General features: G+C 38.6%; 4 protein-coding genes and 1 gene segment (V, D, J or C); 2 read left to right on the plus strand and 3 right to left on the minus strand.

The window, feature by feature from the left end:
- Positions 1–265: 265 nt before the first annotated feature.
- tgfb2 (transforming growth factor, beta 2) lies at positions 266–39,018 on the minus strand. The gene is made up of 7 exons (XM_007251800.4): positions 37,320–39,018; positions 11,335–11,498; positions 7,342–7,474; positions 5,976–6,086; positions 5,027–5,165; positions 4,746–4,899; positions 266–4,026 (listed from the first exon to the last, which is right to left on the minus strand). Exons 1-7 carry the CDS (start codon positions 37,663–37,665, stop codon positions 3,868–3,870), a joined length of 1,206 nt encoding a protein of 401 aa, XP_007251862.2. The 5' UTR covers positions 37,666–39,018; the 3' UTR covers positions 266–3,867.
- Positions 39,019–46,198: 7,180 nt separating this feature from the next.
- rrp15 (ribosomal RNA processing 15 homolog) lies at positions 46,199–51,717 on the minus strand. Its single transcript, XM_007251797.4, has 5 exons — positions 51,629–51,717; positions 49,723–50,033; positions 49,251–49,348; positions 48,306–48,495; positions 46,199–46,725 (listed from the first exon to the last, which is right to left on the minus strand). The coding sequence occupies exons 1-5, from the start codon at positions 51,675–51,677 to the stop codon at positions 46,570–46,572; spliced, it is 804 nt and encodes a 267-aa protein (XP_007251859.1). The 5' UTR covers positions 51,678–51,717; the 3' UTR covers positions 46,199–46,569.
- A 2,473-nt stretch (positions 51,718–54,190) lies between these two features.
- LOC103025608 (uncharacterized) lies at positions 54,191–58,531 on the plus strand. Its single transcript, XM_007251798.4, has 2 exons — positions 54,191–54,319; positions 56,393–58,531. The coding sequence occupies exons 1-2, from the start codon at positions 54,301–54,303 to the stop codon at positions 57,898–57,900; spliced, it is 1,527 nt and encodes a 508-aa protein (XP_007251860.3). The 5' UTR covers positions 54,191–54,300; the 3' UTR covers positions 57,901–58,531.
- Positions 58,532–59,364: 833 nt separating this feature from the next.
- Positions 59,365–60,805, minus strand: LOC111193340 (Ig lambda-1 chain C region-like). The segment is given in 2 exon segments: positions 59,365–59,988; positions 60,666–60,805. Coding segments are annotated over 2 exon segments (363 nt in total).
- A 20,222-nt stretch (positions 60,806–81,027) lies between these two features.
- On the plus strand, positions 81,028–90,670 carry rragca (Ras-related GTP binding Ca). Its single transcript, XM_007251796.3, has 7 exons — positions 81,028–81,432; positions 84,085–84,288; positions 85,236–85,435; positions 86,830–86,944; positions 87,159–87,301; positions 87,605–87,753; positions 88,666–90,670. The coding sequence occupies exons 1-7, from the start codon at positions 81,250–81,252 to the stop codon at positions 88,818–88,820; spliced, it is 1,149 nt and encodes a 382-aa protein (XP_007251858.1). The 5' UTR covers positions 81,028–81,249; the 3' UTR covers positions 88,821–90,670.
- Positions 90,671–144,179: the final 53,509 nt, after the last annotated feature.

A 144,179-nucleotide genomic window follows, 5' to 3' on the forward strand; every position in this document is an offset into this window, starting at 1 on the left:
TTCTGGGACGAAGGCAAAATGAAAAACTTTTTAGAAAAAAGGTGACAAAATATAGGAGTATTCAAACTGTAGAATATTTGTAGACATTAGTTAGTTAGAAAACATATTAACTGATCATGAGAACCAAATGAAGCTGTTGCACATTAGAAAATATGCTTTTTAATTTAATAATACATTTCCCACTATATTGCAAGATTGCATTTTGAAAGTATTCTATTTAACCCAGAATGTTATGCACGTAATGAAAAAGACAAGTAGAAGCACCTTCCCTTGTAACTTAAATAATTTATTTACCACTAGAGCACCACAACAATAATGTGTTACAATACATCATAGTGGGTCAACAACATCATCAACATCATAAACAACGAACATAAAAATAAACAGCTCTAACACAGAGGTCACTGATCTGGTCCTTGAGGACTCCCAGCCTGTCCATGCTCGACTCCACACCTCTCCACGTCTGAGCCAGGCGTCCTACAGCCCTTCCTTATCTGGCTCAAGAGTTCTGGGATTAGAAACTCAACAAAGAGTGGATTGTCTGGGAGTTTGTCTGGGAGGACGGGATTAACAAGATCCTATCCCCTACTCTAATGTGACAACGCTGGTGCCTCCTTCCACTTCCCGTGTTCTAAGGAAGTCCACTGGCACTATTGCTATAACAGGGGATGTGGTGCTTGGTGGGGGGCTGTGGCGTAGTGTCACCTACATATTATAGGGGGTTGGTGAGAAATATTGGTTCTACACTGATCTTTTTTTTTTATCAGTTTTCTGTCTCAAAGCAGGGCGATTTCTACCGACAAGCCACACCCTGCCCTGTCCTAACACTTTTAATTAACACTTGGGGAAAGCAATGACTATAAAACAAAGAAGTAAACAAACAAATGAACAAAAGTTACAAATAAAAAGGTAGATGTAAAATACAGTCAGTGCAATTCATCGTATGAAAGAATCTTTGTTCCTCAGAAAAGGGGGAACAAACTCACAAATACACAAATAAAATAAGGGCTCTGTTCTTTGATTTGAGTGTGGCGCAATTTTTTTCTAATGGCCTGTATTTTGTGTTCATGGTTGTTCCAGCGCTTCAGTAAATCAAATAGTGTAGCCTTCTAAACCCACTCACTGCTGATGCTGATGCCACATTGTAAAACAGGCTCACTTGGATGTGCTCGTCTCTTATTGACCCCCATTATTAAAGCGAGACGTTGCAGACATCATGCAAGACGTCTACATGCTCTCCATCACTTTTCCAAAATCCTTCTTCTGTCCTCCTGCCCTTCATCTGACACGACACCCGTCCATCTCTCTGTTACCCCTCATCACCTGCTGTGACCCTGCTCTCGGTACCTCTCTAAAGATGTGATCATTAATCATTAAATTAGTACAACAGTCTTTTTTTATTCATGGTACTAGAGGCATCCTTTTCCCCTTTTACACAACCTCTGACACTAGTACTGGTAGGACTTATTAAATGATCAGTTTCAAGAATCAATCTGTTGGAGGAAGGATAAGCAATACAATATGTGGTAACAGGGTGTCTCCAAAACCAGGATTGAGTAACAGGATTGCCCAACAATGCGTTTACATGCACTTCATAATCCGATTATAAGTGAATGACTGCAGTTATCTGTATATTCAAGTAGTCATGTAAACAGCATACTCTCTCTGATCAAAGAATCTGGATTTTAGCTCAGCAATTGTATTTCTCAGTCCATGTGCACATGTACACTATGAACATGGTCTTTTTTACATATGCAAGAAACAGACCAAGAAATCTGTGAATAGTCTGGTCAAAAGTATTAATGGACTGGGGAATATGATTACTGAGCTAAAATCTGAATAAGAAATCCAATAAAGAGAGCTTAGCTCTTGGCTAATCATATTCCTCTGTCCATATACAGTACCTGTCAAAAGTCTGCATATACCTCTTCTCATTCACTGTGCTTTCTTTCTTTGATTATTTTTTTTTTGCATAGTAAACTTAATATTGAAGACTTTAAGGTTATTATTGGAAACAAAATGTGCTTAAGAAACCAAAATATGTTTTATAGGTCTTTGTGATTCTTAGTATTTTAATCTCAGTGTCTTCATGAGGTAGAGTCACCTGGAATAGTTTTCTCAGAGTCTTGAAGGAGTTTCTGGAGGTGCTGAGCAGTAGTTGCTGCTTTTCCTTCATGCTGTGAAGCTCCAGCTCATCCTAAATCACCTCAAATCACCATCTCAGTTGATCAGGTTTAGATCAGGGAATTGTGGAGCACAAACACATATTTGGTTTACTACATAATTTCATATGTGTACTTTAGAAATAATAAAAAACACAGAATGAGAAGGGGTGTGTCCAAACCTTTGATTGGTACTGTATTCTCAGATTTCTCAGTCATGATCTTCATTTTCTGGCTGGTGTATGTTCATGTTGAGCCCACTTGAGTTATTAACTCATTGATTTTTTACCAACTCAGAGTTTTCCCATTATCTGATTACTCAAGTTCAAGCAAACAAAATAGTTGTATAACTGACAAACACAGATGCTCTGCAGAAATCAGATTATGAAGTGTACCTAATCACATTTACTGATTTAATAGTAAGTTGACACAGTAAATTAGCCAGTGTTAAACAGTGTCAACACTGATAGAGTTAAATGAACCCTGTGAGTTGATTTAACACTAGCAGATTTAGGGGGTGATCAAAAAAAAAAAATCCCAAAAGAGGCCTAAATAAAAGTGTTGAAATGTGCTGTTGGTGCTTCAACTCCTTCCCAAAAAGAAATCCGCCCTTTAGAATGTGTATGTGTTTGTGTGTGTGTGTGTGTGTATGTCAGTGTTTTCCAATTGTGGCAGGTGTGTATACAATTATGTTCTATGGTCTGATTTGTATTAAAGATGCATAAACAAAGTCAACTCTTGCATTTCACTGTATTTACCAATCACTCCCACTCTCTCCATGGCTATGCCTTCTCCACTTCCAGGGCTCTTCATTCACACACTTCCAGAGCTCCTCGACAGGCAACTTTGTTGATCTTTTTTTCCTTTTTTATGCGACAAACCCAAACACTGAACACGTTACGAGGCATTCTTCACACCTGCTGCAGTCGTAGTTCACAGCCAGTGACTCAGCACAAAGCTGGATGTGTAGCTTGCTCGGTGGAAGTGTCTTGATCTCCTCTTGGTAAGCCCTGATATTCCATTCAGCTAAGCTATTTTCAGTCCTCCTTTTTTCTCTCTGTGTCCCTTTTGACAGAAGAACAGGACGAACATGGTCGCTCATAGTCCTAGGGTCATCGACGACCCCAAAGAACCAAATCCAGCTTTCAAATAAGAAGAAAACAATAAAAAACAACACATCTCTACAGTTCTGAGGGACGCACAGGTAAAGAAAGGAAAGAAATAATAATATTAATAATAAAAAGAAGGGATTTTCCATAATTGCTTGCTGAAATGAGGGATTCTCTCTTCTACTTCACATGTAGACACATCATGTACTTCCAGTGTTTTCCATGCTCACGTCCTGGTGTGATACGAGTGTGTGAGATGAGACGTGCTTATGAGGCCATTTTTTTTTTCCCAGCACACACACACACACACACACATACCCACACCCGCATATACTGTACACAAGTGCAAGGCAATGGCTCTGCATGCATGCCTGGGTATCCTTTGTTTGAATGCATTTGCTGGTTATAGGAATACATTGATTTATATTCCATGGTACCCTGCCTGCACAGTGCTTTCTATACCTGCGTGAGCCGTTTGTGACTGAATTTAAATTATTGTGTGTATGTATGAATGTGTGCGTGTTTGTGTGTGCATGTGTATGCGTATATGTGTGTGTTTGTGTGTGTGGATGTCTTTGTGCAGCTGTAGCCAGTTCCTAGCTGCATTTGCAGGACTTGACGATCATGTTGGAAAGCTGCTCAATTTTGGGAGTCTTGCCAATGAAGTAAAGGATAGTAAGAGGCTCCAAGTCTTGGGATACACAGCATGGAGAGGCCGACGCTTCTGGATTTATGGTGTTATATAGACCAAGGACCTGAGAGAGAACAGAGAAGACAAAGTTGACTCAACTGAATGGAGTTACACCCCAGTTATACATAGGTTGAACATGGGCTAGGTGGGTTTCTGGTAGGTATTAGGTGGGCATAGGCTCTTGTTGGATTTGGACATGTGATGTTACTGGGAGCTGGTTGGCTCGATATATTGCAATTAATATTGTGTATCATGTAAATGTCATTAAATATTATCCATATCACCCTGCCTTAGTTATGGCTCACCTTAACTCCTCTTGGTTTGATCAGGGACATTGATGAACTTCAATTTGTTGGGCCAATATGGACAAACCCTTCTGGTTCCCAGTTGGAAACATGGGTATGTTGTCTGGGAAATACTTTCTCCTACACTCATGGTTTTACACAAATTTTATTTTGGTCCCAAACCTGCTTTTCTAATCTGTGCCCACATAAATATGTTAATATATTGGCTAAGGTGCGTGCATAGAAACAGATTAGCTATAGTCTCAAACATTGTGGTTTCCAATCATAAAATGTCCTACATGTTCTCAAGTTTTCTCTGCTCACAAAGCACTTGATCCAATGAATGAACTAGTGAACTAGGTGTGTTAAAGCCAATTCAAATAACCACTGCTCTAACTACACTGCCAATAAACTAGTCAGCAAAATGTACAATGTAAAATGCCAACTGTCATCTTTTTACATTTACTTTAGTCTCGAGTCTTCTCGCAGTTCTTCTCACCTTGCTATGTTGAGTGTCTGCACTCCAGAGATAAGGACATGCTCCGGCACAGAAGTTGGCATTGTAGCCTTTTGGCTCATGGATCCACCTCCATCCCAGGTCCCTCTTGAAATCGATGTAGAGCGAGCGCAGGCAGCAGTTGTCCTGGACATTCCTGTGGAATGCAACAGCTGATTTATGAGGGTTCAGATGTACGAAAGAAGCCTGGGGTGATGGCAAAAAGGAAGCCTTTCTGAAATATACTTTTCTTGGAGTAAAACAGAGACTACAAGGAAGCTGACCTGGAGCAGAAAGCAGCATCCAAAGCTCGTTTCTGTCTGTGGCTCTTGTGCTGGGACTCCAGGCGGTAGGAAGGAAGCAGCATGAGCAACAAGTGCGGGCGACGCTTTTTACCTACACCAGAGATGCTATCATCAATCCCTGTAAAACACATATCATACATATAGTATTCTCAGAATTCTCCTGTAATGATTTTACTGTGAAAAAACAAAACATAATTTGTGGTTCTAGTGCTTTGAATGCCAATGGCACCTAAAATACAGTCCTGTGCTGTCTTTATGTTTTAACAATAGTTTGGTTAGTAATGAAATGAAAATAAAAACAACAAAAATGCTTGATATGCTTGATATTTTACATCAATAAACAACACAGAACAAATTATACTGAACCTTTTTATATACTATTAAAATAAGAAATAAAATTAATAATAGGATTTTATTGGCAAAAACGGACAAAGGTGTGTTTATTTGATTTTGCAAATAAACTCTTCATACTTATGCTAATAAACAAAGGGAAATATGTCCAAATTATCACATTATATAAACTGAAAAAAAAAAAAAAAGATATTACCTACCTGAAATCCTACCAAAACTACATAACTGTATTATTTACAGAACTAGTACAGTCATTCAATTGGATCAGTATCTGTCGATACTCTGCATTAAGGTACTCAGACTAGATCAGGAAGGAAAACAAAAATGGATTGGGACATCCCTAGCAATTTTTATCATTATCACAATTGTCTAGATCAGTGCATCAGTGGATTTATGAGATTAGACTTGCCGTTGTGAAATATGAACGTGCAGAAAACACAGAGCATCTGCAAAAGTCTCTGTAGCTTATAAATAACAAAGCATATGAAAACCAATTGAACTCTGAAGGAAACAAATGGTGAATTTTCCTCATTTCCCCCTCCGCTTAACACGCATCCATTCCCACACCCCAACCCACCTGCAAAGCGGGCCTCCAACTCCTCGCTCTTGTTTGGGATGATGTAATTATTTGACGGCACAAACGTACAGCAGGGACAGTGCAGGCTGATCTTGAATCCACTGTTTCTGTCTGGGGGGAGAGAAGGAGAGGGGAAAAGAGAAGTCAGGTCAGCTAATCTACTGCAGATCGATGAGCTCACCCCAGAGCTGGCGCGGGACGCAGGGTGAGTAAGACAGTGATAGCTCACTCCCACTCTTGTGCTCTCCTCAGCCCTGGGGAGGCACAGCCACCAGTCTTCACACTGCCGCATTCATCATAGCAAACAATGCTGACTAACTCTCGGTGCACTCGCTGCTCTCTCTCTCTCTCTGGCACTACATACACTCCTAATGCTCCCCATTTGTTATTAAGGCAATGAGGTGTGCATGCATGGGATATTGAGCTTATTTTTCAGACAGATTGTCTAGGCTTCTTTTTATTTAGGCAGGATATATAAGGAGCTTTCTTCTGTTCTGACTATTAACTCTAGGGACTAAAGTAGTGGGGCACCTGCTCATACAGTGTTTCTTATAAAGTCAAGAGTTTCTTAAAAGTTTCTCAATGAGTTTATCATGCTTTTGTTGGAGTAATTGTCTCTACTGTCCAGGAAATATTGTTTCTTACATTTTTTGGAGCATTTGATTTGATTTGAGAATTTAATTGCATTTGCATTCAGTAGCGACAAGAGAGTTCAGGAGGTCAGGATATTGGATGATCACCACCTCACGTCATTCTCAACTTCCTAAATCATTCCATAGGTAACAGATGGAGCAAACCTGGCCCAACTAATCAACTTGATGAATATTTTTTTAAATGATAATCTCTGTACAGTATGCAGTAAAGGCTCTTTCAACAAAACTTGTTAACAAGTTAATGAGACTATCTGGGCTTTGTCAGCAATAAATTAGCACTGCTATTGGCCTACTGGGCTACATATTCTTTGTAACATTATGTAGCATTAGCCCTTTACACAAAAGCTATAAATCACAGCTTTAAAATCATTGCGACTTGTAACATAGAAGATATAGTTGATACTACAGATTCTGCATGCTGCTACCTCCACTGTGTAACATTGAAGTGAGCAGGACGTCTTGGGGAAACAGCATAATGCTCATATTCAAAGCCATATTTATGTAAGATCTTTTAATATTACTCTACAACATCATTCCACATGTTTCCTACACTTCACGTGATGCGTGTTTATATTTCAGCTTGTCCAGAAATGCATGTGTATACAAGTGCGTACTTTTATCAGTGGCTCAAAGCCTGAATTACATTTATTGTCTGTACATTATAAATAAATTAGTGAATATTGCTGAACACCAAAAAATATATATTTTTGTACCTCTGTGTAGAAGCCATTCGCTGACCGCCTCCGTCACATCAAACGACAGCCACTCGCCCTCCGTGTTGGTCCGCACCACCTTGCTGTCGATGTAGCGCTGTGTGGGCGAAGTCAGGTCCTTGTGGGCCAGGATCTAATGGGAGGAACAGGAAGTGGTTCAGCACCCATAGCTCACAGCCTCCAGACCCTCTCCAACCCCTCTTTCCTTTCCCCCTCCCGCAGTGTCCCAGTGCATAGACGATTTAGGCTGGCCCTCTGCCCAGCAGTTAAAAACCCGGTTATACAGCCACACAGGTCTGTTGAAGGCCCCCCCTGGCCCCATATGCATCCTCCACCCCCTCCATCCCCATCCTCGTCCACTCCTTCCCCTCCCCTCGCAGACACCCTGATCGATTAGCCAGGTCTGGGAAAAAAGCTCGGAGGAGCTGCGCTGGCGGAAACAGATGCTGGCCGGAGCACGCTGTTATTGCTCTGTCCTTCATGGCTGCATGTTTACGTTGGACCACGCACTCCTTAATGTGTAAAACACTGCACAGTCTGCAACACTGAGAGAAGCTGAGCCGGCCTCACCTCGCCTCCATGGCAAACGTGAGACATGAGGTTTACACTGGGTCTCAGAGGCAGACAGAGGACACCGGAGGCCTGAGGAGCCCACAGCTACAGGCTACTGCAGGAGAAATAAGGGCCTCCTACTTTACACTTATGTAACAGCTGAACTTTGGCATATGAAGTTTGGTTCCACCCAGGGATTAGAAACATTTAATAAAAAGCCAAATAAAAACCAAAAATAACCTGCTTTCTAAGGTTGTTCTAAAGCGTGTGATATTTAATAAAAAAATAAATCATACCTTTATAAGAAATAAAGAAATAAAATTAGGGATGCATTGAAATGAAATGTTTTAGCCTGAACTGAAACTGGCTGAATACAGAATATTTTTTATTTCAGCTTTTCTTTGATTTTTTAAAAATGATTTATCTTTAATTACACTGCATAGATAATAACATATTTTTGTCATCCTTTGTACAGTTTATTTTTTATTTAACATCCCAACAAACATACCAGCACAATACTGTTTGGTATGAATAATATTGTATGTTTTTTTCAAGTTTGGCACAGAAAATGCAAAAATACTTTTTTTTTTTTGCCATTTCGATCACATAATTTTGGTTGCCAAATATTAAGGGCATTTGTATTAAATATTTTTGTGTTCAGTTATTAATTGCCCTGCCTGTTTACATCACTAAGATACACCCAAGCCCCAAGAGGCATTCTATGCTAAGAACAACATGACAGTGCCTTTCATATGTGTATCTTTCAGTGTCGATGCCAATAAAGACAAATAAAAACAAATAGAAAGATCAGATAGATAATAAAGAACCATAACAGTTTGCTATCATTCATTATTATTAAATATCCATCATTTAAATTACTGATCAAATCTATACAGCTGACTGACATGGGACAAGGCAAAAGTCATGGGACATGAGGCTAGTTCCTGTCCCATGACTTTTGCCATGTCGCATGAACGCTAAAGAACGCTGCATTGACCTGTGGGATTTGGTGGTGGGGTCTCCTGCACTGAATGTGATTTCTGCTAGAGCTGCTTGTTCGTTTGCATGGACAGTTCTAGCCAGACTTTGCCTGCCACGATCATTACATGCTTCTGTGCTGACCACTATATGTGGCAAAGTCTCCCATGACATATTCCTGATACACACAAATTAGACTGTGCATCAAGTAATGTTAAATGCCTGATCAGCTTTAAATATGAATTGTCCCATTTATCTGACTCCCGCTATCAAACCACCATCAAATCTCACTCAAATTATCCGATAATTTGTGTTGCCTTGCCAATAACAATAACCTCATTTAGGTTGACCTCTATGTGCAGGCCCAAACTGTTCTTTGAGATAACACTTACATACTATCCTATAACTTGCGTTGTATGGCATGCTAGTGTAAATCTGGAAATAGTAATTTGATTTCTGTTATCATCCCCAAGGCCTCAACTGAACATCTCAAATATAAACTAGTTAAATTTAAGATCGACCCTCTATTCTTTTCTATTTTATTGCATCCAGAACAAGACAATCTAAAATATGTTCTTCACTGAGAGAACAACTTTTGGGATGAATAAGCATCACACAGGCCTGCATCAGTGAGGGAATTGGAGCCTGGAATAAATGCTCTCTCTTTGCACTTCTGTACTACATACATCATCATCATCTGTGTGTTAGCGAGAGTAAATCCCAGCTTAGCCAGTGTTTAATGCACCTGTCATGGCCGCCTCTGGACATAAACAGCACTGTGGGGAGAGGGCCAGAGAGGGGCAAGAGGCAGGTGGGAACCCGACAGCAGTGGGCTTTTCACTCAGCCCCCAAGACCCTCCACACTCTAAATCACAACACAGCATTCCGCACACATTTCCCTCCACACACACATAAAGAGAGAGCTGATCGATGGGCCGGCCCACCTGCTGCAGCCTACAGGCCCCTCTATGCAAATAAATGAACACGGACGGAATGAGAGCGAGAGTAATAAGGGGACACTGAACGTGAAAAAGGGAGAGCAAAAGGGAGGGATCACAAATCATACAAAAGCTCCCAGCCAACCTGATAAACCTTGGCAATGCTAACGAGTCTAGATGCAAACACGTTGGGATCGGATCCCTCAGAAGGCACAGCACACCCTCCTCCCATCCACAGACCGTGACGCCATTGAGCAAGCAGATGCTACACGAGGGACGAGTGAATGACAAGAACTATATATTCACAGATAAACAAGACACAGGTGCAGACAGTAAGTAATTCCAGAGAGGCGGAGCTACATGTAATTGGGATAAGACCATAGCAGAGGCTGGAAAGGGCAGAGTTGGGCCCAATCCCATTTTACGCCTTTGCCCTTACCACTTAGGGACACACCAAACTGAGGGTGTTGAGAAAACACAATTGGCGTCAAGATAGCTGTGCATGCGTCCAAAGAAACCGACAAATGTAAATTTTTTTCTTTGTTACAAATTACGATAACTATTTCCTTAACTTACTTTAATATAGTGTTAATGTATTACGACCCTTTTTTTATTTACAACAAACAGTACAAAATCTTAAGTAGTGGTTTAACCGTTTCACCTTAAATGCTACAGCAGTTACCTTCTGAAATCTAAGGCTGTCACATGATTAAAGGTGGAATGGAAAAATTAGCAAAAGGAGCTAGCGATTAGCTAACTTTATCTCTCTATCATAAAGGAATTGAAATGGATGATAATGAATACTAGTCGGTTTGTTGTTTGGATTAGGGTTAAGAAAAGTGTTAGGGCTACATGAGAAATTTGACTTGAGAGTTTGTAAAGAAGAGTTCACCAACACGATAATTGTGCAATTTGCCAAAGAACCCCACAAATGTATCCCATAAGTTCCCATTCCTCATTAAATAGTATAGCAGCAGTTACATTGTGGCACTTAAGGCTGCTGTGTGATTTAAGGTGGAATAGGAACTTTAGCTAGCTAGCTACCTACCAAGAAACACTATTAGTGACATATTTTTATGCTTGTTACGAAGAAAAGGACCATTGTACATTTACACTACATTAAACTATACAAATAATTCAATAGTTATTTTAATTTTTAATGAAGAAAATATAGATGTGGACGATAATAAATGAACAATAAATTGTCGCATTCTCCCCTCTCTGCAATAATCTAAATTGAAATAAAGTCCAATATGAAGGTCGTCTCTGTTGTCACTAAAGGGACTGGCATTTACAGAACTCTAAACTACAGAGTTCTTTTTTATTCATTTATTTATTTGATAATGAATCAGGTTCTTTGATAATGAAGGGCTGTTCCATTTCTTAAAGTGAGGATTTCGCTCACCCGGCACTCAAAAACAAGACGTAAGGGTATGTATGAGAAATGGAATGAAAAATGTATCCCCATTATAGTTATACATGACTACATGGTAAACTAACTGATGAACCAATGCTGATGAGTCACCTGATAAAGCTCAATGCGCTGCTCAGGCACACGGGCCTTGGGGTTCTGCAGCCTGAAGATCCTCAGCTCAGCTTTCACCAGGTTGGAGGCGTTCTTCTCCATGGGGCTCACATCAAACCTGAGCCGTCTGAAGTAAGGGTTGTAGTGGTTCGGAGGGATGGAATCTGCGAGACACAGAGAAGCCCTGTTATTAGTAATCAAAGCTTTTGTCATTGGATGTGTGGGTTTGAAGATGTCAAACAATATCAAGACAATAACTGTTTTTCAGCTTTTGGCAGAGCTCTTCCACCAGTGATCAGAAACCGCTGCCAAACGATCGGGGTTATAGAGGGAGCCATATGGTGGACAGCTCGGAGCGTTCCAGAAGACCTCTGGATTACACCTGCAGTGCATATCTCATCAGTTATTCAAACGGGGGTTACTTAGAGGATGTTGGAATCCATGTTGGATTTCCTGATTCATAACATCTGAGTTTATATCAGAAGGAACTGGAAAGTAAACAGTAAGATGTGATGTTACACAGATATTATGACATGACACATTAGGCCTAGAATAAGGACTTTTTTCGACAGAGGCTAATGAACAGGTCGTGATATCCTGTGTACCATAAATAAACCCCTCCAAATCAGATGTTTTTGTAAACAAATCAGAGGCAGCTGGAGGAGAGAAGGCCCCACTCCATATGGCGCCTGTATGAGCCCAGTAGTACAGCAGCACTCACGTAATGCTCTAAACCATGTGCGACTGCTGTGTGCTGCTCTGACAGGGCCATGTACACGATGGAGCAATATACTGCTCCTCTCTGAAAATATAGATATTTAATACCATGCAATCTAGGTGTGAACAATCAAGAGAAAAAAAAAACTAACTTTTTACAAGATAGACTATTCTCGAATAGAACTAAGGACATGTAATACTATACTATTTTATCTAACAGAGAATCTGTCTAAAAACCATGTGACATGTAATTATGGTTTGCATCACAATGTTATTCAAATGTTTCTTACACTGCCTTCCCAGCTGGGCAACCACTATCATTGTGGAAAAAAACAACTAACAACTAAACAACTAACACATAGGGCCCTATCTTACACCCTAAAATGTGGTGCGCTGATGCACATTGCTATCTTACACCCAGCCAACAGTCGTTGCGTTGTTTAAACAGCAACAGTGCTTGTAAATATATCTACAAAAATGGAAGTAGTGGTCTCAAAACGAGGTGTGTTCAGATAAGGTGCACCACTGACTGAATACAACCTAGGCAGAAGTCAACAGTCAGGTGTTCATTGCTATCTTGGCAGAAAACTGTCAACATAGGCACGTGCCCAGCACATGCACAACCCCGCAATTACAAGACACACTGAACATTCTTCAAACCAAAAGTGTCAAAATAAAAGTTTAAAATATGTTTCACCAACCAAATAGTATTTGCTGAGATGACCCTGGTGACAGGATAAAAGATTTCCCTGCATTAATCAGACAAAAATCCAGAATGTTCTTTGGGTTTTGATCAGAGCACCTTCAGAAAACCATTTGAAAACATTTTAAGTTTCTTGAAAATGCCATCTAACATCTTACAGTATTAAAAAGTATAATATAATTAAAATGATTGAAAATATGTATTGTGCAGCCCCAATGTCATTTTAATAGAGATAGCACCATACCACTTTTTCTTTTGATGTTGATATATAACTCTTGCTAACTGTAATTCACTTATCTTTAAAACTGCTGTCACAAGTGTTGGATGGTCAGTTGATGACAATTTAAATTAGGCAATAATGTTAAAACTTGTAAAAAAAAAACCTCTTGAAAATCAAAACAATCCAACAAAAGCTCTTTGGGCTCCCCTTAAGGAGTTTTTACAAGAACCCTAGATATTCTCTTGGGTTGTTAAATTTCTCTATTTTTCTGACAGGTTTAGTAACAGTAACTGTAAATGGTTAGATGTGTCAGACCATGCTGTATAATACTGTTCCATAAGTAACCATATAAAATTTATTTAAAAAGGTTCCTGGAGATGAGGAACCCTGATATTTCTGTATCCTTAAACTTTCACAGTGTGAAAATACCCATTTACAGTAACAACATGACACAGTCACACAGTTTGATCATGTGCTAGTTTCAGGCTAGTTTTATTACAGGGTTGGGTCAGATTTACTCATGTTTTCCTTATCCTATACCTAATCCAGAATTTTCTGCTGATATCAGCTTGACACCCATATCAACTATCAATAATATATATTGATAAACCTCACCTCAACACCTTACATTCTTATATTAGCCTATAAATGGACTAAATTGACTTGCAATTGAGTTGCATTGCCCCGAGTTCATACTGCCGTTTACCCTCAGCAAAACCACCCTGAACTGACATGCGGCGTGATTCTACTCAAACCACAACATGTGTGTCCCTAAACCATGTGTGAGCTGAATGTGCTTAGCATGCTGGGCCTGAAAGAAACCATGCGCATGGTTGTGTGGGCTTAGTAGGAGCCTGCTCAGTGGTGTCGGACAAAGCCCGAAGCCCTAAATTGATGGCTGTTAGGGTGCGCAGAAGCCAGGGATTAGGGAGCTGCGGTGGTTTGTTTAAAGAGCCTACACAAGCAGGACGTCCGTCCAGAGGAAAGCGAAAAAAAAATGCTTAACAGCTGCTCTGAGAGCCAGCATGACTGAAAGGACAACCAAGGTCTTCAAGAAAAGCTATTTACCAACTTCTACTTCAAAAACGAGTGCGTGGGTGATGAGCCAGACGGAGACATTTGATAGTCGACTGTAATCCGCAACCAGCGCGGAGTGTGATGCCTGAACTGTCAAGAATGCACTGGACAGCATTTCCTGAGGTAATGCATGGTTTGTTCTTACTGCTTTGGTTTGTGGTATTTTGTCACCATGTCATTTAGGTTGATGTGTAGTAGTGCTGAAAACCAAATGGAGTCCAACTAAATGGATTTTTATGTACATAGAAGAGGGCCTTACATATTTTATAATATTAGCTAATACTGATGCCTAGTTACCATACCAATATTGACAAAACCCCCAGAATATACAATACATAATTATACATAATGATCATTCTCATATAGTACTTTCCCATCCAAGTCTGTTTGCTTCAGACTTTGGATTTTGACTTAAAAGGCAAGTGTAAAAGATTGTGAAACACGGTTCATACTAAAAGACCAAATCTGGCCTGACCAAACTGTGGTGTGTGTTGTTTGCAGTAAGAAAATACTTTTTTAAAGAGGTTTGGAATTTTGTATGAATTATATGAAGTTGAGCCAAACAATCAACACTCAAAAAACAATAGAGGAAGAAAAAGCGTTGTTCTGAAATCTGATTCATCATGCATATATAGGTATTTTCTATATCTTCTGTAACTGTAGATTAACCCTTATTTATTATAACAACAATAAAATGAATCTGATAGTAATATGTCATGCTCATTCAGCTGCATGATGAGTGCGCACTCGAATGAAGTCCAATTTGGCACAACACCTATTAAAACAGGGGTGTCCAAACTACGGCCCGCGGGCCATTTGCGGCCCGTTTTCTTTTTTGGAGTGGTTTTCGCGAGGTATTTTAGAAATAAAATGAAATTTGGCCCGCAGGTTTTTAGAATGTGAGATTCAAAATTTGAACGCTGGGTGTCAGAAAACGGACCAAAGAGTCTATATATGCGGCGAGATGAGCACCTGTAGCGCACAAAACGGACCAAAGAGTCTATATATGCGGCGAGAATGCGCACTTGTAGCGCAGAAAACAGACCAAAGAGTCTATATATGCGGCGAGATGCGCACCTGTAGCGCAGAAAACGGACCAAAGAGTCTATATATGCGGCGAGATGCGCACCTGTAGCGCAGAAAATGGACCGAAGAGTCTATATATGCGGCGAGATGCACACCTGTAGCGCAGAAAACGGACCAAAGAGTCTATATATGCGGCGAGATGCGCACCTGTAGCGCAGAAAATGGACCGAAGATTCTATATATGCGGTGAGATGCGCACCTGTAGCGCAGAAAACGGACCAAAGAGTCTATATATGCGGCGAGATGCGCACCTGTAGCGCAGAAAATGGACCGAAGATTCTATATATGCGGCGAGATGCGCACCTGTAGCGCAGAAAACGGACCAAAGAGTCTATATATGCGGCGAGATGCACACCTGTAGCGCAGAAAACGGACCAAAGAGTCTATATATGTGGTGAGATGCACACCTGTAGCGCAGAAAACGGACCAAAGAGTCTATATATGCGGCGAGATGCGCACCTGTAGCGCAGAAAACGGACCAAAGAGTCTATATATGCGGCGAGATGCGCACCTGTAGCGCAGAAAACGGACCAAAGAGTCTATATATGTGGTGAGATGCGCACCTGTAGCGCAGAAAACGGACCAAAGAGTCTATATATGTGGTGAGATGCACACCTGTAGCGCAGAAAACGGACCAAAGAGTCTATATATGCGGCGAGATGCGCACCTGTAGCGCAGAAAACGGACCAAAGAGTCTATATATGTGGCGAGATGCACACCTGTAGCGCAGAAAACGGACCAAAGAGTCTATATATGCGGCGAGATGCGCACCTGTAGTGCAGAAAACGGACCAAAGAGTCTATATATGTGGCGAGAATGAGTAGTATATTTCATTATTTGTTTTATTGTTTTTTGAGTCTGTGGCCCGTGACTGCACATATATTTCTCCTTCTGGCCCACAACAAAAAAGTAATACAATACAATATATATCATACAGGCCTATGGTCTGACCGTTAGTATCTTACATAATCATGTCAAGTCTGAATTAGTAATCTGGTAAAACATCAAACTATTATTACTAACATCTAACATCCTTTTAAAAATAAATAAAAAATAAGAAACAACTGATAAAAGCTCATCAAATGCCAAGAATGCCTTGAAGACCGTTTATTCAATTATTTCCCAGTCAACATGACATTTAATAAAATAATATTTTTTTTCAGAACTGGAGAGTTAAGCCTGTACCTCAAGGTGGAATGATGGACAGACACACCTGTGGATTTATTTTTTTATCAGATTAGAAGCAAGAGTGAAAGACTTTATTCTTCTTTGTGTAAGTATCATATATCTAAGCTCTTAAGAATTACCTCCTGAAAGAAGGACTTTCTGTTCTTAAATCTGATTAACTTAATGACTGGAAAGGAAATAAATGAAGGGTGGTCTTTTTTGCACAGTACCGTATAACTGGCCATTTTAATTGAAAGACATTAAATAGGAACAGCTGATATTACAGGTTACTGGAATTACTGGAGTTTAAGCTGCTTACAATCTTTTACAAGTTGTCACAGCTGCCAAGACCTAATCAAGAATCATGTCTCAATCTCAGGCCTTTGCTTAGTCAGACTAATTCTACAATATATGTACACAACTCAATAATTTTTGCTAGATATTGACCTAAGTATTGCCCTTTGTGTTAATATAAGCAAGGTGAGCTTACTAATGTGAACAACAAACCCATACATTGATCAAGCATAACTTTATGACTACCTCCTCCAATATCAATTTTTCAGCTCAACTGATCACACATTGTAGCTCTATAATTACAGGCTGGAGCGCTGTATCTATTTCTCTACATACTTTATTATCCTCCATGTATTCTGTCTTTAATGCTCTGGATCCCACAGCATCACCACAGGCAGCTATTATAATTTGGGTGGGTCAGTGACACTGACATGGTGTGTTAGTGTATATTGTGCTGGCATAACTGAATCAGACACAGCAGTGCTGCTGGAGTTTTTAAACACCTCAGTGTGATAGCTGAAGAAAGACTAGAGGATGATCAACACAAACTGTGTTGCAGCAACAGATGAGCTTCTGTCTCTGACTCTCCATCAACTGTATTTTCGCACTATAGGGTGCATTGGATTATAAGGCGCTCGATCAATAAACGTCAATTTTCTGGTCTATTTTCATACATCGAATTATAAGGCATATTATGCGACATTAGTAAGGAACAGGGGTGTTGCCATGTTTTCCTTCTAATTCAGTAGGTCTCATTGCTGGTGGGCAAGACCAGTAAAGCTAAGGTAAGTTAAGTAAACAAAACTGTAACTGTAATTCTTAAAAAAAAAAACGAGTGCTGGATATTAATCTACACAGATTTCTCTCCGGAAAACTGTTTGTTTGGGTGAGTAAAGTGCTTCCGTTTATTTACAGTAAGCTTAGATTTACAGATTACCACTAAGGCTTGGTGCAGCAGCATTAGCATTTACAGCTAGCCGTTAACAGTTAGCCAGGTAATAGCTAGTGATTCGTCCCACATAGCTTGTTTTACCATGGTAAACACGCAGGCTACAGACCAAATATACAATAATCACTGAACAGCGACAGAGCTAGCACTCTGTCTAAAAAAGTACACAGTGAGAAGACAGTAGTTAAAAACTCCAGCAGCCCTGCTGATTCTGATCCACTGATACCAACATAATATGCGTAATATCTTATATTTATCTTAAAAGGATGATGATATTGTTTATTGAATTTAATACTAGGATAATATTTTAGCCAAAAAAAGTAGTTATTGTGACAGGCTCTTCTCTTTCCCTCTCTCTCTCTCTTTCTCTCTCTCTTCTCATGGACGATCACAGTGACAGGGAGCCAATACTAACTTTTCACTGTATGACCCAGAGGACAGATGGGCCAAGACTAACGGAGCTCTCGCTAGCTTCCTTCCCATCCATCAAGTGAAAAAAAGTCACACTTCAAACTTGCAGTGGGCCAGTGTAAGGAGCACAGTTTACATAAACTTCTCCCGAGCATCCTGCCTCTATGAATGACTCCGCTGTGCTCGGCTCCACACTGGAGGCTTTTAGCCGAGAGCCGCCTCAGCAAAGCCTCACCGCTGCGGTGAACACACACCATTGTGTGTTTACACACAAATTACGTCACACGCGCACGCACACGCGCACAGATGATGAGACCTCTAATCTTAATATACCACGATTTTCCTGTCGCACTTCAATCCGCTGGGGAATTTGGGCTGACTCAGTAAGCAAACCACCGATTTACTGAGGTTCAGTAGCAAAGAGCAGAGTCAAACCACGCTACCGCTGATTTATACGAACGTGACATGAAAATGATCCACCACAACTGGCGCCGCTGTGGGCTGAACACACACTCGCTCTCAAAGCAGGATTAGGAATACTGCAGTGATGTCACATGTATCAGTGAGCTCACGCTACAGTGGGGTGGCTCGTGCTGTCATGTGGCATAAAAACAAAACATACCATAAAGAAGAAGAGAAGGAAGAGAAAGAAGAGAAGAAAAGATCTTTCAGAAGTCCTCAGAAGCTCATATTCTCACACTGGCTGAGGCCCCGGGACATGCCAGTGTCTTCTTTAATTAACGTCTTTATAAGAAGAAACTAAGACTTCACATAAACAAGACTGGATTTATAGTCAATCTACAGATCTGGAAACAGCTCTGAAGTGCATATGAATTCTAGTGAAGTGCTAGTAGTGAATAACAGCACACTGCCTTACAGTGATTTAAGTACATACTGTAAAGACTTACAGTAGGGCTGCAAAATATACTGTTTAAGCATCGTCATCACTATGTTTTGATTCTTGACACAAGAAGTGGATACACAGTGCTGTCTCTGTGTCTGTGTGAGTGACAGGCGGCCGCAGCCTGGGGGGGGGGTCAGGAGTAAACACGAGGTAACCGCATGGCCTCCATCCACATGGTTGGGCACGTGCTGGTACACACACGTGTCGAAAGCTGTGCACCTTAGTACAGCACAGTTTTGCGTAGGTATTTCCAGTTACAGCTGAATTTACGCTTTTAATCCGAGGAAAAATTGCTCTTTTTATCTTTTTAAAAGCCATTTAGATGCCTAAATAAAAGGGCCGGTTACTGTTGTTTTGCTGTTTTCCTCAGGTTTTAAGTGCTGGATGCTGACTAAGCTCTTGATCTGTCCAGACGCGAGACAACGTGCGGGTGGGGGCGGGGCTGCTGATGTCATGGGCCCTGCATTGTTTAATATCGCGATATATATATCAGCGAAAAAAGAATATTTGCAATGTGAAATTTTTCAATATCGTGCAGTCCTAACTTATTGCTTTACATTTGTAAACTGGACTTATTTTTATAGCATTACATTTGTAAACTGGACTTATTTTTATAGCATTACATTTGTAAACTGGATTTTTAACTCAGAATCTCCCTAGTATTCAGATGAGCATTGAGATAATGTGATAATAAGTGCTTTGACACTCTGCATGTTTTACCTGTCTAAAAGTATAGCTCAGGGCCTATCTTAGATACAGTACAACCTTATACTTGTAGCAAATTACAGGGTTGTCAGCGATGTCAGCTGGAATAGTTTAGCATGCTTTTTCAAAGCATCAGATTGGATTCAGTTTAGTTCCATATGGCCTTGACTGACTATGATTTAGGTTATCTTTTCATGTCCCCATATTTGCTTTATTTGCCAATTGTGAGCAGTAATTAGGCAATAATGCGCATGGAATCATGATATAGTATAGTGTGAGATATTAAGACAGATGTCCTGCAGCCTTAGGCACAGGTCTGAACTACAAAGTTCTGATATTTGTGATATTCCTGAGATATTTCTACAAGAAAGATTCTGGGAATAAAACAAAATAATGATTAACAAGAAATCTCGGAATAAACATCCTGCTGAGTGTGTTGTCATGTGACAAAACTGACTGGGCAACTGTTTATTAAATAATAGTCGTGCATTCATCATAATTAAAGTAAAATCTTTAATAATCATTATATTGATGTAAGGTCATACAGCCCTGCACTAATTGTTATCAAACCCAGCGCTCTGTAGCTGGCAGGGTGTAGAGCGCTTGCTGCTTGCTCAGGTTGCTTGTTGTTACACACAACACAACATTACATCAGAACTATGGGCAGATACTTCTCATGATTCACCCTGAAGGCTGTTTTTAACCACAAAGGGAACTATTTATAGTGTGAGTGTTATTTTATTACTGTGTTATGTAGAATTTTCACCTATATCACTTTATTAATCACACTTTCTTTCAATTTGTAGTTAAACTATTAATTAACTTTTAATTAATGGTTTACATTGCCTTATTACACTTTTTGATGCAGGTATACTCTAAAATAATTGTCTTTAAAGGAACTGTGTTTGTTACAGCTGGATTGTTCATCTGCTGCACAATATTATTACACCGGCATAACATGATGTGTTACATCAGGGGACAGCTTGGGAATGCCCATACAGGTATACGTTGTGAGATGTTGTATTGTGCGGTCAAATAATGGTCAGCATGCTCATGGCAAGGCCTGATAATGTTTATCAATGTTTTTCTGCATTTAACATTCCTCAATATGTCACAAAGTGTCACGTGTACCGGAAATACATTAAAAAAGGCATTATCATCAACAGTGCTGCAGCTGTGATGTGATGTGATTCTAGTTCTTATCTATTTTATTATTTTAATAGATTAATATTTCTATTTAAAAAACTCTTCACTACTGCGAGTTGATTACAGTTAATAATTGAATAATATAGTAATTCAACACTCAGTAATAGCTGCACCTTAATCATACATATACATCACAGAGCATATAACAATATGTTGACCACAATAATCATTATGCTCATGTTACTGTGATTCTGCGATTTTATATATATTTATCGCAAGACAGTTCTCTGAGATACTGGCATCTGTATTACTGAAGAGGATACAAAACTTGTAAATAAGCAAATACCTCAGGTTTTTCCTATTAATTTGATTAGCGGGACCACATAGAGTAATGGGTGCAAGTGTTAGGGACTATAGAGTGCCTATGTTTCTTTAAAAAATGTAAACTTGATACCATATATCGATAACATATTGCAAATGAATAAGAAACAATATATCACAATATCAATATTTTGTCCTGCCCCTTGTACATGCTTGTATTTCTTGAATTTATTGTCTGCTGTTTATTGTACTTTCTGTCTATGCATCTAATGCACTAATGTCTATCTTTGCACTAATGTCTAAATATCACCATACTAACAGCGTTTCATTGTACTGTACAACCCAGTATCGGTATCAAGTTCCGTTCTATGGCAATTCTCCAAAGAAGCATTTTATTGCACTTTCATTTCAGAATTGGATGATGTTTTTTTTTTTTTTAGTTTCTCTGTGGAATTCACTCTGCTCACATTGAGCCCATGTGCCTGAAGTCTTTCAGATGTTTCTCGGGAAATAGGATATACCTAAGCCATTTGCAGTTCTGCACAGTCGCCATCACGCAAATTTGTGGAGGTGCCAAGGCACTGGGAATAATTATTTCAAGTTTACACATGTAGAACATACCAGCATCTGCACATGCCCTCTCTTCACGCTCTCTTTCATAAATCACTCCATCTCAGGCCATTACAAACATTTGGCTAATAGACCCTGAATGGCTTCCTGAGTGAGCTGCACTTGTGATGAACAGGAGGAAACTTGTACTCACAGCCATCAAACACGAGCTTCCTTCCTGAAGGGGAAGGCTAACACACACACACACACACACACACACATACACACACACATGCCGTTCCCTCCTCTTCCTTGTTGGCCTGGAGGCCTGTATGCAGCAGTGAGAGGCAGCAGCAGCAGTAGATCTGTGCTCGGCCTGTTGAGAGCCAGCCACCACTATCTCACACTCAACCATCTCCCGGCCAGCGCATCTCCAGCGTCGCCTCAGCTCACCCCGGTGTCCTCTCAGCTATGTGCGTACACACAAACACACATGAGGCTATGAGATAATGTTTGTTTGCCTGCAGATTACATGCATACTAGCGGAGGAGCTGTTTACCCTAAACAGGACGTGCATTTCGGACGGATTACATTAAATGGACATTTGTTCTGGCAAACAACCGTCCCAGAGCAGGGCCAGGAATTCGCTGCCTGTGTCCTATGCTGCCCCGATGACCCCAACGCTGTTTCCTGTGCCGTGGAATCACTCCAGAATGTCCTGCCTGTGGAAAAGGAGTGTGTGGGCTTGGAGGCTGACCTGCTTTCTCTGTGACGCCACTGTCTCTCTGACTGTCCTTGAGCATGCAGATATAACTGCTGTTGCTATGCAGGCCTTTTAGTCTCCCATGGTTGAAATGCAGAGTTATGCAGATGGGTATTTAATGGGGAGATGAGATGGCACTCAGATGGAGTTACTCACACCAATGGAGGAAAAATTTGAATGACATGGGCAACACTAGATCATATTTATAGTGTGTAATGCATAAATAATGCATAACACATCTCACACTGGAATTGTAGAGGTTCCTGCACTAGGGATAAAGTGTTAATAGCATGTCAAATAGCATTTCACATATTTTTAATCAGCACTAGGTCTGGCGATGCAGCTGGCCATGGCATAATATCTGTTTCTTTAAGGCAAAGCAGTATGAGTATGAGCATCGTCCTGTTGGAGCAGCACACTGGATTGTGCATTCAGAAAAGGTAGGGCCACTGATTACAGGACCTTATTAATGTAACACTGAGCTGCCTGTAATAAAGTACAAAAGTAGATCCGGAATTGCTTCCACATACAGATTCGTCTCCAAGACAAGACAAAAGTGAGACTCATCACTGAAGATGCTATTTTAAGTCACTCCATAAGAGTTTGACACAACTACCAACCAAAATGAATTCCTGTCAACTGAATCCTTCTTGTCATGAGTTATCGACTTATCATACCACATATGGATATCACCTCAATATTGCCCATTATGACCATGTTTTTTCTAAGCAGGGAGAGCACATTAATGTGAATGAGCTTATATGCAGACTTATATGCAGATTTAATGTAGCAATTTAGAAATATTCTTCATAATTGAAAGTTTACTGCTCTTTATTCTATTACATTATCCTGTATATACATATGACAGTGACATAAAATCACATAAAAGTTAATCACAACTACTTTAAGTAAAATATATCATACAATAAAAAATGGTTTGGTTGCAGGATTAAGTACATTTAAAATCTTAACAAAAGTAGTTATTGGGGCAGCTAGACTGCCCTTATGCACCCCAATTTGGGCAGGCCAGTGTCTAGTAGGGGGGGCAGAGAGGGCATTTACTAATGACATCCGGATGGGCACCCATAGAAAGGAACTCATTAAGATATATTATGTAATTTATTGGCACTTTATTGGAACTTACTGCAAAAAGAGGCACCCTAGAGGGCACTGGTGGGAATCAGCTAGGCAACTGATGGCAGCCTTTTTCCGAGGCCCTTAAACCTCACAGGTTCCCGGGTGTGTGTACATTTACTAGTATGTATGTATTAAAGACGGACGCCACATACACTCTGAGCTTTCAGCACATGTATGATGAATTAAGCTGTCTTGTTTTGTCACTCAATCATTTATTTTCCCATGTAAAGGGCAGCCAATAGGGCACTTTAGCAACGCTTATTTGCTTCCACTGAGTCTGCCAATGACTCAAACATAGGCAGACACTTACACAGGTACATGCATGCAGGCACAGACACACCTAAATCTAATGCCTAAAATACTGTAAGCTGAACTCTAATTATAACCATAGCCACAAAAAAAACAAAGAAAAAAGTCGTACAGCTTTTATTTATAAACACAAAAGGCGGAGTTTCTTCAAAATCTGCCCCTAACTTTTTTGTTTGTTTGTTGTTGTTGTAAGCATCAGCTCTTCGCAAGTGTTGAAATACAAGTCACTCACTCACACATTTCCAGGCGGTTGTGTATAATATTGTGTTGCTTTTACATTTGTGTTGCTGTGGAGACTCAGGGCACGACATGTGGCTTCAATAAAAAGCTGACATTAAGGATCTTATTTACGAGGAGATATTAATTTGCGTGGCTGTTACGAGCAGTGAAATGCGAGGAAAACATCCAAACATTTGTTCAAATACAAATGACGTTACTGTGATTTACGACTTGGAGGAATTTGCGGATGCAACTGTTTGCTACCTCGGAGTCGCTGTTACCGCTCGAAAATGGAAAGCGAGACCAAATATTGGTAGTGCGGTGCTAAAAGCTTCGGGACGGGGAGTAGGAGGGAAAATATTTGACCTACTTTTGAGCATTTCTCACTTCCGTGAGATATGCTCTCGGATTCCCCTTGCTTCCTCTGCAGAAGGACACTCTGTTCTCTGCTTCTCACACTTGTGTAAGGTCCAGCACGAAAGAGAGAGAGAGAGAGAGAGAGAGAGAGAGAGAGAGTGAAAGACAGAGAGAGAGAAAGAGAGAGAGAGAGGAGAAGGTGGCAAAGGTGGTGACCATATAGTGGACCACACGGTGAAGGAGCTAGCTTAGCACTCTCTCTCTCTCTGAGGTGGGTTTATTCCTTTCTGCATTAGTTTACGTGGCAAGAGCAGAGAGGCTGGGAAGGCTTCTGGCTGAGTCAAGGCCTAGAGCTGCTGGAACTGAATCCAGACTTACTGAAGACAGAGGCAGGAAACCGGTGGAAAAGTGGGAGTGTGAGGGGAGAGGGGGAGAAAGAGTGAAAGGAACAGAGAGAGAGAGACAGACAGAGAGAGAGAGGAATGGCCAGAGAAGGTGAGAAACACTCACACAGAGAAAGAGAAAAAGAGAGAGAGTTTTAAGACGGAAGAACGTTCCTGCCTGTGTCATTCCCAGCAGGCGCCTCCGCCCAGCCCCTCACCTGCCAATAGCAAATTGAAAACAACTCTGCACATAATCCCTGGGAACTAAAAATACCCGGCGCGTTTGAAGGCCCCGTCCACAAAGTCCTGTCAGTCTGCACATGATTCCTTCCCAGCAACAGTCCAACACACACACACACACACACACACTTACTTATACACACACTCACACACACATTTACACACACTCACACATCACAATAATTATGGGGAAGGAGTTAATAGACGGGTGAAGAGGACGGCACTGTTGTCTCGCTGGCATTTTCTACACGGATCCTCTGGACTGTTGTATGGCAACCAGAAAACAAGCAACTGTGACTGAATAACGTTCTCAGTGACCCCCGTTAAAGCTCGCCGAGACAGACAGACAGACAGACAGACAGAAAAGTTTAGGACTTTATCAAATTTCTTAAAAACTGTTGTCCTGATTCCACATAGAATTTACAAAGAAACAACAACCAGAAAACTAAACTCAAGAGACACAAATTCACATACTGTCTCTTCCTCTATCTGTCTGTCTCTGAGTATGTCTGCTGAGTAGGAGTGTAAGAAAATATTGATTTATTTAATTTGGTAGTACAGTAGCAGTTTAAAAAAATATATATAATATGCCATATAATGCATTATATGGCATACACAACACCATATGTTTACTGTAATAAGCTTGTACTTACAGTATCATACATAAATCAATCATAGTGTACAGGTTTGTGATTTTATAAAGACATGTTTTTTAATGCCTTAGCATTTAAGAATGTTTCTTTGTATTAAAATAAACTTTGCTAAAACACACACCACTTATAGCCAGCAGAAAGCACTTATAGTGCTTTATGAGGCATGATAAAATACAATCAAATTTAATTGATGTTTAAAGGGCATTTAAAGGGCATTTAACTAACATAATGCTTTGTGTTGCTTTTTGTATAAACAAATTAATTTGAGAAATCAAAGCTGTATCATATAATACATTATAACTTGTAATGCAAACAGTACTAATCCTGTGTTACAGTGCATTATAACATTTGTATGAACAAAGTTTTTAGGACAGATTGGACAGATGTTATAAGGCATTTTGAAATTGTATATATTGTACTCTACAACATATTATGTATGTTTATGCTTATATCATTATAGGGTATTATGTATGCCACATAATGTATTATAAATAATGCATTCATAATACATTATGAATACATGATTACATAGGCAGATTTATCAACTACTATAATACTTAGGTTTTATAAAACTTAAACTTTTCTCTAAAATCGCAATATATCGCCTTGATATACTAAATCATAACCCCTGTATCTTGATACACATCATATCGCCAATCTCTAGCCAATACAAAGCCTCGGTGCTGAGCTGTGAAATCATAATAGAGATAAACAATAGGCCTGGCTGTGGTTGGCGTATTCTCTCACGCAGCCTCTCCTCACTGCAGCCTCCTCTACATCTGACTCCATTAATCTTCAGCAGCGCTCCATACGGCTTCCCAGGCCGGTGCATCCCTCCTGCACACTCTCACTCCTCCAGAGCCCGGAGAGATAGATGGGCTCTAGATCTCTTTCCCACACTGCGCTTTACTTGTGTTAGAATATCGTATTACACGGGACCTGTGCTCTTGCTGTAAACAGTATGAAAGCGTTGGAGGAACAGTTGTTATTCTTTTGCACTTTCGTCCCCCCCTTTCCCTCTCTCTCTCTCTCTCTCTCTCTCACCCGTTGCTCTCTCCCTCTGTTACGCAATAGAGCTTGGCCGCTAGAGCAGCGGCAGCACGTCCAGGTCTTGCGTAAGTTTACTGAGCCCCACTTTTCAACAACAACCCCACCATACAGAGCCCTCTGAAGCCCATGGGCTGAGTCCTTAGCCTCATCAGAGAGAGAGAGAGAGAGAGAGAGAGAGAGAGAGAGAGAGAGAGAGAGAGAGAGACAGGAACAGAGAAAAGGTCAGGGTGAGACAGGGTGAGAGAAAAACAGGAGAGAAGCAAGAGAAAGAGAAGGAGAGTCAACAGCAGCGAGAGAATGAGAGTGGGACAATCAATGAGCTGTCAGAGATAAGACAGAAAGGAGAAGAAAGAATATAAGCAAAAAAATGGAGAAAGATAGAAATAAGAAGTCTGCAAGAGAGAAAGAAATGCAAAGTTTATGTGTCACATACAGTCACACAATACAACTCGCAGTGAAATGCTTTGAAAGGAGAGGATAAATGAAGTAGTAGTAAGTGAAGAAGGAAATGAGAAGTATAAAGAATATATTGGCAAAACCTAGTAAAAAAGTGCATGCTTATACTAAGTAAAAAATCTGCCAATTGGATGAGCAATTTTTTTCTTGATAATGGTATACGTTTGTGCTTATTTTGAGTTGAATTTACTTCAAATAAGGCGAAAATGCTGATGCTGAAAAGTTATACTGATTAAGATAATTATTCCTAAAATAAGCAAAATAATCTAACCCTTACAATGCTTGGAAAATCTTATCAAAGAAAAAATCAAGCTTTATGGCTGAATTTAGATAATTCCAAAATATGGGAGGGAGTAAAGGAAAAGGAGAGATGCAGAGTATGTATGAGAGATAAAGGGAAAAGGAGAAGTAGAAAGGATGAGAGAGACAATTAGGATTAGAGACAATATTAAGAGACAGAAAGAAATGAGGATAGATGGAAGAGGAGAAGTAAAGATAGTATGAAAGAGACAGAGAGGAAAAAAGGGGAGATAAATAGAAAGGGAGATGTAGATACAGTTTGAGAGCAAGTATGAGGAAAGAAGAAGAAAGACCAACAGATTACTAGATTAGAAATAAAGACTAAGAAAGGTAGAGAGAAGGAAAAAAAGAGAAGCAGGGTGAGCACAAGTAAGCACAAGAGAGACAGAGAATTAAAGGGAAAATGAGAAGTAGAAAGGATGAGAGAGAAAATTAATAATGAAGAAGCAGAGGAAGAGTATTCGAAAGAAATAAAGAAAGGGAAGGAAAGAGAAAATTAGGAATAGAGACAATATGAGAAATAGAAAGAAAGGAAATGGTGGAGAAGAGGAGAAGTAGAGATAGTATGGGAGAGAAAAAAGAAATAAGAAGTAAGAAGCAAGTAAGAAGATGAATGACCAACAGATTATGAGATTAGATATAAAGAGAGAATGAAAAAGAGAAGAAGAGAGTGAGTACAGGGGAGAGAGAGAGTGAAAGAACAGCAGTAGAAGAGAAAAGAAGAAAGAAAGAGCAGGAGAGAAAGCTGCAGCTTGGATTTAGGATTCATGATACAGAGTAAACAAATGTGTGACCAAGATGGCCTTAATAAAAGTAAACAGTTAAGTCTACAAACACACTGGTACTTAATTAAAGCCCCCTACAGCCCCTCCTTACTCACACACACACACACACACACACATACACACACTGGACACAGGCCTACACTACAGAGCCTGTGAGATTCCCATCAGAGCCAACAAATTGCAACGTGCAACACATTACTCCCAAGGAGGAGCAGTTCATGAACCGAGGAGCATGGAGCACCAGATCAAACGCAGTTGTTGGCGGCGTATCCTCCCATTACGCTCCCCGGGCTTGTGTAAATAAAATGTTATCACATGCGTGTTCACTCCTTGTGGGTTTCTGGAGATCAAACTCTATTTGTTTCCACTGATATCACACAGATGCGCTGCAGTTAGCGAGCCGCACGTTAGCAGAGGCTTCCCCAGACACCGGCTCATCACTCTCTCTCTCTCTGAGTCTCCCTGGCCCTGTGTCCCGCACACTTGGCCGTGCTGGGTTGTTTTTGGGAGAGCCCCTCCACACCACAGTGTTTATTTACAGAGGGAGAGGCAAAGAGGGGTTTGAGTGTTCTCTTGGAGTCACTAAACATAATCTGTCATGCACACGCACCGAGCTTCTCGCGAAGCTGCACAAACACTGACACACTTCAGACTCTCAGGCTCTCGGTCCCTCATATGCGATGCACACACTGGGAGCAAACAGCTGCAAACGAAACAAAAAGATTTTTTTACACCAGTAGGCTAGTTTACTACTGACTGCAGGTAATACTGTAGATGTCAACCAATTACTAACAAATGTGCATCAATTTCACCAGGTATGCCCACACTAATATTGGCTGTATACAACAAAACTAGGGGTGTCATGATTTCGATATTTCATCAAAATCGATCGAAATTATGTCATGGTCTCGAGCCTAGAAGTCAAAAAAAGCAAATGGCGCAGCACACTGTAGCCAACGCCACGGACACTGTGAGATTTCTCCAGAGAATGTGGACATTCTCATCTTCTTAAGTAAACTTTAAAATATAAAAATAACAGTTGTTTTGTCTAGCCTCAAATATTTTTATAGTTTTGGTACCTTAAGGAGCATCTTTCTCTCAGATAAAGTTAATAATATATCTTTTTTAAAGAAAAAAACTCAGGGACCGAGTCTTATTTTTCATGTTTAACTATTATAGTAGGATAGAGTTCAGTTTGTTAAGGCTCTAATTGTTATATTATTTTGTACATGACTGTTTCTGTATTTTTTTTATTATTTATTTTATGTTGCACATTGCTGTTTTAATAGTGCACACTGCTGCTACCAAAAAAGCCACTAGATGGCATTACATATATATCTTAATTAAATTATTTAAATTTGACCATCAGTGCCTAATGTGGTGTATTGCAGATCACTTGTATCACTTTGCATCACTTATATCAAGCCCACCTTTTAAAATAAGATATTGTAAATTTGATGAATCAAACAATGACTGACCAATCCATGTGTGAAAATGATGATCTCATACTCCCTGAACCACTCTTTCACAATTACAGCCAAATGAATCCTGACATTGTCATCTTGGAATATACTCGTCTCATCAGGGAAGAAAAACTCCATTGATAGAATAACATGATCTATATTCAGTATATTCAGGTAGTCAGCTGACCTCATACTTTCAGCACATACTGATGCTGAACCTAGACCTGACCAACTGCAGCCACCCCCGATTATAGAACTTTCCCCAGAGGCTTGTATGGTAGGCACTAGCCTTGATGCACCCATCACCCTGGAAAAGGGCAAATCTGGACCACATGACCTTCTTCCACTGCTTCAGAATCAATCTTTATGCTCCCTATCAAAAACATTATTTTTTGTTGCAAGATATCCTCACTGAAAAGTGGTTTTCTTAAGGCTACACAGCTACTTAGTCTAAATCTCTTGAGTTCACTTTGCATTGTGCATGTGGAAATGCTCTTACTTTCACTATTAAACATATCCCTGAGTTCTAGTGTTGCTTTTCCACTATTTGATTTCACCAAACGGTGAATCATGATCACCCAATGATGATGTTTCATCGATATCCTTCTACATTGTCCTTTTTAATAATTCTTCGGACAGTGCTGAACTCGATTTTAGTTGTTTCAGAAATCTCCTTAAAAGATTGCACTCCTTGATGGATGCCAATATTTTGACCCTTCTAAAACGGATTATCATCTTTTTCACAGGATCCACAGGATGTGTCTTTCCACATGGCTGTTTAAGAGTTGAGAAGCTACTCACTGCATCATTTATACTCTGATACTTCATTGCATCTGTGTCATTGCATCTAAAGAGGATAAAAATAATTTTGTATTTATGGATGTCAGTTTCACAGAAATGAGTACAGTAATGCAGCTCCTATGTTTCTATAAAATATCGATATTTGTCACCATGTATTGATAAAACATTTTGGCCGATATATATATAAACAACAGTGTGTGGAGACACCTGATGAATGAATGCATTCAGCTAGTGTAAGTTGCTCTCACTATTGACAGTTAACACAGATATGCAAAAGCACACACACAGCTTGTAGAAAAGTATTGTCAACAGAAAAGGCTCAACACAACCCTATGTGAATAAGCTAATCTGCAGTACTTGAAATATGTCTGTGCTTCTATAAAGTGTTCAGTATATGTTTTTCTTACGATATTTTTTTATGGGAATAAATGGAAACAAACAAATTTAGCATTATATTTATAACATTACACAGTCAAACATTAAGGCCTTTATAACTATTCATTTACGTTTACAAAACAATGTTTACTCTGCATTAGTATATATAACAGTCCTCGGGTTCATTATATCTAAAGCACAGTTTCACACTAAAAAAGGTTCCCACTGAAAATCATCCAATAAAACTGGATTTTACATGCAGAGAAGTGCAATTCAAAACACCAGTGAAGAAAATCTGATTACTCTATATGGTTTGTGTTTACCTGAGTTTATAATTACAGCCCTATATTTAAGTTTTTATTATGCTAATTGTTGACCTTATAAAACCTTATTAAAAAGCTTTTGATAAGGATTCAACTTGGACTCATTGAACAATTTGACTACTACTTAGCCCAACCACAAAAATGTCAGCCTTTTGTGCTCACTAAGTGGTTCAAGTATGTTTTCACAATTATATGGAAGTGCTCTTGACAGCACACACTGCATTCAAGAGCCTACATTTGCCTCTTTACCAAAACGAGATGAAAACTTAAAAGATTAGTTACCTGGCTGACAGGGAGAAGAAAATAAGAAAAATCTAGCTTCTTAACTGCGCATATAATAGCAAATCAGTCCTGCTCCAACACACAACCCCCATAAAAATCACTGCAACTTAAAACATTTCCGAGGCCAGGTACGCACACAGTGGATGCCTTGTGTTCATCTGCTCACAGCCACAAGGGAGCTCTATACTTGGCTGCACGACACATACATGCGGACAGCGTTATAGCATTCTAGCATTCATGCATGCGTGAACATTTAAAAAAATCTGTATGTGCAAAAGTTCTCCTGTCACAATAATTACATTATCAACTTATCATACAATATATGACCTTAAAATTGCATAATATATTTTCTTAAGCAAGGAAAGCCCATTAATCTGAATGAACTGGTGTGTTGACTTTGTTTAAAAACAATGTTTTTTGTACTTCATTGCTCTTTAAAAGCATGTTACTGCTATCAATATTGCTATTTTGTAATCATTATATCAGTGGCATAAAACGCTTGTAAAATAAGAATAATATCGCTTATCTCAATTGATTATAGGACAATATATCATACTGCATGTAGCACAGTTATAGTGTATGTATGTGGACACAACTGTTTCTATTCATTGTTGTTTGTTGCCACATCATTTTTCACATATCCAAGCAAAAAGCCTAGACCTATTAAGTACATGCAGAACTGATGACACAGCAGCACAATTAGCTTATTAATGATACCAAATATACCATGCAATCAAATATGTATTTTAAATGTTCATAATATGCATTAAAACTGAAAAACTTTTCTTTGAGAAAATTCCATATTTGTTTAGAATTTCTTGCACACTCCCATATAAGACAGCATCTGTGTTACAGGTGTAATGATACACTTATTTTCAAGGTAATATGATATTAATTATACAGAGTTTAAATTGTATGCTACACTGGTTGGTTTAGAGATGGGTAATATGCAAAAACTCTTATCGTATTGTGCTAAATGTTGTTATTTAGTGATAAACAACAACCACCACTGACCAACTGCATGTTCCAATACAAGGAACATAATAAAAAAATGTACTTATTATGTTATATTGTATGTAACATAATTTGTACAGCATTTGTATTTTAGAAATGGTACTTCTTACTAGGGGTGGGCGATATGGCCCTAAAATAATATCATGATATTTCATGGTATTTTTGCGATAAGGATACTCTTGAGGATATGACAAAACACTTTTTTTTTTTTTCAAAAATACACTACTGCACAATCTAATAATTCACTCCATATTTCTCCATATATCAAGTGCTGCAGAAAAATGCATGATACTGGACAGATATAATCTGTCTCTAGTCGATATGTAATGGGAAATGAGAACAGTGTAAACTTTTCTTTTGCTAAAAACAGCAAAAAAGTCTCACCCTGATGTGATAATTAGGGGTGGGTGATATGGTACGATATTTCAGGGTTTAATATCGTTCACGATATTTAAAAATGTTGGGATATTTTCGCGTACGATATGATATGGCACAACCCTATTTCTTACTCCGTGGCTCCCCCAGTGAGGAGTAAATAAGGAGTCTAATTCCTTATGGACACACACTACACATGCATTTGCTAACAAGCAGGGCTGAGACATACAAAACCAGCACTAAAAGAAGGTAAAAAAAGGTAAAAGAATCATGTAAACTGTTAAAACTGGTGAGAGGACTTGTACATGCTCCACACTAAAGTTGAACAGTGCAGTAGCAGAATTCTAACCAGGACGGGCAAAAAGAATTGTGCTATTCTTTCTATTACAGGTAAGTAGAGCATCAAATTGCTTTTTAAACTATTATATTTCAATAAAATGTTCCTTTAAAATGTGCTGATACTGGTGAAAATCTTTTTAGTTTTTTATATGTTGATGTTATTGAGATAAATTACATCACAGAACATCATTGTTGCTGATTAAATTGATTCAGTGCCATGTGTAATAAAAACACTGAATCATTTTGGATAGTTTGTTTTAAATTTGAAAATCTTCTAGTTCATTGATTCGTTAGATCAGTGTCTGTACTGTGATATTGGATTTGTCTGTTTCCAGTCTTTCAATACTGTACTGAAACTGATCCTGCTATGAAATACTGTACACTCCTCATACGTGCCACATCAAAGTGTATATCAAAGCGTAGAGAAGAGGTGTACTGAGGTTTTTCTGAAAGGGGGCAGGTATGGGGCTTTGGGCGTGTGGCAGAGAGGACTGTTGGGCAGAGGGGAAGGGTGTGAAGGGGGAGAGGGGTGTAGGGTAGGGTAGGGAAAGCCTCTCCGGTGACTAGAGCTCCACACCCCAGCAACAGTGCGTTTCTCCGGCTGGAATTTTCCATGGAGCATGTGGCATAGTGGAGCACAGTGCAGCGTATATGCACGCCGCTGCACTCTAGCTTAAATAGTGTTATAATGTGGGCCCTGCCAGCTCTCCGTCTCTGGCTGAGCCCCACTTTCTCTCTCTCTCTCTCAGTCTCTCGCTGTGTTGCTCTCTGCATTTTTGTGTGGCTTCCAGTGCCGTTGTGCCCTGCAGTGATGCCTGTGAGGACTTCCTGGCGCCCAACCAAATAAGGCTGATACCCTCTACATTTACTGTATGTCTATGTCTCTGTGTGTGTTTATGTGTGTGTGTGTGTGTGTGTGAGAGTGTGAGTGTGTGTGTGTGTGAGCAATAGAGCTGGCAAACACTTATTCCACACATGGCAGACCAGACACAGACACTTGTTCACATCTGAGAAAAACAGGACTACACCTCTCCACCAGTGTAATCTCTCTCCCCTTCACTTTCACCATTCCCTTCTTCATCCCCCAATCAGCCAGCTCACACTCGCAGATGAATAAGGTCGAATCCCAAAATAATCCGGCTCTTTTCTCCACGTGTTGACACAGTATTATTTATACCCCATAAACGCCTTCCAGGCTCAGGCTGGCACCGTGCCAAGTCTATTCATATTTAGGGTATTTACACAACGGGCAGGGCCAAGGATAATATTTAATGCAAAATACACCTTGGGGCATATAAATATCTCCTAATTTATTCTCCCTTCATGCCATGTACTCACATTTTGATCTGTGAGGAGGAAAACAATTTCAGAAATTAATGGCACAATAAAGGCATTCAATACGATTATTATTATTCTTATTATTATTATTATGCTTACACAGTCCTGACTTTGAAAACACCAAGGAGCACAGTAGGCCTGTGTAGGTAGGATACACAGTGGCTTATTATTCCAGCAGATGGGGGGCTGGTGGTAGCGGTGAAGGTGGTGTGGTGTGGTGGTGGTGGAGGAGGGGGTCTAATAAAATAAGGGGGTCTTACTTAAGGAAACACTGTTGTGGAAATGGCCTGTGTTTTTAAAAAAAGTTCGGTTCATTCAACACATGAGCGCGGCCTCTCACGTGGGCCAAAGCTAAACCAAAGACAAATAAATAAATGAATTAAATAATAAATCATTTAAACAAGACAAAGGTAGCTTCTCACTCCCAGGTTGTCTCTTAAATCTGAAACATGCTGCCAATTCAGAGTATTTGATGGCAGAAAGGAACCAACCACAACCAAATTGAATGTTTGTGTAAAACGATTCCTGCTAAGGTACCTTAATCTTAACAATTTGTGAATTCAGCAAGGATACATCTACATATCCCATGTATAGAACTTTTCTTAAGTTAGTTTGTTTTTCTTAAACACATTTTGTACTATAGCTCTGGGAAAAAATAAGAGACTCCTTAAAAAAAGATAAGTTTCTTTGATTTTACCAAATTGAGAAAGATGGACGATCACAAGCCATCAAACCAAGCTGAACTGCTTGAATTTTTGCACCAGGAGTGGCATAAAGTTATCCAAAAGCGTGTAGTAGTGTGTAAGACTGGTGGAGGAGAATATGCCAAGATGCATGTAAACTGTGATTAAAACCAGGGTTATTCCACCAAATATTGATATCTGATACTCTTAAAACTTTATGAATATGAACTTGTTTTCTTTGCATTATTTGAGGTCTGAAAGCTCTGCATATTTTTTGTTATTTTAGCCGTTTCTCATTTTCTTCAAGTAAATGCTCTAAATGACTATTTTTATGTGGAAATTGGGAAAATTGTTCATAGTTTATAGAATAAAACAACAATGTTAATTTTAGTCAAACCTATATCTATAAATAGCAAAATCAGACTGATTAAGAAACTGAATTGGTCTCACATCATTTTTATTTTGCTCATTTTCAGTCTCAGAAGGATAGCAAAACTCACAAATCATTCTACCCAGTGGACAGTGAATTGTACGGATCCTGGAAGTGCTTTGACATATTATTGCCTTTAAAAAGCATTTCAACCACAATTCAATTGAAGATACCTACATCACATTGCTGCCTTCACTGGCTTTTGAGGTTTATGAGCCTCAATCTCTCTCTTTCTAAGCAAAGACAGCTAAGACAATGCCTGCACAGCAGAGGTGCACAGCTAAAAGGCACATGGAGAGCCTAAGCACGCCTCAGAAGCTAATCATACATTAGATTAGATCGCTCGCAGGCACTTGCTCAGCCACAAACACCCTCAAATTAGCCTATCCTTCAGCAGATCCGCCTGGGAGTCAACATGTGCCTCAATATGTCCCTTAAGGCCTTGGACTTCATGGCATCGTCTCCAAAAAGAGTGTGCAACCAGTATGCACTCTTATTCCCAGCAAATCAGTCTGACGTCCCATTCTGAGCCTTTTTATAATCATTATAGCAATATATAAATTGGTGGGTTCCAGGTGGCCATGTACTTAAAGTAGGATTGTACATGTATTGACATGGGATCCAGTTGGGTTTCCCAAACTGGCCCCATCATTACAGTCCACCTTAATCCCATTTAGGCTCCATGTGCAGTCTACAACCCAGGTGGGGCCCATGTTTAACCCCTCCTGGTCCCATCACTGACATTCATATGTGGGGCCAACATGGAACTCATAGATGAACCTTGGGCTACTCATAAAGGCCTCATGTGGCCATGTTATCTGGGATGTTAGAAGGCAAACGTGTGGCCTAAAAGCATCACAACTAGGAATAAACAATGCAAAAGTGCACAAAGCAAACCCAGCTACTGTAACACAGAATGTTCTTGAAATATTAAATTTTGGTTCCCCTCTGATTGATGTTGAGAATCAATCAATAAAAATACGGCAATGTTCTATTTTTGTTAAAAAGTTTTAAAAAGTCTGATCAAATGTACAATCAAATTGGAGCGTTCTATTTCTGTAAAGTTTTTTCTTAAAAGTATTTGGAGAACTATGCCTAAGAAATTTCATAGAAAGTTTTGCCAACCAAAAACTGATTATCCTGAAATACAAGAGTAACATTATAACATGTAACATTTCTAAAATTATACTGCACAATCAAACGGGTGCATTCTATTTCCAGAAATAGAACATTTCCTGAAGAATCAAAGGGCAACCAAAAATGATCCATTGCTGAACATTTCAAGAACGTTCAGGGTAATGTCAACATTAGAGGAACGTTCTTAGATTTATAATGCACAACCAAATGGTAACATCTTGTTTTTGTAATAAGAAAGTGCCCCGGAGAACCAAAGGGCAACAAAAAATGCTTCATTGTCAAAACATTTAGAATTGTGTGAACATTAGAGCAACGTTCCTAGACTTATAATGCAAAATCAAACGTAAACATTCTAATTCTGAAAAATAGAAACATTTCCTGATAGTATTATAACCAAACAGCAACCAAAAATGCTCCATTCCCAGAACGTTTTGGGAACCAAAATGTAACATTCCCAAAACGTTCTGGAGAGCCAAGAAAATTGACACTGAAAGGCATGCATTGCTCAGAGGCACTTGACTTACTCCCGTTTGGGTCGAAGCGGTGCATGTCGATCTTGTGCACCTCCTTGGCGTAGTACTCCTCCTCGCTGCGCTGGCGCTCGCACGTGGCGGCGCGCTCGTTGGCTTTCTCCTGCAGCAGGTCGCGCGTGCTGTTGTAGATGGCGATGATGTCCCGGGACACGTCCTCCGGCTCCGGGTACTCCTCGGGCGGGCTGGTGAGCTTGAGCTTGCTGAGGATCTGCCCTCGGATGGCCTCGATGCGCTTCTTCATGAACTGGTCCATGTCGAGCGTGCTGCACGTGGAGAGGCCGCGCGCCGCGGGCGCCAGCTCCAGCGCGAGCAGCAGGGTGAGCACGTAGACGTTCATGGCGGGGTTGGGGGTCCGAACACGTCTTTCTGCCTCCTCGCGCGCTTTCCCCGTTCCCCGTATCCAACAACGCGCACCGGCCTAGACAGTTTTCAACAGTCCAGCAAAAAAAAAAAAAGATGAGTCTCGGAGAAGATTGGCAAGAAGGTAGCGAGGGTTAGAGGAGGTGGGATGCGCGCGCTGCGGACGGGAGACCGGAGACTGCACGCATCTGTGCGCGCGCTGGAACAGTGTAGATGGGCTGTATAGCTGTAGTTTAGGGGGCTACACCCGAGGCTTATTGGGGGGAACGGAAAGGAACTCCTGGAACGTTCCGCAGATTCCACTGGGATCCAGTGTGCGCGCGGAGAGGGCTCGGATACTGATGATGATGATGATGATGATGGTTATGTTGAAGATGATGATGAAGATAACAGTGATGATGAGACTGAGGATGCTGCTGGTGATGCAGATGATGATAATGACGTTGATGACAAGAGTGATGAAGAAATCCGCTCATCCCAGGCACCGCGCTCGCGCCCACGAACCCTCAAAAGTTACACGCGATTTTACGCCGCCTCTCAGGGCATCTCGCGCACTCGCGCGTACATACACACAAACACACACGCGCGCGCACTTTTACGCACATAAACACCCACCCACGCCAAGGCACTCAACTCAACAAACACACACTTACACACACACTATCCACTGTTTCGCAAAAAAAAAGATAAATAGAGATATAGAGGCCCGCAACAAACAACAAGACGTAGCGCCTCTTCAGTTAGTGTCCGTTCACCGCGCACCGCCGCTCACGATCCTCTCTCCATCGCCTCCAACCGAAAAGCACCACTAGGCACACGCATCTTCCTCTGAAGGCCGGCTGCGCAAGCACTCACACTCACTCCCTTCAAAGTCACTCACACACTCTTTCTCTCTCACACACACACACACACCAGCAGAGCGAGCGGCAGTGAGATTTATACAGGACGAGCCTCACCACGTGCTCTCTCGCGCTTTGTCAGCGTGCTGAGGTTGTGGTCATTCCGCTCACAGCGCAGCACTAATGCAGCCCCCGGTCACTCAGAGACTCAGTGTAAATACTGCAGCGCCGCGCGCACTGACACACACACGCACACACACACACAGCAACGGGGAGTTCCTTAGCATAGCCACGGGGTCCTAACGCCGGCAGGTTGTTTAGACTTTAAGGAAACTAAACATTAAAAAATCATATTATATCAGACATGTACAAAGTTCGAGACACAGACTTGCCAAGCTGGCATACAACCGACCTTCAACATTTAAATGTGGGTGAAATATGATTGAAGTAATGTCTGTTGTTGTTTTAACGTTGAATTAACAGTTTATATTTCATCACCATACAATAATAATAAAAAACGCTTGGATGGAGCAATGAAAAAGTGTTTTTATTCCATTTGCAGTAATTGCTTTTTAATTTGTCTCCAATTCTTCACCATACCTTGGGACATGTTCATGTTCTGTTTAATTGTGTTTTTGAGATCAGATGTTCAGTCAGATTGGTTGTGGCGGGTAACATTCTTTATACTCTGTAGCTTCACTACAGTGATTAGTAAGTGTATTGTTAACACTGTTAACTATAGGATTTCCTAGTTTCAGTGAGCTATGGTTTATTAAAGGTTGAACGTAAAGTTGATTCACTTTTCAAAATCAACACCAAATCCAACGTTGATTCAACATTGAGTCAACATTGAAATGCCAGCTGGGTTGAGTAAGAGTACTAGTGCCCTATAAAAAAAAATGGCTTGAGTACAAATTAAAGTGTTCTTTAAGCTTTAATCACACTTAAGTGGAAATACTAAAGAAATCCACATTTGTTGTACTTACGTATTGCAATTAGTTTATTCTAAAATGTTTTACACAAGTACTGAAAGTAAAAGTACAGTACTGTGTTATGTAGATATTGCAGAATGCAGTCAAAAGCTTGAATATCATATTGCATGCAGGCAGGCAGCAGAGCAAAAGACAGAACGGGAGCAGCACAGTCTGCTCATAAGATCACTTGATTCACTTAATGATAAGGAGCTTTATTAAATCTTTTGACAGTGCAGAGCATCTACTGCTCTGGTTTTATTGATTATGTGGGTTTGGAATGATTCGTAACATTTTTATAATTGTAACGACTGTAATGATGTAGTGCAGAAAAAATGTATTTGAGTAAAAGTACTAAACTCATGGAAAATATGTAGTAAAATAAAAGTGGAAGGACAAGAAAATATCATACTCCAGTAGATACACATACAGCATTGCCACAGACAGTAGGTACAGATCCCTCCGTCAAAGTCTGCTGGCTAATTCAGCTGTGTGCTGCCTGAGGTTCTTAAAGAAAATGACCAAATGTTGGATAATTAAATTGATCTTATGGGTGGGGCTGTGGTGGGGTCTGATGGGTGAGGGGTGGTGCCATGGAGATTCTATGCAGGTTTTCTTCAATTGTGATCTCACAATCAGATTTGGAAACAAGGATTTGTCGACCAGTGGGTCATGACGCACTTTAAATTATCATAAATGTATAAAGTGAAAATCAAGAGCTCAGTCATGTTCAAACTATGAACACATATAAACATTATATAAAACAGAAACACAGAGATAAAAACACTTTGCAAATAAAATCACCCGATTTAGGATGCTATCACACCTACCTTTTTTGGGGCGGATTTTCAGACTTTTCAGTTTGGTCCAAACCAAAATAGCAGGAGTGAAATGGGCCGCAAACCACAGTCTGGACTGAAGGACCAGAACCGAACCTCAGATTAACTGAGCCTTGATCCTGTTCGTTGGTAGTGTAAAAACACTTTTCTACATGTCAGGGCAGCTGTGTGATTGCAAACACTTACGCTGATGATTTCTGTATTTACTGTAACTGTTTATTAAACTTTATTTGATAACAGAAATAAAATAATCTGAGGGTAACCTGTTGTGCTCATTCTACTCAAATTATGTCAGGGAGGTAAAATTTAGCACAACACCTGAAAACGAAACTCACTGAAGTGGCAGCATTTTCAATGCCCATGTCTTCGTAGGTGATGACAACAGAACACAATAAAGTTATTTCGTCCTCTCACTGAACTGCAGTGTGAAACCAAAACTAACCAGACACTTTCATACACAAACCTGACCCTCATTTTCCTTTTTTTCAGCTCCACTGTGCATTTTGTTTCTAAAATTCTGTTTTGGAAAATTAAGTGTAAGAAGATGGAGTGCTACAGACTAGTAGCTCTCCAGTCCATAAAGTTGTTTAACCCAATTGCAGAACAGTTGATCTTAAAGCAGGTAAACCCAAGAAAAAAGGAAAAAAGTAAATAAATAAACACACCGCTCCTCACTCAGGATCGAACCCATGTCATCAGGGTCGCTGTCCAATACACTATCAGTGCCCTTGGCTAATTAAATGGGACAAGGCTGGGAAGAAAAACACTCTTATATGGAGATAGGGAGCCCGAGAATGGGCGGAAAAACGAGAACGGGCAGAAACTAAAGTCATGATGAGCGCGACAGAGAGAAAGGGGAGGTGTGTAAACAAAAGCTTACCAGAGAAGCATTTCATTTATTTATTTATTATTATTTTTTTAATTATCGTTCATTATAGTTTAAACAACCTCACGGGACAGATGTTTTTTTATGCTTGTGGGCCGCCTGCTGTCCCCTGCTCTAGTCCATTTCAGTGGGCGTAGGACTCTGCCAACAGGATGCTGTTGATGGACAATTCTTAATCCAGCAGTGACACTACGGTGCATAAAAACTAAGATACATTTGTGAAATTTGATTAGCTGGACCAGGTATGTTGTAACTAGGGTCAGTCCAATATGCAGGACAAGTATCCTTCTGATATTGAATAAAATCACTGAATCAAATATATAAAAGTAAAATCTGCGGTGATCCATTATATGTTTAACTCTAGCCTACATGTGTTCAGGGTTAGATGGCAGTAAACCATATAGGGAACTAGAATATTTGTTTCATGGTTTGACAATGATGTTAATTAAATACCTTTTTTAAATAAAGCACAATCAGACAATGTGCTATTAACGGTTTAGTTTTAAAGAGGGGAAAAAAGATGGTATTGGATTGATATCAGCCATTAAAAAGTTATACCGTGTCAGTTCTTGTTGGGAGCTGTAAAATTAGTATGGAAGGGATTATTTCACTGAATAATGATTAAGCATTCCTGGTTTATTCACTGATGATCATCACACACTTACCTTAAATGAGTGAGGCACCCAGACCTGTACATTTTAGTGGATTGAGACTGGTTATGAGCTGGTCAGTTGATCTGGTGTTTTTTTGATGCAGAGCAATGTGCCTCCAGGACCAGGATTGAGAATTACTGACCTTAACTATCAAATAAGACACAGTGTCTTAAAGTGTTTGTGGTTTGTGACTTTTTATCTATAAACAAAATCTCAACAAACATCACATACATAAAATTAGTAATGGCAGCCAACTAGATGCCAGAAATAATATATATATTTTTTTTTAAATCAACAACGGACAATTCTGGGTCCTAGCAGCATAACAGTCTAGTGCGAAATACTGTACTAGCTTGGTAAAATACAGGAAGAGCCCTCTTAAGCATGTCCATGTATGGACTAGTGATGTATCTGATCAGTCCAATATGAATTAAACCCATCCCAGCCCACAATCTACCAATCGATCAGCTTTGATAGGCTGCCAGAAGTATGCTCATCGTTTGGCTCACTGGTGTGAAGCAGATGTTGCCACTAAATCAGTACCCACTCACACAGATGTGGAGCGGAAAGAGGTCTTAAATCGTACATATGCGTTGAGTGCACGTGGGGGTGGGTGTTTCCATTTTAAACACAGTGTCAGGAAAGGCCTGCGCTAAGTGCACAGACTCAGGCACCTGCTCTTTCTCACAGAAAGCCACCGTGACCCGCAAACAGGTAAGCGTCTTTAATACAGAGAGAGAGAGACTGCTGCTCAGGCCGGGGAGATGAGCTGCAGAGAGAAAGCATGCAGAAAGTCACAGAGGACACATTCTAAGGCTGAGTGTCAACAAGGCCAGGAGGAGACTGGCATTCCTCAGTGAAAAGGCGCAGTGTTGCAGTGACGGATAGCCGCTTCACGCGGCGGGACAGGTCGGCTGAGACCGAGCACCGTTGCCCTCTCCGGGCGATAAGGCTCTGGGCAAATATTTCCATTCAGTGTGTTAACACAGCCGGACAGAGGATGAAAAAAAGAGAGAGAGAAAAAGAGCAGTCAGCAAAACTGTCATTCCTGCATGGCTGCTCCCCAAAAGGGCACGAACACTGAGCAAGACAGATTTCCTGGCAACCCTCCTACTAAAGGCATGCAGACAGATATACATTAAGGTGTGATTCTCACATCATATACAGGGCCCCACAAGGGAGGTTCTACCCAGCATTATACTAAAGTGTTCCTAATAAAATGCTCAGATCTTCAACCCTAAAATTCCAGTCAGTAGTCTTGCAATATAAGTGATTAAAAATAAAAGTTATTCCAGGAGAACATCCTGCTATTAATTCCACTATATTAACTGAAACGGGATTTCCTAAAAATTTGAATGTCAAAAGAGAAAGCAGAAAAGAAACAAAAATGAGGGAAAAGAAGAAATTGGGAAAAATAGTACGGACTGTATGTCATGACTGTGCAAAAAAATGTTTATTGCATAATTTGAACACAGCAGCAGTCCTTCACATTGTATATTTCACATTGAAATTTAACAATAAATAGACAATATAAACACTCAAAAATTATGTTTAAAGCTTTTTTTCCTTCTCACAAAATGTACTATTTTGAAGATAGCATTAGACAGCAAACTAAACACTATACACGCTTACTAAGCATTCTATTTAACAAAACCTGTACAGCTACTAATTCTGTCAATTGTGTGAAGGCAGTGCAATGCAGGCCAGAACCTTAATGTGATTTTTATTTATAAAATAGGGGAAGGACACTAGAATTTACTAAGAATAATCTAATAATTAAAAAAGCTGACAGAAAAGCTTCAGAAACTCAAAAATCCATCTACACCACTGCAGTGAGCAGAACAACAGCTCAGATGGCATGACATGAAATTTTAGGGGCGCATGAGCTCTAATAGCAGAACAACACATCTGATTCTGTCAGACAAGAACAAAAAGCTGAGGCTGCAATGGCTCAGTCTAAGGCTAAGACTGAAAAACTATAACCTGGTCTAGTATCTCTATACAGTGAGTAGGGTCAGAATATTGTCCCAACAGCATGAACACATAAACCCTATGGGTGCTTTGGGTCAATAGGTCAGGCTGGGGTAGGAGGAGTCCTGGGCTGGGGAATATTTTAATGTTTCTTGCACTTCGATGTTGTTCTTGCCAACTATTCACTGCCTAAGTTTCACAGGCTAAGTATTGTTGCTGACCATGTGCATCCCTTTATGGCCACCTTCTAACAGCTAAGCTAATAATACAAAGCAAAATTACTCTCAAACTAGTTGTATTAACATAATTGTAACCTTTACTATATTATTGTTAAATCCTCACCACAAGGATTAGAAAGGGAGGTTCTACCCAGTGTTATAGTGTAGTGTTCCTAATAAAATGCTCATATCTTCAACCCTGAAATTCCAGTCAGTGGTCTTGCAATAAAAGTGACTGAAATAAAGTTATTCCTGGAGAACATCCTGCTATTAATTCCACCATATTAACTGAAATGGGATTTCCCCAGGTCATAAAGGCACAAAGTGACCTGACTGTCATGCATGCCCCACTTAAATCATGGTTTACTAGAGTTTGGCAACAGCACCACCTTTTGGTGACAGCTAAAAAAGTCTAATGAAATAATAGAAACAAAACAAAAACAAAATTTGACATAACATTTAAGCAGTATAAAATATTTACAGGCTTAAACACCCCCAAAATATCTCCTACCAAACCTAGATTTTGTCAAGATAAGTACACTAAAGATGGGGAGCCGAACTCTGGCCCAGTAGTCCCAGTTCCAAGCTGTGAAGGGTAGTATCTGGTTAAATCTAGAAAAATACAGAGCTAAACAGTGTTGTAGACATTCAGATGGTCATAATCGTTTTTGCTGAATATGTGTTTAACGGATTTATGAATTCAAACATACAAGTCTATACATTTCCACCGTATACAGTGAGATGAACTGCTATAATAGGTCACTGTTTCCAAAACGGGCAGATTAGAACTGGTTGTCAGTTAGTCCGCTGCCTTACCATGGTCTTCGTGAACTCCTGTCCAGCATATTTTAGTATTTTCTTGCTTCAGCACCTTGTTGTTCTTATCAAATAATTAGTAAGCCCTTAAAATATCCCAGACAACTGTAAAAATACAGCGGTATGAAAAAAGTTTGAGCACACCTGATCATTTTCATCAAGTCATTGGTTGTTCGGATCAGCAATTTCAGTTAAATATTTCATATACCAGACCAACACAGTGATATTTGAGAAGTGAAATGAAGTTTTCACTTTCATAGGATTTACAAAAAAAGTAAAATCATTTTTTAAACAAAATTAGGCACGTCATTTTACTGATTTAAATACATTTAGCACTAATTATTGGAACACAAAATGTGTTTGGTAACCTTATTGACCCTTGATTAACATACACAGGTGAATACAATTATGAAAAAGGGTTAAGGAGCCAACTGCAACTTTTTTTCTCTTTGCATCTTTGCTGAAGAATGGCAACATGAGAGCCTCAATACAAAACTCGCAAATGACCTGAAAAGACAGATTGTTTAATGTTATGGTTTAGGGGAGGATTTTTAAAATGTGAGAGCATTATAGTTTCTGATTCAGTTTCTCTGATTTTGCTATTTATAGGTATATGTTTGAGTAAAATGAACATTGCTGTTTTATTCTATAAACTACAGACATTTCTTTCAAATTCCAAATAAAACTTTTGTCATTTAGAGCATTTATTTGCAGAAAATGAGAAATTGCTGAAATAACAAATAAAGATGCAGAGCTTTCAGACCTCAAATTATGCAATGTTAAGTTTATATTCATAAAGTTTTAAGAGTTCAAAAATCAATATTTGGTGGAATAACCCTGGTTTTTAAGCACAGTTTTTATGCATCTTGGCATGTTCTCCTTCAGCAGTCTTACACACTGCTTTTGGATAACTTTATGCCACTCCTGGTGCAAAAATTCAAGCAGTTCAGCTTGGTTTGATGGCTTATCATTTTTAAGTTGTCTCTTATTTTTTCCAGAGCTGTATATTGAGCATCTATCTGTACTTGGTTCTAGTGACATATATAGGTTGCAGCAAACCCAAAAAACTCCACTCCCAAGCTCACAGAATTAAAAACGTGAAGGACCATTGGTTACTACGTACAATATAACACAGGAGCACTTTGCAAAAATCTGTACACTCTCCTCTGCACTGCAGCACACCACAATTGAAAACCTGTGTTGTATGGTAAACACTGATAAAGGGGAACCAAAACCAGGGCTGAGAACCACTGCTGCAACTGATCACTGTGGTAAGGACTGCAGTAACAAAATTCAAAACAATAAAACACTACAACATATATAAAGTGTCTTTATTTTCAGAATAAAGATCTGATGAAAAAGAAAATCACTATATACAATGCTTAGGCACAACCTTGCTTACCAGCAATTTTATGGAATTCTCTCGGATGATGAAACAATCCATAAAAAAAAAAAAAAAAAAAAGAGAGAGAGAGAGAGAAACCAGGTTCACTGTGTCCAGAAACAGCGTCCAATCCCTGTGTTCAGTTCCATCCAGTATCAGTCACAGCCCAACATACAGAACTCTGGTTGACAATCTTTTGCCGGAAAGAAGGGTCAACAGACTCTGCTCCATCCACTTCTCTCATTAGAGACACACAAAATACAGTTATAATGTGCGCACTACATGAACAAGACTGGGGCTAGGCTCAGTCAGAGTCACTGTTGAGGTCCTCTCCAGCCCCTGACCCGTCTTCTTCTTGCTCTGCATCGCTAGCCTTGTCCCAATCCTTCATAGACGCACCCATCATGAAATCATCCCTCAAGACACTCCATGACGGCTTCTCATCCTTCGGCTCTTCAGGCTGCCAAGTACAAACAGTGCATTGAGTTAATGGTGCATTTAAAAGAAAACAGCAGCATTTTAAAATCACATCCTTGTCGACTGCATGTGTACAAATTTTCAAATCAACAGGTTCATCACTATTTTTACAAGACAAAAAATGGCTAAATTATATTATATTAACGTGGCGTTTACCTATATACTACAAACACTACAAACATTAAACATTAGAAACAATTATTAATTTAATTTTATCCAATAATTGAGAAGGACATGAACTAAACTTTTTTTTTTTCAAATAAAGGCAAAGAGTGCCACCATGTGGACAAAACCTGAAACAAACTCTAAGGTCTTATTCCAATCCGTTTTATTTTCTGATTAAACTTAAGATAATCATATTTTTCTTAATTCAGTGATTCTCAACAGGTGGGTTGGGCCCAAAATTGAGTCGCAGACACGTTCTGGGCAGGTCATGGACAGCTTGTATAAAAAAAATAAATAAATAAATAATAAAAAAAATAAACATGCTCATCTAATTTTGTACTTGTATTTTATATTGGGAGAAAAAAAAAAAGAGTTCCTTATTAATTGTTCTCTGAATTCCGAGATATGCAGAGAAATTAAATATCTAATTTTGCGGCCTTATTTAGTTGTGAAGTTTTGATATTTAATTGTATTGTAGTACTTTTATACATGAAGTTGTAATGTTCCTCCTCAGTTTCTTAAAACAAATGTTCTTATATTCACTTTGCATGCTTATGCATGTTTAAATGTGTTTTGGAAATATATTTATTAAAAAAATAAAATATGTTTGGTTTGTAATCTATACAAGTAGGTCGCAACTTAATGACTAGGGGTGTGCGATATGCCCCTAAAATAATATCAGGATATTTTATGGTATTTTCGCTATAATGATACTCTTGTCAATATGACAAAACATTTTTTTTTAAATATATATTTCAAGAACACACTAAAGCAACAAAATATTATTATTGCATACAGTATGACATGGCACACCACTAACTGATATATATAATAAAAAAAAAATCAAGACTTATCATAATTTTATAATAATGCACTCCATATGTCACCATATATCCAGAACTGAAGTAAAATAAATGATACTGGACAGATATAATCTGTCTCCAGTAGATATATCATGGAAAATGAGATCAGTGAATTATTCTTTTGCTAAAAACAGCAAAAAGTACCCTGATGTGATAATTATGGGTGGGTGAGAGGGCACAATATTTTAGGGTATAATATAATATTGATCATGAGAAAATGTGGGTCCTGTGCTGAGACCAGTTGAGAAATCCTGCCTTAATTAATATCAATACATAAAACAGATCCAGGATGTTCTATAGACAGTGTTTTAATAGAGAGATACACTGTGTATGTATGAAATAAGCATATCAATCTAATCTGTGCACAAGAGTATCAGTTTACTGTTAAGCTCATTTAAACACACATATACTCTGGATTTTTATAAAATAATACAATTTTGAATCCAACATCTTATATCTATGATATTTCTCCATGAAGGATGATCACACTCTGACCTATATAAGACAAATAACAGTGGAAATAACAGCCTCTTACCGCAGGTTGTTCTTTTTTAACAGTTGGTACGACGGCCCCAGCAGTCCCTCGCAGTATATCAATAAAGTCCTTTTTTGATACTGAAGAGATGATCTTTGCCTTTTTCCTTTCAGAGCCGCCAACTGTCTTAATCTTTTCATCCATATTCTGCTGGTGTTTCCGCACTGCATTGAACAACTGCACCACACCCCTGAGAAGACGATGGAAGAAATTATCATACATCAATTCTTACTAATGAATTTTCAGGAAAAAAGAAGAATTATCTTCAGTACTCCATTAAGGTCGGTTTCCAAACCAAAATTCAACAAAACATACAACTGAACATCAAATCCATTTTTGCTTGTTCAACAACTGATTCCAAAGGCAGGGGACATTTCAAGGACTGGTTTACCTAAAAATCTAATCAAAACTTAACCAGGCAAAAATATTTGGGTTATGAAATTAGCTTCTTTTGTTTTTACTGAAGTAACAAGGTTTACACATCCCACTATGTATTCAGAGAACAGACTGTGTGTGCTATACATTTCCACTCTGTGAGATTGTGTTTCTACTCTGAAATTAGAGCACTTACTATCCTTAGGGGAAGCTTTAGCTGAGCAGATATTAGACAAAATGACTTTGAAATTCACTGAGCAGCACAACATATACTACTGTCAGTGCTGTCTAATGCGAACAAAAAGCCGCTTCAATTCCTGCATCTTTTAGCAGACCTCCCCTTTCTAATTTTTGGGTTCAGATTTTCTCTCAAACCCAGTAATTGCAGGTCCTGTATTATGTGCATTATGTGTACAAATGCAGAGGGCTAGTTCTGACTGTTCCTTGTCTCAATATGCACAGTTACACTGGTCTCTATAAGAAGCTGAAACATATAAATAATTTAGAAAAAAAACAACAGAATATTGGGATGTGTGCAACACATATCCACCATAAGCTCCAATAACTTACCTGGTAGCAATTTTCTGTAGACTTCTCTCTCTTTCTTTATCCTGGACTACATCCGGCTTCACCCGACACATCATCTCCCATGCTTTCTTTTTATCTGCCTGTCAATTAAAACACAGATTTACAACACAAGTGAATATCAAGACCAAAACATAATAACCAATAATTTGTTTTGATTTAAACACCATTAAAAGAAGAACAAAGAAACAGGACTTCTATCAAAATTTATCAAGTTGCACCAGGAGTGGTTTTATAGGGGCTTGTAAATTCAAATATTAGTATCATCACATATTTAGGTAAAATCTCTGGTCAAAATGTTCAGCAACAAGAAAAAACATTTGACCAAATATTATAAGGCTTGCATTAACATGGTACCAAAAAGAATTAGAGAATCAGTAGAATTATAATGAAGCTCTTCTGTAATCTCTTACCCAAACTATCTAAAACCAAAATTTCATTTATAATTTTACTCTACCTGTTTCTTTTTTTCAAGCCTCTCTTTTCTCTTCTTCTCACTGAGTTTGTCCACTTTTTTGTCCTTCACCAAGATACAGGGCTTGCCATCTGGCGTTTTCTTCCCCAGAATTTTGGCCATGGCTTCTGCCCAGCCAGCATTGGGGTTTTCTTCCACGTCCCCATTCTGGTCATCCTCGTCCTCTGCCTCTTCACCACCACTTTCACCAACAGAAGCATTCTCCTCTCCAGCACTCTCTTCACCATCTGATCCCCCTTCGCTTCCTTCCTCATCATTATCATCATCTCCAAATTGGACAAGGTCGTCTTCATCTGGGTAAATAACAATTACACTTTATACAAATGCAAACCAAAAGTAACACACATTTTTGTGTTAAAAAGATTTTTTTTCTTACATAAACTTCATGCATACAAAAAAATCTTAACTTTCACTTATGTGGATAACCTAATAACTTTAAATATAAAATGATACACAGCTACTGATATTGAGAAATGACTCTTTTTGCCAACACATTTCTAAAACACTACAGAAGTTTTATTTGATTATTTATTACGGCATTGGTCACAGTATTAACCTTATATGCTCTATGTACTACGTAGAACAATACTTGGAACTCAAGGGCAAGATGTCTAGAAAAGTTTTAGCGATTTCCCTGTGCCAACTCTCTAACAAAATTTGGTAATTTACTATTTAATTGAATGAAAAACACTTGAGGAGGAAAAGTAAAACTCTGCATGAAGAAGGTCCTACAGAGTTCGCTTTTTATTGCTGATCTACAATCCAGCAAGGAAAAATACACTGCCTGTCAAAAAAAAAAAAAAAAAATGCCACCAAAAATAAAAGTTCACAGACATTTCTTTGGACCACCTTTAGCTTGGATTGCAGCACACATTCACTGTGGCATTGTTTTAATAAGCTTCTGAAATGTCACAAGATTTATTTTAATCCAGTGTTGCATTAATTTTTTCACCAAGATCAGTTAAATGCATTGATGATGGTAGAGTCTGACCGCTGCACAAAGTCTTCTCCAGCACATCCCAAAGATTCTCAATGGGGTAAAGGTCTGGACTTTGTGGTGAACTCTCTCAATCCATGTGTGAAAATGATGATCTCATTCTCCCTAAATCACTTTTTCACAATTTCAGCCCCATGAATCCTGACATTGTCATCTTGGAATATGCCTGTGCCATCAGGGAAGAAACAATCCATTGATGGAATAACCTGGTCTATATTTAGTATATTCAGGTAGTCAGCTGACCTCATTCTTTCAGCACATACTGTAGCGGAACCTAGACCTGACCAACTGCAGCTTTAACCCCACATCATTTGCTTAGTTAATTCCAGGTGGCAACTTTTTTTTTTGGTCAGACAGTGTCTTTTGAAACCCAGCTTGTCCCCTATTCTGACTGGCCAATTTAATTACCAGTATGAATATCAGTGCAAGCTTTACCAACCTGGTTATCTATCTTTACCACACTTTCGCAAGTTGGTTAGGCTGTTAGATCAGTTCATACATCAAACTCACAACACATATGCTATTCTGCTCAAAAGCAAAGCTGCCCAGCTGAGGTTTTCTCAGGATAACGTTACAGTTAGTCTTACTGTTTCGCATCCAGTATCAGGGTGGTAAAATCTCAAAGCGTGACAAAGGCCCTGTGAATTATCTTGAGACATGCCTGAATTAAACGCACTGCATAACATTACATAATATATTCTTTATATACTGATATATAGAAGCTGAGATATTGAATTGGAAGCTCATCTCTAGCTTCCTCACAAAACAGACACACACTAAACCCGGGGTCTCAGGGTAAAGCACACAATAAAAACAACATCTCAGCAAGTCAACTATATAGATAACCCTTGCGCTCCCTGAAAAAGATAAGAATAAAGCTTTTATAATAACCTTTCTCCGCTTCCACAAACACATGTGCTCTCTTCCCCAAGGCCGCCATCTTTCCTGCGCTGAGGAGTAACCTCTAAACGGGTCGGGTGGGAAATATTTTCTGTCGTTAAACGTTCCGGGTTTTTACAGAACACGAACAGAATTTGTTGTCAAACATCATTAACTATTAACTTGTAAATCTCCATACATAATAATTATAGTAGTTATTTATATAGTATTATAATAGTTATGTTACCAACTTATCATACAATATATAGATATAACCTCAATATATATAGATATATATTTGTGTTTACAAAAAATGACATATGTAAGTATAATTATAAATAAATTGATTAATTAACATATACATATTCTATAGCTGAATAAATAAATGAATAGATACATTTTGACATGAAAAGGATAACACTTTTATATCATCAATCAGTTGTCATGCAATAACTGTTGTATTATATATATCGTTCAAGTAATGATTAATTCAAACCATACAAATAAAACTGTAATGTTCAATCAAAGTAAAATCGATGTGCACAAATAAATCAGTTCTGATCTCGAAGATTAATATTGCTTCAATGCCTTAGTTATAGTGATAGAAAAATAAACATTGATTTATCATCCTCTTGCGATTTGGGATTTAACCTGAATAAGACAACAGGTGTGTCAATGTAGTCTAAAACTGTTTTTATTTCTGTTTTATTTACTTAGGGTATTTATGTATTTTATGTTAATTTTTTTTAAATATTCTTAATGCATTTAATTACAATTCCAGTATAAATTAAAGTATGAATCTATTATTATACAACAATTTAACAATTTTATTTTTCAGTGGCAGAAAATAGTCCTAAAATGTAGTATTTTTTTTAATATAATTTTTTAGTACAAAACATTGTCAGAAAAAAATGGACACTGATGCTGATTTCCTTTAACCTCAGATGTTAAATGCCGGAGCTGGGAATGTTGAACACCTGAGTTGAGTGTGTTTTAGTTAAACATTCAGAAATCAGCTCTCATTGACCATATTTGACCCATATTTTTCAAATTTCTCAGAGTTGAATACATTTACTCCAAGATGCTTAATCAATGAGTCCTGTTGATAGTGTTGTCCCTGGTCGGCATTGTTAGCCATACCATTTACATTTACGGTATTTAGCAGACGCCCTTATCCAGAGCGACTTACAACAGTGCTTCGATGTTACTTCAAATATCCAAAGCTAGTTTGTAGACTAGGATCAAGAGATACACAGAGCTTGATCATGTTTAGAACCCTAGGAACCTTTTTTTTTATTATTTTTTTAGATACCAGTTGAGAACAAAGCATTATGCAGTATTTTGCACATTCAAACACCATAGAAACATGATCACAGTTCTGGGTGTAAAACTGATTTAATCAGACAAAAAGCGATAATGAACTATATAACACTACTGCTTTTACTACTCTTGATGTGTGGTGCAGGGATTTCTGACAGAACATTTGACCTGTAGGAGCGTTCCAGATAAAACTTTAAAAGAGTGCATCTATGTGGCCCCTTCTGTTTTTCACACTTTAGTGTGAGTGTGTGCAACATCTGAGATATTGATGTGGGCACAGTTAAGATTGTGAACAGTAGTAGGTTTCACAGTGCTTTCAGTAAACAGTATCATGTAAACGTAAATCTAGGCGGCAGCAGCACAGGTAGACTGTGTGCTATTAATATGTGACATACACTCAAAGAGTGTATGTCACATATTAATTTAATTTAATTTAATTTGACCACATATTATTTGATTAATTTGATTTAATTTGACCACAATAAATACGCATTCTAGAATGGCTCATGTTCATGTATAAATTTATGCAACATGCTTTTTTTTATAATAATACTAATACATAAATCAAAATTACATCACCTGTACCTTCTATATATACCTTCTCTTAGGTGGAGTCAGCTGTACTATTCTAAAGCTGTTTGTGTTGGGAGGATCCTGGTGTAAGGCTACTACTGTAAAGCATACCGTGATGAGAAAAAAAAAACTTCTACTGTAAGTAAGCACTACTGTACAGCTTTCCGAATCCAGGACCCTCCAACTATAAAGCTGAAATGCTTTAATTGTGGAAGGATCTTAAAGTCAAGGTACTGCTGGATTGGGAGAAAGATGGGTTACAGACAGAACCTCAGGTATTTCATAGCACCACAAATAAGAGTGCTGATGAGTTTACAATGCATTACAATGCAATACTTACTGAACTGTGTATGACAAATAAATGGTGGACATTCTGCAGGAAGGTTTGTGAAGATTTCAGACTCTTTAGCATTAGCCTGAAGTTTAAATATGTTTGTAGCAACTAGAAAATTACCTTAAATTATTGAAAATCATCCAGTAATTAATTTGTTCCTTTTCTATGATATTTATAGTAGACAGAGCATACTGTATTTCAGAGGGGATAACAGCAGCTGGTTAATGTATAAGTAATGAGGGCCACAGGTATCCATGTGGTGTGTAAAGTACAAATACTAGAATGAAAGCAGTAAAACAGGTAAGGGGTGTGTACATATCCGCTCATTTGCCAAGAGCACCTTGACTCGTGTCTCAGAAGCAAGGCTGCTGGTGCAGCTGGAGCAACGCTCTCTCTGGAGCAGAGTCTTCACCCTTGACTGGAAGGAGTGAAACACGCTGTGCTGCCCTAAATCACCATGGCACCATCACAGCAGAGTAAGACACAAATAATAATGTTTCGCTTTTGTTATTATGAAATGCCTCAGGTAGAATACATTCTCCCGAAAGAATGAATGGCATTTAATTGCTTCTCTCTCTTGTGAGTATCTCTTGCTTCTGACTTGTATGTCATTGTCATTTAATGCGTCGCCTGTCCTTTCTTACTTGTGATGTATTTTGTACTTCTATGGTACATTTGAGTGTATTTGTACATGATTTTTTTTACTGTTTGTGTAGAGTTTGGTACCATTTTCATTGTTTTATCTTATTAGTTTAAACCCTATACAGTATATATTTTAAGGGGAGCTCATATGTATGGAGAGTAGTTTTAATTAGCAGGCTATAAAATCTATGTTGTGTAACAGTTTTGTTACTCAGCTGTAGATTTTTTGGGGGAGAATTTAGTAAGTTGACTAAAAAAAGTTTATTTTTCTTGAATACACAAATAGTTAAAACAGGTAAACTTACACCAGCCTCTCTTTGAGTTACCCTTAAAACTGGCTGTGTGTGTGTGTGTGTGTGCGCGTGTGTGCATGCAAATGTGTGTGTCCACAAGTACAGCATCGGTTGCATAGCAACAGGTTAGACAGGATGGTCTTGTTTTCCTGAAATCCCTGACCTCAGGCAAGTTGAAACTGAAATTTGAAACTAGCATATGATAGTTCTGTTCTGCAGACCTAATACTTGCACTATGTGGACTGAAGTGTTGGGACACCCACTTTTTCTATTTTTTTTTATATAAAAAAAGCAGATACTAAGGATTCAGGGTGTGCGATAATCGTCTGTGTCAGCAGTATTTAAATGCATTCATTATGAGGGGTGTATGATTAAACAAATGATGGCATCAAATGAACACTTAGTTACTCTTTAGGCAGTCTTGTGCATTTAATCGATCATTTAACATTCTAAAATAATTCTCCGAATTAATTCTCCACTATTAGGGCAGTGTATCAGTGTATCATCAGCAGACTCTGTAAAGTATAGGTACTGTTTGTCAACTCATCTGTTGCCCTTGCATTAAAAATAACAGCAACGAAACCGAACGCTCGCACACATTTAACTAGAAATGCAAATGACTGGTACAGATGGCTGAAGAGATCTGCTGATCTCCGGGAAAGCCACTAAAAATATATCTTAAATATAACTAGATTTGAATTTGAGTGCTAATACTAAATATTAGGTGAAACTTGTGGCATTAAGAAAATAATATTTGGCAATAGCATTTTTTAATCGTAATCTGAGGAAGCGTTTTGGTATAAAGTGTATTTTTATGTATATATTTGGTATAAAGTATATTGTCGCTGTGCTATCAAAAACGCTAATCTTCATTTTTGTAAATTTTTAGTTTACTATAGTTTAATAATTTGAACAGACAAACTGTCCCTTACAATGTGCCAACATTTCTTAATGAACGAACCAATAGAAACTCTTCAAAATGACCTGAAATAAACTCTTTTTATATTGACTTCCATTGAAAGTTTACAGGTTTTTTCTCTCTCATGTAAAGTTGTTGTTTTGGAGATAAGTGTGTTTCATTGGACAGCGACGATATAGTCTATGTATATATGCATAAAGATATACAAAAAGGTATAGTATATAATTTAGTGATATCACAACCCTTATGAATTTTATGAATAATTAATTTGTGTTCGGTGTGGTGGAGTAGATAACACCACTGCCTACCAGCTACCACATCATGTGGGACAATTCCCTGCCTGACACTGCATTGGCCCACCTATGTAATAGAAATAACACTGTAAGTCGCTCTGGATAAGAGTGTCAGCTAAATGTCATAAATGTATGTATGTAAATGTATTTAAAAGCTTTGCTTCCATTTCATGTTTGAACTGTGAAATAAGCAGTATGCCTGGAAACGCACTATTCATGTGTCCACAGTAAAATAACTTATTTTATGTTTAGTTTATGTATTTATATATTTTGTTACTTGGCAGGCTCTGTCTGTGTACCTAGTATTATGTTTAGTTCACAATATTGATCAAGTTATTGTTCACAAAATAAAAAAAAAGTCAAAAAAAAAATCACAATAATTTTTTTTTTATTTGTTTTTAGATTTAAAAAGCCTAGTGAAGGAAGGAGCTGTGGGCTTTCTGCTGGGAACCGTGGGAGGATGTGCACTGGGAGCCACAATGTCACCAGTGAACAAGGCCATGACGGAGATCATTTCAGGGTCACTACTGAAACCAGTGACTGAAGGTGTGAGGACTGTGGGACCACTGGGCCTGGGGACTCTATTGGGAGCAACTGCCCTCACCACAGCGATGACAGCAGCTGTAGCAGGAGTGACTGTGGCTGCCTTGGTGGCGTTGCTGCTTTTGAGGTTGAAGAGGCGCAGGGTTGGTGTGGCAGCTCTAGATGGATTTGTATGGATTGTGGTCGGGCTGGCGGCAGCCCTGAGCACCACGTCCTGTGGAGCAGTGCTTGGGATCATTGTAGAGACACTAACCTTTAGGTCTGGAGTTGTAGCACTGCTCTGGGCTCTGGGAATCTTCACTGTGGTGAAAACGTTCGTTCACGTCATTGTGCAACTCACGTGCAATGAGGTGGAGTGCTGTGGCGTCCTGCAGTTCGCTGACGAAGCCAAGGAACAAGAGCAGACAAGGCTGCAGGCTCTGGAGGCTGAGCAGCGAGACCGGGTGACGGTGGAGATTGAACAAAAGATACTTGCTTTTGAAAGAGCGAAAAGGTTTGAAGAACAAGATGGGCTGGACAACAGAATGGCTTGGAAGACCCGACAGCAGGAGAGAGAGGAAATGACGAAGCTGCAGCGGGAAGCATTAGAGCTAGCAGTGCTGCAGAGGACTATACAGGAGCGTCTGACCAAAGTCTTGTCCAAATATGTGGAATTCCTGGCTTTCTCTGGTATTCCGATGACGGTGACTGCAGCTGTGACTGCTGGCTTTGGAATCTTTGGGTTTGGAGACTACAGATTCGTTTTTATCATTCTTTTAGCTCTAGTGCTTAGCATGGCCTTCATGCTAATGAGGTCAGTGCATTTGAACTTCTGGATGTTCTGCGGCTGCGTAGGTATGTTTGCAACGTTTGCCATTGCTATACTTACCGTGCATGCAGGACAGGAGGCGGTGGAGATGTCTATAAAAATTAGAAAAACAGGACAAGTGCTGACCAAGGACAACATTACAGCTTGGATGGACCACAGAGCTTCAGTAGAGGCTGTAGCGGCAGGATTCTTTGTCTCAAAAATGTGTCAGGTTGGCTTAGGGGCCTCTGTTGGAGGTGCTCTAGAGCCAAAGGTTTTGGATAAAGTCTTAGTGGGATCATCTGTAGCGACAGTGGCTATTATTTCAATGACTGAGACTTCGTCAGTACTTTTAGGGGTTGGTGGGGTGACAGGGTCATTGCTAGGGGCTCTAGGGGCAGCTGGAGTTTCTCTAGGAGCAGCTGCAGTTGTGGCCGTTCGGTGGTCCTCATGGGTAGGAACTATATGCACCACAGCTGGAATGCTATTCGGAGCTTTAGCCATTGGACAGTGGGACATTGTTAACACTGGACTGCAGGTGCTTGTTGCCTACATGTTTTCAAAGATAAGTCCCTATTGACTCAGTCTGGTGGTGTGAATGTCTCAACATTGTCTCAGGGGTGTCTCAGCGGTTAGGTCACTGGATAATTGATAACAGGGTTGTAGGTTTAAAAACCTGTGTCTGATAAGCTGCCAATATTGGGCCCTTAAGCAAGGACCTTAAACTCCAACACTAGGCATGTGTGTGTGTGTGTGTGTGACCAATGCAAAACACTTATCTCCATTTTTGTCGATTTTTAGTTTACTACATAATTTGAACAGACAAACAAAAAAAATGACCTGAAATAAACTCTTTTTACATTGACTTCCAATGAAAGTTTACAAGGTTTTTTCTCTCTCCTGTAAAGTTGCTGTTTTGGAGATAAATGTTTTTCATTGGACAGCGACGATATGGTAAATATTGTTGTCTTGTCTTGTCATTCAAGTGAACAATGCTTTTGGGATGATAAGCCATGATCTTAGCACAGAGCTAATGTGCAACTGTTTGTAAATTATCAAAATGAACAACTTTTAATAAATGCTTGTTATTTTTAAACTGCATTTGCCGAATGGGGACTAAGAACCCACAACCCGTTACATTATGTTATGTTACCATTGTACTGTGATCTTTGTATTAGCACAGTGCTAAAATACAAGTTTTGCAACCTGAATGTGTGAATGTTTTTGTGAATATATTCAGCTATTATTTCTTTTTTTCCATAAAATAATATTTTCTAATCGCAATAGAAAAAAAATATTATACCCATCAACTGCGAAAGAGTGATTTAATCAAACATTATTTCAAACATCCAAAAATGCTGTGCCAAGAATTCCATAATCAGAGAAGTAATTCCTGTGGCTATTTAGATAAAAAATAAATAAATAAATAAATAAATAAATAATATACAGAATTTTCTACACATTCTCTATTGGGGACAGGTCAGTTCAATACTCTTACCCTCTTCTTTTACAGGCATTCCCTTATAATGTGTGCAGTGTGTGGTTTTACATTATCTTGTTGAAAAATGCATGAAAGTCCTTTAAAAGATGAGCATATGTTGCTTTATGATCTCAATGTACTATTCTGCATTAAGGCTGCCAAGAAAGATCAGCTGTTTGATGGTCCATCTCAGATATATATGAACCCATAGAACTGATGTCAACACTGACTTTGGATATTAATTTAATTTAATACTCAGTATATTTTAAGGGACTCTTTTCCCTATTTTGCCCCAGTACCAGAGTTTGTATAGTTTGATGCAGGTCTGACATGCAGAAATTGATGTATTTTAACAACACATACATGAAGTTGATCAGATAAAGTTAACTAGAGATTTCTAGAATTTCCCCATGGGGTTTATTCTGTCTACAGTGAATTAAAATCAAAGTATATCTAAATAAAACTGTCCCAACATTTTCTAATTTGGAGTTGTAATGAATGTATGTATCTGTTTATAGATACCAATAATTCATAAAAGAGACACACACACACACACACTACAGATATATGAGAAATATTTATTTCACCAATTTGAGAATTACAACAAAAAGGTAATAAAACAGAACATCTTTAAACCATATTATTTGTAGATATAATAAATGTCACGACTCTGAATTCCTTTTGTATTTGTATTTATTTGCATTTATTCTTTTTTTATATAAAGGTGGTTAATGTGTGACAGAGTGTGAAACAGATAGAGAGAGAGAGAGAGTATGATGTGAAAGTGAGAAACAGAAGTGAGACTGAGTGTGGGCTGTTTCAGTTATTACTGCCCTGCCACACCTGCATGGTCTACCCGTCACTCCTGGCACTGGCTCTTGGTCACAGTGTGGCTTGCAGGTGTGCTCAGGCTCTCGTGCTGAACCTGGCAGGTGAAAGCCTCTGCAGCCTCCCAGGCTGAGCGGGACATCGTCAGAATGCTGCTCATGCTGTATGTCCCGTCAGAGCTCCGGACCGACTGAGTGTCCTGCTTGTTTCCTGACACGTCCTGCCCGTCCACACTCCAGCTCACAGTAACATGATCAGGGTAGAATTTGTTGATTTGACAGACCAGCGTGGCTTTATCAGGAGTGGACTTCTCTAGACCTGTACTCTGCAGACTGATCACTGGAGAGGATAGTGGTCGACCTGAGGGCAAAACAATTCAATTGTATTCTTATTAGAGAGAGATATTTTTAATACTACAGAAAGATGTATTAACTTTCAATGAAAATTTAAAATAAAATCCTGAATTGTTTACACAGTGTATAAATATGTAGCTACAAGGTTCCAATAATGGACAAAACTTCAAAAGGACAAAATTTTTGGTTTATTGGACAGCAGTGGTTTAAAAAATTTATATTCAAGATCTTATTTTTTTGCAAACGACTAGAGTGCTTATTAAAACATAACTAAATTTGTATAACAGTGACTGTGACATTTACACAAAAGTTTTGTTAACTGACTCAAGCATATTTAAGACAAAATACAATTAAATTTAAAATATATTTAATAACTTTTTCTTTATCTTATTGTCTCTTAATGAGAACCCATGTAACAGCAAGCTAATAATAACATTTATAACAATATAATATAAATATTATAACAATGTGTTATTGAATAAAAATATTGTAGAAAACTGCCCGTAAGGCCATGACTTAATGAAATGCCTATGACTTATTTAACAACACATATACTATGTATTAAAATGATACATGTAATTATTTTCTAATATACAGATTTTTAACATTCAATTACTGCCAATTTTTGATATAATAATGATTTTCTCCTCAGTCTTTTAATGATAATAACAATAAAGCACTTACGTTTCACAATGAGTTTGGTGCCTTGTCCGAACATGTACCACAGTGATTCAGCCAGGCTAAGCCCTCCTACAAAAACCTCCCCTCACTCAACTCACTCATCCTTTACAACATCACATCTGCGGTGTTTTGGATTTCTAAAAAAAAAATATTAATATATATATATATATATATATATATATATATATATATATATATATATATATATAAATATAAATGTTACAAAAAAAGGTGATAAACAGAGTATATTTACTAATGTATACATATATTCTTTCTTTTCGTTCTTTTAATGCACAAGTGTAAATATGTGAACACTTACAAAATATATGACATTCATAAATGTATTTTATAAATAGAAAAATAATTGATCAGTTTTCTGATTGTAATATGTTACTTAATGTAAATAAACATGTTTTTAAATATGTGTATTTAATGTGCCAGTAAAATTTTTAAAAATAAATTAATATCAAATATTTTGAACATGCTAAATTAAACATGTAGTATATACATTTATTTAGTAATGTACAGTATTGTGTCCTCTCAGTGGAGGAGGTGAATGTATTATTATTATTATTATTATTATTATTATTATTATTATTATTATTATTATTATTATTATTATGTAATAGTGTGTATAACAATATAAATATACTGGATATCTAGTGAAAGATATTTAATGATTTTCTTTTTATTGCTTGTCTTTCCTTACCTTAAAGTAAAGTTGATAGTATATTCCAGGATTCGAATATGCCATTATGGACTTTCCATGTTCTCTAGAAATCCAGATGCTGTGGGTCCAGGGTGTAACAACGTTGATGTTTTCCCAAAAACAACATCTTATTAAAATTAGTTCCAGTAGGAAAGAATGCATGTGTCCATATGCAGCAAGAGTGTGTATTTGTAGTATTTGAGGCAGTGAGGCATGATGGCAGAGGTTTCTGTACGCCGTTATTTCACTGTGTGAATGGTGTATACTCAGATTGCTGGCAGTGATACTCAGCTTCATCCTCCAGCTGAACTCCTGAGATGGTGAACGTAGTCAGAGCTCCTGACAGAGTACCACTGAATCTCTCAGGAATACCAGAAACTCTGCTGGTACTGTCATGAATTATTTGTTTAGGAGCCTGACCAGGTTTAAACTGATATAACTCCATATCATTCCCTATATCCTCAGAAGCTCGACAAAGAATCTTCACAGTGTCCTGAGGCTGGGCGGAGATGACCTGAGGAGACTGGTCTACTGTGACAAGCCTCCCCAGTGAAGCTGAAATGGATAGAAAGAAATGAATAGTTAATTATTAATTAATAGATAGAAAAAAATAAATAAAAATGACACAGAAAAGATACACACAAATTATATTTAGTCAAACTTACATTTGCTTCCAAAAGCCAAGAAAAAGACGAACCACTGACATGTAGAGAACATGTTGCAGTCTTCTAGTTGAGTAGAGCTGTGCTGTAGGTAGAGCAGAGCCACAGGCTTTTAAAGGCACAGCAATGGAAATGCATGTAAATAGGCATCTCTGTGCACTTTCCATATTTAGCATAACAAGAAGGATTAGGGTTGTATTAATTGTGGTCATTATTATGCCTTATTGTGTGTTTGTGAACTATTCCTCAATAGTCATTGTGAATGATGCTTAATATAAACGTTATTGTCTAATTGTTTGATATGTTTAAAATACAGTAATAATCAGCGGTGTAATACTCTGCAGGCAGGTGGGGTTAACTGTCCCACCACCAGAAAAACTCACAAATAAGACAGAACAGAAACCAGTCATTGAATTGATAATGAATGAAAATGAAGCACTGAAGATTAATTATACCATCAGCTGAAATCAGTGTGAATGCTATGCCTGCTTTAAAACAATCTGGTGAGTCTCAGCGTGCATTGGTGAAGACTGGAATTATTTAGGTTATATACAGTATGTATGTGGGAATATATTAAACAACGGGACCATGTAGACAGAATCTTTATTTCCCACAGCAAGTTAGATTATATTTAGATGAAAGGCAGATAGTCAAAAATCTAAACAGATTATGCTCTTGGTTGGTTACTTTAGCTTGCTAACGTTAAACAAACCTTTTCAGCTTGCATCATTCAAGTGGTAGCAGTCAGTTTGTGTCTGTGAGGATTTAACTGATATAAAACGTGAAAAGTTTAATTTGAGCAGAGAGTTTTCGGGCATTTATTGGCGCTCTGATGCTGTTCTATGTTATTGCTCTGCTTCATAGCTAATGCTTAATAAACTGCACTTGGAAAGAAAACAGTGGAGGTGTGAAAGTGCACAATTATTAAAATATATTTTTTTTATATTCTAAATATTAATTGCTACCGTCATCAGTCATGATAAATCTTATCACTCGTTTTTCTTTTGCCAGCTTATATGGTTGTTTGCATGATATACATGCAAAGGATCAGCAATTTCAGTTAAATAAACCATGTAGCAGATGAACACAGTGATATTTGAGAAGTGAAATAAAATGTATAGGATTTACAGAAAGTGCAATACTTATTTAAACAAAATTAAGCAGGAGCAAAACTTTGGGCACCCTTGTTGTTTTAGTGATTTGAATACATTTAGCACTAATTATTGGAACACAAAATGTGTTTGGTAAGCTCACTGACCCTTGACCTATAAACACAGGTGAATAAAATTATGATGGTTTACGAAAGGGTTAAGCTGGCCAATTGCAATTCGCATCTTCTCTGAAGAGTGGCAACATGGGAGGGAGCCTCAAAACACAACTGACCTGAAAACAAAGATTATTCAGCATCATGGTTTAGGGGAAGGATACAAAAAGCTATCGCAAGGATTTCAGCTGTCCGTTCTAGTTCTAGTTAAGGCTTCAAGTGACAGACCAAGAAAAATCTCAGGTAAGCAGAGGAGAAAGATTGTGAAAACAATCTGAGTCATCCCACAGACCAGCTCCAAAGACCTACATCATCATCTTGCTGCAGATGATGTGACTGTGCATCGTTCAACTATTCAGCACACTTTGCACAAGGAGAGGCAGAATGGGAGAGTAATGCAGAAGAAGCCTTTTCTGAGCATACGCTACAAACAGAGTCACTTCAGGTATGCTAAAACACATTTGAACAAGCCAGCTTCATTTTGGAATAAAGTGCTGTGGACTGATGAATCTAAAATGGAGTTATTTGGAGGGCGGTATGCATGGTGGAAAAACACTCCAAGACATTCCAAGACAAACACTTTACTTGCTACCCACAGTAAAATTTGGTAGTGGGTAATCATGCTGTGGGGCTGTGTGATCAGTGCAGGTACTGGGAATCTTGTTAAAGTTGAGGGTTGCATGGATCTCAGTCAATATCAGCAGATTCTTGATAACAATGTTTAAGAATTAGTGAGAAAGTTGAATTTGCACCTGGGCTGGATACTTTAACAAGACAACGACACTAAACACTGCTCAAAATCTACTAAAGCATTCATGCAGAGAAACAAATAAAATGTTCTGGAATGACCATCTGTGGTGTGATTTAAATACCTTCAACCACTAATGAACAACTAATGATTTATAAAGAAAACTCAAGAAAATTATCAGGGATGACCAAAATTTTTTATACCACTGTATATGTAATGAATGTTATAATGTATTCAAATGATTTTTATTTTACCATTTGTAATTTAAAAATCTTAAAATAAATATAATTAATTTAGTTTAATATTTGCTGTGATACAAATACAGCAGCCAATTACTAATTACTAATAACTAAAAATTGGAGTATGTTACACACTCTTATTGAATGTACAGTATGCATGTTGTAAAATTAATTACAGCAACCAAGCTAATTTCTGCCAGCATGTTATTGTACATTTCATAGTGTTCTTTTTACAGTGAATGTTTAGCTGATAACATGAAGTCAAGCTGTCAGTGAGTGATCAGTCAAGCAGAGAAACAGTCAGAGGTTTTTGTACGGCGTCATTTCACTGTGTGAATGGAAACTCTTCAGAGTGTTGACAGTAATACTCAGCTTCATCCTCCAGCTGAACTCCTGAGATGGTGAATGTAGTCAAAGCTCCTGTATACGAGCCACTGAATCTCTCAGGAGTACCAGACATTCTCTGGGTACTGTCATGAATCAGATGTTTATGGGTCTGTCCAGCTTTAAGCTGATATAACTCCATATCATTGCCGATGTCACGTGACGCTCTACAAAGAATCTTCACAGTGTCCTGAGGCTGGGCGGAGATGACCTGAGGAGACTGATCTACTGTGATGATCCCCAGTGAAGCTGAGAGAAGAGTCATAATCAGTAGAATAAATGAATAAATGAAGAGAATGAAGGAGAGCTACATGCAGAACTGTAAAGAACACACAGAGTGATCAGTGATCAACACTTCTGTCTAATACAAATAGAAAAGATAGTCTGAGGTAAACTTACCTGAACTCCACAGAGCTAAGAGAAAGAGTGAGATGTACATTGTTCAGTGCTGGTGGACGGGGTTAGCAGTGTGAATGCTCAGTGCTGAGAGCAGTGAGGAGATGAGTTTTAAAGGAAAAGGAAATGAAAGTGTATGTAAATACTCTACTGCAGATGTACTGCACTTACACATGACTGTGATATTATTTTTGAATTGTGAAACTATTACATAATGATATTATATAATTTAAAATATTAAATGGTTCACACAGGATTTATCATTAAATCCATCAGGTTTCATTAATTTATTAGATTGCACGTGATTTCCAAGATTTTCTAAATAAAATGTATATTTAATGACATTACATTTAATCTTTTTGTCATTAGGTGCACAAGTGTATAGTATAGCTGTGGGAAATGCATAGGGACAGTTCTCAAATACATGCAAAGACATTAACCTTTCAGAAAATATATAAGTATATAGTGTTTATCCAGTGATAAATAGACTTTGGCATAATGTGGAACATACAAAATTGCCAATGCATATAAAGTGAAAGAGGTTATTCTTACATTAAAAAAAAAAAACTTTAATAAGATTGTGCTGTGTGTAAAATAGAACAGCAGAATTTTCAACCCATTATATTTCTAGGTTTTATTATCTTATTATGTATATAAACTCATATTATTTTCTGAGTAGTTGGTGAATCAATGAAACCATGATTACTCAATTAAAATAGCAGAAATATTCTGCTCAAAAAAAATAAGGAAACAGTTACTAATCACAGAAAAAAACACAAAGTCACTTGAACAATCTGCCCAGTTAAAAAACATAAGTGAATGTAAAACAACTTCACCTGTTTGGTGCAAACAAATGGGAGAGAGGCAACACTAAGACAACATAAGGAATTTTATTTGCAGATGATGTCCTTTCTGACTCATTTTTCGCTAGTTTTGCATTTTCTAGTGTCCTTGTCACTACTGGTAACATGATGTGGTACCTGCAGCTCTTCCAGACTGCACAAGAAGCCCAGTTCCTACAGAATGGCACATCCATACATGCTGTCTCAAGGAGATTTGGGTGTCTCCAAAGACAGCCTCAAATGCACTGGAGATATAGCAGGACACAGGCCCCTACAGGACATTAACCCAGCAGCAGGACCAGTATCAGCTACTTTGTGCAGGGAGTAATAGGTGGAGCACTGCCAGACGACAACAAAGTGAGCTCCAGCAGGCTACTGCTGCTGTGCATGTTTCTAAACAAACGGTCAGAAACAGACTCCATAAGGGTGGCATGAGAATCCCAACATCCTCTAGTGTGATGCAGCTCAATTAGCAATCTGGCCTTTTCTATTTCTAGGAGACCTGAGTATCTAATATATTTAAGACCTATATATCGTCGCTGTCCAATGAAAAACACTTATCTCCAAAACAGCAACTTTACAGGAGAGAGAAAAAAACCTTGCAAACTTTCAATGGAAGTCAATGTAAAAAGAGTTCATTTCAGGTCATTTTGAAGAGTTTCTATTGGTCCGTTCATCAAGAAATTTTGGCACAGTGTGAGGGACCGTTTGTCTGTTCAAATTATGTAGTAAACTAAAAATCGACAAAAATGGAGATAAGTGTTTTTCATAGGACAGCGACGATATATAGTATATATATATATATATAATGTAAACATGATAATATAAAGCAGTTCTGCTATTCAACAAACACAATACTGAACTAAAAAAGGTATCTTAAACCTTAGTGCAGTGCCTCACTTTAAAGTGCCTCACATTAAAGTGTTTGAATGTAATCGACTTCACTGGTTTGCTGAACAGTATTTTTCTGCATCAGTGATTGCTGAAACCTCTAGATATGCTGTAATTCTTTAGGGTATTTTTATGTAGCCCTGAGGGAAAACTTGCAGCAGGTGTCTCTTGCACTCTTTAGATGTTTCTCTCGTGAGTGCATGTGTATCTATAGTACTATGCAAAAGTGTTATGCATCTGGGGAAATGAGTAAAAGCTTTATATATATTTTTTTTATTTAAGAGTATTAATTTCTTTGTTGGTGATGAACAGTTACTTGTGATTTGATCAATGATTTATGTGTTAGCATTTTTTTTTACAATTTTGTGAAGCCCAGTTACTGTTCACTATTTATTTAACCTATCCAGTCCAGCAAGGTGCCAAGGAATGCTTTTATTCTGTTTTAAAATTGGTATTGAAGTACAAACATTTTTTGACTATGGTTGGAGTCGCAAAAAAACAAGCTATAAGATGTAATAAAATAAACTTTGCTGTTATTGGCTTTTTTTGCTATCCTAGTCTATCCTAGTACTGCAACTTTTTATTATTTAATATTTTTTTAAACTTATTTTTAACTTTTAACTTATTTAATATTATTTTAACATATTTAATATTATTTTAACCTATTTTAATTTACTCACAAGTGTTATGCATCATAGGAAAATTAGTAGGAGCTTTATATATATTTTATTTAAGAGTAAGGGTTTATTTTATGGTAAAGCACAGTTACTTGTGATTCGATTCATAAAGTGTATGTGTTAGCATAATCATTTTTTCTTTACACTTTCTTTACAATGAAGCCCATCTACTGTCTAATACCTATTTAACCTATCCAGTCCTTCAAGGTACCAAGGAATGCTTTTATTCTGTGTTTTAAAGTTGTTATTGATGTACAAACAGTTTGTATGTGACTTTCGTTGGAGTTGCAGTTTAATAACCCTTTTTATGACCCTGTAATTTTACCTAATCTTATCTTACCAGAGACGGTAGGTTTGCAAAAAAACAAGCTATAAGCTATAATAAAATAATCTTTGCTATTATTGGCTTTTATTAGTTTACATCAACACTGCTTATACTCTCTTAGCATATAATAGCACTGTAACTTTTAATTATTTAATATTTTTTAACCTATTTAACCCTTAACTTCTTCACAGTGAGTACAGTGAGCAGTGTAACTTAAAAAGCTACATGTGCTCCCAACAAACCTGACTGAACAAATCTGCTAATGAACACTCTATGTGCCTTGAAATGAGCAATGATATCTCTTTGTGTAGTGCAAAACAGCTTCAGGGATGTAAAATGTAGAACCTTCATCTACAGGGCAACAGCACCCTCCCCAGGATGCTAATTGTAAGGAGAAACACCTTGCATTAAGTATACTTATAGCTATATTACAGCCATTATTACAAACCAAATATAAAGTACCAAATACCCAGGCAGTATGTGACCTTGACCCACCATTTAAGGCAATATGACTACGCCACTCCCTTGTTATATCGGGTGGGAGACCCCTAATAAAAAAAAAAAGGTTGACCAAAATGCCCACAATTCAACCTTTGATCGTAATCTATTAGTCCCACATACACCCTCTAACAGTTAAGGACACAAGTACATTCTCATGGAGTCTGATGCAAACAAGGAATCTTTATTTTCTTGTTTTTAAATGTCAGAGTACACTCTCAACCCACAACGGGGTAAACAACCATACACAATTCTATAAACACAATTTTACTCATTCAGTATTTAGATTATAAAATAAAACGTAGATAATTTTATTAGGGTAGCTAAAAAATGTTCCAAGACAATAAAATTATCCAAGTATCAAATGGTGGTTCCCCAAGAAAGAGGAATGTACCCACTTTAATCTCGAGCAACCAAGGGCTCACACTCAGTACGGCTGTATCACCTCACACTACACTCACATGCATATAACTATACTGCGATGAAAATAACAAAAAAAAGAAAAAAAAATCACAACCTACACAAAGCAAATCCCAAACTTAGAAAAATAAATATACACACTCATTAAACCCATACATCCAGAATTGAAAACCAAATACAATACTGAGGTGAATCCTAATTACTCAGAGCTTACTGAGGTTATACTCCATAAAAAAAAGGAAACCTAACCATTATTGAATTAGTAACTTGGGTTGATTCAGGCACCCCACTAATATCAGCAGTAGGTTAAATCGGTATTTTGGGTTATATCAACCAAATTCTAGTTAGGACTAGGACTGGGTCTCCCACAAGGTTGAGACTACAGCAGGGAGTATAACACTAGAATTAAACTATATAATAAAACATTCTAAAAACAGTATGTAGAACAGTGGCTACTATCACAGGCATGCGCCATCCTGTAAGGCACACATAGACACAAGTACCCAATTATTCCTTTGAGTTTTTCTTAAAAATCAGTATTAGCTTATTTTAACTTCAATATTTACCTGTGCAACAGCAGTATTTGCCCAATTAAGAGTATTCCTTCAGCTCCTGCCCACCCTCCAGGTGAAGCTCTCACTGTAATATGTACAATCAACTTTAGTTAATTTGATATAAGCTAATATTACCCCCCCCCCCACACACCAAACATGGATAATCTCATACCTGATAATAAATGCCCACGCTAAGCTCTCCTAGGCAGCCTCGCAATCACCCTCCTGCAATCTAAACACCGTGTATATATATATATATATAAGTCTAAACAGTTAAAACCTGCTAAACTTTTATAAGGCAGAAAGCACAACATACCCTCATATGGTTAGCTCATACACAAGCTCACGCAGTCTCCCTCCACTCCAGAAGCTCCTCACTCCCCTCAGGAGGTTTCACACCTCGGATCCAGAATCGCAACAGTCTATTTTCTAAAAAAACTCACTCGAGTTATAAAACAAGGATATAATTATCCGCATTAAACCAGTTACCGGTACTACACACCGTGCCTGCGGCCCACCGGTGACCCAACGAGACCAAACGATCCTTGGCAAACTACCGCGAGACTAAAATGCCCCTCTAAAATGGCCGCCCCCACCACCGAACTTCAAAATAAAAGTCCCCCCCCCCTAATCTCTAGCACTCTCCCTATGGGCTTCCCCACTGCTATGGCTGCCCCCAGGGATTCCTTTCAAAATAAAAGTTTTACTTGTAGCCCTACCGGCTACATTCAACCCCACTTTGAAATGTCACCGTCTCGGTGACCTTCCCTGCTCTTACCAGGGTCTAAAAAACCCTTGCACTGTATTAAGGACCGGGTGAACTGTAGTCCCCTCTGACCCCCTTGGATCAGCCATTGGGCGGGGGAGATTATGAGGGTTTGAGTGTTTACCTGCTGTGGTTCTTGTTGAGCGCCTCAGTGCTACCTGTACTGGCTGAGGTGGACAAACTTCTGGTTGGGGAGGCTGCGGATCTGTAGTAGGAATGTCAGTTTCAAGCTCTACTACCCAACATTGGGACTCCTCCTCCTCAATTGTGCTCTGGCCACCTTCCCATTGCTCCTCTTCTGGGGCCCCCTGCTTTTCTTTCGGGACGTCTGCGGGGCCAGCAACATCTTGTCCCGGAACCACTCGCAATTCTGTCCGGTGAATGTTTCTATCTGGCCCTTGTTCTCCTTCTGGGCAAATTGTATATACTCTACCATCTCCATCTAAACACTTCACCACCTTGTACCGAATGCCATCCCACACATCTTGAATTTTATTACGGCCTTGCACATGATTCTTCCTAAAAACAACAGTCCCAACAGGAAGTACTGGGGCTATCCCAGTCTGATGTTTCTGAGCCCGTTGGGTGCTTGCTGCTTTCAAGTGGCATTCCGCACTGGCATAAGCGAATTGAAGAAATTCTTTCTGTTCCGTCACCCAATCTTCCACTGATCCGTCCATAAACTGCTCCTCCACTCTCCCCAGCAATGAGTCGATGGGCAATTGTGGTTTTCGGCCAAACATGAGCTCATATGGAGTGTGGCCAGTGGATTGATGCACGGTAGTATTGTATGCAAAAATTAACTGTGGAAGATGTTGGGGCCACCTGCGCTTCTTTTCCACTGGCAACGTTCGCAGCAAGTCATGCATCGTCCGGTTGAACCTTTCACACTGTCCATTTCCGGCTGGATGGTACGGAGTAGTGCGGCTTTTCTCCACCCCATACACCTTACAAAGAGCCTTCATCAGTTCTCCTTCAAAATTTCGACCTTGGTCTGAATGTATTCGCTGAGGGATACCATACAGATAGAACCATTTTTCGGTCAGAATACGCACCACTGTACTGGCCTTTTGGTCGGTGGTGGGGTAAGCCTGAGTGAACTTTGAAAATATATCAGTCACGACCAACACATTCTCTCGGCCATCACTCGCCCGCTCTAGTACTGTGAAGTCCACTGCCACAATCTCCAAGGGTTTACAAGCAATTAGACTACCTGGAAAAGTTCGCACCTTTGGGTACACCGCTTTGGCGGCCACACAACGAGAACACTGTTGGCACCACTGCTCGATCTCCTTCCTCATCTGGGGCCAATAACATCGCTCTCTTACCAGGTGAGTGGTTCTCTCACACCCTTGGTGTCCGTGATTATCGTGGAGAGCTGTCAACACCTCAGATATTAATACCTCTGGCAACAACAGCTGTAACACTTCTTTACATTCCCCTGGCATATGAGTTAGTCTGTACAGTACTCCACTATGGTTTCTGATCCTTTTCCACTGGTTGGTCAGTTCTAGAACTGGCCGTGCCTCTGTTTTTCGTTCTTCTGCCGAAGGCGGGTAGCCCCTTCTCCAGTACACCAAAAATGCCCCAATAATGGGGTCATCTGCTTGCAGAGCCATTAAGTCAGCCTTTCGTCGCAAAGGGAGAGTGTTCATTTCGGCAATCATTCCAGTGTTTTGTACCCCTGGCAATTCCTGGTCAATACATGGTACTGCAATCCCTGGTGTTACTTCTTGGATCGTCACAGGGGGTGGCCGCTCGACCTGCCGAGATAAAGCGTCAGCATTGCGATTCGCCCCTCCAGGGCGATACTTGATATCAAAGTCAAAGAGGGCCAGTTGGGATGCCCACCGCTGCTCTACTGCTCCCAATTTTGCTGTCTGTAGGTAGCTCAATGGATTATTGTCAGTAAATACCATGAATTTGGCCCCCAACAGGTACTCACGGAACTTCTCGGTTATTGCCCATTTCAGCCCCAGGAGTTCCAACTTCATAGAGCTATAGTTTGACATGTTTCTCTCTGTTGGGTGAAGCCCTCTACTGGCGTAAGCAACAGGTCTTTTCTTTCCTTCGTGTTCCTGCGACAGAACGGCCCCAAGACCACTATGGCTTGCATCAATTTCCAAGATAAATGGCTTTGAAAAATCAGCATACGCTAGCACTGGTGCAGTCACTAACTTATTTTTCAAAGCATTAAAGGCGACCTCACACAGATTATCCCACCTCCCTTCCAAAGACCTGTTACTCATCTTCCTTTTACCCTCTTGCAAGGTTGCTACCAGCTTATGCAAAGGGGCGGCGATTTTGGCAAACTGGTCCACAAAGCGGCGATAATACGACGCAAACCCGAGAAAGGATCTAAGTTCTTTTACCGTCTCGGGACGTCTCCATTCTGCAACCGCTCGAATCTTTTCAGGATCTGTTGCCACCCCATTCGAAGAAATCACATGTCCCAAATAGTGAACCTCTGACTGAAAGAAATGGCACTTCTCAAGTTTCAATTTTAAATTGTACTGTTGCAGTCTTCCCAGTACCATTTCCAGACGCTGTAGGTGAGTGTCAAATGATGGAGAAAAAATAACTATGTCATCCAAATATAATAATAGCGAATGGAACCGTTTATCACCAAAAATACGCTCCATTAAACGCTGAAAAGTACTCGGGGCGTTACAAAGTCCAAAGGGCATTCGATTGAACTCGAAGAGCCCAAATGGGGTACAGAAAGCAGTCTTTTGTTTATCTTTTTCAGCCATGGGAACTTGGTTATAGCCACTGGTAAGATCAAGGGTGGAAAACAGTCTTGCCCCTGCCAAAGCATCCAAGGACTCCTCTATCCTTGGCAGAGGATAAGCGTCTTTTCGAGTCTTGGCGTTTAACTGTCGATAGTCCACGCACAGCCGTATCGTCCCATCCTTCTTCTGGACCACGACAATTGGAGACGAGTAGGGGCTACAGCTCACCCGGACAATCTCCCTATCCACCAAATCTTGAATATGGGCTTTGACCTGCTCATACTGTGACGGCGGGAGACGGCGGTACCGCTGACGAACTGGAATATCATCTAAAACAGGAATCTCATGGGCGATCAAGTTAGTACACCCCACATCACCCTCACTATGGCTGAACACTCCACTAAACTGTTGGAGTAGAGCCTTTCCTTGCTGTTCCTGCTCTGTAGACAATGTAGGCCAAGAAAGACTAGACAAATCCAATTCGCTATGTCCGACACTCAAGGACCTAATCACTGCTACTCGCCCTTCTACTCCAGTCTGTTCCTCAAAAGACAGTACCTGCCTACTCGTCTGCTGTTCTGCACAAAACAATGCTCCAAGCACAGTAGCGGGAGGGATCCATATATCCCTAGTTTCTACATTTACCACTGGTACAACCAACTGTCCTCTATTAAACGAAAGAAAAGCTCTAGATAATAAAATACCTGGAGGGAGCCTTCCATTGCCCGGTTCAAGGAGCACAGACTGCAGTGATGGCCCCAAATGCTGGTTTCCTATGGCCTCCACCAACTTCACTGATCCTGCAGGGACACGCACTGCTGTACGCCCGGCCACCTTAGCTGGTCCTAGATACCCGGTTGCTGGCAAACACTCTAATTTTTGGCATTCGGCAAACACCTGTCTCCAGGCATTCCTTTTTGACTGCAAAAGAGTGGTCTGGAACAAGGAAGAACCATGCTGCTGGAATATTTCGCTGTAACATGGGCTAATCACATTCATGCCTAGTAAACCTGGAACCTTGGACTTTTGGACTCTAGTATGGGGATCACTAGGATCCCTTACTACCAAGACCCCCATCCCTGGTAAAGTTCTACCCAAGACTTGAATGTCAACCTCTAGATAACCCAAATAAGGAACTTCCAACCCATTAGCTGCTCTGAGTTGAAGCCAGCGACACTCTTGAAGTTGGCCTGATAGAGACTGTAAATGTTCATCAAAGAATTTTTCTGTCACGGTGGTTACCATGGAGCCTGTGTCTAACAGACAAGACACCGGAACCCCTCCCATCACTACTTCTACTACCGGGCACTCCCCCATAAGCTTTGACCCATCCCCAGAAGTTAACCTTGAGCCCACTTTACCCTGACCTGATGTTTGGCTCTCGCCACCAGAGGGTTCTAGTTTCCCTGCGGCTCTGAAATGCTGGCCACCACACCCGTCCTAGGACTGGAGCGACTGTCCCCCCCTCTAGGCACCATACCTGGTCCCCTTCCTGCCCTACAAAACCTTGCAATGTGTCCTACCTGGTTGCACCGCAAACAAATAGGCTTCCCTGTAGGATCGTAACGAAACTGTCCAGCTGCATTAGCCATAGGTTCCCTATGAGGCGGAGGGTGGGTGCTAGTCAAGGAAAGATGGTTCATCAGCATGTCTAACTGTGCTTGCTGCTTTCTCAGGCACTCCTTTAATTCAGATAGTTCCGTATTAGCTTTAGGTGTTACAGTCTGGCTTTCCATGTTACACTCACCCATGACTTCAACCTGAGTGTCACAAGAATACGCCCTGGCCCTTGGATTGCCCACATGCTCGCCTTCTTCCACCCATCGGATGGCTTCGCTGCGAATAGTCAAAAAAGAAACATTAGGGTCAAGTCTCACTGATCGCTTAAGTTCCCTTCGAAGCATACCATCTCTTACGTGTTCAATAAATTGATCACGCACCAGATGGTCTGCATTTGAAATCAACCGGGGGCTTCTACGTTTGATTGCTTCCATAAGGGACAGCAAAACGTGGGAATACTCACGTAAAGATTCCCCGTCTAGTTGTCTACGCTGAAAAAATTGTTTCTGAAGGCCTATATAGGATTGAGAACATCCATAAATTTCTTTTAAAATATCTAAAATTTTCTTCGGGTCATTTCTTTCACTAATGGGGCGGAATTTGATTTCATTTTTAGCCTCACCGTCCAATTGATCATATATGAACAAAGCTTGCTCGATTTGAGACATGTGACGGCTCTCCAAGGACCGATGGACCTCTTCAACCCAGTCCTCCACTGTTAACACATCAGTAGGTTTCCCTGAAAATCTAGGGCATTTTCTCTCTCTAGGCATATATACATATCGTTCAGTTACCCCACGTGTCTCTGAAAGATTAACACTCCCTTCAGTAGCATTATCACTAGCACTAGCACTAGCCCCTACATTGGAGCGCAAACGTTCATTATCAGCTTGTAGCTGTTGTACACGCTCAGCCAAAACTCTAAGCTGCTCTTCCATATCAGAATCTACTACAGACATTAAGAGAGCGGAAAGGGAAAAGGGAAAAAAAACAACAAAAAAAATATATATATATATATATATATATTTTTTTTTTTTTGTTGTTATATCTATCTATCTATATGTATATTTCCAGAGTCCCAAGATAAGCAGCAAAACAAATTACTTCTCCAACCCCAAAAGAAAAACAAAGAAGGGAAAAAAAAAAAAATCTTCTTTGAAGGTTTGGTCCTGGATCCCAGCTGGTCTTCAGATAATAGCCACTGTTCTCTGTTCTCCCTTATATATAAACCATGGGGTGCCAAAATTCAACACAACTACAGCCACTATTAGTATACGATTATATCTTACTATAAGTATAATTTTTCCTTTCTTGCATCAAAACTCCACCCTGCCGACTACGCCATAAATGTGACCTTGACCCACCATTTAAGGCAATATGACTACGCCACTCCCTTGTTATATCGGGTGGGAGACCCCTAATAAAAAAAAAAAGGTTGACCAAAATGCCCACAATTCAACCTTTGATCGTAATCTATTAGTCCCACATACACCCTCTAACAGTTAAGGACACAAGTACATTCTCATGGAGTCTGATGCAAACAAGGAATCTTTATTTTCTTGTTTTTAAATGTCAGAGTACACTCTCAACCCACAACGGGGTAAACAACCATACACAATTCTATAAACACAATTTTACTCATTCAGTATTTAGATTATAAAATAAAACGTAGATAATTTTATTAGGGTAGCTAAAAAATGTTCCAAGACAATAAAATTATCCAAGTATCAAATGGTGGTTCCCCAAGAAAGAGGAATGTACCCACTTTAATCTCGAGCAACCAAGGGCTCACACTCAGTACGGCTGTATCACCTCACACTACACTCACATGCATATAACTATACTGCGATGAAAATAACAAAAAAAAGAAAAAAAAATCACAACCTACACAAAGCAAATCCCAAACTTAGAAAAATAAATATACACACTCATTAAACCCATACATCCAGAATTGAAAACCAAATACAATACTGAGGTGAATCCTAATTACTCAGAGCTTACTGAGGTTATACTCCATAAAAAAAAGGAAACCTAACCATTATTGAATTAGTAACTTGGGTTGATTCAGGCACCCCACTAATATCAGCAGTAGGTTAAATCGGTATTTTGGGTTATATCAACCAAATTCTAGTTAGGACTAGGACTGGGTCTCCCACAAGGTTGAGACTACAGCAGGGAGTATAACACTAGAATTAAACTATATAATAAAACATTCTAAAAACAGTATGTAGAACAGTGGCTACTATCACAGGCATGCGCCATCCTGTAAGGCACACATAGACACAAGTACCCAATTATTCCTTTGAGTTTTTCTTAAAAATCAGTATTAGCTTATTTTAACTTCAATATTTACCTGTGCAACAGCAGTATTTGCCCAATTAAGAGTATTCCTTCAGCTCCTGCCCACCCTCCAGGTGAAGCTCTCACTGTAATATGTACAATCAACTTTAGTTAATTTGATATAAGCTAATATTACCCCCCCCCCCCACACACCAAACATGGATAATCTCATACCTGATAATAAATGCCCACGCTAAGCTCTCCTAGGCAGCCTCGCAATCACCCTCCTGCAATCTAAACACCGTGTATATATATATATATATAAGTCTAAACAGTTAAAACCTGCTAAACTTTTATAAGGCAGAAAGCACAACATACCCTCATATGGTTAGCTCATACACAAGCTCACGCAGTCTCCCTCCACTCCAGAAGCTCCTCACTCCCCTCAGGAGGTTTCACACCTCGGATCCAGAATCGCAACAGTCTATTTTCTAAAAAAACTCACTCGAGTTATAAAACAAGGATATAATTATCCGCATTAAACCAGTTACCGGTACTACACACCGTGCCTGCGGCCCACCGGTGACCCAACGAGACCAAACGATCCTTGGCAAACTACCGCGAGACTAAAATGCCCCTCTAAAATGGCCGCCCCCACCACCGAACTTCAAAATAAAAGTCCCCCCCCCCTAATCTCTAGCACTCTCCCTATGGGCTTCCCCACTGCTATGGCTGCCCCCAGGGATTCCTTTCAAAATAAAAGTTTTACTTGTAGCCCTACCGGCTACAAGTAGTTATTTGGTTCGACTGTCCTTCTACCAATAGTTTTGTCTTCAGTGTGTGAAAAGCTGCTCAACTGGGTTGAGATCAGGTGACTGCCTCGCCCATGTAAGAACATTCCATTTTGTGGCCTTATGATGTTCTTAGGCTTTTGCAGGATGTTTTGAGTCAGTATCTATACGTGAAGCACCATCCATTTAGTTTGGCAACATTTAACTGAATCTAAGCAGCTAGTCTAGCTTAATACACATATTGTATAATAATTAAACACTAGTCAAAATCAGACACAGCCATATATGTCTAAAAAAATAAATGTGTTCTGCTCTACTGACAAATATATGAGATTCAGATCAAATTACTCAAGTTAATCTTAGTTCCCCTGTCCAACGAATTGTGTTCCACAGTCATATGCTTTTTGAACATGCTTTCTAAAAGACAAAAAAGGTATCTCTTGGACTTCCATTCCTGGGGCAGTCCAGATGAGAGCCAGTTTCATCACAATGTTTTTGATGCTCTTTGTTTTTCTTTACTTGAGTTGAGTAGTTCTTGCCATAATACGGATTAGAACATTACTCGAATAGGTCTGTTCACTGTATATCAACTCTACCTCTTCACAACACAACTGCGACTCTCAAACACATTAAGAGGGCAGTTCATTTTAAGATGTATTTATTTGTTTTTAATTATATAAATAGACTCGCCCTCGTCTGTTCTTAAAACTTGTATTAAAACTCATTTTTTATTCTTTGGCTTTTCACCCAAACTGAGATTTTATCTTGTTTTGGTAGTATTTTTTTTTTAATCTTTTTATTTGTTTTATTAATTACTTTTTTCTATTTTTTTTACCTTGTCTTTTTATTTTAGTGTTTGCTTTATGTTTTATAATTATCAGTGTACAGCACTTTGTTTCAGCTGTTATTGTTTTTAAAGTACTTTATGAATAAAGTTAAGTTGATTTGAGAAATTTAAGTAATTAACTTTTGACAAATTCAGCACAGCTGTTAACTGAAGCCATTTCAGGTGATTCTACCTTATAAAGCTGACGGAGAAAATCCAGCCAAGATGTGCAAATTTGTCATCTAAAAAAGAGGTGCCTACTTTAAAGAATCCAAAATATAAAATATGTTGTTTTTAAACACTTTTTACTGTTTAGTAAATAATGCATAAATAACTATGTTTCTTTGCAGTTTTGATTATTTTAGTATTAACCTACAATTTTTTAATAATAAAAAACACATAATTTTAGATGTGCCCAAACTTTTAACTGGTACTTTTTATTTTTAATCTGCTAAATATTTGCTATTATTTATTGTATTATATAGTGTAGATGTGCTTATAAATAAAATGTATTTAGTGCAAAATAATAAGGTCACATTTTTCGGGCTATCTTTCGGTGCACCCATTGGCGGTCGTTGTTCTAGTGATTTCTGTGCGCGAGAGATATTAGGTGTGGCGTGAGCGTGTGAACTGCTTAAAATGCGTGTGTCTCACGCCCATAAAAAATAGACTTGAGAGTCCTGAAGACTTTGCCATGACTGGACTGGAAAAATCTATGACCCAAAAGTTTGGAAAATTGTCACCATTATACTGAGCTGTACTGAGTCATGATGAGTACTGTACTGTGTCTGTCCACTCAGTGAGCTAGCTAACTTTTTATCTAGCTATGTTAGCTAGAATAACTAACTTAACTATGGATATGAGAAGAGGAGTCAACCACAGAAAAGATGAGCTTCGGCAGCATCAACACTGACTGATAAACAGAGGAAAACATAGTTGCTGGTAAGTCAACAGTGAGTGAGTGACATAGCATAATTAAATAACAAAAAACATCAGCAGTGGTTAGCTCGCTGGATAACCTCTGAACGGTTCAGGTTGGATGAGTTCTCTTATGTTCAAGCATTGAGCAGGAATACATGCTGCAACCTAACGAATCTTACCAAACAAAAGATAGCTTACCAAACGTACTGTGTTAAATCTAAGTTTTGACTAATTCTAACAAATGTTATTAAAATTAATATTATAATGGTAAAACATATACCCTAAGGACAATCATTTATTTATACATTTCTATCAATTAGTTAAACTTTATACTAGCAGCTGCTTGTACAGAGGAAATTTAGTTTTCCTTGTATTTTTATCAGCTTCATTTAGGAGCACTTTGTAGTTCCATAAGCAGTCCATCTGTTTCTCAACTGACTTTTTATAGTGACTTTATAGTCCACTTTACTCTGCACTGGACAGGATTCAAGATCAGTAATACATTTTTCATGTTATTTAAATATAACCTTAACACAATTGTCTTTTAGGGTATACAGACTCAGAGTTGTTTAAGCATTCTTGTCTTAAAAGGATTGAAAGCTGCAATAAATGGGAAAATAAATATTTTGAGGCAAGCATGTTCTTGGACATTTTGTCTAAGCTCTGGATGTTTAAAATGTGTAGCTCTGTTCCTGAGCCCAATGTTTTGGGGACGTTTAGAGCAAAGCTTCAGGACAAATCTATACACACGCTCTCAGATTTTGTTGGACCCCCTTTAGCTAGCATTGTTTCAATAAGCTTCTGCAATGTCACAAGATTTATTTCAATCCACCGTGCATTAATTTTTTATTAAGATCTTGCAGCATTGATGAGGTAGAGTCTGACTGATGCACAAAGCCTTCTCCAGCACATCCCAAAGATTCTCAATGAGGTTAAGGTCTGGACTTTGGTGATCAATCCATGTGTGAAAATGATGATCTCATGCTCCCTGAATCACTCTTTCACAATTCCAGCCCGAAAAATCCTGGCCTTGTCATCTTGGAATGTGCCCACACCATCAGTGAAGAAAAAAAAAACATTGATGAAATAACCTGGTCTATATTCAGTATATTCAGGTAATCAGCTGACCTCATTCTTTCAGCACATACTGTTGCTGAACCTAGACCTGACCAACTGCAGCAACCCCAGATCGTTTGATTAGTTAAATCCAGGTGAAAACTTTTTTTTTGGCCAGGCAGTGTACATATTTGTATTTCATCTTTTAGCCAATTATTATTGGACTTCAACACTTAACAGAAATACACACTAATACAAAGTATTAGCATTACACATAGAAACACGTCTGCTACTAACACCTATTTACCACCGCAACACTGCTGATCTGCAAACACTTAAACAATCCTTACACAAACTGGACTCTAATTTATTTTACAATAAAATAAATAGTTGACATGTCTAGCTAGCAACAACATATAGGACAAATACATCTATTACATAAATAATCATGGTAACTTAATTCAGGCTGATATCTTGGCCTGTAGTAGGACTGTCTTTCCTGACACAATGTACACAGAGCAGACGGTCAGATATCAGCTTTCACACACCAGGGTAGGTTTGCATGCAGCCCATTTAAATGATAACTGGGAATGAGAGAATCCGAGGTTTCCCTGTAGAAAATCGTAAATAAAACCCTCCCCCGAAGCTCTGAACGCGCTGTGTGTGAGTTGTTCTTTCACACCAGTCCAGTCAGGTGACTGTAAAGCACATGACTCTGACGGATCTGCCCGCCTCTTCGGCTGGCTTGATGAATGACAACATGTGTAACCAATCTCCGCGCAGCTGTTCGGATCACCGTCCAATAAGCACGAAGGGGCGGGTCTAAAGTGGTGACTTCGTAATAGGGGGAAACACTGAGGGACGGAACACGAATGTTGCTGATCGACTTTGCGCCCCTCTATTAATAGACAGGCGGGCATTTTCTGCTTATTCACGCTACATTGGATGTCTACTGGATGTACTGCAGCCGTATGGTAAAGCAGGCGGGGGTAGAGTGAAGAAAGAGGGCGTTTTGGGGGGAGAAACGAGCCTAGTGACGGGCCAAGATGTCGATTCAGTACGAGGAGCCGCCGCTGGCTGATAGCTATGGGGTGGCGGACTCGTTCCCTAAAGACTTCGGCTATGGAGAAGAGGAGGCCGACATCGAGGACAGTCCGGCACCTTCCGACAGCAAGCCGAGGATACTGCTGATGGGTTTACGGAGGAGCGGCAAGTCGTCCATTCAGAAGGTAAGTTAGGCTAATGGTACAGGCGAGGCAGAGACAGGGTACGCTAGCTAACTTTCGCTGTAGCCTTGTCCACTGAGCCACCATAAACCCAGCTGTCTAGATATAGCTAGATGTATTAGCGAGCTAGCCAGCTAACGTTGTGTGAACCGTAATGCACTGGGGAAGCTAAAGGGCTAACTAGCTAGCTAACCTAGCTAGGTTATATCTTAATTCTCATCTTTAGCTTGGTAGGGTTAGCTAACTGGTTTTCTTCAGTTGTTAAGTGTAAATGTAAGTCATTTCTAAAGATAAAATTATGTTTCCGCTTTAAAAAGATACTTTTAGATAAAGTGACACTTTATCTAAAAGTATTGGTAAGCTAGATATGTTAGCTTCATTTACATGATTACCTTATTTAAGTTAGTAGACTTAGCTAGCTAACACTAACCAACTTGCCCTCTGGGTTTTCTCGGGGTTTAAATGATTTAATGATTTAATAATGATTTATTTCTCGCTAAAGTAACCTACGTTTGTCAGATACAGTTCTGGAAAAAAAATAAGAGACCACTTCAGTTTCTGAATCAGTTTTTTTTCTGATTTTGCTATTCAGAGGTATATGTTTGAGTAAAATGAACATTGTTTTTTATTCTATAAACTACAGACAATATTTCTCCTAAATTCCAAACAAAAATATTGTCATTTAGAGCATTTATTTGCAGAAAATGAGAAATGGCTAAAATAACAAAAAGATTCAGAGCTTTCAGATCTCAAATAATGCAAAGAAAACAAGTTCATATTCATAACGTTTTGAGAGTTCAGAAATCAATATTTGGTGGAATAACCCTGGTTTAATCACAATTTTTATGCATCTTGGCATGTTCTCCTCCACCAGTTTTACACATTGCCTTTGGATAACTTTATGCCACTCCTGGTGCAAAATGTCAAGAAGTTCAGCTTGGGTTGTTGGATGGTGATCATCCATCTTCCTCTTTATTATATTCCAGAGGTTTTCAAGGAACTCTTATTATTTTTTAGGTGGTCTGTTTTTTTCCAGAGCTGTATGTGCAGATAATACTGTGTATACAAAAGCCCATACACGATTATGGTCGTTAGCGAACCCTAGCTGGCAACACAGGCCCCCATAACACCCCAATTACAGACTTGCAGGTTAGATAGGTTAACAAAGCTAACATGGGTTAGGTAGCCAGAGTAAACCTTAGACTTAGACCTATAACCAAAAAATGTATCTGGAATAAAATTAACCTATACAACACAAGTTCAGAAGTTGTTAAAACGTCAGCAATGTCCCTAAATCAAATAAACATGAGTCAAAAGTTTTTTTTAATGTCATTTCATCTAAAAACAAGTACACAATGCTATGAAATGATGTTTTTCCAGAAACAAGGCTAAACATGGAACAAACCGTATAACAGGCAACATAAAGTAAAAACCTGCAACAAATTGTGCAACATAGAACTAGAACAATACAATAAATTCAGCAAAATATGGCCTTCTAAAAAAAGTAATCTTGTGGTTTAGCTTGCTCCATGTTGAGGGTAAATGGAGCCTCTTGAGAAAGCAGTTAATTAGCTAGCATATTAACTACGTCTAATTTTATTATTATTTATATGTTAACATTCTTATTCTAAAGCAAATTATTACTTATATATAATATTACACATGTAATATTGGTTAATCCCTCATTTTCTGTTCTGTGCTGCAAAACTGCTAGTCAGGTTTTTTATTATTATTATTTAGTACACAAAAAAAAAAAAACAGGACATCAGCAGTTTTGCTGCACAGAACAGCAGAATGAGGGATTAACCAATATTACACATGTAATTTTAAATATAATACTAAACCATCCTGTCCAACCAACCATCAGAATCACGGAGGATATTTTTTGAGCAATTGCATAAAGCTGCTGCCTCATATCTGCAGGATTGTCTGTATTTAACCTCTGCAATTTGATTGGCTGATAACACCATGTTTAAATAGAGAGCCTTATTTAGCCATTTTTTGGTAAAAATGCTTATTCTAGCAAACCATGGCTTCACATTTGGTTATCCATTTACATGAATGACCAATTCTTAGTACTGCTACTGTATCCACATTCTGCCCAACAATATGAATAAGAAAAGTGCAAACTAAATATATGGTTACATGACACTAATGATGTACAGTTGCCCAGATATAGGTGTTTGTTCACCTTTTATTTTTGTTTTTTCTTCAACTTAAATATTGGCCCATCTTACTCCATTATCCCCTACTCACAATACTTTATCAAACATACAGCACACATTACATTACAATACCCCTTTCCTTGTTAATTCATTTACATTGTCCTAAAGCCTTGGAACAAAGTTATTAGATTAAAAAAATAATAATAAATTCGTACTGTTTAATTGCCTTTCTCTGTTGTAGACCCTTAGTATTGTTTACTTCTTTATACCTTGCTCTTTGTAGTAGTGAGTTTGGGGACCATGCACACTTTTTTGTACAAATATTAAGTATACAAAGACTTATTGATTAATACTTCCAAACTAGAAAACATTGCATTTTTTTATATAATGTGGAACTGTATATAATTTACTAAATGCAGCAGCATTATTAATTTGGTTATATTAAACTCTTGTGATATGAAAGCTGATTGATTAAAACCTCTTTTACTAGGTGGTGTTTCATAAGATGTCCCCCAATGAGACCCTGTTTCTGGAGAGCACAAACAAAATCTACAAGGATGACATCTCCAGTAGCTCCTTTGTCAACTTCCAGATCTGGGACTTTCCTGGCCAGGTGGACTTCTTTGATCCCACCTTTGATTATGAGATGATCTTCAGAGGAACTGGAGCGTTGATATTTGTTATCGATGCTCAGGTAACACAACAGTCTGTGGGCAAATGTTGCACTTTTATTGGTACACAATGAAAACATGCACAGTTGTGGTCTGCTGACTCACTCTGACTTTTGTTCTGCTTTTCTATTGATTGCCGCAGAGAGACAGAAAGTGCCCTCATGTGCTTTTTGCACTGATTACAGAATTGAAGCACAGACAATCCTTTAGATAGCTCCTAGCTGCTCTTTTTATTATTATTGTACAGGATGTGATTTTTTTTATTTTATTTTATTTTTTAATCTGTTATGATAGTTTGCACTATAATAGTTGTGGGAATAAGTTTCAGTTCAACCCAAATAACCATAATATGTTTCTAGCTGTTATTCCTAAGCAAACTTCAGACACCCACTGTGTCATGGCTGATCAAGTACACTCTGCATAAAAGGGTGTTTGGTGAACAATGAGTCCAGAAATCTCTCCAGAAAGTTCTGGGTCATTTTGACCATAAGAACTTAAAGCTGAAGCATGTGATGCAGCTTCTGTGCTGTTTTCTTTCTTTCGAGCTGGAATTTTCATGAGTGATTTTTGATGACGTTGTTTCAGCCCTACAAATCCATCAGATAAGCCATGAGAAATCCAACTTTTTTTTTATTAAAGAAACAAGAAACATTTCTTTCAAAGAATATGCAATAAGTTCTAGACTTTGAGCTTCCTTATTTTTGTACTTAGTAGTCAGAATTGCTATAGGCATCAAACAGAATGCTTTAAAAAACAATGTTTAAACTAGTAATTAATAACAAACTGAATACAAATACTGAAACTGAAATTACAAGATAAATAATAAAAACATCAGTAGAATGTAAATAGTAAGGCTGTGAAAAAGACAAACACCTGGTAAAACAACAGTCACAATGCTGATTGGTACCAGGGAACATCTGATGTCAGCATGCAACAAACTGTTTTTCTACATCTGTTTTGTCCTTAATAGGACGATTATGTGGAGGCCCTAGGTAGGCTGCACCTCACAGTATCTCGAGCTTACAGAGTCAACCCTGAAATCAACTTTGAAGTCTTCATCCATAAAGTGGATGGCCTATCTGATGACCACAAGATTGAGACCCAGAGGGATATTCACCAGAGGGCGAATGATGACCTGGCTGATGCCAGCTTGGAGAAACTTCATCTAAGGTAAGTTTCTTCTGCAGAAATGATGGAAATGGCTTTTTCTGCATTCTAGCTCCAGTGGTTTTAAATTATTTTTTGGTAGTGCTTTTTGTGGTCTTTTGAATTGTGATAAATGACTGTCAGAAAAAAAAACTGAGCAAATCAAACATCTTTACAGAATTATATAGCAGTATTGTTGCTTTTTAATCTCAACTTCACCGTGCACAGTTGTCGTTTGTGATGCAGGCCTTTGCAGTATTAATGGGTTTATAAAAAATGAAACGCACTAAACAGAGCAGCTACTGCATAAATAGCGTATTAAAGTACTTTCTCTTATATTTAGCATTACATAACGTTCTATTATGTAATCTTTCCAGAGATGCACAATATAACATTATAGGAAACCATAAAAATACAGTACAGAAAAAGAAACACATTAATAAATCCTATTTAATATATTTAACAGTGTTTTGGATCACACTGTCCACTTCACAAATAGATGGAAATATGTATCACATGATTAGCTTATTCTTGCACTTGTTTGGGCTTAGCATCACTGTGTGAAAGCAGCTCTGAAAAGCACGAGTGACAAGGATTTAGGAATGTGGGCTAAAGGCCTCTTGAAAAACACTGGAGAATGGCATGTGCATCACATGTTCTACATACTCTGATCAGCTCTGCTACATTCCCCAAAAGCAGTGTTTCTCAGTCCTAGTCCAGCACCCCCCCCCCTGCTCTGCACTGCTGTAATGCACCCAGTAAAACTTTGATAGGGCTTGTTAATGAGGCGATTAGTCAAATCAAGTGTGATGGTAGCAGAGAAAGCTCTTAATGTGCAGGGCAGAGGAGTGCCAGGACCAAGATTGAGAACCATTGACCTAAAGTCATTGGTGACCAGCGTGAACAGTGATCAGCCTTGTTTGTTTTAGTGCCTCAATAATAATTTAAAATGAATTCGGACCAAATTACAAGACCAGACAAATGTGTCTCTTTTTATTTTTTGTGTGTCAGGCTTTACAACACGTTTCTTAATGTGTTATGTTACTGCAGTTTTTAAAAGAGGCAATTTTATATGGTGGTTATATGATGGTTTTATATGTTGGTTTATGTTGATTATATAGAGGATATAGATGAAGGCAAAAAAAGTAAAAAAAAAAAAAAAAAATTCACTTTATAACCAACAATCAACAACACGTACAATGTACAGGAAGGTTCTTGCTTTAATGTGCTTGTTAAGGGTTCTCTGTTCTAACAGTTGTAGGGAAGTGAGAAGCCAACAGGGACATTGTCACAGTTGCTCTGTTGTGTGACATTAAATGTATGTTTTATTTCCTTTTTTTTTTTGCAACTGATTCATTAAAATCCTCTAAATTTACGTAAACCTTTTATTTTTTTGACCTCTTTTTTCTGTTTTGCAGCTTTTATTTGACGAGTATCTATGACCACTCCATTTTTGAAGCCTTCAGTAAAGTGGTTCAGAAGCTCATCCCCCAGCTGCCCACTCTGGAAAACTTGCTCAACATCTTTATTTCTGTATGTATGCTTGAAGGATTTGGCATTGTTTGTGTTGTTCATAAGTCCTTGTGTTTTACAAGTCACTTTTTAATTGCCATGTGTTGCATCCATATTATGTAAAAAGAAAAAAAAAACATGTTAAATGGGAAAGAAGTATCGTTTGATATTAACACAGGCTTCCATTGATTTGTAATTGCTTTCCCTTTTCTCTGCTTCTGTGTCCCATTGACAGAATTCAGGAATTGAGAAGGCCTTCCTGTTTGATGTGGTTAGTAAAATATACATTGCCACAGACAGTTCTCCAGTGGACATGCAGTCGTATGAGCTGTGCTGTGACATGATTGATGTGGTCATTGATGTTTCCTGTATCTATGGGTAAGATCACACATTGTGTCTGTTAATAAGGAAAATAAGGAATTTACTGATTTATTTAGCCTTGGCTACGTTTTTTTTGTTTGTTTTTATGGTACAAATTAAATAATCTTGCTTTATTATCTGTGAACCTTACAATTATGTTCCAGTTATGAACATAATTACATAATGGATGTTTTTTTTTTGTTGTTTTATTTGACACTATTCAGTCTTACTGTTTGCAGCATTTTATTTATTTATTTATTTATTTTTGTAGGTGGTATCTGAGCTATTGCTTTCTGACATTTATCTGTTTTGCCTATACAGACTAAAGGAAGATGGCAGCGGGAGTGCATATGATAAGGAGTCAATGGCCATTATTAAACTCAATAACACCACCGTCCTCTATCTGAAGGAAGTCACTAAGTTCCTTGCGCTTGTCTGTATACTAAGAGAGGAAAGCTTTGAACGCAAAGGTAGGCAGTAGAAAAGTCTAAATGTTTTCTTTATTTTAATGTAGATATTTTAATTGGTTTAGATTAGTGGTGCATTGAAATTTTGGCCGAAACCAAAAATGAGTAAATGTTTTAGCAAACAGCATAACATAAATACCAATTTTTTTTTCTGAGGTTTTTATTAAACGTTTTTAAAAATTAATAATTTAGATAGCCTGTGTGTCTTTTACAGTTTTATAATACAAAACATCAATCCTCATTAGTAATTAATGAGTAATCTTTTACTTGGGCAAAAATACTTTTTTTTTTTTTATGTTTGGTTGCCATATATTCAGTGCATCCCTAGTTTAGATCTCTTCTCATAAATGGGGATTAATCTGGCTGTACTGAAAAATGCATGCCATGATATTCTGAGTAAATGGGATGTGACCTCATTAGCCTTAACTATCAATGTCTCATTTCTTTCTGAATCTTGTACATTTTTTTCTTGTCATAACAGCAAAAAACATTTACACAATGTGTAACAATAATGAATTCATGACTATATTTCTTAGTAATGTATCAGCTTATTTTTATTTGCACATGATCACTCCTAGTAGTTAGTCAAGAATCGTTAGGACTCATGCAGATGAATTACCGGGTCAACTTTACGGGGTTTTGACTACCCGGCTGGTGTTCATACTTAAGCCCTGTTTAATTACCGTTAAATAACTGAGTAAATGTGAAAAGAGCTTCACAGTCCAACTAATGAAGATGTTGTTAATTATCTAATGAGTTGAATCATGTGCCTGTAATGAGGCAGAACCCTAAACGCTGCAGAGCTGTGGCCTGGAGGGTTCTAGTTCTGTCTGCAACATCCATTTCAAATCCTACTGCAAATTCTGTATGCAATTATTTCAGTGTGTGACAGATGTGTATCATTCTTGTTTACAGGCTTAATAGACTACAATTTCCACTGTTTCCGGAAAGCGATCCATGAGGTATTTGAGGTGGGACTGTCCACGCCGAGGATGGGTCTCCAGGCAGCTGGCACGCCATGCTTGATGAAGGCGGTGGCTCTCAACGGTACCCCCAGGAGCACCGTGTAGAGACAGCAGCTACAGAGTGGAGGAGGTAAAGAACAGAGAGGAAGTGGGAGTCAGTGAAACACAGAAGGACAACAAATGGGAGGCGTGCTAGCATGCCGGCCATTCTCTCCGCTCCCAAAAGCCTTATACTGAGAGCACAGGACTCTAAAGCCACTAAAAGAATACAAACCTGCAGCAGTGGAGCAGGTGCTGCAACATAACGGGGACAAGCTTGCTAAGCTGCAATAGGACAGAAGGGAAGAGGCACAAAAAAGAGCTTGATTGCTCTCTTTGTGTGACTTAAAGGCATTAACAAACTGTTCAAAAGCATAAAACGAGTAACAAGAGATGCAAGCCCCTGAGAGGGGATGGGATGGGAAGGGAGGGTAGGGGAAGGGAGAGCACCCCGGCCCTCTCAGCACGAAATCTTCACACTCTGAGAACTACCTGGCCAACAGAAAAGCTGGATAAACTCTGTACTGCTCTGCTCTTGTCCACATCCCTGGTTTAATCCTCAACAACTAGTCAAGGAAGACACTGTGTGATGATACTAGGTATTGTGCACCCAGCTAAGGACTAGTTTGGCCAAGTACACACAACAACACTTGTGAAGCCTAATATAGTGTAGACTTGCCTGATACGAATACCTGCTTATACCATGTTCACATAATTCTATTTCCTTAGCTATTGATGCATTTTTAGGGTTTCCAAGGAGAGTCAAAAGGGACAGGAATGTATGATTTAACTTGTTGGTGTCTGATGGATGAACGTGTGCGTGTGTGTGTGTCTGCGCGTGTGCGTGTGTGTGTTGCTCTCCTGCTAATTCAGGCACACAAAACCGTGACCTCACACACAGGGCTGCACAGGTGTAACAAATATTATTATTATTATTTTTTTTTTTTTAGTTACATGATTTGTAATTATGATTTGAAACAATCAGTTAATGATGCCACATTTTCACCACAGAAATCCCTATGGTTTATCAGGCCAGAGGAGCATCGAATTAGTCAGAAATTCACAACTCGGTGGGAACATTTTGTGTTTTGTTTGTGCACTCACTAAAAAAAACAAAAAACAATGATCTTTGTGTTTTTGTCTGAATACCCATTTAAGGAGTAGTGCTGTTTATAACTAGTAGTGTTTAATTTTGATGCAGCAGACCGATCACTAAATCCTAAATGGAACGCATTCATCGCTGTGTTTTTAATTCTTTAGAGGCCAAATATCCTGATTTAGTAGTCTGTGATATGAATTGTGCAGCCCTACCCTACTCTACTCTCACATTGAGAATGTGCTGAAAGTGTTGCAAAACAGGGGAAATAGTTGTACAGTCAAGCTGTAGGACACTGTAATTGCACTCACTTCAGTTAGTCGCTTAGTCTCGGAGACTCCAGTGAAGTTACCACATCCTTGGCACATGGCCCTTAGAGTCCGAATGACCTTTGAAAAAGTACATTCCGGTTTTGTGGTGCCAATATTTTAACAGTTTCATGTTCATGTTCACTCTCTTCACAGAACTGCCCATTTTTGTTTTTTAGTTTGGCTTAAAAAATATATTAACTATGAAAAGCGTAATTACACAAATCCTAGGATTCCATATTATGCCCAATATAATGGTCATTCCAAGCATGTCTACAAAATCCAAGTTGTCTTGCAATCAGCGTAACTTTTTCATATTGAATTGTAGGGGGATCTGCGCTCAGAATAATTAAAATCAGCAAAAGAACACAACCAAATCTGTCATTCTAACTATTAACTATGGGGTTATCCTGTGATTCTTGCTTCTCAAACTGCATATAAAATTACGTCTTTTTTCTGTTCTGCCAAAGATGTTACCATTCACAAAAAAATAAAACATACACCTGAGACAATGACTCTTCATTTATTTCTAAATGTATTATTTTTTTTTATTTCTTAATATTTAAAAAAAAAACATTCAATTTAAAATTATACAGACTTCTTAGGTCATTTTGTGTAGCATAGGTACTCCGATTTATGTCGAGTCTGTTTGATGAACACTTTTAGGAAAACTGAGTAGCTACTGTGTCACACCTAGATTTGAATTTGGAGGAGAAGATTACTGTTCCTTAAGTGATTTCTTTTTTTTTATGAATTTAGAAATCTGTTGTGATTACATATAATCAGTACATGAAAATGCCAGAAATTATGTGATGGCAGTTTGTAATTAAATCAGTAATTGTTACATCAGGGGATCCGTGTACCGGGAAAACGTTATAAAGCTATGGACAGTGCAATGGGTGGTAATAATTGTGACTGGTGGCATCTGGCTAGAATTGTCTGTTTTGTACAGGCAAGCATTTCTGGTTGAAATTACATACACATTCACTTCAAGAAATCACACACACATGCCACAGTATATACAGATAAAAATTACTCACAGTAATTCAGTTCAAATTTTTTATCTCATAAGACTTGGATGTATTACACACATTATTTTCATGCTATTTATTTATTTTTTTATTATTTATGATTACGGCTTACAGATGATTATGGCTTAAAACTCCAAAGTCAGTATCTCAGTAAATTAGAATATTATATAAGACCAATTGATAGTTTTGGCATTGTGAGCAGTGTGCCAAGTCCTGCTGGAAAATGAAATCCCATCTCCATAAAAGGTGTCAGCAGAGGGAAGCATGAAGTGCTGTAAGATTTTCCAGGGAAAACAAAGCTGCACTGACTTTGGACTTAATAGAACACAGTGGATCAACACCAGCAGATAACATGGTTCTTCAAACCATCACTGATCTTCGGGAAATTTTACATTTCATTTGGAAATCAAGGGGGCAGAGTCTGGAGGAAGAGTGGAGAGACACACAGTCCTGCTGCTTGATGTTTAGTGTGAAAATTCCACAATCAGTGATGGTTTGGAGAGACATGTCATCTGCTGCTTTCAGTGCAGTGTTTTCCCCAAAAATCTTACAGCACTTCATGCTTCCCTCTGCTGACAACTGTTATAGAGATGGGGATTTCATTTTCCAGCAGGACTTGGCACACTGCCCACACTGCCAAAAGTACCAACTGGTTTTGAAGAATAATATTACAACTGTTTTTTGGGTTTTCATTGGCTGTAAGATAATCATCAATAATTAAAAAATAAACACTTAAATAGATCTCTGTGTGTAATACATTTATATAATATGGGTTTTCAATGATATTCTATTTTTTTAAGGTGCACCTGTGTGTTGAATGAAGTGAGTAACAAACAGAGGAATAATATCTATTATTAAAAAAAAAATTGCTACTGCCTTTTCGGAACTGGTGCTTTTGGTTAGTGGATTTCTATTTTTTCCCTAAAGAAAATGTTGCACTTATATTACTTGTTTAATGATAACAAATAGAAAAGAGCATTGTAAGTGTTTTTTATTATTATTACTATAACATTTTCTCATTGTATAACAGAATAGTTAAACAATACAAGTGTGGCATTTAGGCCGTACGTTGTAGAAAAGCCTGGCAGCTATTATCAAGAGCTGTAAAGGCAGTTAAATTCCACTTCCACTGAATTTAGCTGCAATGAAACAGTGACAGAATTTTATCCACTTCATTAAGCTTCTAATTTCTGGTAAATATTCAGCAATAGTCCTCTAAATGGCTTCCCGCTGCCCTCAAATAGCATGCTGTTTCAGCGCAAATTGTCTGGCCTGTCAGCAGAAATGACTGACTTAGAATGACTAATTTTCTTACTAAATTATCGAAATAAACCTTTCTTGCTAAATGTCAAAATATTAAGTATATGTAGAGTTAATAGACTTTATTTTAAAAGCTTAAATCGTAGTTACATTTCTATAGTATAAATGACATAGTGTTCAATTTTTCCCGGTGCTCTCCTAAAAAAAAAATCTATATTTTGTCTCTGTATGCTTAAAGCATTACAAGCTGTTTCCTTGACATGATATTTTTTCTAAGATTTAAAGACCAGTCTGCTGTATAAATGACATACTGAATATAAAAGAATACTGACCAGTTGTTTCAAACATTTATGTTTAAGAGTGTAGTTACAACCATTTAAGTAGCAAAATTGTTAAAGTAAAAAAAAAAAAAGCAAAAAGAATCTTGCTTCATTTTGTGTCAGTGTATTACTTGTTTTCTTTGCATTATTTGACGTCTAAAAGCTCTGCATCTTTTTTTGGTATTTCAGTCATTTCTCATTCCCTGCAAATAAATGCTCTAAATGACAATATTTTAATTTGAAATTTGGGAAGAATGCAGTCTGTAGTTTATAGAATAAAACAACAATGTTCATTTTACTCAAACATATACCTATAAACAGCAAAATAAGAGAAACTGATTCAGAAAGCTGTATATATAGAAGATTCCCAGAGCAGAGCAGATCTTGATTTTGATTCTTGATGTTGGAAGAAATGTTGAATAAGCAGGCCAAACTGACGACAGATTTTGGGTATGTAGTGTGTATTAGGGGTTGATATATCTACCCATTAAATTTCTTTGTACAAAAGACTGACCGTAAAACATGGGGCAGGGAGGATTAGTTCAACCATCACACCTTAGTTTTTCAAGTAATTAATACAAAGATAAAATAAAGAACACTGTAAATGCGCTAAAGACTGAGTTTTTTGTGGTTTAACACACATTAAAACCTAAAGAATGTCTTCTTTCCAGCATTAAGGACATCACTGAAACACCACTGTTAAAAGAAACAGAGGCTAGGACATGAATAGAATATTAGCATGGAAGTAAAATGAAATGCACACACACAAACTCGCCGTGTTATTACCATGGATAAAGAAATTAGGTTTGATAAAACTGTATGAGAACTGCCATTCTTTACTCACTAGATGGAGCCAGTGTTCATGATTTGGGCTTCGACTGGCTTCTGCTCAGCTCAGGGTTCTACCCAGTGTCTGTGTTGGCAGACATGCAAATGAAATGTTAACATCACACAGTTGTACAATGGGGGTGGGGGATCAGCATGATGTACAACTGTAATTTGACTCAATAGCAGTCCTTGAAATTGCCTTGCTTTATCAAAACTGATGTCACACTCTCCTTTCCCTCCACTTCCAGACATTAATGACCAATGGCTAATAACTGGAAACACTCGCTGCCTCCTAGCTTTATCTGAGGGGGATGTTAATGCACATTATTTTTTACAATGCAGAAATATCGTATTATAAATGAGGCTAATGGTCTCTGTCTGAAACCGTGAAATGGTGACAGACGTTTATTCACTTCATTAAGCTACTAATTTCTAGGAAACGTTATCACCCTCGTGGAATCTTGAATTTATCTTGGTAAAGCCCTGTGTCCTAGACTTAAATATAGTAATGAATAAATACATTAATAGTATAAAAATACAATGTGAATACACTACCGTTCTGAGTTTTAAGTTTAGTCTCATGTTATCTTGTCTCTTAGTAACAAGCCAAAAAATAAAAATGAAATAGAGATGATAAAACCCTGGCCAAAAATCAATGACTGTTAGTTGGTTGATGATACCTGGATCTTAATTTACTTGTAGTTCTCATCACATTGTAATTATGGCACCTGAGTGCACTCTTAAAAGCAAAGGTTGCTAAATTGTTCTTGACTTGTTCGTGTGTTTGTTGGAGAGGAGGAAAATTATTAACCATTAATTTTATCAGCAATAGAGGCTTTTGTACAGAGATTTAAACTTTTTAGTTTTATTAAAGTAAGAAAGGGACACACATTGTTATACTGATATTATACATGAAATACATTTTGTATTAAAACATTATACACAATTTTTACTTATATTACAACTTTAAATTATGTTAATGCTCCACTGACTGCAATAAGGAGAATGTTGTGTCTGCCATTGCTACTTATGGTGCACTGCTAAATGCACTGTATGCAGTGTAACTCTGGTTAATTCTGGTGAAGCAGGCAGGATGCATAATGCTTTGTATTAGTCCTATTTGTGTAAAATCCTGTAGTGTTACTCTGCTGCATCAGTTCACAGGTGCTGTTCTTATACCTCTCAGCTTGTCCAAAAAAGCATGTGAAAAGCGTGTCCTTGCTGAGGGGTGGGTCCAAGTACAAATTCCATTCCCTGACAGCAAGAAGAGTAATAACCCATTATGTGGATGATGGTTCATCGTTGATGCCTCATAGATTCTCAACTGAATGTCCATTAAATGCAATGGAATTTTCAGTTTAATGTTAATTATTCCTAATAGATTAAAACCCTACATCTACCCCCAACCCTACATTTTGAGTTAGGTTTAATGTTAGATTTAAGTTTTAAGGTAACTTTAAGGTTAAGGTTAGGTTTTAGAGTTGATTCAAGGTTAAGGTTAAGGCAAGGCGTAGGGCTAGACTCCACAGAGAATCATTTACATTCATCTGAGAGTTCAGTTGGGTTTAATAGATGTTATCTATAAGTAACCATCCAAGAAAGAGATACAAGAAGTGTCAACTATTGTGTAGTGCTGCTTTAAATTAGAAAATAAATGGGGGTTAGATGCATTTTTTTTTTAAGTGACCATAGACCTATGCATACTATTGTATGTAAATAACCTCTGTCCTAATTGGCTGTATGGTTGAGATAGCAGTTCTGTCTGAAATGCTCCCTCTAATTTCTACTCTATTGTAAAATATATAGACATGTTTTGTTTTCTAAAATAGAAAGGAAATAAAAAAAACAGTGCTTTAATTACAGTAATTTATAGTTGAACCTTAATATAAAATTGAATGAATGGAGCATTAAGGGTCTTGCCCAGGATTCTTATACTCTTATTGTGTTGGCTGGTGTGCTTGAACATCTACTGATTTACTGATTTAAATTTTAGTCGGCCACTGGGAAGGTGTTGGTGTTATCCACTACGCTACAACATTCTTTGAATTTCAAAGATCAATTAACATTATTAAGCATTTCGTCGATTTCCAATGAAAAACATGGATCTCCAAAACAGCAACTTTACAGGAGACAACTTTACAAGAAAAACCTTCCAAATTTTACATTTTCAATGAAAGTCAATGTAAAATTTGTTTATTTTAGGTCATTTTTAAGTATTTCTATTGGTGCGCTCATTGAGAAAGTTTGGCACAGTGTAAGGAACAGTTTGTCAGTTCAAATTATGTAGTAAACTAAAAATCAGCAAAAATAGAGATACTTATTTTTCAACGGACAGTGACAGTATGGAGTGTGCACTGTAAACAGAACTACTACTATGTGATGAACAGAAGTACTGAGACATCTGCTTATAAATTGTATCTTTTACACCCAAGGGTATTAAAAAGAGCTTATCCTGTTTTTGTTGGAGTAACAATAGTAAGGTCAAAATTTGGATATCACCACCGCACCTCATCCCCTGCTCATCCCAAAAGTGTTGGATAGAGCACCATTAGCAATTCCACTGCTCTTCTGCAATTCCTTTCAATGCTGGGGGGTTTACACCCCTCTAGCCCAAAGTTTGCACAAGTTTTGTCCTCAACTTTTTAAACATACAGGTATGATTATCAACTTTAGACCTCCAACTTTAGTCCAGATGAGCACTTCGGTTAAGCCTCTTTTAGGCCGACGGACGAGGACACCGGCCACACTCTACTGTATGAGTGACAGCAGAAAGACAAAGGGAAAGTGTAGGAAGGATGAGAGGGTTAAACAAAAGGAAGAGTCGGAGAGAGAAAGACAGTTGTGGTCCGTATTTTTGTGGGGGGCCATCAGAGCGTGTCAAGCTGGGGTAGCCAGCCAGCAGCCAGCTAATGGGCAGTGTAGGAGCGACTGTGACTAAAGGAGCAGCGACAGATGCCATTATCTCAGCCTCATGCAGACACAATGCACAGGGCAGCGCAGTCGGGCCCTTTGGTCGGCCTCGGCTTCTGAGGGAACTGTGTGTGCCAGTGGCTCTAAGTGTGTGTGTGTGTGTGTGTGTCTGTACGCGTTCTCCCATGCTTGCTTAAACTTAATGGAACACGATGGAGAAGGATTGGATAATCGCTAGCGCTAGGATGTCCTGTTCCCCTTGTCTGAACCCCTCCACACTCCGCAGCCCTGTGTGTAAGGCTGCTTGAGTGTGTGTGTGTGTGAGTGTGAGTGACTGAGTGAGTGCATACATACACTTACACCCACACACTCACTCACACAGCACACACTGCACTTTGAGCCGGAGGTGTGGGTCTCTACTCACCCGTTTCTCATTGGCTATTCACAGGGATCATGAAAAACATATTGCATGCTCTCCGCTCTCATCAGGCCTGGCTTTAAAATATGCTGTCCTCGCTTCACTAGGGATGTTCTGGTCATTGGGAGGACTAAAGTGAGGGGCCGCAGAGTGTGTGTTGGAGTGCACAGGGCTTAGGCAGAACGTGAGTCGTTAGGCAGCATTTTTGTGGGCGGAACAAATGCGGCCCGTGCTCGGCGTGGCGCAGCCATGTGGCACAGCGATATGTACTTTGGCGATGGCTGTTGACAGTGGATTGTCACCCTTCAAGTCATTTGCCAGGCTCAAGTCAGACGTGAAGCTGCCAAGCCTCTGAGAGGAGGGAGGAGAGGAAGGGTGGGAATCGGGAGGAAACGGTGTGTGTTGGCGAGTGTGTGTCGTTTCCCTTCGGGAGCCGTTTTTTTCTCGTTTACCATTTTTCTGTTTCTCCTATTTACTGTATTTGCCCTCCTGCATATGCATGAGACTGCCTCCCCTGTCTGTCTATAACACACACTCACTTTCTATTAGTTTATTGTTTTTCGGTTTAAGGTTCTAAACCTAGTAGGGATGCACAGAAAATTGTATGTATTTCGTCACTTTTTCACAACTGCACAAACTGTACTAGCTTAACCCTATATATTTTTTCTAGCTTTTTTAACAACAAAAAAGCAAATGCAAAACTACAATTAAACATATTAATAAACATTTCCATTAACATTTTTAAATACCAGCTGGATGTGATTTGATCACATCATAAAAAAGACATTGTTGTTATTAAGTTTAATTACATTATTTGTCACACTTTGTAAACTGTGTCGAGCCTTATAAAAGTAGCTTTGAACAAAAAAATCTTTAAAAAAAATATATTTGGTATACATTATTGTCTGTTTTGTGTGCTGAATATTCTGTGCATTTCTAAAAAAAATCAATTATAGTTGCATGCGTTTTACAGAGCCATAAATTCTTCAAGGACATATTATTATACCTTTTTAAAAATGTCCTTAAAAAAATCATGCAATGCTCACTCATTAATTTGCACTGTCACTTCAGAAAAGATTCTCTGAAATGACCATGTTTTAAATCTTTTGTCATATAATCTGTTTTAAAAATATATATAGAATAGCTAAAAAATAAATTTACTGATTAGAACAAATACTCTAATCAGGACTTTTATTTTGGTGTTGCTAGTTAAGGCTCATGCTGGTTTTGCTATTCTAAAGACAACCAAAGTCTTCCTGTAGGCCTGTACCTGTTCTTAAAGGGAAAAAGGCAGTGTAACAGTGGGGTCCAAATTTAAATTGCTTACTTGTATTATTTTTAAGGTTGTTCCAAAATATCTGAAAACATACAACTAATTTATCATTAGTGAGATATTAACAATATTAACAACATGGCCTGGCTGACTACTACTGTAAGCCTAAAATATGTTGTTCCCGTAGTTCACATGTGTCAAACACAAGGCCCGCGGGCCAAATGTGGCCCGCCACGTCTTTTTATGTGGCCCGCGAGAGCTTGTAAGATCTTAGTGTCTATAATAAATAAGTCAGAAGCGTTCTTTGACCAAAAATACATTTCCCACAATGCTTGTCGATTGTATTACCCGCAAAGTTACGGCTTACTGCCACTACACGGCAGTGTAGTCATTGATGTGGAAACCCTGCCGGAGGGAAGGTGTAACTTCGCGGGTGGAATTGAGACATATAAATGTTTATCCCATAATGTCCAGAAAAAGAGAAGTTGATGCAGACGGACGGCTGTGCTTCAAGGCGAAAGACCGGTATGCCTTTTGTGTTACGAAGAGTGTTACTGACCAAAATAAACGCTTTTTAGGAGAGATATAAGTTCTGTGTAAATATTTATAAGACAATAGCTGACAAAATCTGTTTTAATGACGTTAATAAACATCACTGTGACAGCGCTAGTCGCAGTTTCACCGCAGCAAAGTACGAGGACGTGAATCACTTATCTAACCAGCCTTTACTGATTTCTGCCCTCAATAACCCTTTCAATAACCTCCAATAGCCTTTAATAGTCTTCAGTAGCCTTCAACAGTCTAACCTTGCAGCCGTGGTGTGTCCACTAAACTCCGTAGTTATAAACATCCTGAGGTTAGCAGCGCGATAACTGACCTGTTTATAATGTAATCCCAGCAGTGACTCATGCTCTAAACGGCTGCTGTTAGCTGATTGGGCTGAAAGATGAACTGTAGAGAGCTGTATTATTCGGTTACAAAAATCTTTATTTCATACACAGAAGAACTTAAAAATTTTAAAAACGCTCCAGACTGGCTGAGCTGAGCCCTGTAGCCCGTGGCTGGGCTGTAGCTCTGACTCAGTAAAGACTGCGGACTTGTGGTGCTGCTGCTGCAGCAGCTCCCACTAGTGGTTGGATGAGGAACTGCTAAATCTGAGGAAATGCTATGTTCTTAACAGCTCACAATTTGATTTTATATTTATTAAGCCTTATTTCAGTTAATAATTTCAAAGTTAATATAACTTGATGTCATTTCTATTCACTTGAATAGTTTGGTTCTTGATTGATGGAGTTTTTGGATTTCATGACATGACAAATTAAAAGGATTTATGTTAATAGAGCAACAAGCAAACATTTTTTCCATGCAACTGTAATATTTGATTGAATAAATAATATATTGAGAGTTATTTAACATTAAGGAGTAATTACATTCATTTACATATATTACATTTGGTTACATTTTATTACATTTATAAGTTACATCTGGCCCTCGGAGGACAGCCAATATGCCAATGTGGCCCTCGGCCAAAATGAGTTTGACACCCCTGCCGTAGTTCTTTGATTTCAGTTCAAGATCCAATGATATCCACGTGTTACAGCCTGAGATGCACTGTGGTAAAACTTCTACAAGTAATTGTACATGTAATTTTCTGCTTTTTAAATGTATGATTTTTTTGACCACTAGATGCAGCTACAGAATGCAGTTTCTCTCTGAGTTCAGTAGTGAAGACAACATATGCATTGAAATGAAAATGTGCATCACAATCGCTGCACACGTGGGTTTTCTACACGTAGTATTGATTACCTTAAGGCGTGTCCTCCCACCCAGCTACACTTCAGAGGACACAGAATAAGGGATTGTAGGAGCTGAAGAAAGAAACCATAGAGGAGCAAAGACACTGTCCTGAGGAAAGATGTTGTGTCATTGCAATGCAAACTTGATCTTCAGGGGTTAGCACCCAGTAGCAGAGAAAGCATATTGTACTTTCCAAACAGAGTGCATTAAATGTCCTCACTCAGGTTCTGGGTCTCCAGTTTAACAATAATTTTTGTAAGTAAGATTGGTAGATTGGACACAAAACAATACTTTAATTTCCTGTTGTTAAAAGTGTTTTTACTGTACTGAGAAAAAAAAAGCATAATTAAGATAAAGAAAAATTTAAGTATTTTAATCAAGGTTTAATGAGTCAAGTTATGCATAACAGTAACTGTGGCAAAAAATATATATACACTGGTGGGCGGAGCTTGTATATGTTGATTACTGAGATAAGTTGAATTCAGAGTTAAGAGTCACTGCCAGAGCATTACTCGAGGTCGAGATTTCCCACCACTTTCCTCGAGCCGTGCTCAAGAAAATGGTCTGTGACACAGGCGTCTGTTTTTTTAATACTATTTTTATTTTATATAAATTTATGACTTGATAAACACAATATAGAAAAGGAACAAACCAAACTGTGTTTAAAAAAAAAGTTGCACAAGTTAGAATGTTATAATCCTACAGCTCCTCCATTTGTCCAAATTACGCACTTGTCTTGCCATGCACAGCTGTTTTTTGTGTGTGTGGGACGTAGGCTATATGCTTAATATTAAAATGTTTGTTTAGAAAGTGTTTTATATTCTTAAACCTTGTTAATTACATATATTAGCGTAGAAGAAATTCATTGTAAATTATTTTATTGTTGTTGGTCTATTTGGGTTTAATGATTGTATAGTGCATAGCTGTATTGCTGTTTTTTGTGTTTTTGCACATAGACTATAAGCATAATATACAAAATTTGTTTGTTTAGAAAGTTTTTTCTATTCTTAAACCATGTTAAAGTATATTAGAGGAAATTGTTCGCATTGTTTGTGTTTTAATCTTTCAGAGATTTGTTTTTAATAAACATTTTTCTTAATAATAATAATAGGTCTATGCTTCTTCAGTGTTGCAGTCTTAATTACCATCACTCTGACCAGATTTCGCTCATTCAAACAGCACGAAAATGTTTTAAAAGCTCAGTTTTAACACTCTACTTACTTAAAAAATGTAGGTTTTAAATCAGGTTCAGTCTCATAATGACTTATTGCGTTTTTGGGGTGGGTCAGGCTTGTGCAGGACGTGCATGGGCTCGGGCCGGGTCGGGCTGGGTTTTTTGGGCCCGATCTAAGCTTGCATCAATTTCACAGGGAAGCACTACAACTTTTTATTAGACTTTAAAAATGACTGTAGGTCATAGCTTAGGGTTTAGTATTACTAACCTTTGGTTACTGCTAGACGAAAACAACCTTGTATCAACAGAAAGGTAATTTTATAGAAAAGGGAAACAAAACATGTTAACTTTTGATTCATTTCTTACTAAAATACCACACAAAAGGGAATTGCTGAAAAGAGCAATTCAGATACAAGGTTAACTGCGACTTGTAAAAGTGCTAACAGTTAATAAAAAGATCATAAAATGTTACCTTGGTGGACAGCTTGAGAACACACTGTTGTGAGGTGTTATCTTGTGAGTGATGATGAACCAGTGTGGGATTTATGGGAGTTTCTGCAAGGCCTGATAGCGATGGCAAGATTCCATTTCAGTAGTTGTGTGAAAATTCCTCTATGCATAGTGTCATCTGTACAACAAGGGCAGTTGATGGTAATAATTGTGACTGGCAGCGTCTGGCTAGAATACTACCTGCAAACAGAAATCACATTCAGTTTCACAGAAGAAAGTCACACAAAACATACCATGTAGGTCTGTACAGCATTGTTAAACACAGTATTATTTTTTTGGTACTTGTACTGTGTTTTAGTATGAACAAGAGAGATCTGTTTCATGGGAGCACAAAGCAACAATACAGAGTTTGTTTTGTCTGCTTAGACAAAAGGAGATGTATGTCACTAAGGTTTTGTTTTATTCTGTATTTTCTCCAGTAAATCAGGTATATTATGATTCAAACATATCTACTCGATGTTTTTAGAAACTTCAACATATAAATGTCAGGCTAATTTGTAGGTGAACATTTGAAATTATATAATTATGTATTTCAGATTTCTAGAACACTGGGACTAATTTCCTGTAATATTCACGCAGATGGAAGAATTTCACAAATTCAGACTTTCTTTCACAGTTATTTTTTTAGATTACTTAATTAAAGATGTTACTTGCAAAACAAACAAGATGGCAGGTTTTAAATAATGGTTTTGTTAAAAGATTCATATTGGAATAATAACAGCAGATTGCACTACTTTGCACCTGAGAATGGTGTCATAGATAGCTGGTATGTTCTGTTATGGATATATTTTTAGAGTTTCTTAGGTTATGGGTTTGTCTTCTTGGCACAATTATAAGCCTCTATCATAATAAGGTTTAAAAAAATTACTAGGGGTGTGCAATATCGAATCGTACGCAGTAATATCGCCAAACTTTTTTTTAATATTGTGAACAATATTATACCCTGAAATATTGTCCAATATCACCCACCCCTAATTACACAAATCACATTGTGTTTTTTAGCATCAGGAATTTTAGCGAAACATCATCTGTTTTTAGCAAATAAAAATTCACCGTTGTCTAATTTCCTTTTATATATCTACTAGAGACAGATATGAGATATTTAGAGTGCATTACTAGTATCATGACATTTTGGATCATTGACTTCTGTTACAAATCTGATTAAAAATCCTTGTATTTTTTAATATCTCAGTTAGGGGTGAACCATATCATATTGCATGCAATAATAAAATTTTATTTTCATTTTGTTGCAGTAGTGTATTCTTGAAATATCTTTTGTAATTCAGTGTTGTGTCATATCCCCAAGAGTATCGTTACCATGAAAATACCATGAAATATTGTGATATTATTTTAGGGCCATATTGCCCACCCCTGTTATTTACTTTAATACCACATTTAGAAGATGTTTTGTGATTTTTTTTTTGTAAGTTATCTGTTGCAAACTTCAAATGCACCCTATTAACCAAGATGCAAAAGTCCAGCAGTGAAACTGAGGTTTAAAAACTCTGGTAGCACTGCTGTGTCTAATCCACTCAAATATAAAAATACCTGCTCTGTGGTGGTCCTCTGGGGTCCTCAGCATTGAAAAACAGGTTGAATGAAGGATAATAAAGTATGCAGGGCAACAAATACAGGACCACAGTCTGCAATTATAGAACCACAAATGTACCTATATGGTCAGTGGAGCTGATACATTGGACAATAAGTGTAAAAAACAGGTGGTATTTTTATTTTATTATATTTACTACCTGAAAATATTAGAGGAGCCATGAACCTCATGATGAGGGTTTCTTTCAGAAACAACACTGGCAGTATCAATGTCTCCTTTAATTCCGGAGAGAAACACAGAGAAAGGGAGGATTAAAAGGTGATAGCCGAGGGTGGTTGTCCTCTCTGATTTGTTCTTCATGGAGGTTTGTTTTCTCACGCTAAAAGTGCCTCCATCACCACAGGTGCTGCCGAGCTTCTCTGATCGCCCTTGACAAGAGCAAACAGCGGAGGGGCTCCAAAAACAAGAAGATCTCAAAGACAAGGTCACAACTTCACTTGACATGACAGGTTAGTTCTAGAAAGTTCGAGAAAACTTTGATTTGTGTTTGATTCAGTCAAAATAATGTTTTCCCCCCTATTGGACATTTAAATGTAAATGGAAAAATCGTTGTTTTGAATCCAAGCAATAGAGAAGTAATGGACTTTGCTCTTGAGTATAATTGCTCTCTAGTGCGTTTAAAAAAGAAATCTGAAAGGTCTCATCTGATTGGGTGTGGATAACATAATGCATATATGTGTCCAAAGGTGTGTGGAGACCCCTTCTTAACAATGCATTCATATACTTTAACTTGCACCCACTACTGAAGAAGACACTTTGAAGCAGATGAACCAGACACCTATGGGAATTAACCTTTTGACACCATGCCTAATGCCAGACTAAAGGGGTATAAATACCCCCAGTGTTGAGCTGTGGATCTGTGAAACTGTGTTCTCTGGAATGATGGAGCTCCATCCAATACTTTTGAGATGAGTTGCGAAGTCGTGGGTAAAGTTGGGTGATAATCCAACAGCCTGAATTCCGTAATGTTCTTGTTGCTAAATGCAATCAAATCCTCACTGCAAAATGTAGTAGAATACATTTCCTGAACAGTAGAGACAGTTCCTCCAATAAAAATCAGGATAAACAGTTTTTTATATTCTTGATTTCAGAAGACACAGTGAACGTGTCCCAATAGTTTTGTCACTATTATTCATATTTTGTCCCAATAATAGGATGGAATAGAGGAATGCTGTACAGGCAAGCCTTTGCTAATAATGGTTACAGTATCTGTATATATATAGCTGTTGTACGCTCAGCACCACTGCCTACGACTTACTCTGTGCCTCTCTCTCTCTCTCTCTCTCTCTCTCTCTTGCTCTCTCTTTTCATACCTCCCACTTAACTGTAACAGCTCATCCTTTCATTTCACTTCCCGCCCAACACGTGTTCAACACTTGTGCACTCTGTCATTTCGTCCATTTCTTTCTGATGCTTAGGTTGCAGCTTCACCGATGCTACGCAAGCACATGTGAAAGCGATATCTCTCTCTCCTCTCGCTCTCGCTCTCGCTCCCTCTCACACCATACACACACCGAACATTCACACAAAACTACACAAAACTCGAGCTGACACTCTGCCAGCTTCTCACTTTCTCACACTGTGTGCTCGCCATCCCATGAAGAGATGCAGCCTAGAGGTTGCTACGCACACACACACGCACGCACTCACACACATCCTCACACGCATTCATCCCAGAACTGATACAGTGCACGCATATGCCCTGTTTTCTAACCAGAAATGTGACATTTTACACACAACTCAGCTCAGGCATCTGGGATCTTCAAAGATCTAAGAGATGTCAAAGACATCAGTGCACGGAATAATCTACCATCTTTTTCTCGATTCCACACACACACACACACAACTAAACACCACACAGTGGCTAGTCTCATAAACCTGCAACCAGGCATGAAGCATTTATTGTTTGGGACTAAAATGTGGGGACTGGGAAAAGGACTGGGAAGCCCCGCCCTCATACAGTTGCTACTTTGCTGAAGTTCTACACCATGCTCTAATATATTAGGGCTTCTTTACCTGGATCAGGTGTGTAAGATAATTGTTGTGGCTAACCTTTCCAGGCAGTAGATCTACAGGAGCCAGGTCTGCCATCTGTACATAATTTCAATCGTAGGCTAGTTATGATGGAAGAGTTTAAAGGTGTCAGTCCATCGTTTTTGCAGTTTTTTTCTGAAGAAAAAAGTGCTCCAGTGATCCGGTAAAACGCTGTCTTAGTCCGGTGGAGGAGTGTGTGTGGGGGGGGGAGTGGATACTCTGATTTCAGCTCTTGCTCATTAATATTTCTACATGCAAACATATCGCCTCTGATTGGCAGTGTCGGCGTTACTAACGCCGTTACTTTTTTTCACTAACGAGTAATCTAACTAATTACTATGACTGTAACTATAACGCCGTTACCATTTCCGACACCCCGTTACTGCACGTTACTTTAGCTGCTCTATGAACTTTTTTAAACTTCGCTTAGCCCTGGTTAACCCCTCCTCTGTCCGGTGAACTTGAGTTTCTGGCCGCTGTGCCTGTGGTTTGGCGTGGTGAAGTGAGGCACGATTGTGACAATTGGCTGCTCTAATTAATTCAGTGATTGCCGTGGACAGCCCAAGTTCCGAATTAAGGACGTTAAGCTCTTTTTAGCTGCTCCGGTTTTTGTGGTGCTGCTGCTTTCTCTTTTAGAGCTTAGATTCTCTGCCCGAACACAACCTGACCCGAGGACCGACCCGAAATCAGGCTCCTATTTTTATTTTATATAAAGCTCTGGTGTGATAATCACAAAGTTGCTAAGTAACCAATTATTATTGTTCACTAAAGCGAACGAAATAGCGAAAACTGAAAGTGAAAAACATTTGTGTTAACTGAATCTAATAAAAACGGTAATTAAAAGGAAAAAACATAACTATCTCGAACTGTATTTTGTGTTTATAAAACTAACTAAAACGAACTGAAATTACTGATAGAATACCCTAATTTTTGTGTTTAATTTATTTATAAGCGCTGTTGTACAGCGCAGTTGTACAGCTGGCGGTGTTGTGCCGAGCGAGCGGCACCTCGTGGTCCCTTAGTTCTTGTGTAAAGCGCTCGCGCTAGCAAGCCCACCCTAAAAACTTACTGAACAGAAAAAATAAAAACAAAATAAAATTAAACTATAATAAAATGAAAAATGTAATCACGTAGCTCTGGGCGCGCGTGAACGCCTCCGCGTTTGACTTGCAGCATTGTGTGTAGCTGATCTTAAAAATCTATATCTTCTTGTAAAATCTGATTACAAAATGCTGTTGTGTCTAAGAGTATTCCTAAGACTAATTCCTGGAAAACTGACCCTATATGTCCAAAAGCTTTTCCCAAAATAGATAATGTTTTTCCAGAACATGAAAATTCTGGCACCCTGCCATATTCTAGTCGTGGGCTAGAAGGGTATAAAGCCCAGCATTGAGCTGTTAAGCAGTTTAAATGTGTTCTTTGGAATGATGGTGCTCCAGTCAATACTTCTGGGATGGACTGGGCCAGAAGTGAGTTGGCTGAGGTGGGGTGCTGATCATTCTCACAGTAATACTCCAATATCTATCTGAAAGTCTCTTCTGGGCATTAGAGAGAGTTACTAGAAGTAACTACAACTCCAAGTAACTAGAAAGTAACTACTGTTAACTGAGGGCTTTGTATCACACAAAACTTAAGTCAATATAAAATAAATCTACAGTAATAAAATATGCTAAAATACTCTTTATGGGTGGTTACAATAGAATTTGTATCCTTAATAGTGCTAAATATTTTCAAAATGGGCGCTAGAGTTGCTTATATATCTGTATATATTGCTCATCATTTCTCTTTCCTATGCTAAACCTTAAGATTAAGATCTCCTGCCTCCACATTGACAAGATGACTTGTTTCTGCTATGCCTGAAACAGCAAAAGCCCAGCTGAGCTGTGGCATTTTCCGCTTCCATTTTCTCAGCACAGTTAGTGTCTTTATAGAACAAAGCTGCTTTCCACAGAGAGAAGACAGCTCATGTTGAACCCCAATTAGCATCATTTGGTCACATATACATACCTCCACCTTCAGGTGTTACAAAATACGCTGTATATATGTCGTTTTCTTGTTTATTTACTGCATATTGTGTACTGTATCAAATTATCTTGATGAACGGACCAATAGAAATTCTCAGAAACTACCTGTAATAAACTCTTTTACTCTGACTTTCAATGAAAGTTGAGAAGGTTTTATTTCTCTTCTATAAAGTTCCTGTTTTGCAGATGGACTTGTTTTACATTAGACAATCACACTTAGACCCTGTTCACACCTGGCATTAACATCCCATCCCACTGTATTATTGTAGAGTGAACTCCAGAGCATCTCGATATGTCCTCCACAGCAAAGCACCACCTGTTTTAACCCCATGACTGCCCCTGCCAACCATGAGGTCACACCACCCACCATCTGGAAAAAAGTAATACCTGTGGCTGGTGAGCAAGTGAAGCTAGCTGCCTCAACTCAGTTTGGGATGAGAACAAGATTGCAAAGAAAACCGATAAGATTCCCACTGTAATCTGTCTTCAAGAATCTAATGCCAGTTGTGAACAGAACTCAACATACACGGTGAGTCAAAAGTTGCTGCACAACCTTTTATTTCAGAAATTTCAGAACTGAAAAAGAAAGAATGCTGTTTTCTGTCTGAAATGCACAGAAAAGAAGACTCTAATATTCTATTCTAAAATTGATATAGCAAATAAATCCAATTAACTTTTTTTTTGCATTGCATTGCATTGGACGCATGTGACCTTTTTCATAAAACATCCGTTAACAGTAAAAATCATGCTTAAAAAGTGTTCTAAATCACATGAATTAAGTAAAATTAGCTGTTACTTTGCTCCAATACTACAGTTTTTCCAGTCCAGTGGACGGGGCCAAGTTACTGTTTCGGTGGTTTATAAACTTGTTCATTATCTGCTGGATAACAGCATTCAAATAGTGTTATGTGCAACACAACCGCCATGCACATCACTGAATTAGTGCATTCATCAGGTGTGGCTAATGCTAATGCAGCCTTTTCATGTTTGCACACACAGCTTTTTCAATCCCCATAGTTATTTAAAAAAGGATTGATAATAAAATATGAAGTTTTGGACTAGCTGCTCATGAGACTTAGGTCTCAACGTCCAATACTAAGTGTCTACTAGAGGTGGAAAAAGTCCCCAGCTTTGGGCTTTTCTGGAACAATGGTGCACCAACCCTTTTGGGGAGAGTTGGAGTAGAACTTTAATTCTTTAACTTTAATAGGGAACACCCTCTTTGCTGTAAATACCCTTGATTTCAGAAGAAATGTTAAATGAAGTGAAATGAGTGCCTTTTGCATGATTATATAGTGTGTTTTGCACAAGTTTATCACCCCTAATCAGATATAATGAGGTTATCATAAAACATAGTTTCATTCATTCCACTGTTTTTTTTTTTTTTTTAATTTAACAGCCCTCCAAGATCTTAATTTGAATTTTAAAAAATATGGTATGCTTAAAAAAACCCAAAAAACATGTCTTGTGTATTTGGTTAAAAGAACATGATTGACATAATGCCACATAATGTCAAGCAGAACCGTGTTGGAAACTCATAAGACATGCATGAGAACATTTCAGTCCTTGCTTTGCTGAGAAGCGAGCACCACCAAACTGCAGATTTGATTTTCTCCCCATTTGCGTTTTAGGCAGAGCGTAATTGGCGGCCAATTTGCATTTCTGTTTTCTCTCCTGCAATTATGCCCATAACTCTTCATAAAGTCATGGTGTCATCGCCCCCCTCAAAAAAGAAAATTCCCCCCAAAAACAAAACAAACAGAAAAAACGAAATGAAATTCGTGACATACTTAATAATCTTGCAGGAGATGACTGGCTTTCTAAAAGGGACGGGCACATAATGTGCCGACTTAAAAACTGCTTTCCTTTCTTCACTTCACTTCACTAAAATGGACTGACAGTGGTTTTGCTTTTTTTGCATCAAAGAAAGTCCCTCAGTAATTGTTCCAAATTAATACAAAAATAGTGTTCTTTTGTGATGACAAGCATTTTGTGTTTGTCGTCTGGCGCGCAGCTATTTCTCTGCATTTTTACTCTGAACCTTAAGTTGCTTGGTTTGCAGGAACGTCCTATTTGTCCACTGATGTGCGCAGGAAGACGTAGTTGGCAACTGTCAAATTTCCACATGTGCATGTGAGCTTGTGCCAGGAATGATCCCATGTTCATTACTCACAAAGTCAAAGGAGGTGGCAGAGATGATGTGAGGGGTGCAGAAGAACGCTTTATCTTTCTGTAATTCCTGTCGTTCCGCAGAAGAGGGAGGGAGAGAGGGACGGAACTCATGAATAGAGGGATGAGAACTGCTCGTGAGGGAGAAAGGGACGAGAAAGGCAGTAGAAATGTGATCAAGAAACAGAAAAGGAAGGGGAACAGGTTTGAGGGTTAGAGAGTTAGAGTTGGGGGAGAGCAGCTCAGGTAACTCCATGTCCTTAAAAAGTGTTGAGAATCTTTATAAACTGTATTTTCTCGGCATGGTTGACTAAGAAAAGTTCTGTACATTGAAATGACATTCCATGAAGCTCAGAACCTCAGCAAATTCCTTTTTTTTTCAATTTTGACATATAATGTAGATATAATATTTAATCACATAATATTTAATGTACAAAAATGCACATACAGCAGCCCATATTCTAGCAGTACCCCAGGATGGCAGCTTGGTAACATGCAGCATAAGCTTCCTGAGAATACTGGTACTGTAATTAAAATTAAATGTAGATCATTCTATAATAAAATACATGAATCTTTGAGACTTGCTTCTGGTACTTAGTGAATCTTCTGGGAGAAGATAACAGGCCTACCAGACTAATGCTCTGCATCCATCTCTGGCCTCTACTGCCAGATCCTGGTTACAAGTTTAGCTTTACTTCTGTAGAACAGAAGATCAAAAATCCACAGTGTGGGAAAACATGGGAAGAATTTGTTTTATTCAAACATAGGTTTCTAAATAGGCTGGTCAAACTGCATTTGGGTATTTTTTCTTTGACCAAAGTCACATACAGTATCTTCTTTGAAGAAATCACCGAAATTGAGCAATAAAAATAAATTTAAAAGGATAAATTAATTATATTGTACAAGGCAATTTACAATAGCATGTATTGTCCCAGAAATTGATGTGATAAACACTATCATTGTCCTTTAACTATAGAACAATAGTGTAAAAATGCAATTACACCATTTTAAAACTGTAAAAAAAAAAGTTTTGGAATTGTAATAGATTTAATTTTTTTAATCAATAATATGATTTAAATAAATAAAAAAAATAAAATCAGCAGTTAAATAGGCAGTTAATGGGCTATACTTGCTAAGAAATACTGAGCAAAATATAACATGTTTTTTGTGACATGATTATATGGCACTTTTATATTTTATATGATATTTTAAGTCTATACAGTATATTTTAATCTATAGTGGAATCTAAAGTGGAAACTTTATAAACAGTATTTTTTAATTGCAAGATATTTTGGTCCAAGTCTAATTAAAGCATAATATATGACTCTTCTGTATATTTGTATATTCACCTTGAGGTTTTTCTGTTGCACTAATGACCCTAAATTGCGTTACAGCCGATGTTACAAAAGGGTTTACTAAAAAAGTTTCACCGAATGTAATTTGCCTAAAGCTGTGAATACCCTGACAGACAGCCGGACAGTAGAGCAGGGTTGAGTGATGGAGGGTGGAGGGTTGAGGAATGATAATGTGAGCGATGCAGAGCAGGATGTGTGGGTCGGGGAGGGGGGGGGGATTGGAGAGGAGGTGGGGTGCTGAGGGAGTTCTGATGTCCAGCTGGCCTTTGCCTGTGCACCTCATTAGACTGGGGCCAGTGCCGGGCCCCGCTCCGAATATTAAGCTGGACGTCGGGTGGAGGGGGAGTGGGGTGGGTGGCTGATCGTGGGAACGGGGGTACGGTTCTGGATTAACTGCTGAACTGCTCTCATCTTACACGGGGCAGCAGCTTGCATGTGGTTTTTCGGGGACGGGTGGTGGTGATGGTGGTGGGGCGTATAGGGCGTGGGGGTGAGGTGGTCCTCTAATGAGGTGAGCGGGGGGGAGATAGAAGCAGATCCGCCTCGTCGAAGAAGAAGAAGTTAAACACAGCAGGTCAGGATCCTTCATTACCAGCCGTCAAATGACATCAGAGCGTGATCTAGTTAATGGGTGCGGGGCTCATTGAAGTGGAGGTGGTCTGATGGCACACGGAACACTTTTTTTTACACTCTTCCCATCCCTTCAATTTTTTTCCCTCCATCTCTTTCTTTCTGAGAGCAGTTGGGACCCTGGATGGAAGAGGGGGCACGGTGGTGGGGGTGTAGAACAGAAGCTGCTGAGGGTTTAGGGCGGGCGAAAGGTAAAATACAATTAAAACCAAGAAGTGAGTCAAGGAGACTGACCTGGGAGAGAGATGTGTAGAGGTGTGTGTGTGTGTGTGTATGTGTGCGACACACACGTAATGAAAGGTTGAACTCTCCGCTCCCGAGGTGGCATACCAAATCAACTCATGCTGGGAGAGGCACAGCCACAGAGTCAGAGAAAGAAAGAGAGACAGAGGGAGAAAGAGAAAGAGAGAGAGAGAGAGAGAGATAGAGAATGGGAGGGGGAGCCAGAGAGCGTGGTTGCCACGGGGGCTGAGTGACAGAAATTAATAATTAGTGACAATGATTGACAGCGCGCTCTCCATCTGCGGCCCACCGTTGCCTCCGAGCGCTTGCCTCCGCCGGCGACCGCGGGCACAATGAGCTCCAGCGGGATTCTGGGAGACGCTGGTGATTGACAACTGCCTCCTGGAGAGATGGGGACAGCGCGAGCATGGAGGGGTGATGCCGAGAGAGGAGGAGGAGGAGGAGGAGGAGGAAGGAGAAGGTTGGGGAGCAGGCTGAGGAACTGGGGGCGTCTGGGGCACCGGGGAGAGGGGGGAGAGGTAGCAGGGAGGTGCTGGGGGTATGAAGAGAGCTGGTCAGGGTGGGAAAAAAAAGCCAGCTTTACCTTTGCACCAGCCTATCCTCACTCTCAGCTCCCAGCCCAACACAACACAGCCATTATGCAAAGCAAACATGGTCCCACCCAGGAGAGATGGAGAGAGCGAGAAAGAGGAAAAGAATAAAAAAGGGAGATTTTCATACTGAGAAAGTGGAAAGTCTCGGAAAATACAGCAGCTGTCTAATGGGTCTACCTTAACTAAAGATCGGCTTTTAATTAAAACACTCTCAAACTTAAAAGACTTATTTTAGTGATTTCAGTGATGAATAGGCCTTTCAGATTTGGTCAAAATTACATAATTTATTCAAAAAATGAACTTGTATTTTTTATACATACAGCTCTGCAAAAAAATAAGAGACCACTTAAAAACGATGAGTTTCCTTGATTTTACCAAATTGAAAACTTCCGGAATATAGAATAAGGAATATAGAATAAGAGGAAGCCGGATGATCACAAGCCATCAAACCAAGCTGAACTGCTTGAATTGTTGCACCAGGAGTGGCATAAAGTTATTCAAAAGCAGTGTGTAAGACTGGTGGAGGTGAACATGCCAAGATGCATGAGAACTGTGATTAAAATCCAGGGTTATTCCAGCAAATACTGATTTCTGAACTTTATAATTATTAACTTTTTTCTTTGCATTATTTGCATTCTGAAAGCTTTTTTGTTATTTCAGCCATTTCTCATTTTCTGCAAATAAATGCCCTAAATGACAATATTTTTATTTGGAATTTGGGAGAATGTTGTCTGTAGTTTATAGAATAAAACAACAATGTTCATTTTACTCAAACATATACCTATAAACAGCAAAATCAGAGAAACTGATTCAGAAACTGAAGTGGTTTCCTATTTTTTTCCAGAGCTGTACATAGGAGTACCTTAAAAATTAGCAGGGTATGTAACATACAGTACAGTGCAGAAGTTTTAGACACTTAAGCATTCCATTTAAATCTATTTATCTCAACAATAAATTGTTACTTGGAGATTCTAGAAGCATCTTTAAGTACAAGTAATTACAGAAAAAAGTAACTCAAATATCTTGATATTTTGTGAGCTAGTTTAAAGAACGAAGCTTGGTTTTAGGTTTTTATAGATCCTGATTGCCCCAGCCAATGCCACAGAGGATACAATCGAATCCATTTAGGAGGCCAAAAGTTATGGGATAACAGTATGTAATTTGACCATAAAGTGTTACCTCAGGGGACGGCTCGGGCCTGTACATGTTCAAACATCACATATGATCTTGCAAGGATGCCAGCTTGTTCATGGTAATCCAATATGAATCGATAAGATCCTCCAATTCCAAAGTTGCAGTGGGTGGTAATAATTGAGACCGGTGGTGTCTGGCTAGAATTGTCCTTGCAAACAGAAAACAGAATCACATGATGCCATGTCATAATACATTTTGTCTCTCACTAATATGTAACTAACTGATGAGGTAGTTGACATGGTACAGTGCAGTTCAATTGTAGAAGTTCATTGTTTGAAGTATATAATATCTTTGTAGAACATGTTATGTTAATATTTCTTTTTATTGGTTTGTTGAATTAATCATGCATTAATCTCTTTCTTGTCCTTTCCTATTCCTTTCCTCCTCTCTTTACTAGGGTGTGTACTCTTAGTAGTTACTTTTGCTCAGTTAAAAGCTGAATAAAATTTTTAAGGATTTGCACTTTCCTCTGTATTTCTAATCCTGTATAATACTATTATTAATTTGCTTCCATTTTCAGAAATCTGTGATTGAAGTGGAGGTGGTCTGATGGTAAAACATAACAATCACCTCTTTTTTGTCCTTCTTTCTAAGGGCAGTTGGACCCCGGGTCAGAGAGGAGGCATGGTGGTGGAGGTGTAGAACAGAGGCTGCTGCAGGTTTAGGGCGAGTAAATACTAGGTAAGATACTATTAAAACTTTCTTCGATCAAATATAAATCAATGTTTGTATTATTCTGCAGCTGTTTTGTAATTAGCATACTCAGGACATTATTTGTTTAATTTCATTTCTTTTCTACTGCTATGTAGTGAAAGTTTATTCATTTATTTTACACAGAGCATGAATCAAAAATAGGACAGAGAGCCCATATCATAGGGAAACACAATATATTGCTTTATTATCAATATCACAATTTACAGATGTGCAAGTGCAATGTTTTGTGCAATGTCAATATACATTTTGCAAAAATGTTTTGCTGCTTAATACAAAGAAAACATAGCACTGTCCTCAATTTACATTACAATATGTACCAGATTATCGATTATATCTACCTAATATTATTTATTTTACTCCAATCATTGATGCATAGGTTGCATTATTAATATAATTAATATCATGACATGTTGGATCATTGATTCCTTGTGAAAATTGGAAAAACCCTGTTTTTAATAGTTCAGTAAATTGCCGAAAAAAATCCAATATTGTGTTTAAATGGTAAAATGATCCACTGAAATTCTATTATTTTGTTTTGAGCTGTTTCTTTGTTTGTGTAGAAACTTTTATTTTGGCTTGACTATGGTTCTGACTGCTTTATTCACCTTTTTACCCACTTGTGTTGATTTATTTGAATTCTATATTTAAAACTATCAACTTCATATCCGTTAGACCTACCTAATACCATTTATTTTACTCCAATCATTGATTCACAGATTGCATTATTACTCTCAATAATATCATGACATGTTGGATCACTGACTTCTGGTGAAATGTGGGAAAAATCCTGTTTTATTAATTGTGCAGTATATATATATATATATATATCGCAGAACAACAAAATATCAGAATGTCAATTTTGTCCCAAAATTGTGTTAAAATGGTCAAATGTTCCATTGCAATTCTATCATTTAGTTTTTTAGCTGTTTCTTTGTTTGAAAAGAGACTTAATTTTTAAAATTATTTTGACTTAACTACAGTTCTGAATGCTTTATTCACCTTTTTGACTACTGGTGTTGATTCATTTGAATTCTATGTTTAAGACTATCAACTATATATAGATAATTAAATACATAAAACTATCAAAAAATGAGGTTTGGTCAAAATCCTAAACCATCCCTTTAATGCAGGTAAAAGCAACATTTTATTTTGACCACAACAGTGTTTGAGGGCATGTAGTTGAGAGAAGAGCCCAGCGGAATTCCTCCCGTGCCAGATGCATTTCAGACCGCTTTGACATGGACTGCACTAATACCCTCCAGCGCGACTTTAGCCTGGACACCGGTCTCCAAGGCTTACACACACACACACACACACGACCTCAGGGGGGGAAAACAGGATTGCACAGCAGAGAAAGTTGTGCTGGGAAATGAATCACATCAGAAGACAATATTGATTCCAAAACACCCTGTTTCACCACAGTTACGTCTCTCTCTATTTTCCTCTCCATCTCCTCCAGCTGGGGAGGCATCTGTTTTCCTGTCCAGCATCACATATAAGGAGCACCTGTCCGTTATCTCATTCCGTCCACTTTCAGAGCCTGTCCTCTTTCCTGCAATACCCAAGGAGGGACACTCCATAAGATATTCAATAATTCTGCTATCAAATATAGAACAAGCCTGTTCAAATCTGTTAGATATTTAATCTCTAAATTAGATTGAAGGAAATTGCTACTTATTATTATCTAATTATTTAAAATTGATACAAAGGTGTACCTGTGAACTGAAATGTTATGAGTAGAGAATGATTAATGTGATGTTGAGTCTGGTGATAACATATGACAATCATTCAGTTCTTCAGTTTTTTTTACTCTCTTGCTCCTCTCTTTCTCTGCTTTCCACTGTGGTAGTAAAAAAAAGAACCACAGTAAAATTCACATGTTAATAAGCTTATAAATATTAATGACCAAGGCTTAGCACCTGTTTTGATGCCAACATTCTACATCCAATTCAATAATTATGAAATGTCTGAATCAGACCAACAAGTTCGAATAAAAAGCAGAAATCATATTTAATGACATAATAATAAAATAACAAATAAACTACAGAAACAGCTGTATCAAACTGTATTTTTCTATGAACTATTTGTTTTTCTTGTATCATCTTTTGTATCATCTTTAGTTTAAAGCTATCATAATATAACTGATGCCTGAATCCTGTGTTAATGTGCTCCCCATCATTTCATACCAAAAAAATTATGCTAACATTATTAGCGTCATTTATTAACGTCTTTTTTTATATTCCATAATTCCAAAATTGTAGAAAATATAATTCAATCTTTTTGAATTAGAAATCCTGAAATGTAAAGCCACAGCTCACTTTGTAAAGAAAAATCTGAATGTGTAAAATTGTATGGTAGATTTAAGAGATTAAGCTTTTTGAATGGAGATTTTCCATTGAGATGAAAATATGGTCTACGACTAGGCCTAATCCCTGTCTGGGAAACCGCCTCTGAATGTTTAAAAGGAGTTGGGGGCTGTTATTGTTTTGACTAAGTTAAGTTTAAATGTAAATGGATTCTCAATACAGTATGTTAGTTTATTTTTGTAGAGTACTCAAATTTAGTCCAGGGCCCGTCTTCACGTCCACTGGCTACAGTTTTAAATGGGGGCCTTTTAGCATTAAATTGTGCAAAGATGTCTGAAGCAATGTTAAAGTTACTGTTTTATGCCTATCTTGGTCAGACCTTTTTGTGATAGTTTATGTATTGTAATGTATTGTATGTAAAATTTACATTTTATCAAGAATATACTGTGTGTAACAGGAAGATGTTGAGTTGACAACAGAACCCATGGGATGAGTTGAGGAGTTGGAGATGAGGTGAGGTTGGTGATTATTTAACATCCTGACCTCACTACCGCTCTTGTTGCTGAATACAAACCAATCCTTACAGCAATTCACCAAAATGAAGCAAAAATCGTTCACTGGGCAGTAGAGACAGTTACTCCTGTACAAAATAATATGTAATCATACTTTTATCAGTACACATACAGCTTTGTTCCCAGATAGCAAAATTCACATGGGCCATTTCTGGGCTTGAATATCATGTGCCAAGCCTGAGATGCATTGGCCTGATTCTGGATTAAATCTAGAGTCAATTCTGAACCAAATCTTTGGTTCACATCCGGGCGGAGTGCAGAGTGCCCCGTTTGTCAAGTAAAATACAACAGTCTGACTGAGTTGCATGTACCAACACAGGGTATTGATGGGTGTAATGTGTGAATCAGTCTGCGCTGCATTAGATAACTCCCCATTTGCTGAGTATAATCTACATTCTGCCTAGTTCTGCATGGCTTTACAAGTATAATACAGCAGTTGGCCCGAGCTGAATGTGCCAACACCCCGATTGCCAAGTATACTACAGCAATCAGCCTAAGCCGCATGCGCCATCACCCCGATTGCTGAGTGTAATATAGCAATCGGCCCAATTCTGCATGTACAATGACATATCTCATCGAATGCTGCCTAATATGAGCAGAGCTCAACCCAATTCTTCATGCTATCTGGGTATACTGTATATTACATATGGGAAATGTATGATCTAAGGCCCTGATACAATGTAAAACACTGTTGTGTGTGTGAGCGTGAGAGACATATATGTATTTAAGTGCATGTAAGTGTATTTAAGTGTGTGTTGAGTGAGTGTGTGTGTGTGTGTGTATGAAGGTGTTTGTCAGGGCTGGTGTGAGCGCTCATGTTTCTGCTCAGCTGTCAGTTTGCCACAGTGCTGCTGGAGCTGAATGGGAAGGGACGGGCGGTGTGTTTGGGGAAATAATGCTCTTTAGGGTCCTGGGGCTGGGGAGGCCTAATGGGCTGAGCTGAGCTACACTGAGCTACTAAACCAGTAAACATGCCCACACCTCCCTCCTGCAACAACACACACACACACACACGTAACGCACATACAGGCGTGCAGGAGAGAAGCACATGTGAGCTGACAGCTGGCCTCCGCAGGGCCCAGCAGGTGCTGTGTAGAGGCCGGAGAGAGAGAGAGAAAGAAAGAGAGAGAGAGATGCTTTGGGGCCTCTTACCTCTATGGGCTTAACTGATGTGAATCTGGACACATGAGTTTGAGTCAACTAATACTTGTTTTTTTTTATTTCTTTCTGTACTTTAATCTAACCTTCCTTTTATTGTTACACTTTTATTAAACATTCCTATGCGTTTTCATTGACAAAAAATAATTAACCATGAATGATGATAGTTACTATGAAAAAGCAATATGATTACTGATTACCCCTTTAAAAATGTATACTTTAAACTTTACTTTAAAAGTTACTTTATGGATTACTTGATTTTAAAGAAACTAAGTTACGTTTAAGTTACTGCTGTCTTGACGTAACAGAATTTAAGCTCTGGTGTGAGAGTGGTGAAGAGAGAGACCGCAGGGTTTGGGTGTGTGTGTTCAGCCCGAGTGCTAGTTTTAGCCTGTTAGGCTTTAGCCTGTGAATTTTAGCCTGTTGTTGTTTTGGCATGGTTGCGGCCGACAGTTCCAGCAGTAAAGCCACGACTGTAAAAGTCTTTCTCGTCTATCCTTTCAACACATCCAGCTGGACAGTATATATATACTATACAGTATCTTTTACTAAGAAAAAATGACAAAAAAAGTAACACACAGTGACTCGGATAAGTAACGTTAATCTGATTACTTGTTAGAAATAGTAACACAATAAATTACTGGTCAGATTATAGTAACTAATGCGTAACTGACATCACTGGTCACTACATAACAAAGGCACTCACCATGAGGTCACCATATTCAAACCTGAACATTATTGGATCCCAGAAAAGTTTAATTTTTTCACTTAATATGATCTAGCTCCTGTTCGTAGCAGTCCAGTTTCCTTGTTCACAAAACTAAAAGTAGCATCTGATCTTTTATAAGGCAGCCCTTATGTGTTAAGGTTCAGTGTTTGATCTGACAACACCTGCAATCATTTTCATATCTGCCTGTCTCCTGAAATTTTAAATTAATCTATGATGCGTTATTATTTTATCAACAAGTATACACACACTTTTTAGCGTGTGGTCCATCTATTTGCAAATTGTCACCAACATTTAGTTTAGTTTGGCCTGTAGAAAGTTTGCTTTCTCTCTCTCTCTTTTTCTCTTTCTCTCTCTCTCTCTCTCTCTCCTTTCTTTCTCTTTCTTTTCCTTACACTCATACACACTCATGTACACATACACACACACACACAGTGGTCAGTGTGGGACCTCTGCGCTGCATGATGTTGAAAGGCTCCACACAAACACACACACACACACACCTGGCTGCCGGCTGCTTCTTTGGTCTGCGTCACCTTTTGTCAGGCCCATGTTAATTAAGCCCCGTCAGCAACACACACACACACACACACATACGCTCATACCCACACACACACACACACACACACACGCACACATGCGTGCTCGCTGGGGTGCCTTTTAATGAGCCTGCCATTTGAACGCTATAGACGCCAGGCCTGTGCCCTTGTTTTATTCCTGGACGTACGCGTGTGTATGTGTGTATCCGTGTTCTGAGGAGGTGGTGGACACAAAATAGGAGGAGGAGCAGAAGGAGTAGGGGGAGGTCAGCTGATGAGAGATTGTTTATTTAAAAAAAAGGGAGGTTTGTCACATCTTTCTCTCTCTCTCTCTCTCTCTCTCTCTCTCTCTCTTTCTCTATAGCTCTTTCTATCTCTCTCTCTCCCTCTCTTTCCTCTCTCCTGTGCTTTTTTTTTTTCACAGGCGAGTGAGATGTAGCTCTCCTTTTTCAGCGGAGATGAAAGGGCCCCGGCGCGGGGCTTCCAACAAAAGTGCCAGCGATCACAAACAAACCTTCAAATGAAGCACATCAAAGGCGATGCCCCAATTGTTAGCCTCTCGTATCCAGGGAAAATTGGCTCATTAAGGGCAAAAAATGACATTGTTTACATTAAGCGAGGGCCCTGATTAGATGCAGCCATGTTTGTTGTGTTGTGTGTTGTCCGCTTTCCTTGCCGCCGCTGCCGCTTACCAACAGCCCACTTCAGGCCCCGCGCCTCGCAATCGCTCCTTTGAAGGCTTTCTTTCAGTGGAAAAAGAGAAGAATGGGAGGGAAAAAAGAAAAGGATAAACACACAATCACAATTACAAACGCACACACAGACAGACATGATACTCTCTATCTCTCTCTCTCTCCGTCTAACCCCCCGCATCAGTGCTCTCTCTTTAGAACTAATTAGGCTGCCTGTGAAAAAGAGAGATGTGGGTGGAGAGGGTAGTTGGGTCCGTGATGAATCTGTTTGTGTGGTAAAAGAGAGAAGGTGGTGTTGTTGGAGGAGGGGAAAAAGAGAAGGAAAAGGCCCCGCTGACGGCCCCCGCTCATCTTCTCTTAAACGAAAATAATTCCTTTTGTGGTCCGAGGCTTTTGTGAGATGAAATGCTGTCTAATTGCTGTTTTTTGGGGGCTCTGACAAGCTCTGCCCTGTCACGAATCTCAGAAAGATGGTGTCAGAGGATCTGCGCTCCTGTTAGTGAGCCCAACAGCACTGCACAGCACTTTTAGCACCTAGTCATGCTGTAGGGATCCATGGATGACAACAGCGTGCTGAATACAGCCGCAGAGCACGTGGTGAGCCAGTGTGTGAAAAGTTCTCTGCTATAGTTTTGAGGCTACATTATCTATAAGAATATTTTTCTTAGTTTGAGAGACAGACTTGGTTAATCTCTTTGAGCTTACTATTCAGGTTGGTTATTGGTTATAGAGCAAATCATTACAAAATAAAAACAGCTGACCGAGAAAATATTTTGAGAAAAACAGTGTACGGTATGGCATTAGTAATATTTTAAGAAAAAAGCCATAGTAATATAAGTTTAAACTCATAATACTTTGAGATTAAAGTTGTAATATTTTGAGAATAAGAAGCATGTACGGAAAGAAGCATTTTCCGCTTCTGAGCTTTTACAAGGCCTGCTGTGATTACCATCAATTAGCTACTTTCTAAACTGCGTGTATTTTTTTACAGTTAGGTAATTCATTGTCCAGATTTTGCTGTGGTGACATCGCTACCGGTAGCCTATACTTATATTACAACTGATTTAATATTTTCTCTAAGTTAACTTTTAAACATCTTAGTTGGCCAAAATGCTGTCATACAGCTCCAAACCTGTATTGGAGACAGAAAAAAACTGACTATTTGTAATTATAAAGAACCATGTGTGTAAAAGAGATTTAAAGCCCCACTAGGTAGGATTTCCTTGATTTTTGATCTTTTTAAAGTACTAAAATTACAGCTTGAATAGGAGGATTAGCGGTGCTCTTATGTCTGTGCAGGAGCTCCTCTGAGCTCAAACCAGACCAGTACGTTTTCTGAGGTGGCCGCGACCAACGCTTGCGAGAACTGCGACCTGCTTTCCGACCTTTAGCTCTAATAGTTCTACCAGGACTACTAGTTCTTTCTATACAAACTAACATACAGACACTCTGGCAGAAGCTGGAAAGAGACCGAATATGTCTGTGAAAGCCAGAAAACGAGAAAGAGAAACTAATCCGCCTGAAACATTTATTACACTCTGCAACTGTAGGGGGAGCCCACGGGCACAAAATCTCAATCCTAACTATATAAAACTATTTGAAGCACCTTTAGGTTCTACATAACCATATTTAACTGCTTTGTAACAGCAGCGTTAATTAATTACCAGGTAAAAATGTTATTAGTTAAAACCTGTGTAGCACACAGTTTATCATGCACACACTACAGAACAACTTGGTGACTTGTAATTGGGAATATTTTAATGGTTACGGTTTTCACACTACAAGACTGATCAGTGACACAGGGTTACAAATTACAAGATCTTTCACCAGGAGAAGCCCACAGTGATTTTGTCTGCACGCTAAAAATACATTTTGCTGTGCAAGAACAAATATCTGTGAAACAAATAAGCAATATATGTTTTTTGTGTGTTGATTTACTGCAAAAAAACACACAAAAGAAACAGAAAAGAATATGGAACCCATGGGTTACTTTTTACATTGTTTCATGCACTGTCATTCATGAGTGTCAATAATTGGGAAAGTGGTGGCTGAGTAGAGCACAAGCACTGAGTTATTAAGCCTTAAGTTTTACTGCTGCTTTCTGGATTCTGCAGCGAAGGCTGCCCACCACCCTGAGCTTCATGGAATGGGTTTCCATGGCTAAACGGCTGCATCCAAGCCTCACATCACTAAATGCAAGGCAACCGAGCAGATACTTTTGGCATATGTCAATATGTGTGTGTGTGTTGACTGCAGAGATGCAGAGGTTAAATGCAGATGCATCCAACAAAAGTATGGTAAATATTCTTATTTTTTAGCCGCTGCACTAACTTTCATATAATTGCCCATATAGTGTAAATCATTATGTTAAATAATTGACAGACTGTTAACCAAGCAATGTCATCAGGCTGGTGAGGAAAATAAAAACGGCTATATAGGTTTGACTAAATTGTCTGTCATCATATGATGGAGGTCTATGTGTCTTCACGTGTGTGTGTGTGTGTGTGTGTGTATAATAGAGAGAGGGGGAGAAAGAGAGATGTAGAGGGAGCTCCATCATTAACCACACTGTTCCCTCCTCTCTGCCCCTCTCGTCCTCCCTCTCCACCCCTCCTCACCTCCGCTCTCTCAGGGAGAGTGACCTCCCCGTAAATAATCATGACCACTGCGCTGACACTGACCCCCACTCACCTCCCTATCCCCAGCCTTCATCCCCCTACACACGACCTGCAGGTCAACTCACCATATTTAAACCCCTTCCACACACCCACACACTCACACACACACACACACACACCCCTATACTCAAGTTCCATTTAAATACAGGAGTTTACACTCTAGCACTTTTCTGCCCCATCCTCTTACAGTCTCTCTCTGTACCCCTTTCTCTCTCTCTCTCTCTCTCTCTCTCTCTCTCTCTTGCACACATACACTTTGTCCTTGTCACTCTTACTCTCAGTTTCTCACACACATTCTGTACTACAATCGTACTCTCCTACTATCTCACTTTTACTCTTTGTATCTTTTTTTACATTTCTTTTCTATGTCTGTTTCTCTAAATACTACACTCTCTGGGCCCTATTTAAGTGATGTATAGCGCACCAGTCAATTGTGTATCATCAGGCTGGATTTAGAGAGAGAGGACTCAAAGAACGCAAAGAATGCCTTGCGTGACTCAAAACTTGCAAAAGGCATGTACTAATTCTCTTAGTTAATCATGGGTGTGTTTTTTTGATTGTAGCGTGAAATAAACCAATCAGTGTGTCACTTGCCATTCCTTTTAAGAGGCAGGTGAGCTCTGACTTTGGCGCATTCGTATCTTGACAGTGCATCACTTTGTGCATCTCAGCAGAGGATAGGGACCTGCATGTTTATGCTGTGAAGGTGCGCCAGCAGCTTATTTAAGGGAACAACAATGTTATTTTATACTTTATTCTGTTACTGTTCAGTGACAAATTGAGTTTACGTTCTGCTGTACGTCCATATGTGTGTGTGTGTTTAACGAGTGGAGGTGTACACGAGCTGAGGGCGCATGGCGCACCTATAGGAATGGAGTCTGACGAAAACATGCCGCCAAAAAAAGTAACACGGCAGAAATTGACCTGAACACTTCCAAACCACCACGCCCAACAGCGTAGACTTATTCCTAAACTCAGACGCTATTTTAACAGTGCAGGCACATGCTGTGAAAATAGACTGTTTATAGGGTGTAAGATAACAAAAGGGCATCGTGATGCGCCTTGCGCAGTGTGTACGATAGGACCCTCAGTCTAATTTTTTTGAAAATTTCATGGTATGAATTAAATAGAAAATCTGTTATATAATAGAATGAATGATAAACAATTAATGTAATAATAAATAGGATGTAACATTCTAACAGAAAACACAAAATAGGTTAAACAGAGCAAAGAAATTGTTAGTCCTTTAATTAGTCTCTGTTTCTTCTGAAATCAGGGGTATTAAAAATAGTTTATCCTGCTTCTGTTAAAGTATGTGAAAGGCTTTTAAAACAAATGACGTGAGGAATTTATTGCATTTAAAATGACAAGAGGATTGGTAAGGTCAGGATGTTGGATGATAACTACCCTACCTTATCCTGAAGTTCCAGACTCTTCCCAAAAGTATTGGATGGAGCACCATCATTATTCCAGAGAACGTTCATATATCTCTATAGTCCATGTCTGGTATTAGGCATTGTGTCAATAGGTTGTTTATCTGCTCCAGAGTGTCCTATTCTATTGGTAATACTTCTATACAGATAAGCTGTGTGTTTGTGTGTGTGTGTGTGTATGGCATTTGCACATTTGTGTCAGCTAGGTGCATTTATTAGAAGGAGTGTCCACTAACAGGTAGTGGACATGTAGTGTATTAGCTTAGCGTTAATTCATGTTGGATTTGTGTAGTGTTTAGATAAGCAGTTTTGTGTGGCTGTTAGGGGTTTGTTATGGGTTAGTATCTGTACCAGCTGATACAGGGGTCTCCTTTGCCAGGTTGAGCTCTTGGAGTGAGTCTGGAGTGCCTGAAAGCTCAAACTTGTTTTCAAACTTGGTTTAGGGAGCCTCCAACATTGAAGTTCTCTTTTTCTATATTGTTCTTGATTAAATCAGGCCTGCATGCACTGCAACAGGTTTCTGCCCTAAAAAAAGTTGAAGTTGTGGTAATTAGCATTTAAAACGATGTTATTGCTCTCTTTGGGAGGGAGGAGCAGTTTGTGCAGTAAAGCACTGGAGGGTGGCTGTGTACGGTTGCAGTGCTGCTGAGGAAGAGGAGAGAGGAATTAGAATTGCCTTGACTTTTGACCGGGCCCGTCTCCTGGGGGGAGCCAGCGCAGTATGGGAGGGCACACCATGACTTCTTTTCACCACTTAAGGAATCGTATGGAAAATATAAATTGGTAGCGGCAGGAAGGGAATGGCACATTGGCATTCTGCGCGCCAGCCATTCCAATTCATGAGGCTGTGTTGTGTTTCTGCCCCTCTCTCCATTAGAATATCTTTAGAATGCAACCAGAAGCGATGGATAAAGTTGTTTTTGACTTGAGTGGGTTTGCACGCTTTTCATGGGGCTGGTTATGTGATTTTTCTGCTGCTTGAGTGGATTTTGGAATAGCTCTCCATTCCAATCTTCCTCTGAGTGAAATGACTCTATAATGGCTTGTATGGAAAACTTTTAGTAGCATAAAACTCTATAATGTAGAAAAAATGAGACACTTTTCAAGATTAAACAGTAAATACAAAGCTGATTGACGATTTTTGACTATTTCCGCTTTTTTACCCAATGTGCATCTGTCAGTTGTTCTTTATATTGTGTCAGAATTGTATGAGATGTCAATAGAAATTCTACAGAATGCCCTGGAATGTAACCTTTTCACATTGACTACCACTTAAAGTTTAAAGTCTTAAAGTATTTGTGAAGTTGCCATTTTTGAAGATTTATGGCCAATTCACCGGTGCAGTAAAGCCAGCATCTAGGTATGCAGATAGCTTCTACAAACCTAAGTGAAAGAATGGATAACTTTTTGGAGCTCAGTGACAGAGCCTCTGTAACAAGTCCATTCTTGAAGTTTCCTCACTACTAAAGATTCCACAGCCAACTGTCAGTGATATAATATGAAGTGGAAAAGTGGTAGGCCACATAAAATGACAGAGGGAGGTCAGCAGATGCTGAAGAGCATAGTGTAAAGAAGTTACCAACTTTCTGCAGAGACACTCTCTAGAACAGTGCAGTGTAGAGAGCTTCATGGAATGGGTTTCCATGGCTAAACGGCTGCATCCAAGCCTCACATCACTAAATGCAAGGCAACCGAGCAGATACTTTTGGCAATATGTTGTATAAGATGATGGAAGTTAGATTGTCAGTTTCTCCCGTCAACCACTAAAGACTAGTTACCCAGGTACTGTTCAGGATCTGCCACCTGCCTTGGATTAATTTTCTACCCTTCATTCACGACTATATTTCTAATTGCTATTTACTACAATTATCTATCATCATTACTTTTATTATTTATGCCACCACTATTACGATTATATTATATCAGTATACCTAAACACATTAGACCTATGGGGCTTTATAATGGCCTTTTATTAACACTATATGAGTAGTCTGACCAAAGGAGGATGGGTCCCCCATGAACACTGGTTTCTCCAATATTTCGTTCTCCAGATCTGAGGAATTTTTTCCCTACCACTGTCACTTACTGGGTTTTTTTATGTCTTATGTGTTTTTTATGTGTTGTTTGTACCTTTGACTGCCTGAGCTTTTCGGCAAAGAAGGCTATAAGATCTAATTCAAGCCATATGTTTTGATAAATGAATAGCACTATGTGAAATGAAGATTTGATTCATTTAGATAAAAATAAAAAAAGCTAGCAGGACATATGTCTGTAGATCTACAGCGACAATATATGTTTGTGTATGTTCTTACCTACTCTTAATTAAATGTTAAGTATCTGTAGTTAGCTTAACTTAAGTAAACTTACAGTGACCTCGTAGTTTTTAAGTCACTGTTATCCTAAATCCATTCATTTTGATGATCAATAAACAACCAGTAATAGTCTTCCCTCCTAATGTACCACCTTTTCTTTTTCGTGAATTCATTCCTAATGTTCTCCAATTTTTCTCCAAATTTAGCTAGGTTGTACCACCCATTCAGCCATCCCCCAATCACAGTGGCAGCAATAAGCCCGCTTCACCCACACTGTGCATTGCTACTTTAACCATGCAGTACCTACACTTGTTTAAGCATTCAAAGAGACTACTGAGTTGATAACATTCTAAAAAAAAAGACTCTAACATGCTAAATACATTTACAACATATATACATTCATGCTAAATACTTCTTAACATGCTAACTCGAAAAAGGAAGAGAAAGAATTAAGGGAAAATATAAACCATCATTATATGACTTTGTCTCCTCGTGATTATTACAGTATATCACCTCTCTTTCATAACAAAAATCTGTTTCTGTATGTTTACAGTAAAAATGCTAAATTCTAATCCAATTTAGAGCTTTCTCTTTGGTCTATTCATCAGTATTGTCCAGAATACAATGTGTGAAGAGCAGTGTTAAAAAGTGTAAAATTACCACAGTTATATGTTGTGGTTTCTTCTCTTCATCTCCAGGTCATACTTCAGATCCTCATTCTTAATCCTCAATCTTTTTTTTATTCTTATCTAAATGGACCAATCCTCAGGTCAGATAAAGCTGTCCATTTATCACAACATGTGGCTTGAATTAGATCTCATGGCCTTGTAAGTTTGCCGGATAGCTCAGCCGGTTTGAGGACCAGAGGGAGCAGTGATGAAATTGTGTGAAGAGTGGAGATGAGAAGGGATGAATGAGGGAGATTTGGGTGAGGAAAGTAGAATGGACAGGTAAGTCTTTTGATTGAATCCGGGGTGTCTACTGAGACTGAAAACTCACTTAAGGGTATTTCTGCCCCCAAAAGCCATTCTGTCCTTAGCAATGTCTCTCTCAATATCAGCTCAAAGTAGCAGAGAAACAGGAGAGGCTGTCCTTAAAATGAAGAGCCAACCTGGAAAATAAAGATGGATTTTGACTTAGTCAGAAGTCAAATATTCCAGTCCTCTTGAGATATGATATATCACATTTCGGGAAATGAAAAAGAGCACTCGGAATCAGTTCAGAGGAAAGATTTATCTATATTTACCTTTCAGACATCTTTGGGTGTATTGTTTTTTTGGCTCAGCCAATGATATGTCCAAGCATATTTCTCATATTAGCAGGATCCCTCGGTGGATCAAGCTAATTCGTATGGCCACTGTAAAATATGCTAATGGTTTTAATAGTTTCTTTATAACCTGCTCATTGAAAATGCTGGTATACAGATATGTTTTAGGGTTTTTAGCTGTGTAGAAGAACCAGCATTTACAGGTTTCTAGATAATTTTGTTTTTCTTTTATTATTAATCTTGCCATGACCAAATTACACACTCACTTTGAATTATCTCACCTTTTTTCTCAACATATATTAGTTTATTGGGCATTCTAAAAAAAGGTAATAGTAACAATTTCAGCCAATATTTGTACATTTTCAAATAACAGAGGTCTCATATACAGTTTTTAGTAATTTGGTAAAATTGTGTTAAGTACACTTTGATTAGCAGGTTAGACTCCTGATTTACACAAACCCGTTAAATCATTTAACAATTTTGTAGATCCTGTAAAACAACGTATTACAAGGGCTCATAAACTTATTATAGTAACTAAACATAGACTACAGGGAAATGTCAGTGCTTGTATTGTATCATGTACCAGTTTTACACTGGTGATAATCTGAAAATCTGAAAGTTTCATGCATCTAATTGAAAATTAAAAAAATAAGAATCCAGTACTGTATTTTTCGCACTGTAAGGCACACCGGATTATAAGGCACACTAATAATAAACGTCCATTTTTTAATCTGCACTATTTTAAAGTCAAACGAGCACTGGATGTAAATCTACATAGATTTCTGTCCTGAAACCTGTTTATTTGAGTGAGGAAAGCACTTTCATTTATTTACAGTAAGGTTAGATTTCCAAATTACCACTAAGGCAAGCCAGACAGCGCTACAGTTCATATACTTATCTCTGAACGGCGAAAGAGCTAACTAGCGCTTAGCACACTTAGCAGCTAATGCTAATACTGCTCCAGTCTAGATGGTGCTGGAGAACTAAACTGTAGAACTAAACTATGACGCTGTACTTCACCTGACTGGTGAAATTCATACATAAAACAAACTGGATTATAAGGTTCACTGACACTTTAAAAAATTAAAGGATTTTAAGTGGGCCTAATAGTGCGGAAAATACGGTACTCTAAACACATTTACAGCAAACATTCTTCTGACAATGTAAACTTGCTGAAAATCTGCCTTTGCAAGGGCAGACTAAGGCAGTTTAATTCTAATCTGAGACTACTTGAGATCTAGAAATGGAAAGCCAAATCTTTACATTCTGTTGAATGCACTGTAGCAGCATGTGGACAGCCATTGTCCTGCTGGAATGTGCGAACTGTGTGTAGAACAAAAATAGAGCCACTGGTTGCAGGACCTTGGGAGCGCCAGTAGTCAAAGTTCCTGTAATGAAGACTAAAGGTGATCGGGCATCATGGGAAATTTCAGCCCACACAATTACAACAAGCCTTCTGAATGTGTGACGTGGCAGCAGCACAGTGATCTTGGCACTGACCACACCAGTGCCTTTACACTCAAATTCTTTGGGTGCCTCTGCCAAGACACTAAAGATGACCTGCTGCCACCAAGCTTCATTCCTGTCAATTCATTCCTTTTGGGTTCAACTATTTTGAACTCTTGTGATGCCTGCTGGTGACCAAAGCAAAGCAGATATAGGCCTCTGTGAAAGTTCTCTCTGATTATCCCTGGCTTTCCCTCAGGCTTTGCTAAATGATGCCTGTGTATCACCATTAAAGGGGTTAACAATTATTTTCTCCCCTGAAATTAAGGGCAGTGACCCTAATATGAGGCCACTTAGTGTCTGTAATAAGATGATAATTGGTTGATGATGATGAACCCCCCACCACCACCGACACACACACACACACACACGCACACAACTTCTCACCCCTATTCATGCTAACTGTCAGTTATTCATAATAAATTACAGCCACATTACTTACATTTATCATTTCCCGCACAGAGGAATGGGAGGAGTGTGTGTATAACTGTGTGTGTGTGTGTGTGTGTGGAGAGGCATTGGTAATATCCCAAATCATCTCATCTCTTCCTTCATCATTGTTACTTTTTCCATTCATTGCCCCGCTCTCTTCACCCCCTTCACTGATGACTGTTGTAATTGCATGTGCACATTTCCCCTAAGGGCTTCCAAATTAAAAGAAAGTACTCCATCCATCCAGCCTATCCCCCACTTACACACACACACACACACACACACACACTCGCACACAGCTCACAGCCCTGCTCTGGGGACAGCAAGCTTATTTGAATGGAACCTCTCGTCTCCCTCTCATGCTTCGCGTCACTAATGAATAAATAAAACACATACACACACACACACACACACACACACGCACGCATAGTGGATTGACTTTCACACATGGGTGCTCTTGCTGTGATGAGATGCTCATCTTAAAGGCAGCCTGATAAGGGCAGTCATTACCGGGGCCAGGGGAGATCATACGATGAGCGTTATAGTGTAAACCCGTGATCGCTTGGGGTAAAGTATAGTGTGCTGTGATATTCATAAGAGGAAAATACTTAAAGCAGTTACAATTATAATGCCTTATTTAATTAATAGGACTGCTGTACTTAAGTATTTTTACCTGTGCAAATACTTGAGCAGTTATAAGTATAATGCCTTATTTAAGTTCAATTGTACTTGTAATTGTAAAATGCAAAATTACTTCCATATATGAATATATATATATATATATATATATATATATATATATATATATATATATATATATATATATATATATATATATATATATATATATATATATACAGTATATTCTTTTTTTTTTTCAACCAGGGGTGGCATAAAGTTATCCAAAAGCAGTGTGTAAGACTGGTGGAGGAGAGCATGCCAACAAGCATGAAAATTGTGGATGAAAACCAGGGTTATTCCACCAAATATTGATTTGTAAACTCTTAAAACTTTATGAATATGAACTTGTCTTCTTTGCATTATTTGAGATCTAAATGTTATTTCAGCCATTTCTCATTTTCTGCAAATAAATGCTCTAAATGACAATTTCTTTTTTGGAATTTGGGAAAAATGTTATAAACCAACAATGTTCATTTTACCCAAACGAATACCTTTCAAATAGCAAAATCAGAGAAACTGGGACAAGAACACAAGGTGTGGGTTTCTGCAATCTACAGGTATCTCCTTAAGTTACACTTATTATTCAATTTACATTATGATATGCCATCACTTTTGGCATGTTAGTGTATACAGATACAGATAAAAATAAAAACAAGATATTGCATTAAACACAGTTTCTCGCAAAATCTGTTTTCATGCTCCATCCTCTATATGGAAAGTAAAGTGCAAGTCAACACACTTGGGGTCATCATAGTGTAAATGTTCTCAGCCATTTCTTACAAAGAAGCAGCTCCATCTTCAATATATCCCTATATTCCCTCTTTGACCCTTCTGATCACACTGTTCCAGACCTCAATATGATCAGAGTCAGATTCTCAGTGTGAATCAAATAAGCCTCGAAATGTGATGAGGGGAGATTTACTGTTGTGTGCCCAGCCGACTTCTGCAGCAGCTTGTGTGTGTGTGTTGTGTGTGTGTGTGTGTGTGTGTGTGTGTGTGTGTGCAGCCAAACAGATTTCCTCTGCTTACCTCTGCAGTGAAATTGTTCAGGATCCAGATGTCACAGTGAAACTCATTACTGACCTTCTAACAGTACCTTATTTATAACTTGGCCACCTCACTTCTATCCAGCAGGTAGCTGGTAATGAGCATAGCATGTACATTTGCTGTCATTGTATCATTCACGTGACTGCTGCTCATCCATGGTGGTTTAGGTGATTCCATGTTATGGAAATGATTTTGGATGTCTAGGAAAAGCACTACATACTGTAAATGCCACGCTTCATTTCTGGAATCTGGTAAGCTCCGGGTGCCTTCATAGTGATGAAACCTGGAGTACATGCTCATCTGCCGTTCCACCTTGTTCCGGTGCACATGTGACTTGTGCAAAAGTAATAGCAGATAAAATGTGTTTTCTTTTTGCTTTGTCTTTTGATTTTTTTTATAAAAATCAATTTCACTCAGACAATGATTTAATTGGTTTTTATTTGATGTGGGCTGCTCAAAATTTAGCATAAGACTCTATTTAATCATGGATAAACTGCTGTAAATACATACAATAATTTGCAGGCCGGGTCTCAATGCCTCCTTCTAGGCCTACTGTAGAAAATTTGTAAATATACTGCTCCAGAACAAAATAAAAACATATTTACTATAGTAATTATTATTATTAAACTATATGAATCTTATAATAACAGTCCTTTAAAGTTTTGGTTGACAATCAAAGGGTTATACCTTAAATGTGGTTGGTTTGGTGCAGTGGATAACACCAATACCTACCAGTGTGCTACCCTATCATGTAGGAGACTGGGGTTCAATTCCTGGTCTGGGTAACTATACTGTGCTACACCAATAAGAGTTCTTGGGCAAGACACCTAACACTATGTTAACCTACCTCTGTAACAGGAATAACATTGTAAGTCGCTCTGGATAAGAGCGTCAAATAAATGCCGTAAAGGAAGTTAAATAAATGAGCAAAAGTATTTGGACACTGGCTGGTTCATCCTCTTTTTGCTGGAGCATTGAAGTAAGGATTTAATTGTGTTTAGTAATGATAGATGCATTAGTGAGGTCAGGATGTTAGATGATCATTACATTATTTGAATAATTTGTTAAATAGAAACCCTCAGAAAAGTTTTTTTAGTGGTATCTAGGAAGATACAGTAAAATATGTCCTATAATTCTTTAGAACTTCATAATCAGAAGAGAAGCCCTAACCAATCAGATTAACCACCAACAAAATTAGGAACTGACAAAGGAATCAGCCAATTACATTCTGATTTCCAGGTGGTTAGAGAACAATTTTCTGTAAAAAAAAGAAAAGAAAGAGTGTCTTTCTAGGAATTGTGAAAGTTCTAGATACATTGGTGAAAGTTTTGTGTTTTTTGTTTTTTTGGCTTTTTTCATTTAGGTTGTTTAAATGCGCAAAAACTCTCCAGATGGAAAACCCACTTATTTATTTACTGCTGTTTTCCTTAACATTTAGAAAGACACATTTTTTAAATGCAGTTCTAGACTTTAATACAGAGTGTAATAAGTGTAATAATACAGAAGTTATCATAAATTAGTTTAAAAATTGTGGCAAAATTAAAGTAATAACTTAAATATATATATATATATATATGTCAATCCTAAATGCTTTTGTACAGCAAACCTGTAAAAGACAGAATGTGTGACACTTTGAAAACCTACCATTAATTAGTCAATAATGGCATCATAAATTAGGCCAATCAAGGTTTGGCCAGAGGTGAACGTTTTAATGGAAAGCTGCAATGGGTTAGCCTTCAGGGCAGGAGGTAGCCATAGCTCTGCTGTCCTGTTCCTCATTTATCACCTGTTATCAACAGCCAGACCCAAAAAGAGTCGTGGTACAGTGTGTGTTATATCCGTATCCTCTTTTTCGTGCTCAGACTGTTAGTCCTCCTTCATGACTGATGCTTCTTGTCTGACAAATGAACTAGATGTCTAAGGCATGCTGACAGTTTCCACCTTTCTTCCTCTCAACCTTGAAAAAAAATGGGTGTAAATCCATGAAAAAGTGGTTAAAATCATTATTTGACTTTATTGATTTTTTTTTCTTCTCTCTTTTTTTTTTTTTTGTCCCCATGCAAGACTCGATAGGTTATTGTGGATTCTGCCAAACAGAGCTGGGAAAAATCATTAGCGCGGGCTGCTGTGATTTACGTCCTTGGTAGAGAGAGGCACCCAAATGATCTGCCTCTCAATCGGCATCATCAATCACCCCAAACCAGAGGGCACCTCAGACAGCCTGGGCTGGCGATGTGTGTGTGTGTGTGTGTGTGTGTGTGTGTGTGGGATGGTGCACATACTGTATGTTTGTGAGCATATCTGGATGTGTGGGTGTGTACATTTGTGTATACTGGGTTTGTGTGGTATGTGGGGGAAGGGGATTCATGAAAAATGGGCATGTTTTAGTTTGCTGTATATGACTGGCAGCACACGTGGAGCTTCCTGTGTGAGAGAATGAGTGTGTGTGTGTGTGTGTGTGTTTACTTTGGCACAGGTCCACCTAGCCTTGTACTTGTTTCAGGCAGGTTGGCACAGTTGTTTGAGCACTGCGATGTTGGGCACACACCTCAGTCTTCCCGGCTTGTTGCATCAGCAATTAAAGGGCAACTTTCTCTGTAAACAGGAAGTGGAGTTCAGCTTGTACACAACCAGTGTGACCTCATCAGTGATGGGACAGCACATGGCTAAGGCTGTAAGATGATGCAATTCGTTCTATGGACTAAACTGGACCCAGCGCTAACACAAAAAGCTTACACCTGGACAACATGTATGAATGTAGGCTATTTGCATTGCCTGACCCTCACTGGCCACAGTATCAACATTTTAAAATGGTAGACTGGGAAGATGATGTTTAGTGGTTTTGACTGGTGGTATGCAGTATCCAGGCTTCAGGATCAACTAGCCAGAACTGGCATCATTCTAACCATCTGCAAAACATCTGTCCTGTGGATGCTAATGCATGCCAAACACAGTTATTCTTACTGCTGAACTGTAGGTCCTTGGCAGATCATTGGTTGTAGCAAGAAGCAAGCAGGGTTTTAAATGTGTGGATTAAATCATTGTACAGTATTTGACACCTGCATAATCATTTTATGCTTGATGCAATTAACCGATTAATTACTTCCGATATCCGATATTGTCCAGGTTTTAGTGTGGACTCTATCTCGTTCTTTTTTGGCTTCGGAACTTGTTTCACTCCTTAGTTTCTTTGGTTTTACTATGGGTGAATGAGCTCATAAATTTCCTCTTCTGAGGTCTCCATTGCTTCACCAGCTGCTCGTGTTCAGGAAAACTGAGCCAGATCCTCTTTTATAGACTGTACATGTGACAAAAGTACGTAAAGATGTGTGATGTGGGCAGAAGAACTCCCGCGAAATGCGGCCCAACACCCCAGTTTTTAGAATAAATATGTTAGGCTTAGCAGGGATGGTCGTTCCAGCACACTGATACCATTAAACACAATATATATTCAGTGTGATATTCACCCTTTTCTGTTTTGCCAGTTTTCAATAGGGCTTTCTGTAGGGTTTGTGTAAAGTTTCAGAGTGTATGCCACTATGATTGGGAGATTGCTGGTTCGAATCCCGGTCATGTTGCTTGCCATCGACTGCCAGAGTCCTGAGAGAGCCCAATTGGCCTTGCTCTCTCTGGGTGGGTTAATGGCGCTCTTTCCCTTCATCACTCCAAAGGTGATGTCGATCAGCACATGGCGTTTGTAAGCTGATTTATTAGGTCCTCCAAGCGCACTGTGATGCTACTGGGCAATGCTGCATCAGCAGCAGTTCAAAAAGAGGTGATGGCTGACTTCACATGTATCGGAGGAGGCATGTTCTTGTCTTCACCCTCCTGGTGTTGGGGCATCACTAGTGATAGGGGGAGTCCTGATGAGTGGGCTGGGTTATTGGCCTAAATTAGAAATATATAGGGAATGTACAAGTCAAGATTGTGTGTTTGGAAATTGCCTATTTTGCAGCTTTGTTTCCATCCAAGATACATAGACTTTTTTATTCTTGGACACATTTAAAAGTTTAGAATGTTCTTGCCTCCTCATGTAACTCAGGCACTATAATTTAGTTTGCGCGGAACTGATACACTACATTGGACATTTCTCTATTAAATATGATTTATTTGTATGTTAAAACTACAAAACTGCTCATGCCACTGTATCAGATATACAGTATTATATGTGCCGGCCCTTTTTGCACTAAGTGCACGAGAACCTCTTAACTGCTGCTCTGCTGCAGATGTTAAAACGCTATTTGCCTCCATTTTACAAGTGGCGTAACAATGCATCGTGAATTGCGTGACCCTAATGATATGCGTAAAGCACCATGAAATTGCTCACATATGCAAATTAATGAAATCCTAAAAACTCTGATAAACTGCCGCTTAATAATTACGGGAATAATTACAGAAGCCGAAGAAAAGACAACACGGCGGCGCGTGGACCCGATAACCCTTTAAACACGCCGCCTTTATCCTCGCCAGCACGTTCTCTATTAACTGCTTGAAATATCACACATAGTGAGATGGAGGGGCGGGGTGGTGGCAGAATTAGCTAGGTTGTATAAGCAATTATGGGGGCATGGTATGTAGCTAAGCGGCCTAATAGGTATGTAGAGGAGGCATTATTCAATTAAAGTGGCGGGTTACAGTGTGAGCGAGGCGAGGCGCGGTGACAGCGCTGGTGTCTTCTCCTTATGAAACAACCTATTTAAGCTAAATCAACTCCCACTTAAGAGCGGGCGTAATAAGCGCGGAGGAGCGGCGCAGTGGCCCGCGGGGCCCCATCCGTCATGCTGTAATACCCAATCACAATGACTGATAACACCTAGCACTGTGCCTGCCGCATCGCCTAGCAGAGCACTGCCAACTCTCCGTCTTTCACTCTTTTTCCACTCTTACTATCCCCATTTTCCCTTGTTCTTTTTTGCTCTAGCTCTCTCACTCATTATCCCTCATTCACCTACACACTTTCTCTTTCTCTCTCTGCTTCCCAATCCCCTGTTGTCCCTCTCTCTGTCTTCCTATCCCCCCCGTCTCTTTAATTCTTTTACAGTCACATAGTTCTCTGTCTTATTTGACTTTTTTTTCTGTAGGTCTGTAGGAAGATAGTCATTGCTCGATTGTCTTCTAAGTATGTTAACACCTGCTTCTATGAGATGCAACATATTGATAGATGTACACATTGGGATTAAAAATATTCAATCAACAATTGAACAATATTTCTTCAATTGGCTGATCCTGAGAGCTGTTTAGATCATATTTAAGAGTTAAAAAAAAGAGTTTGCACAAGCTGCAGTTCCTCGTTCAATCTGCGCAGTACTGCAGATGCTCATCAAAGTCTATGTTGTACTCTTGTGCTTTGTATGCAGGATCTGCTCTTTTAATCTGGCATTTTTATTGTATCATACACAAACCCACGTGTTTGAAGAATGTGTAAAACAAATTCATTTTGTTTGAGAAAGTAAAGACTTTTAACACCACTAACTGGATATCCCTCTCAAGAGTACACCCCTTTGCACAATGTAGTTAGTATCAGAATACAGCAAACTAACAAACACTGCTAGCAGCACAAAACAACAAAAAGTGCAGACCATATTTAACAACCTCCAAACAGAGAGCAACAACAACTACAATCATAAAGATTGTAAAAAATAAAAAAGTCTAAGCAAAATAAGGAAGCAATGCAGAACATTACAGAACCAAATTTGTTTGTAAAGTTTAATGTAACATCCAGCCCCGCCCTTTTTCGGCATCAGGGTGGACCTGGTCCAAAAACACTGACTGATTTATCAGAATCAATTCACATATCATGACAACAGACCTCCTCTGCATATCATCGTTGTCATATGTAAACCTCATCAGATATGAAAAAAAAAATGTCTTTTTAATGTTAGTTAATGTATAACTATTGTCTTCCTTTTTGGAGCATTTCTATTGGTAATTTAAATTCTGTCTGATTCAAATTATGTTAAAAAATGATAATTGGCGAAAATGGAGCTTGACATCTATAGCGACACAACTGATAGTTCTGCAGTAAATAAAAAAGCAGATTAATGTATACATACAAAAATAAATTAATACATCAATCAATCAAATTTAAAAAAAACGACGATCTACTCTAAGTGTAATCAGCATACCCTGAGTCTGTTCTTCTTTTTTATTACAATATTATTGGTGTCCAAAGTCTATTCTTGGTGTTCTCTATGAACAAAATTCATAGACATTCTTCGTTCAGTTCAACATTTTAAGTAACTTTTACAATAGAATATATTGGATTGTAATACATAGAATGTTATACAGTATATACTTTATATTCTATACTATACATTTTCCATAATCAGCCAATCAATTTTTTATAATTATTTCTCAGATTATCACATTAAATCTGGACAATGTACTTATCCAGACACAGCCCGAATGCTGTAACAAGTCCCTGAAATGGTCAGTTTTCAATGATTTACAGCTCCATAAAAGGCATTCCCACGACTAAAAAAAATACACTACAGATTCTTTGATTTCTTCTTTTATTATTAACATTTGAACACTTTGTTTTGCACTGAATGCAGCTGTCTTTAGTTTTTCGACAATTGTAATATGGAAACATATCTTGTTAAAGGTAATAACAGTGTTTGAGGAATCAAAAGAATCAACATCATTAATGAAACAAAAAACATAACCCAAACAGCAAACTGATTTATTAAAACACAGAGGAGAAAATAAGAAAGATAAAATGAAGCATGTCTGGGGTGTTTGAAGAAGATTCAAAGAGCTTTTCAGCCGGCCTTTTTTTTTTTCCTCTTGTTTGTTTTTACCCTTCTTCCTCTCTCTCTCTATCTTTCTCTCTCTTTTTTTCTCTCTCTCTCTCTCTCTCTCTCTTTCTCTCTCTCTCATCAGTGAGTTGTGCTCAGTAATGACTCCCACTGAGGCAATGCCCCTTTAAGACTAACCCCCCCACCACCCTTCCTACCCCCCCTCCACCACCTCTCCATGTATTATTCATCAAAATCAAATGAGGGAACAACAGGAGCAGGAGACATGGTGCATGGCTCTTCCTCTGCCGCTCCCTGAGGTGCCTCAGTCTGCCGGCCCCTCTCCCCCCTCCCTTCTTCCCCACTGGGGCTTTTTTAGGGGGGGGGGGGGGGACGCTGGCATCCCCTCGTGCCCGGCTGCGTGGCGGGTGACCCCAGTGCCCTCTGAGCCCCCTCTGCTACCCTCCATGCCTCTCGTCCTCCTGCTCCTTTGTCGCTCAGCTCAGCGCTCTGTGGCTCTTTGCTGGAACCCTGGCTTCCTGCCCTTCAGTGGGCTGTTTCAGCCCTGTGCTTAACCTGCGTGAGTCTGGCCTTCTAACAAGTAGGCCATGCTGCTTGTGTTGAATCAGTGTGTGCTTTTGTGTAATCAGTGAGATTTCTGACTAATATTTGACCTCAAGCACTGTGACATCCAGCCTGTCACTATCTCCTAAGATAGAAATACAAATAATGGAAGGTTGAACAGTGTTGAGGTTAACACTGCTAATTATATATATATATATATATATTATGTGGCATGTTCTCCTCCACCAGTCTTACACACTGCTTTTTGATAACTTCATGCCACTCCTGGTGCAAAAAATTAAAGCAGTTCAGCTTGGTTTGATGGCTTGTGATCATCCATCTTCCCCTTGATTACATTCCAGAGGTTTTCAATTTGGTAAAATCAAAGAAACTCATCATTTTTAGATTATCTTTTTATTTTTCTTCCAGATCTGTATATCTAAGTGGGTAAAACTGAAGCAGAAAACATTTTGTTGCTACATTTTTTAATGCACTGTTGTTAAATATATTCTGCTCAAATATAATAGTAAATCAACTCATACACCACATTCTATCCTCTGCATTAACTCCATCTTTCTATGCACATAATATAAATAGCCTAAAATAGCCTGACTATGTCTCCTCAAGGCTTTTGCAATAGCTATATGAAGACTATTCATGTTTATATGCAAGCCTTGTTTAAACCCTATTTGCACAGGATTAAATTTACATGCTGTCCTGGGGTCCAGCTTGGCCATGTCTATGGTTAATACCCCTATCCTGAGAGTATTACAGGCTGAATTATGTGCTGATCTTTTTTTATTGTTATATCTGAGATGATCGGATGATGCAGGTGAGGCATCCAGGCCTCACACTTCACCGCAATTAGGGATGAATATTGAGAATATCCATTAGAAATTCACTGCTAAATTGTATCTGTCTTTTTTTTAGCTATCTTTTAACAATCAAGTACTATTTATTTTGGACTTTAGTCAAATAGTAACGGGATATCAGTATGAACATTAAAGTGAAAATAAAAAATCATGAAGTGTTACCTCAGGGGATGGCTTTGGAATACCCACACCTATATAAATTGTGAGGTATTACCTTTGTGGGTGAGGTTAAACACTGACCAGTGTGCTCATGGCAAGGCAACATACATTATTGGAGTGTTCAGGATGTTGGATGATCTCCACCCCATCTCACCCCCAACTCCCCCAGTTCTTGTTCCAGAGCAGCCAGTTCCACCACTCCACAGCTCAGTGCTGATGGGTTTATACCCCTCTATCCCACACCTGGCATTATTCATGCTGTCAGTACTTTCATATTTCTGTGCTCCATATGAGTCCTATTTTATTGAAAGTATTTCTCTATAGAGATTAGAAAAGCTGTGTGTGGGGAGCAATAGGGTTAGTTTAAGGTAGATTAATTAATTCATTAAAATGGGTATTTATAGGATGCCGAGTGGTCTAGCGGTCTAGCGGTCTAAAGCTCTGACATTATCAGGATCGGGAGATAGCTGGTTCGAATCCTGGTCATGCAGCTTGCCATCAGCTGCCAGGCCTTGCTCTCTCTGGGTGGGTAGATGGCATTCTCTTTCCTTATCACTCCTAGGGTGATGTTGATCAGCAGAAGGCACCTGTAAGCTGCTGTATCAGAATCGAGTCGCTGCGCTTTCCTCCGAGCGGCAATGCTACTTCAGCAGCAGTTCAAAAAAAGGAGGTGATTGGCTTTACACATGTCGAAGGAGGTGTGTGCTAGTCTTCAACCTCCTTGTGTTGAGGCATTACTTTTGGTGGAGGATATACATCTGGCTAGCAGCTGAACTGGTGGGACAATTGGCCACATAAGTTGGGAATGGGAGCAAAAAATATGAATAAAATTAAAAATGGCTATTCACAAACATTTAAACATATAGTGTAGATACTCTGTGTTGTTAGTGACATTTTATTAGATATATAAAACTCTTTTTGTGTATTTAATACATGCATTACAAAATCGAAAGAAGCTCTTTCTACTATAAACTGACGCTCTTTCGAACTCGGGACACTTAACGTAGTAGAAATATACACAGAACTGCATCTGTGTATATCTGAGCACTGATTTTAATGTTCATTTCTTACCCATTCCTTTTGCGCGCCATGAAACCCCAGAGCCCAGCGAAGCACTAGATGTTTCGTGACACTTAGGAGAGACACTTTAATATTTGCATGAGCACAGGAGGGGGTTGATAGAGTATCCTGGTTCGGTTTCAAAAGGCTGGTACATTGATTACTTCACAGAGAGAAAGAAGGGAGGGCTGTGGGAATGATTTGATGACTCTGCTTCACTCTTGTATCTCCTGCTGTTAAAGGTAGGTAGGCTATATGTGCAGAACATGGAGAACATGGCCACCTGGGGCAATCTCAGCCTTCCCATGAAGACAGAAGTTCAGTCCACAGCGTCATGAGTTACTCCAGACCTACGTAATCTGTCTCTAAGCATATCAGGGGCAAAATTTAAGGCTGGGTGATAACTGATGCGGTCCTGTGAACGTTTGTGGACTTTATTCCGGGCTAATAGTGTTAAGATTGTCACTTCCAGTCTAAGATAAGGTGACACTGGTCATTATAGCCTTGTGGTCAGATCTCCTGCCCACCATATAAGTGTTCAGTAGGAGCAGGAGTTTGGTAAGAAAAACACAACAGGGTTTTTGTTACAGCATGGTTTTTCAGTATGGAGAAGTCAACAATATAATTAACTCAAAATCATTAGCATCTCCCAGAGGAAAAACGTAGATCTCCTCAACTTCTCTGTAGTTTCTCCTAGACAACAATGAAATAAGATGGAAAGACAAAACAAGATTTTCAGACCTTTTTCAGGCGTTTTCTGCTAAATTATTTCTGTTCAAGAAAAAAAAGTTCAAGAATTAAAGGTAAAACTGTTTGAACAGTTGTTTGTGTTGATTGCATTGAATGTGTTTAATTAAGGCCACAAAACTTTATTTTAGTTAAATTCTGATTCTGATTTTTGACAAAGGGTATGACAGACACATATCAAAGAAAAGTCTAGTATTTGTTTCAGGCTGTTTAAGGATATTCAGGAATGGATATGGACAGGAGGGATTCGTTAATGTAATCAGTGTCATGAATAATGGAAATACTGAAGTTTGTACAACATGTGTTACACATTTCAAAGATGGTTGTTCTTACTTAAAACTGGTGCTGTGTCCTAAACTACTAACACATTTAGTAGTTTGCCTAAAATAGTACACCACCAATAGAAGTGGACAGACGCAACAGTGTGGTCTTCTGTAAAAGTAACATGGTGCACGTGACTGCTATGCACTGCTATCATCATCATAACATCATCATCATCATCATCATCACCATCATCACCAAAGCATCATCTAACACTCAGCTGCATGAATAGCTTTAACTAACATCACAACACGTAAATAATTATAATATATAATTATAATATATTTTTTTGCACTATACTGATGCAAATATTTGCACATTTTTGCCAGTGATTACCTTAATAAATGTATTTAATTAAATTATTTCTAGTCTAAATTCTAGAATTGTTTGTGTTACAGAATAATGTCCCGAACTGCATATTAGTAGAAGATGATTAAAACAAAAAAAAAAGAATCCCATTTTTAATTATTTGGGTGAAATTATTCTAGCTAAAATAATTGATCAGTTTGTCATTTTTCAATTAGATTTACCGACTAATTAATCAACCAATTAAAAATTATTAATCAATAATTAATTAGTTAATTAATTCAATAATTAATTGAGAAAAGTAATGGTCAGCTGCAGCCCTGTCCCAGTGTTTGCCAATACATGTTGTTAATCAATTATAGTTATCAATTTTTAAATGGAATCTGAACAGACTTAGCAATAGATTATGAGTATGACTATTCTTTTAGTAAGCATGTCTGTCTTTTCTATAGTAAAGAATTCTCTTCTTAAACTTCCGGCACCACTTTAAAATAAGGCTCCTTTATAAAATGTTTATTATAAGTTTATAAAAACGTCTATAAATGATTATTGATTATATTGTGTTGCTTTAAAACCACTAATAATCAGTTACAACAAATAAATAGAAAGGGAACAGTGGCCTGTTATTTACCATATATGGATTGCACATTAATTTATACTGACTATATTTGTCTTTTCTATCAGTCTGCATTAACATTTATGTTAACAACTTTATTAATTTAACTACCCAACTAGATTAAAGATTTATCCAGTAATAATAATGTAGTTTATACTAACCAATTACATTAGTTTAGTTATATTAAACGGACTTTCTATATATATTTTTTAATTATTTTATTAGATATGTTAATGCTGACTGATGGAAAAGAAAAAGTAAGATAAGCATTTCCCTTTCTATTAATGTGTTCTATTAACTGCTTATTAATGGTTTAACAATCTAGTTAATTGCCATTAAAAACTCCTTTATAAACCCTTTATAAACTCTTTATAAGCAAAGCTTATTTTAAAGTGTTAGCAAACTTTCTTCTGTATTCATTACTTAATATAATGTTTATCTCTCTCTCTTTTTCTCTGCATTTTTGGGGGCATGCATCACAAAACAGAAAAAAAGAGAAGTGTCTATACAAGTGACTATAACATATTATCACTGAAATATTCTGATTTAAAAACGTACTCATTTAGGCATAAATGCTCCATGCTCATTAATCAAATACGGTTATTTCTAAATTCCTACCTGGAGCATAACATCATATCTACCCACAATGCCCACAATACGATTGCCTACATTCATGCCTATATTCAGCCAGCAACTTGAATCTGAAATATGTGCTGCCTTGTCACCCTACCAGTAACACTACCAGTCAGTGTAGGCAAGCACAGCGAGTCCCATCCCTCATTGGATCTTGAAGCTCCTCTCTTAGCCTTCACATGACGTCACGCGCTCCTGTAACCTCCAGTCCAGCTCTGAAGCAGGCTTCTCCCCCTGCCCCCCTTCCCACTTCCCCCCGGCGGTGTAGCTATAAGTGTGCCGGGATTGGGTTATGATGATGAGGCTGGCTGCAGACTGACTGAGGTGATGGGTCTATCAGCAGGCTAATCTGGGTCTAATGGCTCTGACCTGTACAGGACCCAGCTGGCCCCCAGAACCCTCCTGATTGGCTCTATTTATTACGGGCTGGAGTGCTTTAGATGGCCTGCATAGTCATTCCACTTTCAGGCCCAATTCCCGGAGTCCTGATGAGGCCTCCCCTCCCTCCACCCCTTTCTTCCTCGCTTCTTCACTCTTATGTACGCTCCTTTTGTTCTTTGTTTCTAAATGA

This window comes from Astyanax mexicanus, chromosome 6, assembly GCF_023375975.1.
Source record: "Astyanax mexicanus isolate ESR-SI-001 chromosome 6, AstMex3_surface, whole genome shotgun sequence".
Lineage (NCBI taxonomy): Eukaryota > Metazoa > Chordata > Actinopteri > Characiformes > Acestrorhamphidae > Astyanax > Astyanax mexicanus.

Coding starts and splice junctions, on each gene's coding strand:
- tgfb2 (XM_007251800.4), bottom strand. CDS start 37,665: ATGAACGTCTACGTGCTCACCCTGCTGCTCGCGCTGGAGCTGGCGCCC. Junction 6,087..7,341: donor CGAATGGCTTCTACACAGAG/GTACAAAAATAT, acceptor CTCTCCCCCCAG/ACAGAAACAGTGGATTCAAG. Junction 4,027..4,745: donor CAGACACTCAACATAGCAAG/GTGAGAAGAACT, acceptor GTTCTCTCTCAG/GTCCTTGGTCTATATAACAC.
- rrp15 (XM_007251797.4), bottom strand. CDS start 51,677: ATGGCGGCCTTGGGGAAGAGAGCACATGTGTTTGTGGAAGCGGAGAAA. Junction 49,349..49,722: donor GGCTTGAAAAAAAGAAACAG/GTAGAGTAAAAT, acceptor TTTAATTGACAG/GCAGATAAAAAGAAAGCATG. Junction 48,496..49,250: donor CTACAGAAAATTGCTACCAG/GTAAGTTATTGG, acceptor TCGTCTTCTCAG/GGGTGTGGTGCAGTTGTTCA.
- rragca (XM_007251796.3), top strand. CDS start 81,250: ATGTCGATTCAGTACGAGGAGCCGCCGCTGGCTGATAGCTATGGGGTG. Junction 86,945..87,158: donor TGCTCAACATCTTTATTTCT/GTATGTATGCTT, acceptor TCCCATTGACAG/AATTCAGGAATTGAGAAGGC. Junction 87,754..88,665: donor GGAAAGCTTTGAACGCAAAG/GTAGGCAGTAGA, acceptor TCTTGTTTACAG/GCTTAATAGACTACAATTTC.